The 140,620-nt window shown below is 37.1% G+C and overlaps 19 protein-coding genes and 2 long non-coding RNA genes across 36 annotated transcripts in view; 13 read left to right on the top strand and 8 right to left on the bottom strand.

The window, feature by feature from the left end:
- The window catches only part of LOC122315610 (protein KAKU4), a 14,784-nt gene extending 3,795 nt beyond the window's left edge, over positions 1–10,989 (top strand). Inside the window, exons 4-13 of the mRNA XM_043131624.1 lie at positions 3,115–3,200; positions 3,299–3,429; positions 4,361–4,543; positions 5,056–5,323; positions 5,495–5,571; positions 5,693–5,729; positions 7,567–7,648; positions 8,748–8,836; positions 10,111–10,207; positions 10,289–10,989. Coding sequence (XP_042987558.1) covers positions 3,115–3,200; positions 3,299–3,429; positions 4,361–4,543; positions 5,056–5,323; positions 5,495–5,571; positions 5,693–5,729; positions 7,567–7,648; positions 8,748–8,836; positions 10,111–10,207; positions 10,289–10,685 — 1,447 coding nt within the window. The 3' untranslated portion in view covers positions 10,686–10,989. The remainder of the gene's footprint in view (positions 1–3,114; positions 3,201–3,298; positions 3,430–4,360; positions 4,544–5,055; positions 5,324–5,494; positions 5,572–5,692; positions 5,730–7,566; positions 7,649–8,747; positions 8,837–10,110; positions 10,208–10,288) is intronic.
- A 1,715-nt stretch (positions 10,990–12,704) lies between these two features.
- Positions 12,705–16,069, top strand: LOC122317049 (COP9 signalosome complex subunit 5a-like). The gene is made up of 6 exons (XM_043133947.1): positions 12,705–13,199; positions 13,939–14,220; positions 14,313–14,460; positions 14,570–14,652; positions 15,610–15,687; positions 15,788–16,069. Exons 1-6 carry the CDS (start codon positions 12,771–12,773, stop codon positions 15,875–15,877), a joined length of 1,110 nt encoding a protein of 369 aa, XP_042989881.1. The 5' UTR covers positions 12,705–12,770; the 3' UTR covers positions 15,878–16,069.
- A 10,079-nt stretch (positions 16,070–26,148) lies between these two features.
- On the top strand, positions 26,149–34,812 carry LOC122315886 (plasma membrane ATPase). 2 transcript variants are annotated; one of them, XM_043132175.1, is made up of 16 exons: positions 26,149–26,413; positions 28,937–29,056; positions 29,169–29,405; positions 29,519–30,280; positions 30,372–30,494; positions 30,582–30,686; positions 30,777–30,921; positions 31,002–31,166; positions 31,248–31,486; positions 31,576–31,608; positions 31,739–31,820; positions 31,926–32,086; positions 32,677–32,850; positions 33,479–33,661; positions 33,784–33,965; positions 34,532–34,812. In XM_043132175.1, the coding sequence occupies exons 1-16, from the start codon at positions 26,357–26,359 to the stop codon at positions 34,626–34,628; spliced, it is 2,865 nt and encodes a 954-aa protein (XP_042988109.1). In that variant the 5' UTR covers positions 26,149–26,356; the 3' UTR covers positions 34,629–34,812. The 2 variants fall into 2 exon arrangements, with proteins under 2 accessions (XP_042988109.1, XP_042988107.1); XM_043132173.1 differs by having other exon boundaries at positions 31,002–31,486.
- A 289-nt stretch (positions 34,813–35,101) lies between these two features.
- LOC122315888 (peroxidase 16-like) lies at positions 35,102–37,610 on the bottom strand. The gene is made up of 4 exons (XM_043132177.1): positions 36,820–37,610; positions 36,451–36,648; positions 36,103–36,268; positions 35,102–35,609 (listed from the first exon to the last, which is right to left on the bottom strand). The coding sequence occupies exons 1-4, from the start codon at positions 37,030–37,032 to the stop codon at positions 35,203–35,205; spliced, it is 984 nt and encodes a 327-aa protein (XP_042988111.1). The 5' UTR covers positions 37,033–37,610; the 3' UTR covers positions 35,102–35,202.
- A 4,794-nt stretch (positions 37,611–42,404) lies between these two features.
- LOC122315887 lies at positions 42,405–54,066 on the bottom strand. The gene is made up of 12 exons (XM_043132176.1): positions 53,892–54,066; positions 53,277–53,325; positions 53,130–53,178; positions 52,871–52,941; positions 52,411–52,469; positions 52,142–52,240; positions 46,015–46,072; positions 44,701–44,837; positions 44,552–44,608; positions 43,855–43,952; positions 43,245–43,447; positions 42,405–42,942 (listed from the first exon to the last, which is right to left on the bottom strand). Exons 1-12 carry the CDS (start codon positions 53,967–53,969, stop codon positions 42,875–42,877), a joined length of 1,026 nt encoding a protein of 341 aa, XP_042988110.1. The 5' UTR covers positions 53,970–54,066; the 3' UTR covers positions 42,405–42,874.
- A 1,151-nt stretch (positions 54,067–55,217) lies between these two features.
- On the top strand, positions 55,218–59,016 carry LOC122317390. The gene is made up of 2 exons (XM_043134464.1): positions 55,218–57,854; positions 58,573–59,016. The coding sequence occupies exon 1, from the start codon at positions 56,174–56,176 to the stop codon at positions 57,431–57,433; it is 1,260 nt and encodes a 419-aa protein (XP_042990398.1). The 5' UTR covers positions 55,218–56,173; the 3' UTR covers positions 57,434–57,854; positions 58,573–59,016.
- Positions 58,329–65,237, bottom strand: LOC122317388 (E3 ubiquitin-protein ligase MBR2). Of its 10 annotated transcripts, none has more exons than XR_006244456.1 (7): positions 62,144–65,234; positions 61,996–62,046; positions 61,826–61,924; positions 61,530–61,694; positions 60,857–61,057; positions 60,508–60,556; positions 58,329–60,326 (listed from the first exon to the last, which is right to left on the bottom strand). XR_006244456.1 is itself a non-coding variant. In XM_043134455.1 (6 exons), exons 1-5 carry the CDS (start codon positions 63,323–63,325, stop codon positions 60,905–60,907), a joined length of 1,650 nt encoding a protein of 549 aa, XP_042990389.1. In that variant the 5' UTR covers positions 63,326–65,234; the 3' UTR covers positions 58,329–60,556; positions 60,857–60,904. The 10 variants fall into 10 exon arrangements, 8 of the variants coding, with proteins under 8 accessions (XP_042990389.1, XP_042990390.1, XP_042990393.1 ...); XR_006244455.1 differs by having other exon boundaries at positions 58,329–59,215; XM_043134455.1 differs by having other exon boundaries at positions 58,329–60,556.
- Positions 65,238–69,838: 4,601 nt separating this feature from the next.
- LOC122316849 (suppressor protein SRP40-like) lies at positions 69,839–72,396 on the top strand. The gene is made up of 2 exons (XM_043133668.1): positions 69,839–69,941; positions 70,473–72,396. Exon 2 carries the CDS (start codon positions 70,520–70,522, stop codon positions 71,873–71,875), a length of 1,356 nt encoding a protein of 451 aa, XP_042989602.1. The 5' UTR covers positions 69,839–69,941; positions 70,473–70,519; the 3' UTR covers positions 71,876–72,396.
- Positions 72,397–79,826: 7,430 nt separating this feature from the next.
- On the top strand, positions 79,827–81,487 carry LOC122316850 (F-box protein AFR-like). Its single transcript, XM_043133669.1, has one exon. It carries the CDS (start codon positions 80,227–80,229, stop codon positions 81,358–81,360), a length of 1,134 nt encoding a protein of 377 aa, XP_042989603.1. The 5' UTR covers positions 79,827–80,226; the 3' UTR covers positions 81,361–81,487.
- A 309-nt stretch (positions 81,488–81,796) lies between these two features.
- On the top strand, positions 81,797–82,446 carry LOC122316851. The gene has a single exon (XM_043133670.1). The coding sequence runs from the start codon at positions 82,086–82,088 to the stop codon at positions 82,284–82,286; it is 201 nt and encodes a 66-aa protein (XP_042989604.1). The 5' UTR covers positions 81,797–82,085; the 3' UTR covers positions 82,287–82,446.
- Positions 82,447–86,216: 3,770 nt separating this feature from the next.
- LOC122316422 (F-box protein AFR-like) lies at positions 86,217–87,570 on the top strand. Its single transcript, XM_043132940.1, has one exon. It carries the CDS (start codon positions 86,437–86,439, stop codon positions 87,568–87,570), a length of 1,134 nt encoding a protein of 377 aa, XP_042988874.1. The 5' UTR covers positions 86,217–86,436.
- A 410-nt stretch (positions 87,571–87,980) lies between these two features.
- On the top strand, positions 87,981–88,654 carry LOC122315806. The gene has a single exon (XM_043131975.1). The coding sequence runs from the start codon at positions 88,293–88,295 to the stop codon at positions 88,491–88,493; it is 201 nt and encodes a 66-aa protein (XP_042987909.1). The 5' UTR covers positions 87,981–88,292; the 3' UTR covers positions 88,494–88,654.
- A 204-nt stretch (positions 88,655–88,858) lies between these two features.
- On the bottom strand, positions 88,859–91,929 carry LOC122315805 (putative peptidyl-tRNA hydrolase PTRHD1). Its single transcript, XM_043131973.1, has 2 exons — positions 90,747–91,929; positions 88,859–89,173 (listed from the first exon to the last, which is right to left on the bottom strand). The coding sequence occupies exons 1-2, from the start codon at positions 91,116–91,118 to the stop codon at positions 88,991–88,993; spliced, it is 555 nt and encodes a 184-aa protein (XP_042987907.1). The 5' UTR covers positions 91,119–91,929; the 3' UTR covers positions 88,859–88,990.
- Positions 91,930–92,081: 152 nt separating this feature from the next.
- LOC122315804 (probable serine/threonine-protein kinase DDB_G0268642) lies at positions 92,082–93,785 on the bottom strand. The gene is made up of 2 exons (XM_043131972.1): positions 93,125–93,785; positions 92,082–92,675 (listed from the first exon to the last, which is right to left on the bottom strand). The coding sequence occupies exons 1-2, from the start codon at positions 93,460–93,462 to the stop codon at positions 92,258–92,260; spliced, it is 756 nt and encodes a 251-aa protein (XP_042987906.1). The 5' UTR covers positions 93,463–93,785; the 3' UTR covers positions 92,082–92,257.
- Positions 93,786–99,692: 5,907 nt separating this feature from the next.
- LOC122317260 lies at positions 99,693–101,451 on the top strand. The gene is made up of 2 exons (XR_006244407.1): positions 99,693–100,765; positions 100,977–101,451. It is a non-coding gene; the product is annotated as an uncharacterized LOC122317260 (long non-coding RNA).
- A 3,012-nt stretch (positions 101,452–104,463) lies between these two features.
- Positions 104,464–107,817, bottom strand: LOC122315979 (exocyst complex component EXO70A1-like). The gene has a single exon (XM_043132368.1). It carries the CDS (start codon positions 107,170–107,172, stop codon positions 105,133–105,135), a length of 2,040 nt encoding a protein of 679 aa, XP_042988302.1. The 5' UTR covers positions 107,173–107,817; the 3' UTR covers positions 104,464–105,132.
- Positions 107,818–109,548: 1,731 nt separating this feature from the next.
- On the top strand, positions 109,549–111,144 carry LOC122316421 (protein ROH1-like). The gene is made up of 2 exons (XM_043132939.1): positions 109,549–109,554; positions 110,047–111,144. The coding sequence occupies exons 1-2, from the start codon at positions 109,549–109,551 to the stop codon at positions 111,142–111,144; spliced, it is 1,104 nt and encodes a 367-aa protein (XP_042988873.1).
- A 4,805-nt stretch (positions 111,145–115,949) lies between these two features.
- LOC122317302 (probable WRKY transcription factor 11) lies at positions 115,950–117,813 on the bottom strand. The gene is made up of 3 exons (XM_043134303.1): positions 116,934–117,813; positions 116,407–116,532; positions 115,950–116,318 (listed from the first exon to the last, which is right to left on the bottom strand). Exons 1-3 carry the CDS (start codon positions 117,662–117,664, stop codon positions 116,141–116,143), a joined length of 1,035 nt encoding a protein of 344 aa, XP_042990237.1. The 5' UTR covers positions 117,665–117,813; the 3' UTR covers positions 115,950–116,140.
- A 59-nt stretch (positions 117,814–117,872) lies between these two features.
- On the top strand, positions 117,873–119,894 carry LOC122317303. The gene is made up of 2 exons (XR_006244415.1): positions 117,873–119,516; positions 119,608–119,894. It is a non-coding gene; the product is annotated as an uncharacterized LOC122317303 (long non-coding RNA).
- Positions 119,895–120,214: 320 nt separating this feature from the next.
- LOC122316420 (protein FAR1-RELATED SEQUENCE 4-like) lies at positions 120,215–123,794 on the bottom strand. The gene is made up of 6 exons (XM_043132938.1): positions 123,689–123,794; positions 121,497–123,607; positions 121,246–121,395; positions 120,868–121,111; positions 120,700–120,756; positions 120,215–120,520 (listed from the first exon to the last, which is right to left on the bottom strand). Exons 1-4 carry the CDS (start codon positions 123,792–123,794, stop codon positions 121,094–121,096), a joined length of 2,385 nt encoding a protein of 794 aa, XP_042988872.1. The 3' UTR covers positions 120,215–120,520; positions 120,700–120,756; positions 120,868–121,093.
- A 7,982-nt stretch (positions 123,795–131,776) lies between these two features.
- LOC122315897 (GRIP and coiled-coil domain-containing protein 2) overlaps positions 131,777–140,620 on the top strand; it is a 12,549-nt gene continuing 3,705 nt past the window's right edge. The window contains exons 1-4 of one of the 6 annotated variants that reach the window (XM_043132191.1): positions 131,777–131,908; positions 132,310–132,447; positions 132,864–133,131; positions 133,264–139,469. In XM_043132191.1, coding sequence (XP_042988125.1) covers positions 132,397–132,447; positions 132,864–133,131; positions 133,264–139,469 — 6,525 coding nt within the window. In that variant the 5' untranslated portion in view covers positions 131,777–131,908; positions 132,310–132,396. Of the gene's footprint in view, positions 131,909–131,963; positions 132,116–132,309; positions 132,448–132,863; positions 133,132–133,263; positions 139,470–140,620 lie in introns of those variants that run through there. The other 5 variants (XM_043132192.1, XM_043132193.1, XM_043132189.1 and 2 more) reach the window with 5 other exon arrangements.

The raw sequence follows: 140,620 nt of genomic DNA, 5'->3' as shown, positions 1-140,620 counted from the left end.
AATTTGTATAGATGGACTTAACTGTTTATCCTTGTTTTGGGAGCAATGAGAGTATTGAGGACAAAAGTAGAGAAAAGTGATGGGAAAAAATCTCCTCGTGCACAATGGAGTGGTGTCCTTGAAGCATTGAAGATTGAGAAGGTGGGAGGAAGAGAGAGAAAACCCTAAGGCTAACTCTGGCGTCACCCTTCACCTAAGACACCCCAACACCGCCACAAACAAGGCCGACGGACTTCGGCGTCTCTACTGAGGGCACTTTCGGTGTTGGTCCTCCCTCTGGCGACCTAGAGTTTCTCAAATTTCTCGGAGACGTTGAGGAGATTTCGCAGAGGCGTCCTTGACCATCATACCTATGCCTCCCTGACATAGACAAGATCGACGGGCTCCGGTGACTCCTCTGAGGGCACTCCGACGTCGGTCTTCCCTTTAGTGACAAGATTCAAAATCAAGGAGATCTCTTGAATCGTCCTCCATCGGATCAGTGCCTCCACCATCACAGACAATATTGTCGGGCTTAGATGACTCCTTTGAGGGGTCTCCGGCGTCGGTCCTCCCTCCGACGATCGAATTTTCTTAGGAAACCACTCCTTTGATTTCGCCGGCGCAAACCTACATTAGATTTGCATGCTTAGGGAGATGATGCTTGAGATGACAAAGCGAGAGGAAGCTTGGTGTTTTTGGAGATGATGCTGTGATTTGGGATCGGAGGGTGATGACGCGCGACGCTGATTCGTTTAAGATGGAAGGTGAGAGCTGGAAGGTGGGATAAAAACCTTATGTTTTTATGAAAGAGGGAAGAAATTGCTTTCACATCTTTGAATGTAGCAAAAGGATAGTTAAGTTCATGTACCTATGTGGGACAGTAGCTTCATGGTTTGGTAAGGGGATAGAGTATTGTATAGAACTCACCTGTCATGATGGATTCTTCAAGGATTTAAGGATGGGTAATGGAGTTCTCATTATTCAACATCATATTAACGCAAGGGGCAATTTTCTGCAACTTTCAGAATTCTGGAATGGGAAGAGGAAATGTTTGTTGGTGATCCCTGAAGGTGCAAATGGCATTGGATGGAAATGTTTTCTAAATTCCATTCAAAGTGTCACTGGGTACAAAGCCGCTGTTTCGAAGCATGCAAACAGAGGGGAGTTTGTTGATGGAAAGACAGTGGATGACCTTCCTTGGTCAAAGGTGCCTCGTATGCCTCGATGTTGAGGTCATTGGTGGGTAGTCCGGTCTAGAATAGCTCCGCGGAGGAAGGAAATGGTAAGACACTTGTAGGAGACAAAGGCTGTCGGGTGAAATTGGGAGAAGTGGCGGGTAAGCACCATGTGGTGCAGGGTGGAATGGGTGCTTCGATTGAGTGTTTGAGTGTGGGAGAAGTGGATGGGGTCTTGTGGGCTGTTAAAGCTCAATTGGCGGAAGTTATGGAGTATGTGAGAGATCTTACGATTAATGTGGATAAGGGGTTGGACCTCATCATGGGTTTGGGGTGGTGGGTTGAAAACTGGGGGGTGGGGTGTGGATCCTATGGGTTTGAAGGCCTCAAGTGCATCGGCAAAGGGCACTCGATGCCGTCATAGATAGGGTTGTCGAACGCTGGCATCATTGTTCACGCCAGTTTGCTGTTTGACTCCCTCGGTCACCAGTTGCAATTGGGTGGGTACATTTTTCCAGGGTTACTTTCAGTTGAAGATGGGGGTACTTTCAGGGTTTTGAGTATTTTGGAAGAAGCAGACAAGCTTCTTTCAAAAGATGAAAATAGGATAACAGAAGGTAGTGCTCTCCCTACCTGTTCTATGCCTCCTCAGGGAGTAGTAGGTCAAGGGGTGGAGTACCTACAAGCAATGTTCTCATTGATGGAACAACGACACCTATGCTGGAGGTGAAGGAACCTCTAATGGTGACAACAACAATATAGATATTGAAGAGCTTTAGGATTTGAATGCAGGATACTACGGGGAGGAAATTACAGGTTTATCAATGGTGCCTTGTGAGGAAGAATGTCTAGGGTTGGGAGAGCAGTTGGGAACTGTGTCTGGGGATAATGTTGTTCCCTTGGTTTCTCTTCTTTTGACAAACAACATAGCGGGTTCACCATTAGATTGGGTTTTGCATAAGGTTAACATGATTCAGCATATTGTGGGGCTTTCATATGGAGGATGTGAAGTTTAAAGCACTACTCACTGCAATAGAGGCGGGCCACTCGCTTGAAACCAAATCAAGTTTTAAGAAAAAACAGGGAGTTAAAGCTTCTTTCTTGGGCAATCAACTAGGACGCTAAGAAAGGTAACTCAAGTCGAGGGAAGACGAAAGGGAGGACATCTTGGAGTTTCTGGTGGAGTATTAGTCTTACCGCTGGGGGGCCCAGTGGGGGGGTTTGGGAGGTGTGTTCCATTCCAATTCGGGCTTGATAGATTTCTAATTTTCATGGGCTTTTTGGGTCATTTGGGGCTAGCTAGTATGAGTTAGGTGTTTTCTTATATACGTCCAATGTACTTGATTACTCCTAGTGATATATATATATATATATATAATATTTTTAATTATAAAAAAACAGTAGATCTTCTGACCGCTTCAAATAGATATGACACTCCCCTACCATTGTAAACTGTCCATTCACTTGAACTTCAGTGCGCTAACCTAACTCCTAAGATTACGGGTGGGAACTCTTATAAACGGGGGATTTTAAAAAGATATCCCCATCAATAAGTAATTGAGATGCTAGAAAAATAGCAAGATCCACACATTTTTTTAAGTTATCCTGTTTATTATGAACGCTGTAATTTTTTTGTTGATGAGTGAGAAATCTTGATTGATAAGTGCAAAGGCGCAACCCAAGTACATGGAGTTTACAAGAGAAATACCTATCTGGAAGGAGAAAAAGATGCTAAAAATTCAATACATACAGTGTAATTAAAAGCATTATATATTGACGGAACACTAGTTGTTGAAAAGCACACACATCCATTATCCTGAGCCATGGGTAAGTGTCTGAAATGGTAGGACTAATTATTCGCAGTGGGTATTGAAATGTAACATTTCTGCAGATTATTCATTTTTATAATCTTTCCTACTTATTTGACTTTGAGCTTGGGCTTCTTACCTCTGACCAGGGAAGAGTGTGATCGCTTAACTATGATCATTAAATCAAGAGTTGGGGATTGTCTCACTTCCACAGATGCAGAGGATGGGAGACCAAGTATGATGCTCCACAAAACAATTGACAGTGTTGCTTAAAACCATAAAATAATGTGATGAAATACCCATGTGTGGCTTATGGTGTTAATTATATTACAGATATAGACATGCCTGATCTCTGCAGCACAGCTGTTATGGAGGCAAAGAAATGGTTGGAGGAGAAGAAGTTGACAGATTCAAAAGATTTGGATCATGCAGCCGGCACTTTGAATTCTGTTTCGTTGCCACCAGTTAGTTATTCTTTCATACATTTTTTTAGTTATTGGGTGGGGGGGTTGCTTGTTATGTGCAAAAGTGCATGTGTTTTTGGGTGCTACATGCATGCATACAAATATTGCTGCTCTATTGTGTTGAATCTTGATGCCTTGATTAGGAATATGCAATTGTAATTCCAGTTTCTGTGCACACCTTTTTGCAAGTTTTGAAGGGACTAGCTGCCATCTTGCGAATTTCTATTGTCACTTTTTAGTATTGCAGATTCAAGAGTTGCTCCTTTCTATTAATCTATATTTTATATATACCTTATGCATTTATAAAAAAAAATATTTTATATATACCTTATGTGAATTGTACTTGTGGTTTACACCAACTCTTCACCATTTACTTCCTTGGTGCTTTCCGGTAAAAAAGTCAATTAAACCATAAATTATCTTCACCGGCTTGTGAATGTTAGTTCATTTTAAGTTGTTGAATAATCCTTTATCTAAGTAACTTCTGTCCTTGTAGTTATAGCATCCAAACTCTTGCTTCTAACTCTTTCCATTTGGTGCCGGTGGCTTGTTGCTTATCACTCTTTCCATCTACCTGTCCAATTGAATATGCATGTGCCTATTTATCATTAAGTCTTGTTATTCTTTTTCTTGTAAAGTAAGCTCTCATTAATGTAAGTATAGTATAACCGATGAAGATAAATGTCTATTTCTGTGCTTACTGTTTAAATAAAAATGTATCGAGTATAATTGCTGTTGTGTCCAGAAGTCTACATACAAAATCATTGGATATGTAAATTTTTCATGATATTTAACATATTCAGGATAAATATATATTTTTCTTTTTCTATGGGGAAGACACTGGAGTACAATTATTGCAATAATAAAGGGTTATTTTTGGAAGTGTAATGCCCTATTGTTTGCATCACAAAACTGATTTTGAATGATCCAGGTTACCGAAGTTGAAGGCGGTTCACCAGTGGATATGGCCAGATCGTACATGCGGGGACTTCCTCCATGGGCCTCTCCTTCTGCAAACCATATTGAATTTAAATCCCTATCGCCGGTAGGTATACGGCCTTACAAGGAAGAAACACCATATTCATTTGGTGGGAATTCTGCATCATCATCCAAGGTGCCATTTCCCTTCATACTCCCTGTATTTTAGTGACTTCGGTGACTTGCATCTATTTGCATTGGAAGGCCTTTGAGAGAATGGACCTGTTGGTTTTTTTCATATGGTTGTGTGTTACCAAATGGTCTACTTGTAAAATCTTCTTCTTCGAGATTGTCTAGGATTCATTCCTTTTAAGTTCGTATGTCCTTTAATTCTTCAACTTGTAAAGCATCTACAGTCAGAAGGGAAGCACATTATTTCTTTCTTTGTCTGGTAATCGTCCTTGCAATTTAGAATCAGGACTAAAAGAAATTTCTTCAACTATATTTACAAAACTATGTCAGTAAATTTTGATGGTGAGGAATATTTTTTTCTATTATTCCACAAACACTTCCACTTATTGTGTTTTGTGGAATTAAAAAGCTGAAAAAGAAAAAGGACGAAAGGAACAAAGATATTCAGATGTATTTTCTTCCCTGCATTCTGCTTACTCAATTTATTATGGTTAATGTGCTGAAAATTGAATGCAGCTGAAAAGGGAATCTCCTGGCACTGGCTCATGGAATATTCAGGAGGAAATACGAAGAGTGCGATCGAAGGCAACAGAGGAGATGCTAAGGACTCTGCCATCCTCTAAAATTGACTGGTCTCAATTTGCTTTAGAACGTAAAAGTAGCCTGAATTCTCTAGCGACTGAAAAACTAGAAGATGGTGATGGAGATAGAAGGCACAAATCTACACAACCAATAGATACTTCTTTGAACTTGGCCATAGGAGAAGCATCTAATGGCTTCTCAGGTATGGTTTTTAATTACTGGGTGGAGGAAAATTTGTTGAGTTATTTCAGTAATCTATTCTCATTAGTAACAAAACAGATTACCTAATTGTCAAAACTATCTAAATTTCAGAATATAGAGAAATTAAAATGTACATATTTATGATATAGAACTTTATTTTATGCTGCTTCAGTTTCAGTGACACAAGATGTGCTGCAAAAGGAAGTTTTGTCACATAATCCAGATATTATCGCTTCCAAAAAAAATCAGGTACTTTGAGTAGTGGTATAGGAGTTCATATTTATGTATTAGCTGATACTGAATGCCATAATCATTTTTCTATGGTTCTAGTCGTAGAGCTTCTGACACAGTTTACCATTTTGTTGTGAAGGATTTGGAAGCCACTCAAATCTTTTCGGAAAAAGGAGGTGGTCTTCATAACCATCATTCACTTTCAATTATGTTTTACCTCATAGCGACCTAATGATGCATTGCTAGTACTTCTGTTAATTATCTGTTTCTCTGCTGTTTAACAGTGGTGTACTTTGTGTTTCCTTTGATATTTTTGTTAATTTATAGACTTCAGGTAAAAATTACATTTCATTAGAAATTGAAATAGATTTTACACAGCATCCTGTAGTTTGTTAATAGCATTGCGAGTCCATCCGGAAGTAAGGGTATCGAGAATCAGGTGAACCAATGTAGGCTACAGGGTTTTCATATTGTTTTTTTATATCATTTTTGTTTAATTATTGAATGATAACCCCAAGGGTTTGGCCAAAGTGGTGAAGGCCTTGTTCTTGGGGTATCACTCCTTTCAAGGTCCATGGTTCAACACTTCGTGGGTGCAAACAATCCTTTGGGGCCACACCTCTTGATAAAACGCTAGTGATTTAATCAGTTCCGTGCAGGGAAACTTCTGAGGGTGCAGTGCATGGGACCGGGATTTACTTTGCAGGGGTGGGTCCAAAGGGCAAGGTGTTCCCCGACATCAAAAAATAAATAAAATTATTGAATGATTCTATAGGCAAAAACTACCTTTTGATATCCGGGGAAATTGAAAATGGCTATCTACTGGCTTTTGAAATCCTGTTAATATAAGCGGCCATAAGATGGTATGGTGGAGGGAGCGGACTAAAGGAAAATTCTAATTTAGTGAGTGGATTAGTAACAATGTGCTTGTCATATTGTGATGTACTGAATAAGCTCTCTCTATAGACACATATGGCTGATAACTATTATAGATCTCAACGGAAATCAGAAAGCTGATTCTTTGAATGATGATGGAATGGTCTGGAGAAGTTGGAGATGGATTCTTCTCCCTTTTCAAAAACTTGGAGAGAAACAATCGGAAATGTTGTCAAGAATGTGGATTTCAGTTGTATTTGGAGGACATGGTTTTTCGGTCTTTTCCCTTGAGTGGGCTTTGCAGTTCTTGTGGAGAAATGAATTAGAACTACTTGATTTCTTATTCCAAATAGATATATCCTTGTGGGAGATTGACATGGTTGTGAACCTTAGAACAGCCATCTATAGGGGCTGTCTTTGACTAAGTCTTTTCAGTGATCCTGCTATTTAAGCTGTCTAGGGGACATCCAGCAATAAAAATTTCTGGATATGATATAGAGGATGGCACAAAGGATCTTTCCATGGAGTTATCAAGTCTGCATGACTCCATCTTGGTGGGTGGCTGCTGTCATAAGAGAAATAAGTGTTTTGTAGTGTATATAAGGATGCACAAATGTCATTGCAAGTTATGACCATTTGCTATGTATTATGAAAAACATTTATTTTGTTAAAGCTTTCAACCCAAAAGCTTGGGTTGTCACCAAATCCCTTCTCACGCACCGACCCGCCAATAACACTAAACTGCATGCAGACCTTTCTTGTGCTGAGCAGAAACAAACACTGACGTGACAACTGAGATCTACTAAATGGGGGCGGGTCAGATTTGGACCAAAGACCTCATAGAACAACCTGGCATCAACACATTAAAACTTTTGACCCAAAAGCTTGTCATAGTCAGAAGTGTGCCAACTATGTAAATCAACTATACAAACACACAAACTCTTTTCTTCAGTTACAGATAATTTTACAAGCTTTATATGCCCTTTTTGTATTTGTTACCTTGATGCAATCCATCAGATAGTACATATATTTATCTATATACTGTTTTACTTACCAAAAATCCATTGTGTTTTACTTCTCTTTCCTCTTTCTATCCAGAAAGGATTTTTTCTGACTGTTAAAAATCATTTGCTATAGGCTCACAGGATGGCATGGAAGGGATATTAAGTGATGGAAAAAGAGTTCAATCTTCAGCAGATATGGAGACTCAAACACCCTGGTTAGTTGGTGTTTTTATTGGTGATTATTATTCTCATGCAGCTTCATAATTTTTTGTGAACATTATTAGTTTCATGTGTAAGCTTTTGTGTTGTATATAATTTTGGTTTAGGGTACTTCATGCCACACACAGAGAGAGAGAGAAGGGGGGGGGGGGGGGGGGGGGGGAACGCCAACGTGCTGTAATCATAAATTTTGCTTATTAGCACGTGTGGCATGAAGTGGATTTAATAATACGAATTAACATGTCTGAAGAGTCAAAATTGTTCAATCTCCTGCTATACTCTTGCAACATGATCTGTCCTGAGGAAACTCTGTCCTCTTTTAGAAAGTTTTCTACTTCATTTTTCATGGTTACAACTTTTATGTGTATGTTTGACCATTGACAAGGGCAACACAATAAATATTAAACTTGTTGAATCCATTATGTACCTGGCCTACAAGTGCCCCAATACTTCGTCATTCTATCTGTCTCCAGATAAATATGGCCGCCTTATGAAGGATGTCACTAAATCAAATAGAATGATGTTGTATTAATTAAGGGTTTTCTGTTTTGCACGATAGATGCGGGAGAAAGAGAGAGGGGGGGGGGGGGGCGCCAATGTGCTGTGATCATAAATTTTGCTTATTAGCACGTGTAGTTACCCCTTGGGTAAAATCTATGTTACATCAAAGTGGATTTAATACTACGAATGAACATGTCTGAAGAGTCAAAATTGTTCAATCTCCTGCTATACTCTTGCAACATGATCTGTCTTAGAGGAAACTCTGTCCTCTTTTAGAAAGTTCTCTACTTCATTTTTCATGGTTACAACTTTTATGTGTATGTTTGACTATTGACAAGGGCAACACAATAAATATTAAACTTGTTGAATCCATTATGTAACTGGCCTAGAAGTGCCCCAATACTTCGTCATTCTATCTGGCTCCAGATAAATATGGCCGCCTTATGAAGGATGTCACTAAATCAAATAGAATGATGTTGTATTAGTTAAGGAGGGGGGAGGGGGGGGGGGGGGGGGGGGGGGCGCCGCCAAAACTCCCCCTAAGCTAATTTTCATTTGTGATGTTGTAACTTTGGGTTGCTACATGTACCATAGTGATGCTGGTCCTGGAAATGTTGATGGTCCAAAGGATGATATTATGACAAACGAGCAGCATAACTCCACAGTGGGAGGAACCGCACAAGGTGAAAGTTCTAGACCCATCAGTTGCCTTGTAGAATAAAAATTGTCCATATGTTACTTATTGAATATTTTACTTATCAAAAAAGAAAAAATGTTACTACTGAATATTGAAAATTTGACAATATGTTGACGGTTTCTCAGGAAGGTAGTATGAAAAACAGAATAGAAATTGTCTTTACTTTGTATGTTGACATTCTAAGGGAAAGGCAGAATAAAAATAAATTAGTTGTCTTTATATTATATGTTGACATTCTGCCGTGCTTTTGCTTAATATTGTGCTATTTAATATTGACTCTATAGCTGTCCTTTTTTTCTAGTGTGGTTTTTCTTTTTTGGTGAATTTTCTGAAATGAATAGTATTAGTGTGATGTTTTTTAATTTGGTTATACAAGTATCTTTTTTTGTTTGTTAGTCTCTTAATTTGTTTAATATTAGTTTCACCATTTTAATTGTTTAGCTTACAAATCTTACCATATTTGGCTACTTGGTGAATTTTCCTTTACCAAAAATTGCTTGATAGGAATTAGATTTATTATATTTGCTAAGTTTCTGGAAATTTCCCCTGAAATGTTATTAAAAGGCTTACTTTTCTGTAACTTGGGGTTTACCTGATTTTTTCACCCAATTTGAGTCTCTTTGCCTCATACTGTGCAGTCCAACCTTTGGGTTGCATGGTCTATAAGCTGATCTAGTTTGTATATATTCTGTTCAAATTTGTAGGATGGAAGGTTTGAATCTAATATGCCTCTTCTCTGACTAATTAATTGGTGCTACGTGTTTGCTTAACTAGTCAGTTAACTAGTATTTTCATTGTGTAATGCACACCGAACTGAGGCTATGCCATTTGATATATTTAGCATTTATAAATGTTAAACTCCTATTGTTTAATCTGACTGTAAAATATATTTTGGGTGTTACTTATAAAAAATATATATATATTTTGGGTGTTACTTATAAAAAATATATATATATTTTGGGTTTTTGTTTTAGCTGCTGCCTTACTTTTCACATTTCGAAGGGGGTGGGAAAGTTCAATTTGATACTGTTTGCTTAGTTGTTGTTTCTCCTTTCTGGAGGGCTTCGTTATATCTCAAATGTTTTTTTTTTTTAATTATTATTTAAAAGTAAAAACATGTAGATATGGATTTCCTGTTGTATTCAGTTTCTCTCACCTGAGTTACGGTCATTCTCCTTGTGTAAAAGTAGGCAAATTTATGCTCTCTACCGTTAATTCTGAATCTTTTCGTGCTCATCCTACTTCTGAATGCAATTCCAGATTCAACAGTACCCGACAGAAAATGCTTTGCATCAAAAGAGATGGCTGGAACAGGAAGTGGATTAGCTGCTAATGGTTTCCCTTCTTCAGGATCTAGGTAGGAAGGTCGGCTGCCCGTTCTTTTCAATGCGACATTATTTAGAATTATTTTTATTGGGATGGGTCTCTTCTCTTTCAGCTTATCTGCAGGACGAGATGCAGAACAAAATCCTGTGCCCCATGACAGGGAAAACAATCACATCAGTACCAGTCATGGTAAGATAGCCGCAAGTGCCCCTATGGAAGAAACCTGTGAGCTTTTGAGCGAGGCTTTCATTGAGGTACCGAACGTAAATGACAATGATGGCATAGCCCCTTGTGATGTTCCAAATGTAAACGAGAACGATAGCGTAGCAGATGACTCCCTAGACAGTTCTAGTATGCAGAATGAAGAGTTGTCTGAGGACCTTTCTCAGCCAAATTCAAAAGACACTGTGGCAGGCAAGGCTATCAACATTGTTGAGAAACAACGGGGAAAGCAAACCAACAGATACAATAGGAAGGGCAAGGGTAGGGGAAGGGGCAGGAGCAAATGATGCCAGATTCTTCTTTTGGGCTATAGCTGTATAACTCACTGTAAACTAGTCTAGGAAATTAAGGATAAATGCCACGGTAGGGCATTTGTAAGTTATTAAATTGATAATGAGTTCATGTCAACTAGGCAGGGTCTTCTCTTTGTATTTTTCTTTTCTTTTTTCTATTTTTTGTGTTTCTCCTTAATTATGGGATTTTTTTTTTCTCATGTAGCCACGCTTCCAAAATTTGGAAATAATTGGGGTGTATGAAACATTAGATGGTAATGTTTGCTTCAAATGCGATTATTCTCTTGTTGGTGGATGATATAATGCATGCATTCTGCAGCCCACTTCTCTAAATTTGTGTCTGAATGACTCGAAAATGATAATTATACCCTATTGTGATGTACTTGCAAAATGCATCGAAGGCGGCCTTTGTTCAAACAATTTTTATGTACTGAAAATGTCACTCCGATTTTATTATTGCTTTAATTGCTTAGGTTATCAGCCCGACCGTGAATTTCTCCTCTTTCCTGTCGTCGGATTAACCTTGTGTAACATATAATCAGCCTTACAACATGACCACCGACCCTAATATTTGAATATTTGTATTAATAGAACTCTAAAATATTATTATGAGATCAGTAGGACAAACATATTCCTTTGAGATAATTTCATTATTAAAGGATACAGATCATTTTCAGAATTTAAGATTATAATTACTTGAAGAAAAAAATCTGGAAGGATACTTTTCTTGAAAGATACTTTTCTTGAAATACACTCAAAAACATTTTGATTGTGTTCTTTACTCCCAGCAACAAACAGGATTCTTTGTAATCTTTGAAAGGTTGGTCTGAAAAATTTTCTTGTGAGGACTTTGTTTTGAAATTTTGATGGAACATTTTTGGGAATAAAAGGCGTGACATTTCAGTCGAATGTAGTTTTGTCGCTCTTTTTAGCTATTTCAATTTGTCAAATACCTGATGTTTATGTTTTTACAGGGACAAGCTTCATCACAACAAGAGAGTTCTGCATCTTCTTGTTCTGTCATTTCTGACATCTTCAATTCTATCTCAAATATATTATCTATTTCGAATACAAATTCGTAAGAGGATATGTCAGAATTTGTGTATTTTGTAATTTCCAAACCCCTGTAAGACGAAGCACATATTTGATGATATGTTGTTTTATGTTCCAGTCTGATTTTTCATGTCAAACATCTATATATGTTATAGCAAATTGGAGTTCCCTTTTTTTCATGGCTTCGCCTGTTGCTTTGTTATGTAGAAAGCGTTACGATGGCTGATTGTCATTATGGTCATTATACCATATCCTATATTGAAGTTAAATCTCATTGTCTTTTGGAAGGAGGGAGCTTATCTTCCGCACTGTAGTACCTGGAAATTTTATATTTTTTTTTTACAAAAAAAAAAGGGGAAAAGTTTATCTCCTGGTTGATGAAGATTGAAGATGAAGAGCCTCCTTGGATTTTAGTGTTTAGGTTTGAGTTCGAAAGTTTAAAAAATAAAAAATGACATGTTTAATAAATTTATAAAAAAAAAATGCTTAGTCTTTTTTTTTTTTTTTAAATTAAAGCTTTTGAAAAGCTGCCGTTAAAAAAAAAAAAAAAAAAAAATCCTTAACGAACTTTAAATATTAGTATGGAAAATGCTGATGTGTCTTTGAATTTGCTCTCATTTTGACTGTTTATATATTTAAATTTTTAAAATTACTTTTTTATATTTAATGATTAAGAAAATAACTTTTAGTATATTGATGTATTTTTTTATTTTTAAAAAATATTTAAATATGTTAAAAAAAATTGTACTAAGAATACGCTTAATGATCAAAACTAGACGACATCAAGTAGATTGGTTTCATTCGGGCCCGGGGTTGGAGATTAAAGTTTTGAGAATGGCCCATAAATAAGAATACATGGGTCTAGAATAGGCTTGATAACAATCCTGTTATGGCCCATGTCTGCCTTTGAAAAAGAGCTGAGCCCACTTTTGTAAGCCCATATAAAATGCTGTGATTTTCGTGTTTCACGCAACAAACACTACCACGCACGCTCAGATTCGTAGTAGAGAGCACAGCAAAATCTCCATGGAACCCTTCCCTTCCTCCTCTTCTGCTTCTTCTTCCCTAATAGGAATGGCGCAAAAGACCTGGGAGCTCGAGAACAACATTATACCGATGGACACTCCAACGACCAACCCGGACCCGGCCTCCGACGCCATTTTCTGCTACGACGATGTCGCCCAGGTCAAGTTCCAGCAGGAGAAGCCGTGGGCGAACGACCCCCACTACTTCAAGCGCGTGAAGATCTCTGCCCTGGCGCTGCTGAAGATGGTGGTCCACGCTCGCTCCGGTGGGACCATCGAGGTCATGGGTCTCATGCAGGGCAAGACCGACGGCGACGCCATTATTGTTATGGACGCCTTTGCCTTGCCCGTAGAAGGCACCGAGACTAGGGTTAATGCGCAGGCAGATGCCTACGAGTATATGGTCGATTATTCCCAGACAAACAAGCAGGTATTTTTTTTCTCTTTCTTTCTTTTCTTCTATCGTTTTTTTTCGATGAATCAGAAACCCTAGCTGCTCTGCTCTGACAATAATTCTAGGGATCTTTTTCTTGAATTAATAATGCTGCATTTTCAATAATTAGGCTGATTAATGAAAAACCTTAGCATCCTCTGTAAATTTTTAATTGTTACGTTGTTTTTAAAATTTTAATTAGGCCTTTTGTTGGGTTGATGAGTAGCTATAGGAGAAGCAGTTTTGCCATGCGGCATGCGTGTACAGTTATGTGCCATAAAAAGATTTGAAACACTTGATCGAGTGACGACTACTTTGCACATGGAAACTTAATTTTTTTGCTGACTTCCAAGTCAATGACTGTTTCTCTACATTATAGCTGTTGAGATTTTGATGCGTTCTGATTTACCACCATTTGGCCAGCAGCTGGGGCTCAACAGATTTGGCCAGTAAAATTGATCAAAGCTAAAAATACTGTAGCTTTGTCGAGTCCACTACAGCCCCTTTTTATGCAATCTAGTTAAACTTTGGCCAAAATATAACTTTGTTGAGTCCACTACTAGTGTTCTTACATGGTTTATACTTGTATTGAATGAATGTTTTATCTCTAGCTTGTCCACCCTCGAAACGTTAATCTTAGCACAATGTATCTCTGAAAAAGTCTTTATGACGACCCATGTCGTATTTGTACTATTTCATGGATTTAGTTCACTTACAGTATATGTTGATGCTGCAGGCAGGGCGATTGGAGAATGTGGTTGGGTGGTACCATTCTCATCCTGGCTATGGATGCTGGCTTTCAGGAATTGATGTTACAACACAAATGCTAAACCAGCAATTTCAGGAACCTTTTCTGGCAGTTGTTATAGATCCAACAAGGACTGTTTCTGCTGGAAAAGTTGAGATTGGAGCATTCAGGACATACCCAGAAGGATATAAGCCTCCAGATGAGCCTGTCTCTGAGTATCAGACCATCCCACTGAATAAGATTGAAGACTTTGGTGTACATTGTAAACAGGTTAACGTCTCATTGTCTTTTGATCTTTCCAGAAATTGCAGAAACATGCTCTCCACCAATTTTATTAACTCCATTTGCATGTGTTTTTGCAGTATTATGCTTTGGATATCACTTACTTTAAGTCTTCTCTTGATTGCCACCTCTTGGATCTGCTATGGAACAAGTATTGGGTGAATACTCTTTCATCTTCACCTTTATTGGGCAATGGAGACTACGTTGCAGGACAAATCTCTGATCTGGGTAATTTCTTACGTCTTATGCCATACATGTCGCTTCTTTTTTATTTTAAATTACTTGTCATGGAATTGTGAAGATTAAAAATTTAAATTGAGTTGTCTGCACCGTGCAGCTGAAAAGCTAGAGCAGGCAGAGAACCAACTATCTCACTCCCGCTTTGGACCACTAATAGCACCCCCTCCGAGGAAGAAAGAGGTCAATTTACTTATTTTGCCATGAATTTTTTATGTGTTTTTGTTTACTAAAAAATGTGCATCCATTCTGTTTCCATAGTCATGAGACGCTGAATGGCATTCAAATACGTGCTTAGCCTAGAATAATGGAGCATTTTAGGATACTTTTTAAGTAACCACAAGAAAAATTTTGAAATAGGGCATGCATCTTTTTTTCAATGGTGGAGGTGTTCTATTTCAATTTCAGTGATGTATGTGACTGATATATTTGAAGTTGGCCCTATATGCATCATGTGGTGTTTATGGCGAGAGCGCAATGACAGAACGTTCGAGGACAAAGAGAGATCGATGGAGGAATTGAAAGCTTTTTTCTTTAGAACTCTTTGTAATTGGACCATAGCGGTTGATTTCAATGGTTTAGAGTTACATGATTTCCTTATATCCATTGATCATACCTAGCTATGGCAACTAAACATTGTATCAGGCTTTTTGCCTATTCTTCGATAATTTAATTTATTTACTTATCAAAAAATATATATATATATATATTTGAAGTTAGTTGGGTGCAAGATGAGTCTACAGTGAGCTGTGTTGTTTGTTTTTGGTGGAGGGGGGACTGTTTCTTTCGTTGCCTTTTGGTGTTAAAAATTAAATAGGGTATTTTTTTCCATTGAGATATGAGACAAACAAGAACCAAGTATGTAAAGTTTAAAGAAACAGACCTGAAGTTATTTCAAGATAGGTATGCTTCGTCCTTGATGCAGACCTATATTTTCCTCTTAAGAGTGTTATTGTGTTAGAGCTTCAGATATTACTTGGCATTACAGATCTTTATCAGCCTTGTAAGCTGGCGATCATTATTCACTTCAGTGTTACCCTCCTCTGCGACGCCTCTCTCTTTCTCTACCTTGGTGTTGCTCTATCTCTCTCTCTCTCTCTCTGCATGTAACATTGATTTTAATTCCTGTATTAATTGCAGGAAGAATCTCAACTTGCTAAGATTACTCGGGATAGTGCAAAGATAACTGTGGAACAAGTTCATGGTCTAATGTCACAGGTGACTGTTCTTCTGCGGACAAAGTTAAAACAGTTGGCAGTTGTTTGATGCACAGTTTATCATGTGTTCTTAACAAATTGCATTTTTATCCTCAACTCAGGTTATCAAAGATATCCTTTTCAACTCCGTGAGGCAATCCAACAGATCTCGAACAGAGCCATCTGGCCCTGAGCCAATGATTGAAACCTGATCTAGGATACTGCTAGTGAGGCAAAAGATGAATGCGTTACCTTCCTGATGCTTGATTTTCCTGGAGACCAGCTTAAGTTTTAAAAAGACATGAAGTTCTGAAAGTTGTATTACTTTTTGTGTTGATGTAATGTAAATTATTTGCACCTCATGATTTTTTATTTTTTAATATTTATACAACATTTTGGTACTCCTTGACAACGTAAAGCATAGAGACGAAGTAGTGGGTTACCTTTGTACGTGGCCCGTGTCCAATGTAGTTTCATGTTGGCGAATCATTTTTTAAAATTATTTTTGGGACAAGCTGCATATGGTTCATCATTGTCGGGATCTCTAAATTGGGCTGGGCGGGGCTGGCCTGGGCAGGGATTGGTTGTTGGCCCTGTCCTTCTAGTTGTATTAGGATTGTGACTGTTATCATCAACCAAATCGAAGAAATTCCGTAAGGATGGACGCGAGTATTGTGGAACCTGAATTAAAATTAAGAAAAAGAAGGTCATTTCAAAGTTGGACTGTCCCTTGGGTTGGAGTTCATCTAACTAATAGTGTTCTTCAATGCACGTTGTTTAACCTGTGGAAGCCGTGACCCAAGAAAGTCTATGCAATCATTATTTGCCATTGAAAAGAGAGAACAAAAGTGGACAGATTCGAAATCGATGGATTCTTGGAAAACTAGATTCCTAGAAAAAATTTGATAAGGGAAAATGGATGGTCCGGTAAAATTCTATTTGGAGTCCTTAGTGAATGAAAGATTGGTAGTTTTATTGATAAACGAGGGTAAAAGTAGAAAAAAAATTATTGTAAAAAAGATATTATTGTAATTTTAAAATTTTTATTATATAGAAAATTTCGCGAACCGCCAATAAGATTGGAAAGAAATAAATGGACGAAGTAAAGAGGGGAAAGGACGGCATTTGGGGGTTGTTGCTATCCACGTGCGAAGAAAGCAAAAAGGAATGAGTTTTGATCCATTGGCTTTGAGACGAAAATCACTTTGAGATGCCACGGAACAGAGTACTGCAGTGATCAATTAGGAAACAACTACATTTTATATGTCAGGAGCTGATGGAGAATAAAATATGCCAAAGATTTGACGGTCATCCATCCCACTTGGAGGACGACTCATCTCCCGGCCTTCACCATCATTATTAATATTCCACAGCCTAGAAAAAAGGGCCAAGAGGAAAAGTCCTAATTTAAATCTTCTTACATTTTTTTTTTTTCCCCATCTCTTTAGTGGGTATTTCGGAGTGGACTTTTCTCAGTAATGATGCCCTCCACGACTCTACCCAGCCAACATCTCTCGTGAGATAACAAGGAAAAGAGATCCAGGGTGTTCAAAAGATTAATGGTCATGCTGGCTCGCTCCTTGTCATGCGTTTGGGCTATTTTCTACGTCACTTTCTTATAAGTAACTGAGACGATTTCACATGGAATAAGTAATAACCCTTCACCAGTACTACTCTGATCTCTCTCTCTCGTTGATCATTCTGTGGTTGAGGCATAATACTCGATCGTTAGAATACGCTACTCCAATAGCCATTTGTAGAGCCTGTGCTCTGACTTTTAGGGACAAAGATCAGACTCGTAGAATCATCCCATGCACTTGGCTTGCTATGACCGCTACTTTGCATTCTTGACTACAATTAAATTATTAATGCATGACCCTTCGTATTAATACTAGTCTCCTTTTTATCCAAAAGTATCTTTGATCCTTAGCAATGCCCAAAGCTTTCCGGTGACTGCATACATATCTCTGAAGAATTCTAGCTTTGTTTTCTCTAGCTAATTCACACGCAAAGTGCAAAATCGATTTTGCTTGCATAAAGAATTGAGAGTTTTTGAATCCGAGCTTTGCTACCCATCAATCACTAGGTTCCAAGTCACCTTGAACTTCAGAGTTTATTTTTAGGAATGCTATTCATCATCTCATACCATACACTTTATATATTTTAAAATTATTTTTTATTATTTTTTAATTTATTTTATCCTTGTTAAACTAATTGAGTTGTTCTATTTATTATTCATATACTACATACTTGCTATAGAAAAAATAAAAAAATAAAATAAAATAAGTGTGGTGCATGGGAATGATAAGTATAATTATGCTATATCTATGTACATTTTAATATAGTCACTATCCTATAAATTGAAGACTTCAAATAAAAGACTCAAGTTGCACACCATTTAATTCATTGATGCCAGCCAACCCTATTATAAGGTCAAGATCCAACATGTAAATGTGGTCCGTATTTGGATATGCACTCTTTCATTTTCATACTCTAATTTAAGGTCACTGGCTTTCTTCATAGAAAATCACTATTAAAAAAAAAGAATATTTATGACGAGTTATTTACAACGAAAATAACTATATGTAACGAAAATAGACTTATTTTAATAAAAAATAATAAATTTATCAAGAAATAACTGTATACAAATAAAATTTCTTATAGTGAATGGATTTAAAAGCTCCTCATGCACTAAGTACAACTTAGATGATAAAAACTTTAAATTAACACTTGTTTTGGGCTTTCTATTTTTGTCTTGATATATATATATATATATTTGGAAACAGGGGTTAGGGCAGGAGGGTTGCTGGGAGTGGAGGATCAAGTGATAGGAGTAATCATACAGATCAGTAATATGCTGTACCCACTCACAAAGTGGACTGTCTAATCCACGTCAACTCAAAGATTATAAGCATGCAAGTGAGTGCTTTTCGCTGTTTACATACAGAAGTTCCTGGCTATGTATTATGGCATTGTCGTTGAAACGTATGCAATTTTTATAGAATGGCCGAGGACTACTCTTAAATACTCTTTCTATATAAAATAATCACCTCTTGCTTAATTCTCTGTTGTCTCTTTAAATTGTCGTCAGCCTGAAGACAACCCAAGCCTACTACTACTACTGCTACTACTGCTACTACTGCTAGGAATCGAATCTTCTTCTTCTTGATCGTGAGACGACAACTAAAAGCAGCGGTGCCCGTGAAAATGGAGGCCATACGCATTCGTTTTTTAGCAGCCTAACTATTATTCCCTGCATCTTTTCTCTCTACCTTTCTTTTTTATTTTAAAGTAACTCGATCGATCTGCTTGGTCAAGTGGATCGACGTGTCATTTGGAGTAGGCTGGCTGGGGACAGCACTCGGGGAACCAAAATAATTAATTCCCAGTCATGATATTAAACTTCATGATAGGTATATATGGTATGGAGGGCCCGTACTGATCATCGATTAGTGGGGAATTTTTAATATTTGTTACAATAATAAGCTCTTTTGTTTCCCTCGAAACCATATAATATGGTCTGTATGTAAATCAATGATAGTTTCATTCAATGATAGTAGGCTAGCTTTTGCCGGCCTACTCATGTCTGTTTAGAATTTAGATGCAGCTGCTGCTGCATGCATTAATCTTCTGAAGATGATGTGTATGTGCAAGTCTTTTCACGTCTTCATCTTGAGGACCGCAATATAACATCAGACCGTCACGACCGTCACCCCACTACCATTAATTACAAAGTATAGTTCAAGTTCCAAAGCCATGCAAATACAAAAGTATCATAACCCCATTCACATAATTATTATGAAAAATGATAAAGATTACTATTTTTTTTTTTGGTATTTGATTACTTTTTAATTTTTAATTTTATTTAGTAGTTAAAAAAGTGATTATTAATAAAATTATATGTTTTTTTAATTTTTTCTTAATAATTAAAGATGTTAAAAAAATACTTAAAAAATAATAAAAAAATAAAAAATTCCTAATACTTTATAAATAGTAAATTGATAATAATAGGATAGTAACCAATTATTATTATGTGTATCCATTCGGTATTCCTCAATTATACATGTCTTTTTTAAGACATTAGAATTATTTTTTTAATATATTTGAAATGATTTTATAAATTATATATGTGGTTAAGGATTTAGAGGATGTTTGGATAGTGATATGAGATTAGATGATTTTAGATTAAAGTTAAAAATTGAATAAAATATTGTTAGAATATTATTTTTTAATATTATTATTGTTGTAGAATTTGAAATTTTTGAATTATTTATTATATTTTAAGTAAAATTTTGAGAAAGTTATAAGATGAGATGAGATAAGATAAAATGGGTTGAGAGTATTTCTCAATCCAAACAGCCTTTTATATAAAAGGTAAAGATAAAAATAAGAAATTGAAAAAAGAAAAACAAAACAAACTCATGTTAAAAAGGAAAATTTTCCAAAACAAAACGAAAATATTTTCAAATTGGTAAATAGATGAAGGTGATATATTCACATCAATGACAAAAAAAAAAAAAAAAAATCAATCTTATAATCCTTAATGAAGTTAAAGCTTGTGCTGTACAACTCTGACTAACCTTTTCATGTTCGGAAGTATCCATACTGTCGTGATGAAATGTGTTACTACCTACTATCCCCAAACCGTAATGAATGCGTATTGATTCCCTTCTGATCTCTTGTGGTAAGCCTTATCTTTTAGGCCTCAACTGGTCTCGGATTATTTAAAAGTACGTATTCCAACCAGATTTGGACGCAGCTACTTTCTGATCAGTTTCAGGAAGCAAATCCAACGGCCTATATTAGATTACTCATTTTCAATACGATAATGATCATGACCTTTCTTTCGGCCCCATTTTAAAGATGGGAAGGATTGACTTTTATATTTCATATGGGACCCTCCAATTCCATACTTAGGGTCAAAAAATTAGTCTTTTATTATTATTATTATTATTATCGATCTTCTTTCTTTCTGTTTTCCAATTTTAAATATAAATAATTTCTTTTTGTGCCCTTGAAAATCGGACACCATGCACAAACGACAGGAAAACGCTCAGCATCAGTTGAAAATCTACATTCTAATTTTCTATACCTGCCTCGTGAAATTAAAGGAAAATGTTAGGAAGCCGTTTGAGATTATTCTTTTATTTTGACTATTTGTATATTTAAATTTTTTTTAAATTTTTTATTTAATAATTAAAAAATGATATATTTTTTTTATTATTTTTAAAAAATATTTAGATATATTAAAAAAATATAAAATAAATTATAAAATAAAAATACAAATTTGTGCTAAGTCTCATACCCAGCAATCAATGTTGGGCTGCAACCTAGCATCACTCGAAATTGAAAGGGTAGGCTGATTAGTTTCTATTTTCTAATAAAATATTAAGATTTTTTTATTTGATAATTTTACACCACGTGATATTTGTTAAGAGAGAAAAAATTAAAATAAGACTGTTGAATATAATTTTTTAAATAATAGACCATTTTCATTTATTTTTCATAACACCTCAAAAAAAGAATATATAGTCTTACAAATCACATAAAATTAAATCAGATTTAATTTTGTCTAATTATTTTGTGTCTGCATCACTTCTGTTAACCTATTAAGAATTCCTCTTTCATTTGTTCTTGTGATTATATATATATATATATCAAATTCAACTATTCAAGAGCTTTTATTCAACTCTAGTTGTAACTTAGACATCGATCATATATATTTCTTTATGATCTAGGTCTCAAATGGCTGCCTAACTAGCTAGCTAATTGAGTTAACAATCTCCTAAATTGGCACCGCCAACAGAACTACAGGTACTGTAATTATTTATATATATATATATATATATATATGCCTCGTGTTACATGCACGTACCTGACCATAAGTGCCATCACCCATTTTCCAACAAAATGGCTTTGAATGGAGGTATGAACTGAAAGCCATTATTCAAGTCAAAAAGATCAGAAGCTGTAAATGGCATTGGATATATGCAATATTGATTTTTCACTTAAATTATATCTATATATTAATAGAGTGAGGTTTAAACATTAAGGAGCTATATATACAATATTTATTCTTCTCGAATTTTTTCATATCTAATTACATGATGATCAACCCATGTGATTTTCTCAAATGTTTTCATTAATCAGTTATTCAAATAAAAAAAAAAATCTATTTACAAGTTTCATTTTTTACACAACCAACACATTGTTGATATGAAAGCCTTTTCTACCTCAGCTATGTTAAAAAATGATTGATGTTTTAGCTCTTTTAAAATTATAATGAATTTTACGATAAGTGATATATTAATGCACCGATTTATACCTAACAAACCTCATAAAACTAAGTTAATTTTTAAATTTAGTTATTAATTAATTTGAAAGAGATTGTTGCAACTTGTTCTTGATTGCCAACTTGAAGCATTAATTACTCGACAGCTTGTTTTTAGATACGAAAAAATCTGATTGTAAGCGATTTTGGATACCAATACTTGCATATATCCAATATAATTTGTTAGAAAGTTAAATTTTAATAAAAATAGTGTCAATTTAAATTTTGAATATGAAGACAACATCTTTGATATGTAGATCGGTATACGAATTTGTTTGTATGTAGTAAAACTCAATCTTTCATATTCCTAGCTATCAAACCTGGATTATTTACATCCTGATCAACATCTTATCATTAAGACTGACTAAAAACAAAGAACACGATCGACATCATGTGAAGATTTGCAAATCATGATATTGCTATTAAATCGAATGATAACATAATGACAGGAACAAAAGATCTTATTGTTAAATTATATATATATATATATATATATTTAAATGGGTAGATCCCAATTTCAGTACGTATGCTTCACACTTTACCGATCAACTAAAATGTTTTTCATAAATGATAAGACAAAATAATTTATATAGCCATATGATGTGTAAGTCTCAAATATTACTTTTTTTAAAAAGTAGACAAATATAAAATATAGATTAACAAAATATATATTATTTTTTAATATTAAATTATATTCGTTTCCAAAGGAATGCAGGATATATGCGCCCTAAAATTCAATTACCTTAATTCTTAGTCACGAAACACGTCTAATAAGTTAGAATTTTTGAATAAGCTTAATTACTACTCGTGATTAGGAACAGAGGAAGAAAAGGACGCCCTCCACTTGGGACCGCTAGGGAACGAAAATTTACGACAACCAATTAAACGTGGACAAGTCTTTTTTGAAGTTATATATAAAAACAATGATACATGTATTTACAATTTTATTTATATATTTATTTATATGATTCATTTTATTAGTATAAAATTTAAATTTTAAATATAAAATCTCCTTTACTTTTTACTTGTTTTTTTATTTATTATTATTATTATTATTTAATATTTTTTATTTTTTTAATACTATTTACCGAATATCTCAAATCACTTGGATATTTAAACGCAAACTTCACATTTTTCTAAGGTAAAGAGCGTGTGATTTCAGGTCACTGTGTCACCAACCCTGCGTTCACGTAACCGCGCGTGAGAAACACGCTTCCACGCAATCTCGTGGGTCTTTCACTTTCAGTCAACTTACACCGTACGGTACCATGTGAGATAACAGAACGTACTTTGTAATTTCTCCTGCAATTGAAAATTTTTAAGCAGCCGTACAATTTTCAATTTTTACAAGTCCTTCGTCACCCACCGCGGAGCTCCGCTGGGCTTAATTATTATTATTATTATTGATTTTTTCACATTATTTTTAAATATTAAAAAAAAAAAGATTCCTAACTCTATTCTTTTTCCAAAGGCAGGCAGACGGTAGAACATGTACTTTGTTTATTTTACGTTGATACCCTTTTTTTCTGGGTTTTCCGTACAGTAATTATGACGGGAAAAGATTTGTAAAAACATATAAGCCTAATGTATTCTTTTTTAAAAAATATTGAATAAATTTAAAATTTATATTAAAAAAATTATTTTGCATCTTGTACACTCTAAAATTATATATATTTAAATTATTCTATCAATCGTCCATTCGTCATACATCTGCTAAAGAAAAAAATTAAAATAAATATGTAGTGTAAAAATATTAAATAATATCATTTTTCTATATATTTAGCATTACTCAATCATCCATGTTCATTATTATATATTATACTATAATATTATGTTCTATGTCAATACACCTGTCATAATTAAAGGATAATAAAAAACCGACATAAAATAACCTAAATGGAATGACAGTTAATGAATCTAATTAGAGAGATTTATCAATTACGTATACAAGATTTAAAAGTGTGAACCACTTTGAAATAGAAATGAGGGTATGCCAACCTAGAAACCAACCAAATTAAAACATATTCCAAATCGAAAAAGTTTTTTTTTTTTTTTTAATAAATTGTGAATTTATTTGGTTAATTAAAATCAAAGGGTAGAATATTAAGAACATGCGCTTGATTATTAAATGGAAGGAAAGCTAATATGAAGAATACATGATAAAATGGAGGGAAAGAAATCCTTGCCCATTATTCTTATATATTTAGATGGAATATTACAACTGTAGCTAGCTTTTAATTTCATGATCACAAGCGTCATATTACTAATTAATTTTCTCTAAAAGTTGAGTACTAGAAGAAGGAAAGCACAATGTTAGAGTTGGCTTGGTTGCTCAGAGTTTAAATGGAGGAATCTACGTGGATATCTACCTACTATGGCTGGTTTTAACATGCTATAGATATTTGCAGCTTCAATTTAATTTTCTTTATAGGTAGATTCAATCATAAAGTCTTTTTGATAAATTAAGGGCCTTTTGAGTGACAAATTCAATCATAAATATGAATATAAAAATAAAAGAGTAATGTTAGATATAAATCTTAAATAGACAAACTCTATACGAGCCTTTTGTTAAAAAAAGAGTCACTAATAAAAAAATAATTTCTTTTACACTTTTTTTAGGTAGGGTTCGTTTTTTTTTTTTTTTTACAGAAATTGTATAACTCATTTCTCGCCCATATTTTAAGTGGTTGAATTTAAATTGTTCAATATGTTCTAAAATATTATAGTAAAATGACTAAACTTATGAAGAAATCAGCCAAAAGTCAATTGTGAGAATGACATTGATATATTTCTGCGAATTAATTATCTTAACCAACCTTGGAATTAAATACAGCCTAATTTGAGCTTGGAAAGCTCATAAGAATCAGGCATGCTAGCATATTTAAATTGCTTCTAAATTTGATTTAATATCAATTATATAATATTAAGTAACACCATTTTCTGTTAAGAATATATATATATATATATATAAAGAGAAAAATACACAAATTTCTTTAAAACTACAGCTCAATTTGTAATCATCTCCAGACTATTCTATTTTAGGTAATAGAGAGAGAGAGAGACAGAGAGCGCTTTTTTTTTTCCCTAAAAAAACAATGGAAACAAAAGATAAAAAGAGAGGGATTAAAAAAATATATAGAAAAGCCAAGGGTAGGGGTGTACAGAAAATCGAGTGACCGACCTAAACCGATCTCAAGACACCGGAACCGGCGAAGAACCGGTTGGTGGTTGAGAGAAAATAGTATGAACCGACGTCGGTCGATTCGGCATACGGTTTGGCTCTGCAGAAACCGAAAAACCGGTCGACCGATACTTAACATTTTTTTTCCTTTTTATATAAATAAAACGACGCCGTTTCACTTAAATGACTGAAACGGCGTCGTGATTTTATCTATTTGAGTCAAAGAAATGAAGTAAACGACGTTGTTTGGCCTAAAGCCAAACGGTGCCGTTTTGTATTAGGGCAAAAGTGCCCATTTGCCCTCCCGACTCTCACTCTTCCAGCACCCCAACATTTTAGTCTAGACTTCACTCCACGCCGTCTGACCTCTCCCTCTCTCCCGATTCTTGATCCGAAGGCTCTCGGTTCTCCAGCAGTCCACCACGCCGTCTTTCCCACTCGGTAGTCCACCGCGCCGTCTTCTCCTCTCGGCTCTCTCCCACGCCGTCTCCTCTCGGCTCTCGGTTCTCGAAGCCTCCAACCCTCTATCCGGGTACCCACTACCCATCGTCCCTTCCTCAGCTCGATGCCGGCGCCCAAAGCAAGGCCCAAATTGGTGAATCGACCAGAATCGGTTCCGGCCGGTTCCATCCCCTTAAACGGTCGGTGGTTGGTCAGTAAATGTAAAAAATTAGGATGGTCAATCGGCGGTCGATTCGGTGCAGAACCGAACTGCAGAGGTCGATTTTCAAGCCTAGCCGAGGGGCTAAAAAACCCGAACCTGACGGAGTAGGTCACGAGTGAGAGTGTGAAAGTGAAACAAGCAGGAGCGTGAGATATGAACGAGCGTGTGGGAAGTCAAACGTCTTGACCCGAGCATAAAGTGCGGATTGGTGGGTAATTTGGGCCCCACCGTAGAGAATCGTCCCCGTAAGTCTTCTTCGGCAACACAACGTCTTCTGGCTGTGTATAAAATGTGTCTCATTGCGTCCTTCCTGATCAAACCACAGCGTCGGCATCTCCTCTCTCTCTCCCATTGAATTTTCCTTTTTTTTTTTTTAATTTTTTGACGCAGTGGTTGCAGTTCTTCCACCATGTATTTTCTACTATAAATTTGATCTGCCTCTCTTGCTTAGGGGGTCGTTTCTCTTCAGATTTCGTTTCTTGTTGCCTCGGCTATAGTCTCGCCTGCTTTCCAACATGAGTGGGGACAAGGGCATCAATCTCGAGGAGATTAAAAATGAGTCCGTTGATCTGGTACTCTCTATCCCCCCCCTCTCTTTCTCTTTTTCTCTCTGTGTATGAATCTGTTTGGTTCCCGAGAAAGCTTCTTTCAATGGATCCAAAAAATTTTACCTTAATTTGTTTTCGTTCTGATATGTTAAAGAACTAAAATCAACTCGAGCAATCCATGCATGCGGATTATTATTCGTTTCACTCTATATTTTATATCTTTTTGGAACCCAAGATATATATATCTTTTTTCATTTTTTTTGTTCGATGTGTTTTGCTTATTATTTTGGATGGCGTAGATCTGAAGAACATGTCCGTACTTTTTTCCCACCTTTTCTCTTCTACCAAAAGATGATTTTTACCATTTTTTTAATCATTCCATGAAAGCAAACGACCTCTTTGTGTGTGTGTGTGTGTTGAGCTTAATTTCGAGTTCATCGAAGATAATCCTTTCTGTTAATGTTTCGGTGGCATAAGTATTGGAGATTTCACTTTCGGGTTGCCTGTGGGTTTGTGACCTGGAATCGGCGACGGTCTCGTAGACGGGACGCATGAAAGACGGCGACTTTTTAAGCCACAAAGTACAGTACTCACCGCATCAGGGTCGTTCAGGACACGTGGGACCACATTCTCGTCGGTCCAGAGAGGGGGATACTGTTCCTACTCGGAAAATAATTTTCAAGCCCCAATAATTAATTTAGGAGTTCATTCTGCATCACACGAAGAAGGAAAAAATGAAAGGATAAGGAAAAAACGGAGAAAATATATTATCCGTTCGCCCAATCACATGGAATCTGCGGCTTGACAACGCAAGCGTCGTCACATAACGTGACTGACCAGGGAATCAACCTTAAAAGGTTGTTTTCACTTTTGTCATCACCGCCATCTTAATCGCGTGTGATCACCGGAGATCTTTTTCTTTTTCCCCTCTAAAAATTACATATTCTATATATATAAATATTATTTTTCCATGGCAATCAGAGTATTTTAGTAATAATTTGATTCTGTTTGCATTAAAGAACCTTATACCACAGCTAGGATCCTGTCATTGCTGTTTTTCTGTCTTGTTATATCGATCGTACTGGTCCGGCACTCTGTCTCTCGTTCCCCTATGTTCTAGTTTCTGGGTGTAGTACTTCCGTGGTACTTTTGACCCTTTATCTATATAAATATATTTTAAATATTTATTGTTATTTTTTAAGTCAAGAATTAAATTCTTTTCTGAGCTTTTATTTCGCTGCTTTTGGGTAGGTAAGATGGGACCAGTGTCATTTTTCCCAACTAACCTTTTTTTCTTTAGAAAAAAAATCAATTATTTCTTCTTTTAGATTTTTTAATTTTTACCTACTGACTGATTAAAGAAATGATTATTAATATATTAATATTTTTTTATTCTTTAAAAATATTAAAAACTATTAAAAAAATTTGCATAAAAAATAGAAATAAATTAAAAATGTGAGTTTTGCCCAATAGCAGCCTAGCAGCACTCAAATAAAAAACCCAATCAAACTAATTGAATATGCAAGTTGATAATCTGTAGTTCAAGATTTAAAGCAGTTGACGTCAAGGAAAGTGACGATATTTGTTCCATGGAGGAATTCAGATGCGTGCCGTGCTTAAGCAGATTGCATGCCATATTAATAACGCAATAAACCAAGGAAAAATATAGTTACAAGTATAATTGTGCACTAATCTGTGCACTAATATGATGTGATCGGTCAAAAAATAAATTTTATTAAAAATAGTATTAATTTAAATTTTAAGTATGAATAAATTAATATTAGTACACAGATTAATACGCGACTGTGCTTGTATGTAGCAAAACTCATAAACCAATAGAAGTTGTTGGCATTGTGTTGAACTTATAATTCGTAGCAGACATTCCTATAGGAACAAGTTTATAGATTTCTAAATCGAGCTCTTTTTATGAGATTATTGTGCCAATATTAGCAAACGGTACTGCAGGAGTTGATTTCACAATTAAACCTGTGTGGAATGGTAACCCTATTGTCCCCCTCACGCATGCTCCGACGGTTGTGAACAGTAAGGGGAAAGCGCAGAGCTTCTCCAAACAAAGAGAGAACAATTTACATGGTGGCATCAAAAGAATTTTTGAAAACCAAATGGGTATTGCTGTAAATGAATTGATTTCCAACAAAAGAACGTGTCAATCTTCATAAAGGAGACGCGCAACCCCATGATCCTGACAGAGTATGGGATGATCCAGAATTGCATGATTTTCTGAATGTTGTAACTTGAGAGGCGTGACTAAAGTTTGAATTTCATAATAAGCACTAATTTTTGTGTGATCGTTGCCTAGAATCAGATGAAATTTGTTGGCTATCCTTTCGATGAATTCCATTTCTCAATTTCTCTGTAAACAATCATGCTTTGCAACATGAAGAGTTGCACTAGATTGATTCCATATTAGTTACGACATTAATACTATCTGGTTACTAGTTTATAGATCATGCATGAAGAATATTGAAGATTTTTTATTTTTTATTTTTTTATTTTTTTTTTATTTTTTATTTTTTCTGTTAATAGGAAAGAATTCCAATTGAGGAAGTGTTCGAGCAGTTGAAATGTACAAGGGAAGGTCTAACGTCAGAGGAAGGAGCCAACAGGCTTCAAGTTTTTGGACCAAACAAACTAGAAGAGAAAAAGGTCCTGTCCATGTATAACCATTGATTGATGACACTTGTTTCCTCTTCATTGTGCTATATTATTGTCTTCTTTTTTGTTGACATGCAATGATCATTTCATGTTTCTCTAACAGGAAAGCAAAGTTCTCAAGTTTCTGGGTTTTATGTGGAATCCATTATCGTGGGTCATGGAAGCTGCTGCAATCATGGCTATAGCCTTGGCAAATGGCGGTGGAAGACCTCCAGATTGGCAGGACTTTGTTGGTATTGTTGTCCTATTGCTGATTAACTCGACAATCAGTTTCATCGAAGAAAACAATGCTGGCAATGCTGCTGCAGCCCTTATGGCTGGTCTTGCCCCCAAGACTAAGGTGCAAAACACATTTACAAACTTCCTGTCCTTAACTTGGTGCTGCCATTCTCTCTCTCTCTCTCTCTCTCGCCCACTTTTAGTATAACAGTTTCTTGTGGCGATATAATGCAGGTTCTGAGAGATGGTCGGTGGAGTGAACAGGATGCTTCCATGTTGGTTCCAGGAGACATTATTAGCATCAAATTGGGAGATATTGTTCCTGCTGATGCCCGTCTTCTAGAGGGTGATCCTTTAAAAATTGACCAATCTGCTCTAACTGGAGAATCCCTTCCTGTTACGAAGAACCCTTCAGATGAAGTATTTTCTGGCTCAACTTGTAAACAGGGTGAAATAGAGGCAGTCGTGATCGCTACTGGCGTCCACACCTTTTTCGGTAAAGCTGCTCATTTAGTTGATAGCACCAATCAAGTTGGGCACTTCCAGAAAGTTCTCACTGCAATTGGAAATTTCTGCATTTGTTCAATCGCTGTTGGAATAGCCGTTGAGCTTGTTGTCATGTACCCAATACAACATCGCGAGTATAGGGATGGAATTGACAATCTGCTGGTTCTCTTGATTGGGGGAATTCCGATTGCCATGCCTACTGTTTTGTCTGTCACCATGGCTATTGGCTCCCACAGGCTCTCTCAGCAGGGTGCTATTACAAAGAGAATGACTGCCATTGAGGAAATGGCTGGCATGGATGTCCTCTGCAGTGACAAAACTGGGACTCTAACCCTGAATAAGTTGACCGTTGACAGAAATTTGATTGAAGTGTTTGCTAAGGGCGTGGAGAAAGAGCATGTTATGCTTCTTGCAGCAAGGGCTTCTAGGACTGAAAATCAAGATGCCATTGATGCTGCTATTGTAGGGATGCTTGCTGATCCGAAGGAGGTATGATTTGGAGCCCCCTGGTTTTGATTTGATCAACACAGTAATTTCTAAAGAATCGTGCTGCATGATTATATCATTGTTGATTCTGCAGGCGCGAGCTGGTGTCAAAGAGATTCATTTCTTTCCATTCAACCCGGTCGATAAGAGGACTGCTCTTACCTACATCGATGAAAGTGGAAATTGGCATCGTGCCAGTAAAGGTGCTCCTGAGCAGGTAACCTGGTTTTTCCCATGTTGTCAAGTTATAAGAAATTGTTTGTAAAATAATCGTTCATGTGTTTGTATTCTCCCAAAAACACAGATACTAAACCTTTGCAACTGCAAGGACGATGTTAGGAAAAGGGCTCATGCAGTGATTGATAAATTTGCTGAACGTGGTCTTCGATCTTTAGCTGTTGCAAGACAGGTTTGATGAAATGTAGCATTTAGAAACATCCAACGCTGACATTAATTGAATACAGAGTCTCATTATTCCCTTTATGAATTTTGTCTGCAGGAAATACCTGAGAAAACAAAAGATAGTCCAGGAGCACCTTGGCAGTTCGTTGGTTTGTTGCCTCTTTTTGATCCTCCTAGGCATGACAGTGCAGAAACCATCAGAAGAGCTCTTAACCTTGGAGTGAATGTCAAGATGATTACAGGTAGATCTCATTCAAACACTTGTCCCCTTTATGCTTGTTTTCATTTTCTACTGTTTTTTCATTGCTTAAGATATTTCCAGGGGATCAGCTTGCCATTGGCAAGGAAACAGGTCGGAGGCTTGGAATGGGAACAAATATGTACCCCTCTTCTTCATTACTTGGTCAAAACAAGGACGCTTCAATTGCAGCCCTCCCCGTAGACGAGTTGATCGAGAAGGCTGATGGGTTTGCAGGAGTTTTTCCAGGTGTGGATTTATTTTTCTCATTTGTAAGTTTAAAGGTTATGGCCATGTTTTCTTGTTCTAACTCTCCTTTGAAATTTGCAGAACACAAATATGAAATTGTGAGGAAGCTGCAAGAGAGGAAACACATCTGTGGAATGACAGGAGATGGTGTCAATGATGCCCCTGCCTTAAAGAAGGCAGATATTGGAATTGCTGTTGCTGATGCTACTGATGCTGCTAGAAGTGCTTCGGACATTGTACTCACTGAACCTGGTTTGAGTGTCATAATTAGTGCTGTGCTGACCAGTAGGGCCATTTTCCAGAGGATGAAGAATTACACAGTCAGTTACCTTTCATCATCATTCTTAAGTTTCGGTTATGTTTAAACGGTCTCTATGCTCACCTGTTCCGTGTACTCTCTCGTCTGCAGATATATGCAGTTTCAATCACAATTCGTATAGTGGTAAGTGTACGAATAATTACAGATTCTATATACATGTAACTCTGATAATTCAAGCTAAACAAGTTATGCTGTTATTTAGGGAGTCCTTTATAGATTCTAATACATTTTGTCAATTATTCTGATCTGGCAGTTTGGATTCATGTTTATTGCTTTGATATGGAAGTTCGATTTCTCACCATTCATGGTTCTAATCATTGCCATATTAAACGACGGTAAGACATATTTTTAAGTCACTGTGAATATGTCTCTCCATACAATATACCATGACTGACTTTACACGATTACGAGTCTGATTTTGTGCATTACCATCTCTCTAGGTACAATCATGACAATATCAAAGGATCGGGTGAAGCCATCTCCAATGCCAGACAGCTGGAAACTGAAAGAAATTTTTGCTACTGGCATTGTACTCGGAGGTTACTTGGCACTAATGACAGTGATATTCTTTTGGGCTATGAAAGATACTGACTTTTTCTCGGTAATTAAAAATGCTTTTTCGCTCTTATTATTAAACCAACTTTACCTATCTGGTGATTTTATTCCCTTTTGTTGGTAAATGATGAAGAATTGGGCATTTTATCATCTCGACAATACCCTCAATTCAACAAAGCCAAAGTGTCCCTAGCATTCTATTCGTGTCCCTTCTTCCCTTTTTCAAAAGATATATTCTTTTTAGGCTGGCAACTCCACTTCCTCTTGCATTGTTTAGGGCCCTTTCAGTTTCAACAGACAAAAAGTAAACAATGGAGAAGACAGTTAAACTAAGAAGCTTAAAAAAAGAAAAGAGTAAGAACACTGTTTTTGTCTTTTAAGGATTCGTGATACTTTTTAGGAAGTTTGTATGCATATGGTATTGCTATCTTGAGGTCACTTTTCTAATTCATCAACTTTCAATTATGGTTTATGTTATTTTTTGCATTTAGAACTTTCTTTAACTGTATTTGAAACAAATTAACCCATTTGTTAAGTGTTTAATAGTATGCTTTAAAATCCTGGCTGCGCAAGTGATTGTGCACTACTTTTGTTATTTAGATATCATTTTATTTATCATCTTATTTTGTTATTCAGGACAAATTTGGCGTGAGATCATTGAGAAATAGAAAAAATGAAATGATGGCAGCATTGTACCTGCAAGTTAGTATTATAAGCCAGGCCCTTATTTTCGTCACCAGGTCTCGCAGCTGGTCCTTCATTGAACGACCTGGACTTCTCTTGCTCACTGCTTTTGTACTTGCTCAGCTGGTAAGTATTTCATCTAAGAGCAGGCATCTCTTCCGCCTTGTCAAACGCTATAATTCTAAAACGAGAATGTAGTTATAGCGTAAAAGAGGAGCACAGGGAGAATGTTAAAACATATGAAATATGAATGGGTGTGTTGCTGTGGGCTTTGCGGTGAGGAATAGTTAGATCACTTCTTTTTTTTAAGACCATTTAGGCCGGATAGTGAAATTGTTTGAGTTAAAATATAGAATATAAAATTTTTTAATATTAATTTTTTTTTTTGAAATTTAAAAAAGTTAAACTGTTTTTATTGTTTTGTTTAAAAGTTCGTAAAAATTGTAATGATTAAGAAATGAAAAGATTAAGAATTTTTAAACTAAAAAAATGTTTGTGTATGTGAGATTTGAATATTAAGACAAGATAAAATAAAATAAAATAAGATGATGTATCTAAAGCAGGCCTTAGTTGTGTGAATAGTTAAAGGATGTAAATTTTGTAAAATGTCTTTCTTTTTAAGAAATGAGACTTCCTAGGTTTGCTATACTTTGCGTTTCTGCGCGTTAGACATTGAAGACTTGATATATGGATTTGTTGGTGAAATGGTTAAATCTCTGTTCAACAAAATAACTATACATCCTGTAATTTGCAGGTAGCTACTTTCATAGCCGTCTATGCAAATTGGGGTTTTGCACGTATTAAAGGAGCTGGGTGGGGTTGGGCCGGTGTAATCTGGCTTTATAGTCTTGTAACGTATTTCCCGCTTGATTTCCTCAAATTTGCAATTCGATACATTCTAAGTGGGAAAGCCTGGGATAACCTTTTGGAGAACAAGGTATTGTTTATTGGGTGCCATTTATGTTTTTCTAATGATGGGTCTTTTTCTTTTAGAATAATCTATCAATCATTCCTTTTGCTTTTCATTTGATTGATTTTTCTGCTTCCTTTCCCCAACAGACTGCTTTCACTACAAAGAAAGACTATGGCAAAGAAGAGAGAGAAGCACAGTGGGCAACTGCGCAGAGGACCCTACATGGTCTTCAACCACCTGAAACCACCAACCTCTTCCCTGATAGGAGTAGCTACAGGGAGCTTTCAGAGATTGCAGAGCAAGCCAAGCGACGAGCTGAGGTTGCAAGGTAAGCTTAGTAAAACATTTATACGACCATTTCCAGAAGTTTTAAGTCGTTTTCTGGGGTCACCAAGCAGGTTTTGTAGTTTTCCATTTTTCAAGTTGGCTCTCCATCTAAATTTTAGAGTTGGAGGATCATATATATATTAAAAAAAATTACATAATCAATATTTTAATAGAATAATAATAGATTTAAAAAATTTATAATTTGATATTGTTTAAAAATTAATTAATTAAATTTGTAAAAATAAATTTCTTAATCGAATAAATTTTAATTAGGCAACTGCTAATACTTTTAAGAGATAAAGTCGCACACCACACCCGAGGACAAACCGATGATGTCGATATCAAATATTTTATCGATATATGCTTTTAAGAAAGTGGGCTGGACTTCTTGACATAAAGACAACACGTATTTAATGGCTTCTTACAATTATAGAGTAAATTTCTTCCCCATGTGAATTTTAGGGAGACTTTTTGCCATTATTATTCTTTCCTGCTACACAGTGATGATATTTGCGGAGGGTTTGGATTGATTTCTTTTCTTACAAAAGTTGGTTTTAAATTTTGCAGGCTAAGGGAGCTAAATACCCTGAAGGGACATGTTGAGTCAGTGGTGAAGCTGAAAGGACTAGACATCGACACAATCCAGCAACATTATACAGTTTAAAGAGTAGTCTTTCTTAGAGAGAGATCTCTAGTTTCATGTTTTCCCAGATAAAGCCATTCATGATGATAGAGGGCCTAAAACTTTATTTCTAGTTCAGTGATAATCCTGTTATTAAAATTCCAGTAGTTACTAGCCTCTTATCTAATTACAAGTGCAGAAAGCACTGTTCTCTTTTGAAGCCAAATGATACCATTCACTCTCTCTCTCTCTCTCTCTCTCTCTCTCTCTCTCTCTCTCTCATGCATGAAATGACGAAACAAAACAGGCAGAATAACATTTTATCGTTCTAATACTGTTTTATACATTAAGCCAAAAAAGAAGAAATGGAGTGTATTTGATTTCCCATTTTAGTCATCGATTCTGAGGCTTTCCAACAGACATACTGATACTAAGAAGATAAAGAAGTGAATTGAAAAATGCACTTACACAATTGTGGAAGCTCTTTTAATGGACCCATGACTGACACCCACTGATGCTTTCAATATTAATATCATTGCAAAATGATCAGATAAAATCTACAAATTAGGTGTAGAATGTTTTCGGGCGTACAAATCTTACACACAAAAGATATCATCTAGTTCACCATAGCACAATTGTGCCTAATCTCACCTTGGTTTCCAGTCCGGACCCCCACCCGCCCAAGCTTAGTAATGGCGGCAACAAAAGCTTGTTCAAAGGCTTCGTTGTTGGAAGCAAATAGGTTCACAATTTTTCTCGATCTCTTGTCAGTAAACAAAGATTGATCGGAGGTGAATAAACCCATCCCTTGCTGAAGGTTCTTGTAGTACATGTTATCAAATTTTCGAGGTGTGTTTGGGTCCATGTCAATGACAATTCTGCGGTCTATATTTTTGGGGCAAACTTCTCGGAGATACTTTCCATATGCCGGATCAAGTGTTGGATCCATTCTGTTGCTGCTTTCGAAATTGTGGATCCGATTGAAGAACAGGCTGCAGTGTGCAAACCCGATAGTATGTGCTCCTACAGTAAGTCATTTGTTTAGGTAGTAAGATTGAATAAGTTTGGCAACTCTAAGGACTTGATAAAGTAAACAATTTTCTAATGTTAGTGTTTTCCAGTACACAAGAGTAGCTTCAGACTCGTGCAAGTGGTTGCTGAATTTGGAAAAATCTGGTAAAACAGAAGGCGAATCCCCTTACCATTATAACTTCAATTATTCTATATTTTTTATAGCGCATTTACTTAAAGTTTGCGTTTTTGTTTTTGTATGTTTCGATAGACCTGATTTTTAAGTCCAACTATGAGGACTATGAAGGAATGGAACTCTATAGAAGAGAGGAGAGTTCAAAAGCCCTGACTTCTTTGCATTTTTACTTGACAATGCTGTCTGTAGAGAACGACAAAAACGCAGTATCAAAGTTTCTTATAATTATGCCTGATTTATTCTCGTTACCTCAGCCATAGTATGAATCTTTCAAGTTCTCATTGCCCCAACAGTAAGGAAACATGGTACCTGATAGTGCGATTAGATCTGTTTTGGAGAGACCATGTGACTTAAACAAAGAATGGAGTTTGTCCAATTTAAAGTCAGGATGAGGGAGGTGGTGCCGGACGCTAGCTCTGGTAGATATCCTGCCATCAAGTCTTCCCAATTCTACAGCATATGTCGGTCCCCCTGTCTGCACCAAATTCATTTACAAGCTTCAATGAAAAAGAAATACCCCCCCAGTTGAAAGAGAAAAAGCAATTATTCTCAATAATTTCATGTAGCACTCCATAATAATTAGCAGTTATAATCATTTGAATCTTGAATAAAAGTGAAATATTAATTTTTTCTGTAAGAGGGATGGTTATTAATTACCAGAGCAACAACATCCCTAGTGGCTATGGCCAATATATCAGCACATGAAACCTTATTCCTGCACTGGGGCACACTATCAACTGCAGCTTTGGCTTGCATCACTGTGTCAAACCCATCCCCAGCTAGTGAAAGATCATCTGCATTATCCTTCTCTGATGTGTGATTTCTTGTAGCCAAAATTACCGAAGCATCACAACCCTGTTGAAAAAGATATCTTTTTTGTCTTGAGTTTGCTAACTTCATTGCAGAAACCCAACGCAAAACAAGGAAGGGGGGAAGGGAGGGAGGCCAATCATTGCACAATTGCAGAAAGAAAAAGAAAGATGAACATTAATCTGCATAATCGAGTTTAGGAGAAGGAACAAAAACCCGGACAAAGCAGTCGTGGAAGAAGAGCCGAAGAGTGGCAGGAGCTGTCACAAATGTCTCCTGGAATTTTTGTTTAACTGCAGAGCGGACGATTGCTTCAACATTCGGGCATGAGTGTCGGTAATGGTCGACCCGAAGTTTAGCATAAGCTACAGTAAGGAGAAGAAGAAAGAAAAGACAGTGAAGACTTCTTTTGGGCATTTTTGGGTTCATGTTGCTAAAGTGTGGTTTGGCTTAGTAATTGGCGTTGCTATATAAGCAACGACGGAGTCAATGATGGGATGAGGCACGTCGCATTCATCTTTCAAGAAACAGTTGTTCCTGACTCCTAACGATTTGAACAGATAAAGCCAAACGAAAAAGCACGCATTCCTTGGTGAAAAAAAGGGCATAAAACATAACCTACAACAACTGTTGTTTTGCTCTCTAACATCACGTCTGACGTAAATTACATGTGCATATGCGAACCAATAAGAGGTGATGGGCTCAGGAAAACACGGTTTGGCAAGTACAGTCTGGCATGTCATTAGTTTTTAGGTTCCAGTGACAAAGGTTTCCAATTACCGACTGCTTTTACCCATAAACTACTATAAGACGAAATGGGGAATCCTTATCTCAGAAAAAGAAGATGCCAAGAACTCTTTTGCAATACGAGGACAAGAGGAAAGTAGTAGTTATCTGCAAGCTTTACAACTGCAACATTAGGTGCTAAGACGGGCACAACGTTTCTTTTATCTGTAATGGCTGACTTGATCAATGGGGTGCCATATGCTGCCACATGGTATCCACATTCTGCATTTTCTACCCTCCACAACCGTCCACCGGAACGTTTCCTGAACAGCATAAACTCACGGAATAAAAAGGGCCATCTGCTATTTGTCGTTTGCTCGCTCTCTCTCTCTCTCTCTCTGTCAGGGCAGTCTTGGGTTTGTTGATTTGCATATCTATATACCAGAAAATAAACTTCTAAACAGGAATGCTACTGTGAATGAGTTTGACATAAATCTTTTTTTTTTTTCTTTCATATTATCTTATCTTAAAGTTAATAATAAATTTCAACATTCTTTATTCTTTTATACATCCGTGTTTACAACTTTTGTTCTTTTATTTTTTATTTTTTATTTTTTTAATTGTGTATTATTTTAATGCAAGTTTTATTCATCCCACAAACCTAATACAAAGGGTAGTAGCAAATTAATTATACAACATTAGGGAATCTTTTCCACTTGAAAAGTATAGAAGACATTGCAGAATCTGGTTAAGAGGTATGCTTCTGTACAAATTGTGAGAAGCTGCCTATTGTGCCAAACCTTGAGTGCACTGATTTTGTGACTGATAAATTCTTTTTTGCAGTCCACTGATCAAAATCTTGAAGCTTGTAATGAATATCTCTAATGGTTGTATGCATTTCTCAATCTGTTGCTGCATTTGGGTTGTTGATGATTGAAATTGCTTATGTTGAATCTCATTCTATAACTATTCTCTTGAGTCATCTATTTGCCACCTTAGTAACTACCATTAATGTTACTTATGCTTCTCTTACGTTAGGATTTGTATTGTGGATGAAATCTACTTGTGCAAATACTGGAGTGCCCGAGGACCAAGATCTTTCATATAAAACTGCTTGCCAAGATGTTGCTTCATTTGATGAATAGTAGCAGAATCATTGCCATTGAAGTTTGAATATATATATACTTGTGCAAATATATATATATGATGCTTCTATTTTTTTCTGACAGCAACATCAAATGAGAGAGAAAACTTCGTTTGGTGGGGGTTGCCAAAGGGGTTCCTGTTGGGATCCTTTTATGCTCCAGGCTGCTAGATGTTCCTTGAATTTTTTTGTGATTACAGTGACAAACTCAGAAATAGAGGGACATTGGATACCATGAGTGATTTGGTTTCTAATTAATCATATGTTATCCATAACTAGAATCGAATAGGTTTGAAAAGGGTGTGAATATTCTTGGGATATTCCTATGGGATCTATAATGATTGAAATCTAATGTTGGATGGAATAATGTGTAAAGGTTTCAATATTAATAAGCCATCTTGATTGTCTTTAAAAAATTTGAGAGAAAGAGCAGTAAAAAAATAAGTAAGTTAAATTTTCTTATTTTATTTTGCACAAGGGGTAAAATTCTTGGAAAAAGTATTGGCATCAGTCCCTGTTTGGGATCCGCCCCTGCACACCTTAGGTGTCATAGAGTAAAATGATCAAAAACACCCCCACAACAAAACCTCTCCCTCTCTCTACCCCGTGTGTCGCCCAAGCTCCTCCTGCCCCTACCCCTCCTCTACCCCCACCCCCACCCGGCGTCCATCCTAGGCCAAATGAGAGATGCGATGGAGAGACCCATTTTCGGGTTGTGAGATGCGATGGAGAGGGAGGAGAGGGTTGCCGTGACTTGGGTTCAATGGTGGAGGTTGCTGGGAGGTCGTGGGGCTCGGTGGTGATGGCTGGACTGGCGTATGACGGCGATGGCATTGTGGCTAAGTTCATGTAAGACCCATTTCGAGAGAGGAGAGGGGGCTGCGCGTGGGGGTTGCCGTGGACGCTCGAAGGTGACTAGAGGGTTGCCGATGTGAGGGAGAGCCGGTGAGGTGGTCGGTGGCGCTGCTGGGTGGCCGACGGTGGCGGACAGAGGCTAAACGCGATGCGGATTGCTTGGCTGGGCTCGATGGTGGTGGTTGGGAGGGAGGAGTATCAGGTTGAGGGCTACCGTGGAGGCTTGATGTTGGCCGACATGAGGGGGAGCTGATGGTGGTGGCCGGTGACTGCAGGTGGCATACGGTGGAGCTGGATGAGTTGAGAGAGGGAATCGAGTAGGGGGAGGGGATGCACATCGGTCTTGTTTTTAATAATGATAATAATAATTAAAATAAATAAATAAATTTACATGTAAGGTGTGCTACGAATCAGCTGTGAACAGTGATTAATCCGTAGCAAACCTCAAATTCTTGATTGGCTGCCATTAAGATGAAATCTTTTAAGTATAAATTTGATAGAAAGAATTTGATGCTTTACTTTCAAGAAAATGTTACCGGTGTGTACGACTTAAATGCAATTCTAAGGGCTTTAATATTTCGATGGATATCTCGTCCTTTTTCCTTTTTTGAAGATGTCGGCAATTGGCTTAAGGAACATCAGTACCTTACTACCTTGCCTTGTATAGTAAGATAGACCCTATAGAATAGAGTCCCCGACTTTAATAGACCGAACATCTCTTGTGAAATTTTTAAGTTACCTTTCGGTGGAAAAGCATCTCTTCAATGACACATGCACCACGGTTCACGACGAGACACCATGTGCAAAAAATAATAAAATTCTTTTTATAATCTTCACATTTCTTATATTATATTATTTAATTTTTTTTATAATAAATATATAATATATAGATAATAAATAGAATAATTTAATTAATTTAATAAGAATAAAATGAAATAAAAAAATAAAAAATAATATTTTAATATATAAAATGTATAATATAAAATAATGTATAGCATTTCTCGCAAAAAAAATCATTCAAAGTCTCTCTTCCTCTTTACTAAGAAAAACGAACGACTCTAAGATGCGGTTTAACCGGAGTTAATCTATATATTATTTTTATAGTTTTGCTTAGTCACTAAGAATTTTTAGATGAAAATTTTAAATTTTAAGATTAAATATTAAAATATTATATTTTAATATTATTATTATTTTAAAATTTTAAAAAGTAAAAAAAAAAGTTAAATTATTTATTATATTTCATATAAAAATTTGAAAAAGTTGTAATGATAATATAAAAATTTAATATTTGAAATAAAAATTTTATATTACCAAACAATATCTTATAGACTTTTATGTAAACCTACATATAAGTATGTTTTAAAATAATTTAAAATTATAATAATATTTTTCTATAAAATAATATTTTTTTCTTTTTACCATCCTTCATCAGTAGAATTATATACATAATTTTCTACTCAAAATTACAAATAAAATCTCTCTAAAATAAATGCATTTCAACTCTACACCATGCACGGAAGGTTTTTCCACCGACATTCATCATCCTTCACGTGCCAACAGTGAGGATTAAATAAGTAAATAAAATAGTTTCACCGACAACTGCGAACCCAATAATTTATAGGAATCGTTGTAGGGTAGTTGTACGGAAACCGATAGAACTAATAATTATCTTTAAATTTTTTTCTTAAATATTAAAAAAAAATTTGTCTAACAGTTATGAAAAAATAAAAAAATCATTTAATACATATCTTAACAGTTAAGAAAACAAGAAAAAAAAAAAAAAAAAAACACCCATAACCTTCCTCATTCATCTCTCATTCCTCTTCTTTATAATTTTCTTCTTTTATTTTCTTTTTTGATTGTTTTTTTAGAACTAAATATGGTGAAAGGTCGATCTGCTACTCTTCGACATCTGGAGACCACCACGCTCCTTGCAACAAGTTTTCCAATACGCTAATCTTTTATATGGGTGAAGAATTTCGCCAAATAGTACTACGTTTAAGCCACGCACGTTGTCCAAAATAAGCGCATGAAATCCACATGCCACAGCTCAGGGTACTCTTCTGTCGCTACGCACGATTTTTCTGGGTCTAGGGCCACCAGTCACTTTAGACTTAACTGACCGCCATACTCCCAGGGTAGCATATGACTCTCATGCGACATCACAGTCACTTTGTTCATAATTTTTTTTTTCCGAAGTTGAAAATGTAGATCTATATCTTTCTAAGATGTAATTCATTTTTTCTTATATATCTTTAATTTCTATTATCTTTTTGTTTTAAAATTTAAAAAAAAAAAAGTCACTTAGATTTTTTTCCATTGTCCACTATTTCGTTTTAGACAGAGTATGAAATTTGTTAATTCTATCGTGGATAAAATTGTGATGTCTCGTAGAAAATAGTCTGTAGAAATTTGCAACATGGACTAGACCATATCAATTACACTTGCATAATGAGAGTTATTAATCTTGTAGTTAGCTTGTAGTATATTTCAAGTGAAAATTATAATGTCTGTTATTAATTAATGCAGTATATTTTATTAAAAATAATAATAATAATTTATAGGAACCGTCCAAATCTGCCCTAAATATATAGAAATGAATATAAACTGCAATTAAAAGCCATTGAGTCACCTAGAAACTATGTATGCGTATTGGATGTAAGCCCAATCCTACTCTTTTTATTTTAAGTAAATAAAAATAAGCTGTTTTAATTTAGCACGAATGTAGAAAGGCCGAAAGCAATACTCCTGCACCACTCAAGTTAGCCTTGCGAATGTGTCTGTCTTGGGAAAGAGCTTAATTTTCTGCTTAGTGGGTCTAAGATTTATGGTATCCTAGGTTTGGAGGATCAGAAACTTTGGACTTCAATGAGATTAGTACGAAAATAGATCAATTCTTGTCCAATTATGAGAATATCACATGAGAGAGAGATAAATGAAGTAAATTTTTCAATACTTATTACTACTAATATATATATACCTTTCGGGCAACATTAAAATCCTCCATATATGATATAGGACCCTCATATATGTGCATGTGTGTGTGTGACCAAACATCATTCAGATCCCACTAGAATATTCGAGACGAGGAAAATTTATACATTAAAAAAATAATAAAGAGAATTAAGAGTGAGGAAAAGGGCCATCTACTTGTAGCTGTATACAATATACCGTATCGCCAAGAACGTGGGGGCCATCTCAGGGACACACTAAAACAAAATGAATGCACTGATCCATTGAGATCAATTCCATCCGGGTCTTCAAACGAAACTAATCTGCACTACACAGTGACCCCCCCAAAAAAAAAAACAAAAACAAAAATTATACTAAGAGAGAATCTAGAGATGAGAGTAAAGTGATAATTATCTACAAATTTACGAATTCAATCCAGCCTAATATTGGCTTGGCGATGAGATTTTTCAGATTTGGAGCTGAGAAATGAAGATAACCGTACTCTCTCGATTTTGCTAAAGCAAAGGTTAGAGCTACCCCCAGCCAATGTCTTCTGCTATAGCTTTGTACAAATCTGAATACACTAGGCAAGAATCATTTGCTAGTCTGCTGTGACATTTGCTGAAGTGCTTGGGGCAGATTTAACACAATCTCCGCAAATGCTGGGATGGGAAAGTGGAAAACAAAACCATGAAAAAGAAAAAACCATAAGCATTCATAGGATATACATGAGAGCAGTTAAGCGTACATTAGAGAATAGCAAGAAGCCCACGACAAAAGTGCCTTGGAAATGTTTAAATAAGGGGAAAAATCATAATCAGCTCCTTAATAACTTTTTGTGAAACTCTGCTACAGGTCAAATATAGTTTATCCGGGACAGTGGGATGAGGGAGACCTCATGTCTATCGGCAGACATAAACCGATACAGGTACAAAAAATTGTTTAAAATTTGGAAAGTTGATACCTTCAGGTAAGCTCATTTTTCGCACAGCATCCTCTGCATATGATAAGCGAACAGGAATTTGGTGACTTCCCAACACTCCATTTTCCTTCCTGTTCATAGTCATTGCATCTATACTACTTTTCTTGGATGGCCAAGCAAGCACTCTGATTCTGGTAGGAAGTACAGAGACAAGATCTGCATATCTAAGACTTACTGTTACCTTGCTGCAACAAGAAAACCACAAATTCAACAAATCAAAAAATAAACAAAACAAAACAATATTCTAAAGATGCACTTCCTTATAGTATAGTCACAAGTTGTTAGCAGGTTTCCTTTAAGTTATTTATTTATTTGGACGTATCAAAGAATTATATCAGATATGTGAGGAGGCATCTGATGTAATAAAAAGCCCATCTGTTCTCAGAAGTTCAGAACCGTAGTAATGATATCATTGAATCATAATGCCATAAAGACCCAAGAAATTAGTTAAATCATGTTAGTTGTACAAATGGAATATCAGCTGGGTACAATAAAATAAATAAATCAAAAATCAAAAGCGATAAGGAAAAGGAAAAGATACACCGTAGAACATATTAAGTGAGAAATAGATACAAGAACAAAATGTACCAACCAATCAGAATCATCCAGTACAAATTCAACCATGTGGTATGGAAGGCTATGATACAATTCTCTAATTTGATTTCCATACAACTCCTTGATAAGCCGAACCTGCATCAGCATCAGATTTTGAAAGTAAGCATGAGAAATAAAACTTGTTACTTTTTTTTTTTTTTTTGATGTCGGGGAACCTCTCCAAGGCAGGGCCCTTTGGACCCACCCCTGCAGAATAAACCCCGGTCCCGTGCACTGCACCCTCAGAAGTTTCCCTATACGGAACTGGTTAAATTGCTGACTTTTCACCAGGGGGTGTGGCCCCAAAGGATTGTTTGCACCCATGAGGTGTTGAACCTTAGACCTTGAAGGGAATAAGACCCCAAGACCAAGGCCTTCACCACTTGGGCCAACCCCTTGTTACTGGCAGAAAAATGTATATAAAGGAAAAATGTGGAGTATTGATGTGATGCGATTGTTTCAAAGTAAGCACCACTAAAACAAATTAATTATATCAAGAAACAAAATTTCAATCATACAATTTTGTGAGCAACAGCATAGCATGTCGTGCTCAATATTTTAATCTTAACTGAAAACTTATTTTCAGCTTTAAGTTACGTACATGTACGTGGATAATAGGGTCTCTGGCCCAACACAAGATATGAATACCATAAAATAATTTTTATGATGTGTTTTTACATGTACCAAGAGTATACCTGTTCGCGCCTATCCACATAAGCCTGCAAAAGTTCTCCAACGTAATCTATAAATTTCTGAAAACAAAAAATTGAAAACAGTAATTACAACAAATTACAGTATTGCTGAGTATCAAGTCAGCAAAGTAAATGCGGGCAACCAACCCTACCATGGCGTTGGAAGAGAGAAGATCATTTTCTGCTTCTCGTATCGGTAGAAAAAAGGGAATTGTGTGTTCAAGGACAGTCATCTTTTCAAGAAATGATTTACTCTCAAGCACACAGTGGTATAGCTCACAAGGTTCATCTGCAAAATTATGGAAATAAAGGAGTTGATTTTCCAAGAACTTAAGCTGATGGTTAGCCCAAAATGAATAAACCATAGCATTTGTAACATGTAACATATATTCTATGTTCTCAATCTATTCGATGCACGTGTTTTTCTTATAAGTTTTTTTTTTTTTTATAGGTACAAGTTGCTCATGTTTTTCTTTCTTACTTATAATGACACATGTTTCTCTTCCCAATGAACAAAGGAGGTGCAAACAACTTCCACCAACCCAATATTGTAGAAAAAGAGCTTCCACAAATAAATTCTTATTCGCAACCACAGATCATACAGCTACTTGCCTGCTTCTTTTTTTCCTTTTGTTACTAATTTTTGTGTCTTATTGTGCAATTGCTGCATTCAAACAGACAGACCCCTATGATGAAACAAGCACAAGAAAGGGATCAAATAAGCTCTTGATAAACGGTTTACTCTACATTCAACGTAGGGGTGGCAATATGTTACACGACCCGTTAACCCAACACGAATACGACACGATAATAGCGGGTTAGGGTTTAGTCTTAATGGGTTAACCCATTAAGACACAATTGCTAAACGGGTTGATAACGGGTCAAACCGTTATGACACGTTAAGACAGTTAAAGTTACAATTATATCCTTATACTTACAAGTAAAATTGTTAGAATTTTAATATCGATATTTTTATTATTTGGATTGTAATTTTGGACTTGTATTTAGCTTTATAATTTTTATAAATAGTGATTTTTAAATTTATATAAAATTATGCTAAATTTAATTTGATAAAACTAGTTAATTTCGGACCCTTTTAACCTATTTAAATAAATAGTTTGAAATGGGTCGTATTATGTCGTGCTAACTTATTTCGTAATATTCACTAATGGGTCAAAACGGGTTGACACGACACAACCCATTATGTTAACAGGTCATATTAGGGTTTGAGATTTTGACACGATAAGTTTAACAGGTCGGGTTAGGGTTGAGCTATATAGTATAATATACATGCTTTGACATGACACAAACACGACCAGTTAACACGATTTGACACCCCTAATTCAACTCATGTTGATAGCAGGCTCATTCGTGCATTTAAATTATTAATTGTTGCGAGTCATGTTATAATGGTGAAACCATTTATATTGGTAAAAATATTATATAACTAAATCACTACAGAGTACCTGCAAAAGACGTCTCATATTGAATGCCGATTCTTGCCCCTTCCAAACAACAAATCACCTGTTCATATGACAATACAACTTGATATTTAATAAATGACTCAATTACACAACAATAGTTCATAACATTGTAAATCCAAACTTAATAAATGAATAAACTGGCATCGAGAGCAATAATTAATAACTCCATTTGTAGCCTGTATCAGTCTCACCTGTATACTTTTTTTTTATAGGTAATAAGTAAGCTTTATTAAAATAAAGATGGGCATAACCCAGGTACACTAGAGGTATACATGAGCATACACCTATTTAAGAACTAGAAACAGAAACAAGAAAATCATGGAATCTTAGGCCATTAAAGTCTAATGCAATGGCCCACAGAAACAAAGTCTTCCAGAAGAAACTCTGAAACTCTTCCGAGGAACGTTCATGATCCTCGAAAAGTCTCTCGTTTCTCTCACTCTAGATACACCAAAAAATACAAATTAGAGCCATCTTCCACAAAGCTGCAATTTGCGAAGTCTCAGTGATTCTTCTCCAGCTTGCTAGAAGCTCCACCACCCGGCCTGGCATTACCCATGCTATTCCCATTCTGTTGAAAAAGTAATTCCATATCTCTCTTGCGAACTCACAATGTAGGAGTATGTGGTCCACCGTCTCACCATTGTTTCTACACAGACAGCACAAGTCCATAACTATGAGGCCACGTCTTCTAAGATTGTCAATGGTCAAAATCTTCCCTAGTGCTGCTGTCCATACAAGGAATGCAGCCTTGTTGGGTGCTTTACTTCTCCAAATATTCTTCCACGGAAACTTGGGCCTTTGTTGCATGGTATTGACTTCTTAAAAGGAACGTACCAAGAATTTCCCCTTTCTATTAGGACTCCATACCATCACATCTTCAGTTATGGCAACAATAGGCACACTATACAATATATTCATAAATTCCATCAAGTCATTCACTTCCCAATCGTTTGCATCCCTGATAAGGCTAATATTCCACTCCTGTGTGTCTTGATTGGTCACCCTCAAATTAGCCACCGTAGCTACTTTTTCCCGTGCAATGGCGAAGATTGTGGGATAAGCATATTTTAGAACTATATCTCCCATCCACCTATCCATCCAAAAACTGACCCTACTACCATCCCCCAAACACAGCCGGGTATTACGATAGAAGGAACACCACCCCTTCCTTATAAACTTCCATAGCCCCACTCTATAACTCCCCCTACCCTCTTTTGAACACCAACCCCCACATTCGCTATCATACTTTATGTCGATCACTCCTTTCCATAATGTTTCCCTCTCAAAATTATATTGCCACAACCATTTACCCAATAGTGTCGTATTAAAAGCCCTCATATCCCGAACCCCCAACCCACCATCCCTCACTGGAGTACATATCTTATCCCATCCCACCAAATGAAACTTAAACTTGTCTCCTATCCACCCCAGAGGAAATCGCGCTGAAGTTTCTCCAACCTCTGTGCTATGCTAACGGGGAGTGGAAATAAAGATAGGTAGTATTTAGGAAGGTTGGATAGAGTACTTTTGATCAAAGTAATCAACCCCCCTTTTGATAAGTACACATTTTTCCACCCAGTCAGCCTACGTTCGAATTTTTCCAGCACCCCTTCCCAAACAGACTTTGCTTTGAAAGAAGCCCCCAGCGGAAGGCCTAAATATTTCAAAGGCAAGGGAGAAACCACACAACCCAAGATGCTAGCTAACCCACTTATGTTATTTACTCCCCCCACCGCAACCGTCTTCGTTTTAGCAAGATTGATCTTCAGCCCGGACACAACTTCAAACCAAAGCAAAATAGCCTACAAAGATTCGATATGACCTGCATCTGCCTCGCAAAATAGTAAAGTGTCATCTGCAAACAAAAGGTAAGAGATAATGATAGAACCATGATTGCCCCCCCACGGCAAAATACCTGGGATTCCCGACCTGATTCTGCTATCCAGACATTCATTTGCTATAAGAACCAAGTCTAGAATTTGCCTACCCTTCACAAAGGTGTTTTGAGATTTAGAAATGATCTTTACCATGACCGTACTCATCCTATAGGCAAGAACCTTTGAGAGCATCTTATACACACTGCCCACAAGACTAATTGGTCTGAAATCAGGGATGTCCATTGCCCCAGCAATAAAAGTTGCGTTTCAACTTTTTTCAAATTTGCCATGCATAAAAAAATTCATGGAAAACCAGCATTACTTCTTCTCTCACCACCTCCCAACAAGATTGAAAAAAAAAAGCCATACTGAAGCCATCCGGACCGGGAGTTTTATCTTTGTTCATTTTCTTAATTACTTGGTGTACCTTTTCCTCTTCAAACTGTCTCTCCAACCAAGCCCTACTAGTTTGATCTATGGCCTCAAAAGCTAAGCCATCTAAAGTCGGCCTCCATTCATGCGGTTCTGATAGCAAATGTTGAAAATGGCCAACCACATGTTCCTTTATCACCTCCTGGTCTGAAATATATTCCCCATTAATGTTCATGGACTCAATAGCATTGAATCTCCTATGTGCATTAGCCACTCGGTGGAAAAATTGTGTACACTTATCCCCCTCCCTTAGCCACAAAGCCCTTGACTTTTGCCTCCACGATATTTCTTCTATTAAAATCAATCTTTCTAATTCAGCAGTTACTTGAACTTTACGGTTATTCCCCTCCCCTACACCCTCCAAAGTTTGTAACTCTTGAAACAAATTCTTTTTCTGTAAGGTTACATCACCAAATACCTGTTCATTCCATATCTTCAAATCATTCTTCAAGACTTTTAGCTTTTCCGCCAATTTCTTGCTCGGATTGCTGTCGAAGGAATATGAACTCCACCATTGCCTAATCAAATCCACAAACCCCTCTACTTTTAGCCACATATTCTCCAACTTAAATGGCCTTCTACACCCTTGTATGCCACCACCGTCTAGCATTATGGAAAAATGATCCGAACATATCCTTGGGAATCTTTTCTGACTTAAGTCGGGGTATTGTAATTCCCATGAAGGGGAAAGTATAAATTCTTCCAACCTTGACCACGCATTGTTGTTGGACCAAGTAAATTCCCCTCCCATTAACGGAATATCCATAAGGCCCACCTCGGAAATGAAATATGAGAAATCCACCATGGCTTGATTTTGTCGACCCCTCACCCCCCCCCCCCAGGGAAATCTCTCACTAGAGAATCTTGTAACATTAAAATCCCCTCCTATACACCATGGAGCTTCCCACCATGAGTATAACCCAGCTAGCTCCTCCCAAAGCAACCGCCTTTCGCTATCTACATTAGGACCATATACCCCAGCAAAGGCCCACAGGAAACCGTCATCTATATTTTTGAAGAGACACCCCACCGAGTGTTCTCCCACAAACTCTTCTGTGATCTCCACCACCCTCTTATCCAACATAACCAAGATCCCTCCGGAAGCCCCATTCGAAGGTAAGAAGCTCCAACCTACATAAAGGCAACTCCAAATGCTTCTAATAATTCTTCTATCAATCTGCTTCAACTTTGTTTCCTGTAGGCAAATTATGTCTCCCTTCCATTGTCTTAACAAAGCTCTTACACGGAGACAATTATTAATCTCGTTAAGTCCCCTAACATTCCAGCTTATAATTTTGGGCTTCATTTATCAACTGATCCGACCCTCCCTTTGTTTCTTCCACGGCTTGCACTCCCCTCCTTGCCATCATAGTTAATGGACCAGGTCAATCTCTTCAGCTCCCTCTCTTTTAGACCCAATACCATGCTGACCTGCCTCTATGGCTATAATCAATGCTTTTAACTGTTCTTCATAACCCACACATGAAATTCCCAAACAACTCTAAAGGTCCTCAATCTTTTCCAAAAGCCATTCAGATGATATACTGGGAGAGACCATACTGATAGGGGTTGGATTTGCATCGACATCTTCCTCCCCCTCTGTTGCACTTTCACTCGGTTCAAACAACACCAAATTTCCCTCCCCCTCTAGCTTCTCCGGTTTTGTCGAGCCCTCATTAGCCACCATAGCTAAGGAATTCGCATCGGCTTCCTCAGGTGCCTCTCCAAGCGTACACGCTTCCCTCCACAATCTTAGATTAGCCTGCACTAAGTTAGACGGTAGTGAAATATATACCCCCGTAGTCTCCGAGATGTTCTGTGTCATCCCACCAGAGAGTTCCCCTTGCAACACACTTTCCTCCCCTTGTGGTTCAATTATGCTCATTGTCAATTCTTCCCCCTCTATGATTTCCCCTGTCTCCATACTCAGACTTGCCCCTGATACATCGCAAGCCACCATCGGCCCTTTTTGTGTCTGGCCTGACTCAAGACTCGGTCCCTTTTGTAACCCAGGACTCTCCGAGGATTTACCGAAAACTTGCTCCCTCACCGTCTCCTCCGCCATAGGCAGCACCACCCTCGGACCACCACCTGACGCCTCGCCTCCCCCCATCGTCCCTTTCTGTCCAGGACCCAGTCCAAGACTCTGGCCCATAGTGTGCTTATCGGGCCCTTTCAAGTTCTTCGAAATCGAGTCATGGATTCGGCCTCTTGTTGCCAACCAAGTCTTACGTGGGCTTCTAGACGGGTCCAACCCATTGGGGACAAACTTCCCCTTTCCTTTCTGAAGCCCATTAGTCAATTCCCCATCCCCCATTTTCTCCAGGCCTTTTCCTTTATCCATAAACCCATCCTGCATGGGCCTTCCCTCTACCTGGCCCAGACCCAACTTCCCCCCTCCTCAACGCTGCGTTTCAATAACGCCATAGTCTCCTACAAATATCCCACTTGCTTCTCCATTTCAGCCAAAGCGTGAACCAAAGTTTCGATATTCAACCCCGACACCCCCCTGCCATCCCCTACACAACATTGACTCTTCACTAGAGAAGAAATCTCAACTACTCCCTCTACAATTTTTGGCGCTCAAGACATGGCTTCACTGTAGGAAAGGGGATGGTGCCCCTGCGAAGATGGAGGAAGCTGCAATGGGTGACTGCCCCTGTTTTGCCCTCCCAAACCAGAGGATGTTTCTGATAGCTCCTACAGCATCTCCTCAAGGTTTCTCCATCCCACCCCCTTCTTTACTTCCGGTATCACTAACATACCACGACATTTCCCTTGACCAAACTCCGATAAGGAGAAAAATCTCCCATAAGAGTTACGCTATCTTTGCATCACCAGCACTTGAGACCCACTTCTGCGTGACTTGATAAACTCTGAGAGCCCCCCGTATGCTACACCTTGCTTTACCATGGCAGCCAGCCACCGCAGGGATCCTTGGTTGAAGGATATATGGTTTACAACACGACAATTGCTCTCTGTACATAACTCAAAGCATTTCTGGTCAATAATAACGTTCCTAATCAACCCCATCACAGCGCAACTACTCCTAGATTAAACAAACAACTGGACTAAGCACCTCTGATACAACCACCATTGAAATGGATCATTCTATTTTCTCAGGTGTACGGAGAGAAAAGAGAAGAGAGAGATTATCTATCTCTCACCTATATACATAATCCGGATTCAGGCATTTTCTATTAACAAACAAAAAAAAAAAATTTGAGCAAGCTGCAACTAGCAACTACTAAGCCCAAACAGATCATTTTCCAAATATTTAATACTAGACTAAATAAACCCCCTTTTTGGTGCTCCCAACTTTTGAAGCCATCATACATTTTCTTCCAAAATCCAACAAATTTGCATTTCTTTTTCTTTGATATTTTCCCAACATTGGAGGCAAAGTGGCAAAATAATTGAACATTATGAACTCCTGGGCCAACGTTTAGCCCCTGGGTTGTTTCCAACTCTCCAGCATAATCAGAACAATATTCCACCCCACCTACAAACACACATGCCCCAAGTTTAAACCTACTCACAATCTGCTACAAGACAATTACATTTTCATGTCATCTTCAATGTTGTTCCAAAACTTGATTGGTGACATTTTCAAACATAAGCTTTTTCAAGATAAACAACTCAACCACTTTGTGGGAAAGCAACCAGAATGGGTAACACAGGGCATCACCCATATGATGCTAGAAGTGATAAAAGAGTCTTCTCATTTTGGAAGCCAGCCTAGCAGACTACATACAGCCATACAGGGAATAACATATGCTAGTAACAAGGAATACTACCTTGCTACCAACTTTATATGTAATTTTTTCCTGAAAATGTGGACCTGGCACCATGTTTATGTCCCCTGGCATTGCCTTTCTGTCTGCTTCCATGTGAACCTAATAAAACCAGATCAGTCGTATCAAGAATTTTATCAGGCCCAGCAGAAACATGAAACCGCATAACATAGAAGATTAGATATCAATTAATTGCTTAAGATATTCAAAACATTAAATCAATAACAGAGAATAATATAAAAAAACTAAAGATATACAGAACGTAGCCATACCCGCTCCCTTATTGTTGCCAATAGCCCGTCATTCCATTCTTCACCTTTTAAGCAAATCTCTAATCAAAATGGAAAAAACGAATTCTTAGTTAAAGCAGAGAACATTCATGGGAAAAAATAGGAATAAAGAACAATTTAAATTTTAAAGTTATAGCACTAAAGCCAATACATAAATGTGCACAATTGCCAAGTTCCCTGTTGGTTCTTTGTCCAGTGTTGTAAGACCCATAGAAAACATAAGAATTAAAAAGTCTAAAAAGGTGGACCATCAAACCAGTAACCAACACAAATCTACATATCAGGTAGCACCAAATAGAAAACATCAAGGTGTGATTAGATGTAATAAAAGGAAAAAAATGCCACAAAAAATAGAGAAAAGCTAGCTACTACATATATCGTTCAACCAAAGCAACTTTGCCAAAAGCATTAAAGACATGTGAAGCATTAAATACAAAGCTACCTTCAGTTTGAGAAGCACGAGCAGCTTCAAATTCCTTTTGTAGACGCTCGAATATCATCTTGTCAGAATCCCTATTAAAAATCAGTAATATCACCAAAACTTTTGAAATATAAGCTCCTAAATCATACTGTGTTATGAGGAACATATAGGCTTCGGCAGCCATAGCCTCACATAATTCCATCACAATCAATTAGCAACTTAAAACTCCGGCTAGAATGCATGTGCTGGTATAAGGTGAAGATTCCTGCGCAAACCTTACCTAGAAAGACGCTCTGTTAATTCTCCATGCCTCTTGAGAACATTTGAAACTGTCACGTGTGAATAAAGGTCAATTTCTTCTTGATACCATAAGCATCAGACATATAGATTAACTTGGAAGCTAATCAGAAAAAGTGAGATTGTGTACATCTAGCTCGTGTTGTCTCCAATCGAATATCTTCGTCTTGCATAAGATTCTGTTACAAGATAAGGTATAATTATAATTTCCAGAGAAGATTTTCTCACTTAGAGAAGGAAAATTTTTTTTTTGGGGGAGAGAGAGAGAGAGAGAGAGAGAGAGCGCCCGGCGTACCATAAGAAAAGTCAGAAACTCACTACAACAGGATAATAGATGAAAGATACCAACATTCATCACCAATGAATAGTACTAACAACAGGAAATGCACAATGCCAACCACGAGCAGAAAGAGAAAAAATTTAACAGTCGAAGACAACATTCCCAGAAGGATGATAGATGACAAGCAATCATAAACAACATATTCTGTAAAATTTGACATTCTTCCAGGAGATATTGTTACATCAATTGCAATATATTAGAGGATCAATATGCGATCTTCTAAGGGCCAAAAAATATTTTTCTTCGAACAAAGACGTTAGGTTTTGTGGAGCTCGGAGAAACACCAATTGTCTAGTTCATAGACAACCAAAGTTGACACTAGTAATTGGTGTTTGAAGCCCCTATAAATATAGGCGGCACAATTATGGATGCAAATGATGCGTAATAATAGGGAAAAGAACCGACCTTGCGAGAAGAAGAATCCCCAGAAAATGGATTCTTTCTCTGCCTCTTCCTAGGCGACTCTTCAGTGTCGCTATCCATTCCTCTTCTGCGTTGCACAGAGAGACCGGAGACGCCGCAATCTGGGGATCTGCCCCAAGTATAAAATTAGGGCTGGCTTGCAAATCTTGCCATGATGATATTTGGGGCTGGCAAAGTCAGGCCATTTAAAACTTTATATAATGGGCCTTCAGTTCACAGACGAGGCTCTGGCCCAAATATATATATGAGCTCGGTTTACTCATTTAAAACTTTGAAATGGACCTTCTTTTCACAAAGGAAACCCTGGCCCATTATATAAGCTCGGTTTGCTGAAAAATATATCACATTAATACGGTATTAATGTGATATTATTTTTTTAATTATTAGGTTAATTTTTATTTCTTTAAATAATTAATTTAAACATTGATGAATAATATTATATTATAGATCAATTAAATGGAATCTAAGAAGAATAAAAGTATAATATCCGGTATTTACTCGGTACTTTTTTTTTTATTTACAATATAATAACATTTAATTCTTCAACGGCCTAACCTAACTTTGATTAAATGAATACTTTGGTAATAAAAATGTATACATAGGATTTTTTATAATATTTCATTTTGGGTGGGAGAAATTATATGAATTATGACCATATTCATGCTCCTAGGCATATCACAATTGCCAATGACCTTGGTGTTTGATTAAAATCATAATAATAAAAAACAAAAATTATTCATGAGGAAAAAGAGTGGAATAAATTATGAAAGTCCAAACAACTACATAGAACTCTTGACAGTGAGAAATGAGAGGTTTCTTTAAATAATCAGATGAAGTGATGGTTTTAAATAAAAGTTAAATAAAATATTATTAAAATTTTATTTTAAAATTTTATATATACACCAAAAAGTGAAAATTATAAATCATCTACGAGATTTTAAAATTTTGAATAGAGTATATATGAAACATCATTTTGACTAATAAAATTAAGTGGTGTATGAGATTATATATTATTTAAAAAAGATAAGTTATTATTATTTAAAATAATTCTAATAGAACTATCATTTTAAAGTATAAATTTAGACAGAGATTTTTTAGTAGATTACAACTTACCATATAAATATATATTTATATAATTATGATTCTAATTATTTTAAATTTGTAACAACAGAATGCAGTACCACGGTCTACCTTTGCTGCTTCAGTGTAAAAATGATCAGATTATTATTATGAGGTTCATTAATATTAATGTTTTATTATTATTATTATTATTGAAAATCAATTAACACGTTGGCAAGCGGAGGGGAGGGGGGAAAAAGAAAAGAAAGGAAAAGGAAAAAGGCACGAGGCGAGGCGAGGCGAGGCGAGGCCTTGAGAGAGCTACCGAGAAAGAAGAGAGCGGTGACAGAGAGAAAGAGAGAGATAGAGAGCAGCAGCGATCGAACTGCTTCAAAGAGCAAAAGCTCAAAGAAAAAACCAGTGAGAATGTACCAAAGTGGAAAAAATTAAAATTGGAGGAGGAAATATATCAAGACAGCGAGAGCCGAAGCGTCGACGATTCGAAGCCCAGTCACTCAGGTTCGATTTCTCTGCAATTCCTCGACTTCCTTGAAAGGTCAGAGCTCAATCAATCTCTAACCCTCTTTCCCATACTCTCGGCTCTAGTTTTCCCTCTTCATTGTGCTTCATTCTTCTTCAATTCGATTTCCCTGCTATGTTTCCCAAACTCCATTCGGCCAACTCCCCGATCTCTTTTATTCGACTTAGAATTTGGGACTCTGAAGTTTGAAAGATTTTGAATTTCGTGAAAGGAACGAGGGGTTTTGATTGGTGCAGTAGTGCAATTTGTGGTTCATACAGTGCGTGAGGAGGCGCGGTCCTGTGGGCCCAAGTTTGGTGATTCAAGCTTAGGGTTTTATTTAGGCATTGTTTCCGAAAAATTGAGCTTGATTCTGGGGGGGATTTAGTGAGTTCCGTAGTGGGTTTGATCTCTAGGGTTTTGGTTCCGATAAGGCATTATATGGTTTGTGGGTTAGTGAATTCGGGGTTTTCTGGCAATAAGGATTCTGGAAATTGGTTAGGATTGGGGGTTTTCGGGGGTTTTAGTGATTCTTCGGATTCCAAGTGTGTATTTGCATCGAATGATATGTGGGAGGGAAATTTTTGGATCGTTAGGAAACGGAAAAAAGTGTAAGTTGGGATAAACTGGGGTTACTGGGGGCTTCGTGATTCTGCGGTCGGTGTATGAATCTGTGGCTCGAGACATGCAACCTCAGCAGAGCTCCAGAATCGATTTGGTTGGCTTGAAAGCTCAGATAGTGAAGAAGCTTGGGGTGAATAAGTCAAAACTGTACTTTTATCACTTGAATAGATTTTTGAGTGACAAATTCGGCAAGAGTCAGTTTGAAAGCTTTTGCATTCGGGCTTTTGGGAGGGAGAATCTTCCACTGCACAATCAACTCCTTATTTCAATCCTTAAGAATGCATGCCAAGCCAAGACCCCGCCACCTGTTCATTTAGCGGGTCCCCACAAATTGGGGATACAAGCCGCAAACAGTTCTCCTGGTGGGGAAGATGGGCATGAACAAAGTGGGGCCATTTTCTCCAATCAGAATCAAAATGCGCCTGTTTGGTCAAATGGGGTTCTTCCAATGTCCCCACGAAAGGGTAGGTCCGGGATACGTGATCGGAAGCTCAGGGATAGACCAAGCCCTCTTGGACTGAATGGGAAGGTCGAGTGTATCTCACATCAATCCATGGGACCAGAAGATAGCAATAGTAAGTTTAATGTGGAAAATGGGGATTTGATGCCGTGCGATTATCAGAGACCAGGGCAGCATCTTCAGACTGTTGCTGAGGCACATGAGAATGAAAGGGATGGTGCGGTTCAGCGACCTGCAGAGAAGCCAAGGATACACAGTAAAGATCAGACTGCGGGAGCTGTTATTGACGATGGAGAAGAGGTGCAGTCAACACGGTCGAATTTCTTTAGAAATCCTCTGCTTGCCCCCCTAGGGATTCCATTTTGCCCAGCTAGTGTCGGTGGGGCCCGCAAAGTTATTCCATCGGCTAGCAGTGGTGATTTTGTTAGCAATTACGACAGTGGTGGATTGACTGATACGGAGACACTCAGAAAACGTATGGAGCAGATTGCAGCAGCACAGGGCCTTGGAGGCGTTTCTATGGAATGTGCTAATATGTTAAATAATATGCTGGATGTGTACTTGAAGCAGTTAATCAGGTCTTGTGCTGCTTTGGTGGGAGCAAGGTGCACACATGAGCCAAGAAAGCACCTTGCTCACAAGCAGCAGATTCAAGGCAAAATTATCAATGGCATGTGGCCAATTAATCACTTACACATGCAGAGCACCGGTGGGCCCATGGATGCGATGCAGGAGCAAGGACACCAGTGCTCGATATCTTTGCTTGATTTCAAAGTTGCTATGGAGCTGAATCCTCAGCAACTTGGGGAGGATTGGCCATTGCTGCTGGAGAAAATTTGTATGCAAGCATTTGAGGAATGAAACCTCCATATGAAGGCCTGCTTATTCCAAGCCATGGTTGGTTTGGCGTGTTCTGGTGCAAAGGTGTGGACAAACATTGTTGGAGATGATTGACGAACTCAGTTCTGTTCTTACTGCCAGGATAAACAGATTTCTCCCAGTTGGTTCTCTGGCCTTTGCAAAAGAATTGTGGGCATGCGCATTGGAATGCTGTATTAGCCTGCTACAGAGCATGGCTAGTCGGGAAATTATTTAAATGCAACCAAACAAGGGGTGCCTTCAAATAGAGTGCCCATGATTGGTTGCTCTGTTGTATCTTTAGCATTGATCTTGGCTGTATCTACCATCTCTACAGATCTCAAGTATTTCCTGTAATTCTCAGCCAATGTGGAGGAAAACTAAAAGAGTTTTGAAGGGATGCTGTTGTGTATTGTGGTGAAAGGTAACAAAGCTCCTTGTGTAAGAGCTGCAGTAAGCTCTGTATGTACTTTAGACTCTGAGAATTAATTGGATTTAAATATCAATAACACATTGACATCCACTGTTATTACCTCGATGGTTTGATATCATTGTTTATAACTGACTCCTGTATAACATGATGCTAATGTATCGTCCCTTCCCCTGGTGTTCTTAAGATCAGTGATTTTAAATGTTGCTGTTTTATCTTGCAAGTAGCAGTGGTGGCAGATCGTTTTCGTATTTGCTGAAACTACTGGATGTAGTGAAACCGCTCTATTACGAGTCTTTTTTAGTATTTTTACCATTCAAATGGGGAGAGATATTTCTCTCCATATTTTGGAGCCTAAAACTCGTTGCGATGCCTCTGTTTGATTTTTGCATAGCCAGCACAAAGTGACAGAGTTCACAGCTGCAGTTTGGAGAATGTAATTATTTCAATAAACATATTTGCAACTCATTAAACAACGAAGAATAATATATGATTGTGCAAAATTTAAACCCCATCAATCATTTACGAGTATTAATACATAACATGGTGTTGGCCTGCAGATCAGTACGACTATCACTCAATGCTTTGATTCTTCATTATAAAACTGCTTGGAATATTGAGGATATATCCAATCTTCAAATTCAATTTTTCCCAGCACATATTGTACTAGTTATTAATTTTGGTAACAGAAGAAAGAATTTGTATGATGCAGACATCCTGAGAGAATTCATGGTAGATAGAAGCAGTGCTGGGCCATCAAGAGGTTGCCGTGGACCACGCTGGAATGTTTATTTCATGTTGAATGTTGGCTGTAAGTTGTAATTCGTAGGAGCTAGGCCTGCGCATGCGCATGAGTTGAATGTTTACCTAATTTTACCTGATTACATGTTTATGCCGGGGGAACAACTGAAGCAACTTGGAAAAGATTGGTTATTTTGGCTTGAGAAAATTTCTACCCATGCATTTTGCGAGGGACGGCAGTGACTTGGATAAAGCCCCGTCAATTGACACATGCAGCCGGTTGTTTCCTCCTGGTTTGAAGGGCTTACATCTGTCTGTTTTCAGACACTGCTGAAGTATTCGTTTTTCTGTAGCGATGAGAAATCAGAATGGCTCCAGGTCGAGCTTAATCTTTAAGATGAATGAGGTCTGTGCATGGATTGGTTTCTTTGTCCTTGTAAAAAGCTCAATCTGTGTGTCCCACTGATGCAGTAGAACTTACTAACAGAATTTCCATGTCTGCTTGCCTTGTGGCGGATGCAGTTCGTCTGGGCCTGGATTTTCTCATCACCAGATACACAGATCTTGAGTTTTGTGTACAATATACAGCCAATAGTGGGAAACCTGGGGAAATTCTGGAAGGTAAAATAAATTGTCATGAGAATAGTATGCTCTGTTGCTCGGAAATCTGCGAGTTGATAACTGAACACACAAAACATTAACATCCACTGAATATTCCGTGATAATTTGTATTTAACTTCCCTACTAAACAATAATTTAGAAATCGTGCTAAAGTTTACATTTTAATTTGCAACTACAATACCAAATTTACCTATCAGAGCTCAAAGCTTACAATTTTGTTGGAACGACTCAACTAATCAGTAATTGACAGTAGAATAAGTGGGGGAACATGGGGGAGGGGGAGAAGTAGTGTAGGACTAAACTACTGTCATTAGCCACCAAAAGTTCTTCCCACAGCCATTTCAACTTTGCGCAAAAAGATTGGGATGTCCACTAAAGATGTGGATTCCATATTGTCAGGAAACACATCAAAGGGACTAGGCCGTTGGGTTGTTTTAGCGGGGTGGTGCTGTTGCAGGATAATAGCACTAGGGGAAATTTCGAAGATCAGAAGAAGCCAAGAAGAGAGGAAAATGAGAGGTGCAAGAAGCCAAGATGAGAGAAAAGTAAGACAGAAGAAGGAAGAAGAAGATAAAAAGAAAAGACAGAACAAGCTGGGGAAAAGACAGAAGAAACACGAAGAAGAGAGAGAGAGCCCTCTCAAAAGAATTATTCCATTCAAATCAGAATCTATTGGGAATGCGAAGGAGGCTTAAATAGACCGTGACAGGTCTCCGAAATAAACGAAAAGTAAGTTGACTCATCCATTCATCCAGCAATTTTTCTGATTATTTGCGGTGCAAGAGAGATGCGTATTTGGATAATGTACTTGATGATGTGGAGCTTTCCAAAATCATCCTTTCTTTGATTGAATCATCGACCTCCCCATTTAGAGGGGGAGAGTGCATATGGACGCCCCTGATTCTAATACCATGTTGGTTTGTTCTTTTCTTTTGGACCCAGGTTGCTTTGTTCTTCTGACCGTTTTCAATTGGACAAAGGTCAAATAATCCATTAGTTTTAGATTCTACGATTCCTCGAGTTTTGTTGAACTGGGAATAAATCTTTGCTCTGTCCTTTTTCCCGTACATGGCATGCTTTTCATATTTATACACAATCCCTTACCTGCTATCAATATCTTCTTAGTAACAAGGAAAGAAATAGAGATCTAAGAGAACGCCATGACTGAAATAATACCCATTAAGCCACTTCTTTAGACAGACTCCTTTTTGCTATTTTCAGCTGATAAATATTTCTCTTTTTCATAACAGGTTTTAGCAAATATACGATAAGCCTAAGAGGGTACCGTTGGCCAAAGTGTTACAGTCCTCATTTTCCCTCTCATTTTCTTGCTCCTGAAAGAGAGCAAATCAGTATTTCACAATTTCAATTTGTGAGGTGTGTTACACAGAGATCACTTAAAATCATGAAAATCGTAGATTATATTCCTTAAAACAGAGAGAGAGAGAGAGAGAGAGAGAGAGAGAGAGAGAGAGAGAGAGAGAGAGATTTGATTCACAATTTCAACGTGAAGAACCTATCAAGCCAATAGCCTGTGTTTATTAGTTGATTCAGATGAAAGAAATTTGATATGTACATGTACATTAAAGAAGAAGAAAAATGAATGAAAAAGAAGAAACAAACTTAATCTGTACCCGAAGGAAAAAGCAGGTCTCCTCCAACCTGATCTTTCATAAATTGAACTAAGAGGAAGACAAAAGCGATGGTGAGGGTGCCACCGATGCTTTGCATATAGGGCACCAATTCTTCAACCGAAGCCACTGTTGTATGCAGCCCAAATGATAAATGTGCTGGCATTGCAGTCTACCCATTTCATCTCCAACCACATACTCCTCCTGTTGTTGAGGGCGAAAAAAAGAATAAAAAATTTTTATGAGAAAGAAAGAGGGCTTGAAAATGACGAAAGGAAGTTAATACTCAAAACCAAGGCAGTATAGGTCGGTGAAATCGAAAATCTGACTAGATTATTTTTCATTTGTAACTACGTGCAAATGCAGTTAAATACATACTGAAGAACCTGACAACCTGCGTTAAGATAATGGCTTGTTCTCAGCTGACCACGGGAACTATCTAGAGATTGCAATTGTTTGCAAGCAATGCACTTTAAAACTTTGGATGAATCCAATATATAACTTCCCCTTAACACTCGTTCTAAGTGATTGAAACCTAATCCAATCCCAGCTTAAACCAAATTCCTCAAAGAATTTGAGTTAGCTTTATAATTTCTATTTCAAGATTTTCATGGGAGCTTTATAATTCAGCTCCCATGAAAATCTGTAATGTAGTAGCAAGTAAGGGGGAAAAAACCTGACAGACACTGCATTTGACATCATCTTTATCCCCACTGCAGTCCATATCTTCATTCTTTGGAACTATAGACTCATAAATGCTTTTTTTAAGGCATTCGGACATTGCTTCTTCTGGTAGTGCAGTGCTCACAGTTCCCATCCTCTCTTCTAGAGCTAATAATTCCTGTCATATAGAAGTAAAACGGTTTACAGAACAGCTTACAAAATGGTTCCCAAACTTCTGAACACAACTATTCCACAAAGATAGAACAGAAGAGAAGTGAAGTTTAGCAACATTGTAAGATAACAACAAACCTCATATGACATGTTGTCAATATCCAGTCTCATGTCCCTATGCTGATCGTGGACATATATGCCATTAAGAAGCAAGTTAGTCTCCAGAACAAGTATTTGCTGCAAAGACAAGAAAAAATAGTCAGTAATGAACAGTGAATCGTGTTAAGTGAAAATCCATAGAAAATTACCTCGTATGTTAGCTCTTCATCTTGTTCAATCCTCTCAAGTGCCATTAAAACCTGCACAAATATTATAAAGAAAAGCTCCACATAACGAGGCTTCTTTCAAGACCATAGTAAGCTGATTTATTTAAAAGAAACTACATATTCCTAGTACCTCTGCAATACCATCTATATTGTGGCGCCTGATACTATTCTGATTCATCAAAGAGCGGCCAATACCAACTTCTGTAGGACTTGCTGACAAAACACCATGTAAGCTTTCGCTGCTACTGCCTGGTCGGCTGAAAGAAATTGCACGACTCGAGGGAGTTTCTGCAGAGAGCTGATGTGACGAACTAGGATCATTCAATTCTATAGGTATGTCAGATTGAAGCATTTGTGGGATGGTAACAGAGGAATGATTTGGTGACAAACTGTTTCCATTTCCTTGATTGGATAGCCTTGTCCTGGTGTGACCATCAACTGATCCCCTTGTCCTAACTGATGCAACACAACTATCCCTGTTAGGAGGCATATTTCTGGCTCGTCCTGAATCAGAAATGGAGATGCCATGGCTAGAACTGGAGTTCCGTCCTTCCAATGATGACCCACTCTTCTTCTTCCCTCCAACACTGGAGCTACTTTCTCCTTCAGAGTTTCTCCTTTTCACAATATCTTTCCTCTTACTGAGGCTTGAATCCAAAGCTGAGCAACCAGATGGGAGGGCATCAGGTATTGAATTGCTTTTGAGATTTCTTATACCACGCCTGCTTGCACCAGTACCTGTTGCCTGGCCAGAGCTCTTAGATCCCATAGATATAGAGGAAGAGACTAGAGTGTCCCGGTTGCGAAATCCAGATCCTTGATGAGGATTCTTCCGTGGTCTTATACCTGATGCTACACTAGAACTTCCCACTTCCATTGATGTGTCACTCTCAGAATCCGCATTTTCAGCCTGTCTGTGAATCTTTACAGGTGACGGAGTGGGTTCTGCTACTTCTGGCTCATCCTGGACGCTACTAGTTTCAGATGAATCAGTATCTAACTGAGAAGATATCTTTCTTCGAGGCTCCGTGGTAGATTTTCTCCCATTACCGATCATCAAGCAAGTCCTAGAGGAACTTCCAATTATTTCCTTGCCACTTGAAGAAGAGCGTAAAGAAGGCCTTGAAGATTTGGCCTTTTCTGAACAGCCATTTTGAGAACCTCTTGAGTTCAGTCTGCCATTGCAACCAAGTCTATTGCAAAATTGTGCATTAGGGTCTCTGTTGTTGGCATTATCTCTCAGCACAAGACCAGATCCCTTTCTAGAGACCACAATCCCATTGACAGCTCTTTTACCAGAATATTCATCCATCTATAAGATCTGCACCCTTCAAATCTGCTATGTAACATAAATGAAAGGTTTTCAATCACTGAAACCCCCACCAGGTTGGGTATTAGTGTGAATAACAGAATTACTTCTGATGTTCTTTAAACTGGCACAAAAAGGTTTGCATCAGATGAAAAGAGGTGCCATGGTAGTTTGTCATTAATGGAATGATGCCTAAAAAAAAATACTAATTTCATACATGATGAGGTTTAACCCGACCCTTCCAAGTTTCCAACAAGAACCCAACTTGAAATTATTGATTCAACCAATCAGCATGAAGTGAAACAAGGGATTTATTTTCTGCAACTTTTGCAAACATATCCCTATCTCTGTGCCTATAAGACTTATTTCCCACACCAACCTAGAGCTGAAGATCCACGGACACTTGGCCATCCTAATATAAATTTCTTTGCAGAAGTTTGGCTTCAAGAATCTCTAAGGTAGACATATTATTCTGACAATTTATCAAACAAAATATTGACCATCGAGATTGTAAATAAAGTTGTTTCTCCACTGGAAATCAAGGCGAGCAGTATATGTTAATTATAATTTAATTAAATTAATTGAAACTGCCAAGCAAAACCAACAGGCCAACAAGCACAAAAATCGGATGCATAAATAAAAGTGTAACGGGAATATTCTACACTAGTACAAATAAATAAGCATAATATGTTCAACCTGCATTATCCTCACTCTTCTGCTGATTCAGTCAGACCAAAAAAGATCAAGAACCTCTTTTTTGGCTGTAAATTTAAAAAAAAATAAAAAATAAAAAACAACGAATCCCGAAAAAAGAAAGTTGGATGTTAATTGCGAGACAAAGGCCTCACAAACATCATCAAACAAATCAAGTAGACGGTAACAGAAGAAACCCACTTCCTAACAAGTTAAACGCGATCATTATTACACTTGCAAAAATGAAAATACAAATTTACAACAAAAAGAGACCGAGAAGGAAACAAAGGAGTAGCATATAAGAAGACCTTCTGACATCGAGTGATCAAGAGAGAACCAAACATATCGACAACTCTCTGAACATTAAAAGGTTCAGATAAATGAGGAAAGATCGGACCCAGATGGCCACATGCCCATATTATCAACCCCAAAAAAAAGAGGCTCTCTTTCAACCTTTTTTTAACGACATAAACTTTGCTTGAACTCTTCTCCACACAATCCTCGCGTTTTCTATTTTTATAAACGACTCTTTCTCCGTGATTTCAGGGCTCCTAAAGCTGAATAAGCCCACAAAAATAAATTCCAATAGAAATTGAAGAGGAAAATAATTATGGTTTTAGCTCCCCAAATAACTATTTTCCAATAACCATGGCGAAGTTATTTGCCACAAGACGAATATGGAAAAAAAATCCCGTTTAAAAAACCACGCAAAAGTTGCTGATTAAAATCATAATAGAGTCCAATTAACGGGAAAGATAAAGGAAGGAAGAAAGACAACTCTTTCAATATTTCCCAAGAAACCAAAACCAATAAAAACCAATACCATACGCGCACGGGAACAAAACCAATAAAATCCACTCTCCCAAAAAGAAATAATCTTATTTTTAACTAAAGTAAGAGAAAATAAAGAGCCCATGTCAAAGAAAAAAACATAAGTACCTTGATTACAGTTCATTGGAAAAGAGCCCAAAGAAAAATTGACAAAAACACAGAGGAAACCAAAATAATTGGAAGATTATTGATAGGATTCAAAGGTCGTAGAAAGGGTTGAATTCTCGTGTCACCTTTTCTTATTCTTATTCTCCTGCTTCTCCTTCTGCTTTGAATACCAGAAAGAAGGAAAGAGAGAGAGGGAGAGGGAGAGGGAGGAGGAGTCACAGCTTTTTTTAGAGCGAGAAGGGAAAAGGAGGCAAAAACGTGTGTGAAAGGTCCGAGGCTAAGCAAAGTTTAATGTTATTAAGGAGTGCTTTCAGGTAGGCCCCCATTAGAACCCTGTAACCAATTGAAACTAATACAAAAACAAGGAGTAGTGGACTGGTTGTGCCGTCCAATGTGTTCGGTGAGATATCAGCCGTCCGATTGTAGGGAGGTTCGGGAAGGGTCAAACATCCACGGCCGCTTGCCTTTATGACGTCATATTCAACCTCTTAACACTTTCTGTGGACGGAATGTATCACTTCTATCCTGCCCCACATCTGGAACTCAACGTCAGCCTAAAGCCGCCTGAAGATCCAGTTGCCTTAAAATTATTTGTTCCTCAGATTAAAATGTGGGTTTTTTGGTTTTCCCCAAGTCAAATAATTAGGTGGGGATTTGCTCATTTTTTATTTTAGGGCATCAAAATTTTTTTTTTTTTTGACAAAACAAGACCTCTTATTATATATAATTATAAAATGCATAAGTGTTGTATAATTATTTTTAAAATAAATAAAATTTATTATTAAAAAAATAATTTATTTTCATATAAATTACAGATTTATTTTATTTTTTTAAAATAATTATATAATACTTACGCACTCAAAATTATAATTATCATTTCTCAAACTTAATATACATGTTAATAAAAAAATTGAGATACAAATAAAAATACAGAAAGAAAGATTAGCATTCTTTGGATTTTTCAATTAATATTAAATTCTTTACTATTGGAAATTATATATATTATATTAAAAATTCAAAATAGTTATTATAATAATTAACATATAGTGATTGCTTCCACACAATAACTATAAATATCATTTTATATATATATAATAATAATAATTGTTATATATTAAAAAAATGAATATTTTTATATTTAAAATCTAAAATTTCTCAGTGAGGTCACCAAAGGCATCATAAAATTAAGATAACAACCAACCAACCAATCAGTGTCATTTCTGATTTTGATTGGGACGTTTCCTTGCAATATTGCCTCTCAATCTCATGGTCTCCTTTAGCTATCTTCTCATGGTTTTAACTTTAATTATTATGATCAGCCGCACTTCTGACAATTTTGGTGTTCAATCTTCAACTTTTAATTAGATTTATTACCCTTATTCATTGTTAGTTTTAATGTTGCAACGAGCAATCCAGGTGGGTGGCTCCTCGATCCGCAGGTCTAATTAATGATCTTAAATACAATCTGTCCAGAACAGTACTACTAATTGATAGAATTTTCAGACGAAAAAACAAAAAACAAAACCCAGATCATAGAATGCTCAATCATGTATTGTTGACCTCAGAGATATATGATCAGTTTTCAATGAACAATTCATGAAGACACCAAAACTATCACATAATTATTAAGATATAGAAAACAGCTCCTGATCTGAATCATTTCTGATGTTGATTACAAATACATTTTCCTTGCATGCCTCCCTGCATCTCTTTCATCTTATATTTTTCTATTGTTTTAGTAAGCTACTAGACAGCTTTATGGCATGGCATGATATCATATTGCTTCATTTCCCATTATTGTATTTTGCAGAAAGTGTATTCTAAATAAATAAGTTAAATACAATAAATCATTGATATTAATTGATACTGATTGATTAATTTATATAATAAACTAAATATAGACTAAATATTATTATAGTAATACTACTCATTATCCCATAATGTGATATTAGATAATTGAAAACTATTTATTTATTATATTTCACTTATGAACTTATCATATAATACCACATCATGGAATGACGAAAGGATGATAAGAAAATGAATAAATCTACACAGCAGCCTCACACTTTTTCACACCATGGAAAAAAAATAAATTTACTATTTTATCCTCTATTATTTTACACTGATGTGTTGGGTGTGAGACTGCTGTGTAGCAATGCTCTAAGAAAATTGTTGATGAATAAAATTTTTCATATTATTATTCATACGAGAATATTATGAATATATTCTATAACATATACCTTTTATTTCATTTATTCATTTAGCACTTCAAACAATATGGCTGCCAACGTAATAATAATAATAATAATAATAATAATAATAATAATAATAATAATAATAATAATAATAATAATATATTAACCAAAAAATCAAAGATCGATGAATCATATTTTAGAAACCAGACATAAATTCTCGATCGATCAGTGAAGAAAAACCTAGATATACCATCCAACGTGGAGGGTGGGGGAATCTTCATCCTCCCTCCTCTTGAGTCTTGTGATGGGATACGTAAGTACGTGGACATCAAGTTTGCTAAAATAAGTAATATGACGTACGAAGTAACTAAGTGGGAAGAAAAAAGAGTAGTTCGAAGGAGGCATGAGTATCTTTGATGGGAAGTTAAGGTTTTTTATGAATGATTTGGTTCTCTAATACGAATTAGAGTAGTTGGCAATTAGCGAAGCATGCGGAATTCTAAAAGGGTTCTAAATTCTAAACCTTGTTGAAGCACAAGCTATTGCTTCCATTTAAGGCATTGAGATTTTTTGAAAAGGAAACACAATCGTACGTGCAAGATATTGAGGGGATTCCTTTTTTTTGGAAAGAGGGTAAAGATCAGGATCAACTTGCTTGCTCCCATGGCAAACAAAGGGCTTCGTTATCTATCTTCCCAAGGAAAGCTCGAAAACAATTCTTTTCCCTACCAACTTGCATGGTCCACGTCTGTTCTGCAGTCTGTGATCAATGATACATGATTTGATGAGTTTTACGATATCTTCTTAATTAAGAGCAAGGCAAACTGGCAAGCTAAAATCAAAAGAAAATGCACTGTATTGGCTCAAAAAAAGAAAAACAATAAATTGTTATAAATTTTTAAAAAAATTCTATATAAAAAAAAAAAAAAAAAATCATATGAGATGTGGTACCGCCCAAAAAAAAAAAAAACTTATAAAAAAAATCTACAAACTTATATAATTTTATATAATATATCAGATTTACTTAATTTATAATAAAAATAATTTTATAATTTATGAGTTAATTCTTTTATGATTAAAATATTTCTAATAGCACGAACATGTTTCAAAGGGAAAGGTAGTTGGTTTGTACGGTTACTTGAGACTAAAGTGATTTTTTGTTGATAATAAGAAGCGATCTACTAGAAAATTTATTTTAAAAAAAGAAAAGAAAAGGATGTTATAATGATCATAGTATAAAGTTAATGACTAAAATAATTGAAACCCTAACTATATATATTAATAATAATTTAATTTAATCCATGTATTTGTCTACGTGGGTCCCTTATATCCTTTCTAATAATAATAATAATAATAAATATATACCGAAAGCCCGTAGAATATGGACATTGTAACCCACGAAACCGAAGCTGGAATATGTTACATCCTTAGAATTTGACCCGTTTAAAAATAAAACCTAAGGGGAAAAATATTTTCACAGAGGAAATTAAGCAACCAAAATCAAAGAACTTTTAATTAATTAATTTGACAAAGGGCATGATGTAATTAATTGGAAGGTGTGAAATGGAGAGAGGGTACTGAAGCTCCGGCCGGCCGGCCACCACTCGAAGCATGCAGTTCATGTGGTTGGAAATTGGAATACAGTTTGTCGTTTGCAAGCCAAAAACAGATAAGCTTGAAACTATTTTTATTATATGTTATGAAGAAACGAAGGACCAGCAAAGAAAGGCAACAAAGCATTAACCATATATATATATATATATATATAATGGTATGACGTAAACTACTCGACATTATTCGCAAGTTAATTATAGAAGTAAAGAATGTATGTACAGGTCATATTTCAAGATCATGACGTGTCGTTTAGGCCACAAGTACTCGATCTTTAATAAAGGCAGCTAGCTAACTTAATTGTTTCTAAAAATGACGTGTCGTTTATGCAAAGCCTACACACACCAGCCAGCAACATGTTGTCCAGTACTATTCCAATTAAATTATTAACATTGGGAGACAGCATCCTTTCATTCTAATTATTAAAGCCATGCTAAGATCAATTGTACTCATAATTTGATAAAGTTAGCCTTTTATTTTACTCAATTATAATAAATAAATTGTTGTCATGATCATAAAATCAGATGAATTTGATGATCATCAATTGATGCAAATTAAGCCGTATAACTCTTTTATATATATATATTAATTGGACAGCTCTACTTTATGATGATGATCATCTATTAATGCCAGATCGACAACATTCCCACCCGAAAATTCCAATGCTCCATGCAATTTCTTTCAGTCTACAAAGATATATAAGCTAGCGCTTCATAAGGGCCGGTATATATCCATGCATGCATACGTGCGTGGTTGACGCAACTGGCCGGCAAAGATGATCAGAGTTTGAAGCAAAGATAGCCTATAGCTGTTAGGTTGGTCCCATGCAAAGAAATTAAAATAAATATATTAATTTTTTTTTTTTTTTTAATTTTCCTTTAGAAAAAGTCAATTATAGATGATCACCACTGGTTTTGCGAACAGAATTTGGTTTTGATTTGGTGGCCTCAGACACCTAATTCGCCAGTATTACCGTAGCACCACTCCTTGTGTTATAACGCAATTCGCGCTTCTTAATTTATCAATCCGAACACCTAATTCGTTTCTCTCTCATCGTCCTTTCGTTTCTTTTCCTTCATAAATCCGTCTTTCAAAGCATTTTCTATCTTTTAGTTTGTTCCCATATTTAATAATCATTTACTCTTTCTTCCATGCATGAATCTTCTAATTTCATAAAGGTACGCTACCGCGTCTTTTAAGCAGTACCCTCTCTTTCTCTCTTTTTGTTCCCGTAAATTTACACTTCCATGACTTTGCTTTTAATGCCACAAATTATATATATATATAGTATCTGATGATCGATCTCTAGCTATTGGTATTTCTTTTAGCATTTAAATCATGAATATTTTGATAATTTTTTCCAGTCAAATTCGTATCTTTCGGCTAGTAAAGTTTGCTATAGAAAAAGTACGTAACCTAAACTTTAATTTTCAAAATGTTGCCAAATCGATTTATATTAGCTGGGGAGGGGAAGCAGCTATATGTACGTACACGATTTGTAGGGGGCGGTGTCGAGATAAAAAATGCAAAAGTTGAATTAATGTTAGCAATAATCCATGCATTGCTTGATGATCAACATGTTCAAATGATTTTTTTTTCCTCATAAGCTCGAACTCTTGGGATGATTTAATTACGTGATAACAAAACAAGATCGTGATGTACGTAGAATCAATTGCGCTTACCCATTGCTCTTTAATTTGAAAATGCAGCATTTTTTCTACATTTTTATTTGGTGAATATATACAACCTAAAATATATGGCAACTACGAGAGGAAAACTTGGTAGCAGTACTCTTGGGAAGGAGAAGAGGACTGCAGTCTCTTCAAATTCTCGAACCGCCTCTGCTGCTGCTGCCGCCGCCGCCACCACCACCACCAAAAGTCGTGCCAATACAGCCACTACTACAAGTTCTACACATCATAAAGCTGCTTCTTCGTCTACAACTGATAAAAAACAAGTCCCAAGCTACCTCAAGCCTACAACGAGCACACGCAGCGAGTCTTTCAAGTACGTGATCAAGAAATCTGGCCCTGAAGACACCCAACAGAAGGCCACTCCCACTTACATCAGAAGAAGATCCTTTGACAAGCCACAATCGGATTCCAGACTGCGTAGTGCACTTGTCTCCCCGGGCCCTCGAGTCAGAAATCTAACCGTTCGTTCTACTTCTTTTTCACCTAGAAGCACTGCCACTTCTCTGGAACCCCCCGGGGAGAGGACTCCAAAAACGACATTCAGGGCTGGAAGACCACAGGCTTCCCATGCAAAGACCACGAAGAAGAGCACGAACCCTGTCGCTAAGAAGGAAATTCATGCTTCCGTTTCAACAGAAGCTCCCAAGAATGTCGATACAACGTCGGACTCGTTAAGTCATCAAAGTGTGGAAGACGATATTGGAGATTTTTTGGTTCGCGAGGTTGAGGAAGTTGTAAATGTGGAAGGTGAGGGTGCAGGTGAGGGTGCTTCTGAAGTACCAAAATGCGAAAATGATCAGCAAACTGATGTTGCAGACACTGAGGTCAATAATGGAGAAGATGATGAGAAACTCGAGTCTTGTAACATCCCAGAAGTTTCGGAAGAAATGAGTACAGATTTGGATGCTCAGATTGAAGAAGCTGGAGATAAAATACCAGAAGAAAAGGCTGAGAATCCACCCGAAGGAGAAGTGGATAATGGAAGCAAAGATGAAAGCAATGAGAGTCTCCAAGAAGAGAGTACTGTGGCAAGTGAGACAAGAATTCATGAGGTCAAAGAAGATATTAAAGGAGAAGATGAGGATACCGAAGACAAAGATTCTGGCGTTGAAAACAAGAATATTGAGGACAACTCGGTGGACGAGAAGGAAGGGAAGGATGGAGGAAGCGAAGGGCTTAATTCCAAGGAAGGAGAAGATGTACTTGGGGGTGGAGTAGAAGAAACAAAGCCAGTGGTAGCAGCGAGTACGGCATCGTCGAATCGCCAAGTCGGACAGGGTAAGAAAGAACCTCAGGCATATAATGACGTGATTGAGGAGACGGCGAGCAAGCTTTTGGAGAAGAGGAAGAACAAAGTGAGAGCACTGGTTGGGGCATTTGAGACAGTCATAGATAAAGAAGCTGCCTCATCCAAATGAAACCGACATTATATATATGTGAATTCTCCTTCATCAATCGGTTTGACATAATTAAACTGCAATACCTACGTACTATGAGATTTGACTAACACAAACACATATGCAATGCTTGCGATCGCAGAGTGTGACAGAAAAATTAAGGGAAAAAAAAATTGGAGTGAAGATCAGAAGAAGTTGTTCTTAGATATGGACATGAATCTATCTAATAAATTAACCACATGGTATGGACCGGACGGGGATCAAGGTTGCTGGCCTATGCGTATTCCTTTCCCCATGCAGTACTGGTAAATTGTTGTATTATACTGCATGCATTTTAATTAGAGTACGAATCATGTGCTTTTATTTTGTTTTTACCTTATTACTCATGTTTTCCATTTTGATATGAATCATGTCATGATCGATCAGCAGTTGCAAATTAAGCATATATATTGATCAATGGCATTGACTTACCATGTAATAATTTGTTAAATTGAAATGATCATGATCATGCCTTTAAGAAGGTCATGTATTCTTTTTGGGTACTGCACTCCATGTCTATATATATGTATGTCTTGCCTTACAGCTAATAAGCTAATTATCACTTCATGCTGCTTCTTGGTGTTTAATTTTTCTTCCTGGGCTCCTAACAGCTAGTACTATTCTTTGTCTAATTATCTGACTAATTACTCCCAATATTAAGGACTAACATGATGGGCTATAGGGATTTTCGATTTTAGAAATTAAAAAAAAAAATCAATCTTTATTTTTAAAATAATAAGATTAATTTTACATCGTCGTACAGTATTAATAAAAGTGCAACGAGAATGTAATAAATAATATTTTCAATATTCGTCCAGCTCGCAGCTTAATTATATAATATATATATATATATATTCACACTGCAAAAGAAAAAAACATGCAGTTCAAACTATATACGGTATAATACAATCCAGGTTTTGCTCCATCACCGGAAACATTCGACAGTAATTAAATATTTCCAACTTCTTCAGATCATCCGAATATATATCAACGACGACGTCGTACAATATCCCAAAATCCTATATATCCACAACCTTATTTAATTAATTTAAACCAAAATTGACAGACAAAACTTCAAAACGACCAATTGATTTCATGAGGACGTAACACGTTTACTCCAAAGAAACCTGTCTTTCTAAACGAAGGTGGCGACGAAAATTTGCAATAAAAATCTCCGCTCTGCCATCGATATCATCATCGGAAGCAAAACATGGTGTAGCTCGTTGAACCCCTATCACCGAACAATTTCCATCGGACTTTTCGTCTTCGTCGATCACTTCGATGCAACAACGTCCATGCAGCAAGCCCCATCGATCATTAAAACTCAACCTTCGTACTCTATTAGAAGTACAACCCAAAATGGAATCTAAACGCAGTCGCCTCAGGTTTAACCTAATAAAAAATTTTAATTTTCTCACTGCCTTCTTCAGGCGGCCGCACGCCGGCAGTACTAGCCAGCTCTGATCTCTACCCATTTTTGTTTTCTTTCTTTTTTTTTTTGGCTGAAATGAAACTTTGATGCAACTATATGTGGATATTAAGGTTTTTTATAGGCAAAGTGATCGTGGATTCTTGGACAAGATACTATATATATGTATGTTTCGTTAGAAGTAAAAGACTAGCTAGAAAGCGTGTTTGGAATTGGATCAGCGAGTGAAGCTTAATTAATAAGCCTATATATTTTTACGTTGGAGTTTCATGGAAGAACATGGTAGGGAACTGGCGGATGACTTGGGAGGCATGGCATCAACATCTTGACTGTCATTTATTAATTCCCAAACTGTACGTAAAGTAAAGTCACAATTACTTGATCTTGATCTCGCCCACACCTTCATCTTCGGGTGCTTCGTTCACTAGGATTGCGTCACCGGGCTTTTCCAATATTATTTCCTCTCTCGAGAAAAAGTAAACTCGTAGTTAAGTTCATTGTGTGAACGTAATAAATACCATAGCACGTACGCGCGTCGACGTTGCCCAACCTGGAAAGAAAGCAACTCTCCTCCTAAAATATATGGTTGTAGGGTTATGGCAATACAAAAGTCAAGACAGATGCTTGAAAAAGTTTGAATCTTCACCGTTTGTTGGAAGAAAATACTCGTGTCAATGCTTAGTTATTAGAACAGAAGATGTCATGTTAATGCCCCGCACTGGAGGTAAGCCAAACCCTTGTATGTTAATGAGAAATTACTCTGGTAATAACAAAATCCTTGCGACTTTTTTATTCTGTTCATTCATGAACTATTGGGATTGAATGGAAAACCTATTCACCATCACGTCGTTTCAGGTGTACAGGGAGAAAGCAGTATTCAAGATTTCCGAAAATTCAAACCCATCCTTGCTTGCTAGTTGCCATACCAAAACGGTTTTGGTCCCTCAGCCCTTATAATGCAAGCAGTACTACTTCCAAAAACAAACTTAAAAGAGAATCAAACTTTCGAGAAGACGTTGGCCAGCAAAATTTTGAAGCTGATCGAGAACAGGCCGAACTTAGGAGTTTGCAACCAACAGCTCAGGAAAATCACCATGTGAGCTTCCATCCACTATTCTTTCAGCTTCCCTATCAATCACTTCGCGGCCTTCTATTAATTTGTCCTTCCTCAATCTGCCTCCGTTTGTCTGACCCAACTGTACATCCGTCTCCACGCTTCCCTACAAGCTGCCCTGTCAGCTAGTTCCAGATCTTTAAAACCCCGTTCGAACTTGGCTTCATCCTCTGGTGAAAACAAAACAACTTCCATCTTCCCAAGCTCTTCGTACAGCTTCTCAATATTAGCTTTTCAGAATAGGCCCATTTCTGTGTCCATCTTTTGGCAAGGAGTTTTCAGCAGGTATTCATTAGCGGCGCAGGGCATGAGTGGCGACTTAACTCAGATATGGCGGTCTAAAATCTAAAATGTAACTGAAGAGCCGCTTCTCCTGGATATTTGGCTTCCAAGTTCTCCTAGACCTATCACCACAGTTGCAGAGAAAGTTGTCAATAATATAGTTCTTCAAGTTGATAAAAGGCAACAGAACATCATGATGCTAAGAGTAGCGAACACGAGACTCGGTCAATAATACAGCTTCATCCTATGAGCTGTAATGGCACCAACACAACAATATATACCATATAGCATGAATGTCCAGACTTAGTGATCACCACATGCCACTTTGTAAAATCCCAATCCAAACCTAGACAAAACAAACAAATATACCATATCAATAAGCACTTCTAATACTTGAATAGAAGTTGTCCACATCATATGCCTTCATCAGAAATAATCGAAGTGGATGTATTCATTCAGAAAAAATACAAGTGGGTGTATTCACGTTTTATCCAAGCACGATATAGCCTTTTCCATTATCAAGTCAAGTCAAGTCCAGTGAGGATCCAATGGTGTGGCTAGAAGAAATATATATGCACCAATGAGCAACGATGGTTATATAATCCCCTTGAATCACTTAAATCATAAAGGAGACTCCAAGGAATCAGCAGCTCATGCAAATGCTTCAATACTTCATTTAATCAAGTAGAATTAAAGACGTCCTTCACAATGCATTATTCCTAGTTCAATGGGCATAAGATATAACCATTTTTACGCTTCATCTCTTTTAAAAATTAAAAGAATATATACATATAGAGAGAGAGAGAGAGAGAGAGAGAACCATATACAACAGCTCGAATTTTTCTAGGACAAAGGACCCTGGGCTCAGTTTCAAACTTTCAATCAGAACGATGTCACTAGCGTGAAGCAAAAAATACAAATTCTTGAAAGGAAACACAACATTCAACATGTGTCTAATATTATTAAAGAAAAGTCAGATTCATTAGGGCCTTTGGTCTTTAATTTCAAGTAAAACCTCCTTCAGTTCACTTGCTACTACCACTGGTATTACATGCATTTTACAGCACGTAATTAGAGCATGCTAGGAATTCTAGCTATAGATCAGGAATCATTCGAGGCAAAACTGGTTAGAGAAATGATAGTTGAAAGTAAAACTGGTTAGAGAAATGATGGTTGAAAGTTACGAGTGTACAACCTTCTAATTATTTTAAAAAAATAAATAAATATAAGTCTCACGTAAAAAATAATTAATTTTTTAATAATATCCTATCCACGACTATCGTAATATTACTTAACTAGTTATATAAACAAAAACACTAATAGAATACAGATCAGTCCTCGGTGAAAAACCAACTATAAAAGAAAAACCAATTAGCACACCACCCAATCCCCAGTATAAACAAAACCCTCATAGACGCATCTTTCTTTACAGCTCTTCCTAACCGAGCAGTGCTCGGTTCCGAGAAGAACAAAAGTTTTCTTTTGATTTTTTTAATATTATTAAATATTTACTAAGAAAAAAAATTCACAACATCACTAAAAAAAAAAAAAATGCTTCCTTAATTGCTAAGTAAGAAAGGAAAAAAAAAAAGTCGAGACCCAATCGGGAGCCATGTCTCAGTAAGCATAGCATTTTTGTTCCCAAAAACAAACCATTAAAATCAAATCAACAACTATCAGAGCATCACGTTATCAAAACAATCACAGTCAAATTTCTTATTTATGAAAAACAAAACAATCACAGATAAATTGATACCGTAAACTACCCTGCCGGGAGCATGGCAGCGTATTGTATTGAAAATATTATTGCAGAAGCAAACAAAGAGAAAGCTCAATTATTGCAAGCCTTTTCGCCTTTATAAAACCTCGCATCTCAATCCTATTGCTATTATCACTAGTTTCATAACCAGCATAGAGCTATATAATGGTACGCAAAACTTCCAAATGACGATACCGCAAAGCAGAACGAAATCCCAGTACTATATAACGGTACCGCAAAGCAGTTATAAATATAAAGACCCACTAGCAAAAACAGAACGCATACCCAATATGGCAATATTTCTGACTCTTTCATTGAAAAATACCGTTAATAAAATTGAAAACAGAAAAAAGGGCAAATTGAGCAAATAAGAGAGACCGGGACGGTGGGGAGGAGAAGTAAGAGTACATGCTTATTACCGCCGCCTTCGCGACGCGATTGAAGAACTGGATGTGGCGGCCGGTATAGAGGCCGCGCTTGGCCCTGCCCATCACCACCTTGCTGTCCGGTATGCACTTCTTCAAAGAGTTCCGGTGCCAAGTTATTCTCCCCACCCGTTCTTAAGCACTTTCTTCATCATCTCATCTCCTTCCCTGTAAACGCCATATCTCGTTCTGTGTGTGTCGTCTTGGCTGAGGTTCGTTTGGTTGGGAGAGAAAAGTTAATAGAGAAAAGTTGAGAAAAAGGACTCACTCACGTAGAGGCTACCCGCTACTGAATTAGTACGACAAGGGGCTCGACTTTCTGGACTCCGAAACTGGTCTAAGAGAATCCCATCAGTTTTTACATCATCGTTCCTATAATTTAATTTAAATATTTATTTTTTTAAATTTATTTATCTTTTAAAAACTTCCTGCATCTCATTTCTCATTTCTATTTCTATTCTTTTAAATAATATTTCTCTATTCTTTTTTATTACTTTTTTCTCTCTCTTCCATTTACAAACTTAATTATTAACTTTTTTATCTTATTATCTTTTTTTTCAAATATCACTTTCTACTAAATATTTATTGAAAATTTTAACTATCCAATACAGTATTTTTTTTTAAATTGAAATTCATATTATAAAAATAAATTTTTTTATTAATTAATACATTTTCTAACGTGATAACAAATTTAATTAAAAGAATACTCAATAGCTAGGATTTTCAGATCATACATATAAAAATCTAAAGGTTTAAGTAATAATAAATCATGGTAAATCACTATAACCATGATGAAACCGAGATGAGAGATTTTGTTTTTGAGATAGACAAGCTCGGTGGCCAACCATGGAGGATCCCGATTCTCACAAAGTCCAGCCATGGAAGGTGCCGAAACATAGAAAGAGAGAGAATATGAGAATCCAGCCATGGAGGAAACCGAAAGTGTAGAAATTACCCACATTCGGTGCAAGATTCGTCTGATTGCGAGGGAGGAGTCAAGGAGGTGATTTCGTACGGCCACCCAACTGTCCATAGAAGAGAAACGCGAGACCAAAAAAGAGAAAAATAATTTGGAGACAAATAGTCAATACACAAATATGGAATATTACTATACAAACCGAAACCCAAATCGTATTTTAGAAATTGGGATAGAGAGCCATTTTTATCAAAACTCTAAAATTTATCCTCAAATTATAGAAACAATCTCGGTATGCAGATGCTGGGATGCTCTAAAGGTATTTAAGTTTCGGAGGAGGAGAAAAGGTTTGGGCTCGCCTCTGCCGTCGCCACCTATACGGTTAGTTCGTTTATCTGCCTTCGTTTTTGCCATAACAGAGGCTTGCTCGTCCCCGATGCCGGAAATATCTTATAACTGTGCTGTTAAAGGCTTAAAATTGGCGTTTTCGAGATTTCTCATAATAAAATAAAATAATGTTGGTGGTGACCATTGTGATGGGCTCTAGCGGGCTTAAGTCGTGGAATATGACAGACTATAAGATAAGATGATGGGTTAAACCCAATCCCTCAACCCTCTTGTTCGATTTTTGCATTGATATCCATAATTTAGGCCTAAACACCCAGCAAAAGCTCAAGTATTTTTGGGGGCAACTGAAGCCCAATAATGAACCCAAACAATTAACGAAAGAAAAATCATTGACAAACTTGTGAGTCTTGATCAGCATTGCCAATAGGTGCAAGCATACCTACCACTCAACTTAGGGTTAGTTTTGGTCAGATTATTTTATTATTAATTTTCACATATTTTTTATTATTTTATACTATTATTTAATACTTTTTTATTACTGATTTACTATTATTTATAAAATATCTAAAATCACCTCACTATCTAACCTTAATCATCAAAGTCCCAAAACTTCAAATGCACCTCACTGTCTTGGACTACCCAATCATGCGCTCTCATCCCTCTCTCTCTCTCCAAAAAATAATATGTTTTCCATAAAGAATAGACTTAAACCCTTGTAATGTTTATTTAGGATAATGTATTATTCTAGCGACTTAATATGACCAAAATACAATACTATAAAATTTGGCAATCCACATGAAAATGATATATACTGTCCCAAGTTTTTGTTGTTTTTCACAATTTTGGCTCAAGCTTTAAAATAAAATTACAGTCAAAGTAATTTAATTCAACTCTTTTGATTTTTTTTATTATTATTTATATAAGGAGTGAGGTTTCGGATTCAAATTTTTTATTTAGAAAACCAGATTATATGCTATCAGACTGTCATATGGTATCAAGCTCTGGCCATTCAACTCCTCTTAAATAATTCATAAGCTTTTTTAACATGTCCTTTTATATATTGTGGTTATTTCAGGAATTTAGAAAGGGGAAAATTAATACCCCATAAAGTAGATTCAATAATTCGTATAGAAAAGCTGTAAAAAGCCTAATCGCATCATGGCCACCACTTCCGAAGATAAGTAAAACTAATTAGAAAAGGGAAAGACTCGAAACATAACATTGATTCACAATCAAGCTTTTATTGATTAGTAATGATGGTCCAAAGTAGTAGGGACGGCTTAAACTAAGGTCACCGCCGGTGTGACGTGTCGAAGATAGAGGAACGTCACCCCTCCCGATTCTCTGTAAAATTTGATTCGTTTTCTTACCGGCTCCTTTTATCAGACACAGTCAAGTCTTTGTTCTTCGGATTTGCCGGAGTTTGGTTCCGTCATCCCTTTCAATTATAGTAAGGCCATTTTTTAATGTTATATGCGTGTGTACACGTCCTCATATTCTGGTGTACACGTCCTTATATTCTGGTTTCTAGAAAGGAGCCACAGAGTATGACCCAACCCAATACATATTTAAGAATAAAACTAGGGATTTGGAGCTCCTGCTCCCATTTTTTTTTTAATAATATTTAAAAGTATTAAAAAATAATATTTGAAAAATAAAAAAATAAATAAAATAAGCCGCTAGCGGGAGGAGCCCCCAGCGGTGGCTCCAGAAGCCCCCTAAAAGAATAACTCACAAAATGCTTTTCACAATTGACAGCCCAATGTAACCTCTCCCTAACTATATCTGTAAAGTAGATCTTCCATCGTCATCAGGCGTCTCTCTCTCTCTCTCTCGCTGCGGGCCTTTATTTTCCTATATATTTCCGGAGAAAAAGCTCTGCAAACTGCAAATAACCATTCCATGTTGTCGATCCACTTTTAACAGTTTTCCCCCACTTCACAATAGTCTACATAATCATCGAAAGTTCCTCAATTTCTCGAATTCTAAAGGTATCAGCAATCTTACATCAACAAATCTTCTTCTTAGGTTTTTTTTGGTACCAGTCTTAGATTTCAAGAATGCCGATTCCGGGATCTTCATCCACGACGCTGGAAACTGAAGGTCCTGAAGAGAGTCACAAGAATTCCGAGCCCTTGATTCCAGGGTTACCGGACGAGATTGCCGAACTGTGCCTTTTTTTCCTTCCATACCCGTACCAAGCTTTGGCACGATCGGTTTCATCTTCGTGGAAACGAGCCATTACAGACGCTAGCTTTCTGATCCACAAGACAGCCCTATCACTTTCTCTGCCTTATATTTTCGTACTGGCGTTTCAAGAATCGACGGCCAGTATTCAATGGCAGTCTCTGGACCCGCGATCCAGACGTTGGTTTGCCTTACCTCCCATGCCATGTCCCATCGCCGCGTGTCAATCTGGGATTGCGTGTGCTTCACTGCCACGTCAGGGGAAACTCTTCGTTTTGGGTGGTAATGGTGTGCGGTCAGGCGCAGAAACTACCACGCATACCACGTTTGTCTACTCTACATCAACGAATCAATGGTCAGTAGCGTCGCCTTTGCCATTCAAGGGATCATTTTTCGCGGCTGGGAGTATTAAAGGAAAGATCATTGCCGTTGGAGACAGTGGGTCCAGCACCACAGATCAAATCACAGCCGCAGAGCGCTATGATCCAGAAAGCGACACGTGGACTGAGGCGGCCACGTTAGGCATGGGATTAGTGAGGCACGACTCCGCTGTGGTGGAGAACAGGTTGTACGTGACAGAAGGGTGGACGTGGCCATTCAGATACTCGCCCAGAGGTGGAGTTTACGATCCAGATGAGAATAGGTGGTGGATGATGAGCAAAGGGATGAGGGAAGGGTGGTCAGGGCTGAGTGTAGTACTGGGTGGGAGGCTGTTTGTGATATCAGAGTACGGAGATTGTCCGATGAAGGTGTACGTTCCGGATGATGACACGTGGAGGTATGTGGGTGGCGAGAAGCTACCGCGAGAGGCAATGAGGAGACCGTTCGCAGTGAATGGGGTGGAGGGGAGTGTATACGTGGTGTCGCGTGGATTACACGTGGTGGTGGGGAAGGTGTTTGAAGGAAATAATAAGAAGTGGGAATTCAGGGTGGAGTGGGAGGTATTGGCGGCTCCAGAAACGTTTAACGGCTTTTCTCCTCTTAATTGTCAGGTACTCTATGGATGATAAACATCATCGGATTCATCATAATCACCATTGATGCTGTATATAAACATGATACAGTTCTACCTTTTTCTTTTTTTTCTTTTCCTTTTGTCTATATTGGGCACTTTATCTTTCTACGTTTTCCAAATTTAAGGCTTCTTTTGGATTTTGGTAAGCGGTCAAGCCCGTCGTTAACTCATTCAACTTTAACTGCAAGACAACCAAAAACTAAACAAAAAACAACTCATTCAAGCTTTACAACCAACGTACGTACGAAGCTCCAGCCAAAAAGTAAGGTAAATATTGCCGACTGGACGAGAAAAAATCAGCTATGAATATAGACTCACGCATTAGTCTTCTGAAAAAAATAAAAAAAGTAATGTGAACACGCGTCCATTGTCCACCTCATCTACAGAAACAGGAGGACACATTATTAGGAGAAATTTGCATCTGAACGCGATTATGACATAAGATTCTTTAGAGATAAGAATGTTGAAAAATATAGGTCGGTCGAATCTTCTAGACACGCGCTTCTTACAGAGGGAAGTCCACCTTCCACGAATCCAGACCTAGCTCAATCCATCCAGAACTCGAGACCCTTCTTTAAAAAGCAAACCACCCCACTCGCATCCTCCGTCCGCACAACATCGTCAAAGTCGAACCAGCAATCAACTATACTTTCAGGTTTGTCAATTCTCAACGTAATACAGACCTGATAACTTAAAGAAAGAAGAAGAAGAAGAAGGATGTGTCTGGTGTTTGTTTGCGACGAGGATGAGAGGGTAACGTCTAGGCAGCCAGCACCGGGGGCGTGTCCGTACTGTGGAGGGATGATACAAGCTATGGACGTCAAGAGCCAGTGGAGGTTCTGCTTTGTGCCTCTCTACTTCAAAACCAAGCGCAAATTCTACTGCACCATCTGTGCCAGACGTTTGGTTATTCAGTAACATATACAATTTGACAGCTCTCTGATCTCTATATTTTGTTCCCCTTTCTTTACCATGTACTGATATCTGCAAGTCCATAAAAGCTTCTGTATCGTACTATTTCTGAACTTTTTTTATAAGTAGTTGAGAAGTAAAAGGAGGTTTTTTTGTTTTTTTGTTAGTCTAAGGTTCATTTGATCGAGACCCAATCGGAAGCCATGTCTCAGTAAGCATAGCATTTTTGTTCCCAAAAACAAACCATTAAAATCAAATCAACAACTATCAGATCATCACGTTATCAAAACAATCACAGTCAAATTTCTTATTTATGAAAAACAAAACAATCACAGATAAATATGATACTGTAAACTACCCTGCCGGGAGCATGGCAGCGTATTGTATTGAAAATATTATTGCAGAAGCAAACAAAGAGAAAGCTCAATTATTGCAAGCCTTTTCGCCTTTATAAAACTTCGCATCTCAATCCTATTGCTATTATCACTAGTTTCATAACCAGCATAGAGCTATATAACGGTACGCAAAACTTCCAAATGACGATACCGCAAAGCAGAACGAAATCCCAGTACTATATAACGGTACCGCAAAGCAGTTATAAATATAAAGACCCACTAGCAAAAACAGAACGCATACCCAATATGGCAATATTTCTGACTCTTTCATTGAAAAATACCGTTAATAAAATTGAAAACAGAAAAAAGGGCAAATTGAGCAAATAAGAGAGACCGGGTCGACGGTGGGGAGGAGAAGTAAGAGTACATGCTATTACCGCCGTCTTCGCGACGCGATTGAAGAACTGGATGTGGCGGCCGGTATAGAGGCCGCGCTTGGCCCTGCCCATCACCACCTTGCTGTCCGGTATGCACTTCTTCAAAGAGTCCCGGTGCCAAGTTATTCTCCCCACCCTTCTTAAGCACTTTCTTCATCATCTCATCTCCTTCCCTGTAAAAGCCATATCTCGTTCTGTGTGTGTCGTCTTGGCTGAGGTTCGTTTGGTTGGGAGAGAAAAGTTAATAGAGAAAAGTTGAGAAAAAGGACTCACTCACGTAGAGGCTACCCGCTACTGAATTAGTACGAGAAGGGGCTCGACTTTCTGGACTCCGAAACTGCTCTAAGAGTATCTCGTCCGGTTTTACATCATAGCCTCTATAATTTAACTCAAATATTTATTTCTTTAAATTTATATTTAAAATTTATTTATTTTCAAAAAACCTCCTACATCTCATTTTTCATCCCTATTTCTATTCTTTTAAATAATATTTCTCTATTCTTTTTTATTATTTTTTTCTCTCTCTTCCATTTACAATCTTAATTACTAACTCTTTTATCTTATTATCTTTTTTTTCAAATATCACTTTTTACTAAATATTTATTGAAGATTTTGACAATCTAATACAGTATTTTTTTTTTAAATTGAAATTCGTATTATGAAAATAATTTTTTTATTAATTAGTGCATTTTCTAACGTGATAACAAATTTAATTAGAAGAGTACTCAATAGCTAGGATTTTCTGATCATACATATAAAAATCTAGAGATTTAAGTAATAATAGATCACAGTAAATCACTACAACCACGATAAAACCGAGATGAGAGATTTTGTTTTTGAGATAGACAAGCTCAGTGGCCAACCATGGAGGATCCCGATTCTCACAAAGTCCAGCCATGGAAGGTGCTGAAACATAGAAAGAGAGAGAGAATATGAGAATCCAGCCATGGAGGAAACCGAAAGTTTAGAAATTACCCACATTCGGTGCAAGATTCGTCTGATTGCGAGGGAGGAGTCGAGGAGGTGATTTCGCACGGCCACCCAACTGTCCAGAGAAGAGAAACGCGGGACTGAAAAAGAGAAAAATAATTTGGGGACAAGCAGTCGATGCACAAATATAAAATATTACTGTACAAACTGGAAACCCAAATCGCATTTTAGAAATTGAGATAGAGAGCCATTTTTATCAAAACTCTAAAATTTATCCTTAAATTATAGAAAGAATATCGGTATGCAGATGCTGATGGGATGCTCTAAAGGTATTTAAGTTTCGGAGGAGGAGAAAAGGTTTGGGCTCGCCTCTGCCGTCGCCACCTATACGGTTAGTTCGTTTATCTGCCTTCGTTTTTGCCATAACAGAGGCTTGCTCGTCCCCGATGCCGGCAATATCTTATAACTGTGCTGTTAAAGGCTTAAAATTGGCGTTTTCGAGATTTCTCATAATAAAATAAAATAATGTTGGTGGTGACCATTGTGATGGGCTCTAACGGGCTTAAGTCGTGGAATACGACAGACTATAAGAAGATAAGATGATGGGTTAAACCAAATCCCTCAACCCTCTTGTTCGATTTTTGCATTGATATCCATAATTTAGGCCTAAACTCCCACCAAAAGCCCAAGTATTTTTGGGGGCAACTGAAGCCCAATAATGAACCCAAACAATTAACTAAAGAAAAATCATTGACAAACTTGTGAGTCTTGATTAGCATTGCCAATAGGTGCAAGCATACCTACCACTACCAGACCTCAACTTTAGGGTTAGTTTGGGTCAGATTATTTTATTACTATTCATTATTTTATCATAAATTTTCACATATTTTTTATTATTTTATACTATTATTTAATACTTTTTATTACTTTTTTACTACTATTCATAGAATATCTAAAATCACATCACTATCTAAACATAACCTTAATCATCAAACTCCCAAAACTTCAAATGCACCTCACTGTCTTGGACTACCCAATCATGCGCTCTCATCCCTCTCTCTCTCTCTCCAAAAAATAATATGTTTTCCATAAAGAATAGACTTAAATGTTTATTTAGGATAATGTATTATTCTAGCGACTTAATATGACCAAAATACAATACTATAAGATTTGGCAATCCACATGAAAATGATATATACTGTCCCAAGTTTTTGTTGTTTTTCACAATTTTGGCTCAAGCTTTAGACTAAAATTACAGTCAAAGTAATTTCATTCAACTCTTCTCATTTTTTTATTATTTTTTATATAAAGAGTGAGGTTTCGGATTCAAATTTTTTATTTAGAAAACCAAATCATATGCTATCATGCCGTCATATGCTATCAAGCTCTGGCCATTCAACTCCTCTTAAATAATTCATAAGCTTTTTTAACATGTCCTTTTATATATTGTGGTTATTTCAGGAATTTAGAAATGGGAAAATTAATACCCCATAAAGTAGATTCAATAATTCGTATAGAAAAGCTATAAAAAGCCTAATCGCATCATGGCCACCACTTCCGAAGATAAGTAAAACTAATTGAAAAAGGGAACGACTCGAAACATAACATTGATTCACAATCGAGCTTTTATTGATTAGTAATGATGGTCCAAACTCCAAAGTAGTAGGGACGGCTTAAACTAAGGTCACCGCCGGTGTGACGTGTCGAAGATAGAGGAACGTCACCCCTCCCGATTCTCTGTAAAATTTGATTCGTTTTCTTACCGGCTCCTTTTATCAGACACAGTCAAGTCTTTGTTCTTCGGATTTGCCGGAGTTTGGTTCCGTCATCCCTTTCAATTATAGTAAGGCCATTTTTTAATGTTATATGTGTGTGTACATGTCCTTATATTCTGGTGTACATGTCCTTATATTCTGGTTTCTAGAAAGGAGCCACATAGTACGACCCAATCCAATACATATTTAAGAATAAAGCTAGGGATTTGGAGCTCCTGCTCCCCTTTTTTTTTTTTAATAATATTTAAAAGTATTAAAAAATGACGTTTAAAAAATAAATAAATAAATAAAATAAGCCGCCTAGCGGAGGAGCCCCCAGCGGTGGCTCCAGAAGCCCCCTAAAAGAATAACTCACAAAATGCTTTTCACAATTGACAGCCCAATGTAACCTCTCCCTAACTATATCTGTAAAGTAGATCTTCCATTGTCATCAGGCGTCTCTCTCTCTCTCTCGCTGCGGGCCTTTATTTTCCTATATATTTCCGGAGAAAAAGCTCTGCAAACTGCAAATAACCATTCCATGTTGTCGATCCACTTTTAACAGTTTTCCCCCACTTCACAATGGTCTACATGATCATCGAAAGTTCCTCAATTTCTCGAATTCTAAAGGTATCAGCAATCGTACATCAACAAATCTTCTTCTTAGGTCTTTTTTTGGTACCAGTCTTAGATTTCAAGAATGCCGATTCCGGGATCTTCATCCACGACGCTGGAAACTGAAGGTCCTGAAGAAGGTCACAAGAATTCCGAGCCCTTGATTCCAGGGTTACCGGACGAGATCGCCGAACTGTGCCTTTTTTTCCTTCCTTACCCGTACCAAGCCTTGGCACGATCGGTTTCATCTTCGTGGAAACGAGCCATTACAGACGCTAGCTTTCTGATCCACAAGACAGCCCTATCACTTTCTCTGCCTTACATTTTCGTACTGGCGTTTCAAGAATCGACGGCCAGTTTTCAATGGCAGTCTCTGGACCCGCGATCCAGACGTTGGTTTGCCTTACCTCCCATGCCATGTCCCATCGCCGCGTGTCAATCTGGGATTGCATGTGCTTCACTGCCACGTCAGGGGAAACTCTTCGTTTTGGGTGGTAATGGTGTGCGGTCAGGCGCCGAAACTACCACGCATACCACGTTTGTCTACTCTACATCAACGAATCAATGGTCGGTAGCGTCGCCTTTGCCATTCAAGGGATCATTTTTCGCGGCTGGGAGTATTAAAGGAAAGATCATTGCCGTTGGAGACAGTGGGTCCAGCACCACAGATCAAATCACAGCCGCAGAGCGCTATGATCCAGAAAGCGACACGTGGACTGAGGCGGCCACGTTAGGCATGGTGTTAGTGAGGCACGACTCCGCTGTGGTGGAGAACAGGTTGTACGTGACAGAAGGGTGGACGTGGCCATTCAGATACTCGCCCAGAGGTGGAGTTTACGATCCAGATGAGAATAGGTGGCGGATGATGAGCAAAGGGATGAGGGAGGGGTGGTCAGGGCTAAGTGTAGTACTGGATGGGAGGCTGTTTGTGATATCAGAGTACGGAGATTGTCCGATGAAGGTGTACGTTCCGGATGATGACACGTGGAGGTATGTGGGTGGCAAGAAGCTACCGCGAGAGGCAATGAGGAGACCGTTCGCAGTGAATGGGGTGGAGGGGAGTGTATACGTGGTGTCGCGTGGATTACACGCGGTGGTGGGGAAGGTGTTTGAAGGAAATAATAAGAAGTGGGAATTCAGGGTGGAGTGGGAGGTATTGGCGGCTCCAGAAACGTTTAACGGCTTTTCTCCTTTTAATTGTCAGGTACTCTATGGATGATAAACATCATCGGATTCATCACAATCACCATTGATGCTGTATATAAACATGATACAGTTCTACCTTTTTCTTTTTTTCTTTTCCTTTTGCCTATGTTAGGCACTTTTATCTTTCTACGTTTTACAAATTTAAGGCTTCTTTTGGATTTTGGTAAGCGGTCAAGCCCGTCATTAATTCATTCAACTTTAACTGCAAGACAACCAAAAATTCAAGCTTTACAACCAACGTACCGTACGAAGCTCCAGCTAAAAAGTAAGGTAAATATTGCCGACTGGATGAGAAAAAATAAGCTATGAATCATTGAATATAGACTCACGCATTAGTCTTCTGAAAAAAAAAAAAAAAAAGGCCCTGTGAACACGCGCCCATTATCCACCTCATCTACAGAAACAGGACACATTAGTAGGAGAAATTTGCATCTGAACGCGATTATGACATAAGATTCTTAAGAGATAAGAATGTTGAAAAAATATAGGTCGGTCGAATCTTCTAGACACGCGCTTCTTACAGAGGGAATTCCACCTTCCACGAATCCAGACCTAGCTCAATCCATCCAGAACTCGAGACCCTTCTTTAAAAAGCAAACCACCCCACTTGCATCCTCCGTCCGCACAACATCGTCAAAGTCGAACCAGCAACCAACTATACTTTCAGGTTTGTCAATTCTCAACGTAATACAGACCTGATAATTTAAAGAAAGAAGAAGAAGAAGAAGAAGAAGGATGTGTCTGGTGTTTGTTTGCGACGAGGATGAGAGGGTTACGTCTAAGCAGCCAGCACCGGGGGCGTGTCCGTACTGTGGAGGGATCATACAAGCTATGGACGTCGAGAGCCAGTGGAGGTTCTGCTTTGTGCCTCTGTACTTCAAAACCAAGCGCAAATTCTACTGCACCATCTGTGCCAGACGTTTGGTTATTCAGTAACATATACAAATCGACAGCTCTCTGATCTCTATATTTTGTTCCCCTTTCTTTACCATGTACTGATATCTGTAAGTCCATAAAAGCTTCTGTATCATACTATTTTTGAACTTTTTTGTAAGTAGTTGAGAAGTAGAAAGAGGTTTTCTTTTTTTTTTTTGTTAGTCTAAGGTTCATTTGATCCAGGCCAGTCTATGATCCCGTTTTGAGGACAGGACATTAGTCAACCGTGGCCGACTTGTTCTGCTAGAATTTGAGTTTTCAAGGAGATCATTACCCCTCGATGATCATGCCTTGTACTATCATTTTATCTTCTCTACAGTCCCAATCATTCAGAGACGCATGAACAACATATAATACTCTGCGTGTGGGCTGCTAATCAGATTTCAAGCTTTACTTCAGTTGTTGAGATAAAATTGAATTCAAATGGATAGTTCAAGTCATTTCCTAACAACGCCCACATCAAACATAATTGGGATGGTCAAAATTTTAAGGTTACATCACTTACAGAGTTTCAACTTCTTAAAAAATGATGAAACTACGGATTTGAGGTAGGGCTTCGTAGCGAGGCATGTTGGAATGTTCTCAGGTTGTTCTATCCACAGCTTGTGAGTTATGCCAGCAGTTGTTAGCTTATCTGACAAGTTCAATATCTGAGGTTCACCCTTCACCTCGAGAGTAACCTGCATAATCCAACAAGAAAAACGGACTCAACACCTTCATTTCCCACGAGTTTCAGAATTTTAACAGATTGTCCGACCAAGCCGGTACAGCAGGAAAAAATATTGCCAAAACGAATTACAATTTACAAGCAGGTTTATTCCGAGGTGGATGATGGCAGTGCCCATGCTCCTCGACGTTCCAAATACAGATTGGAGCAACTACTGATATGAGAGCATTGAACTTTGATAAGGAAGACGGAGAGACCAAATCTCAGGGTAACATTTAGATAAGTATCATTTCTAGCCTCGTGCCATCAACATCTAGGTTATATGTCTACAGATTTTGAAGGAAACGAGAAATCCATTGAAAATGGGTAATCCCAAGCGTGATATCCTTGGGGATAGGGTAGGCTAGGCCCAAAGGGCTCGGACCGTGGAGCCCAGGAAGACCCAGTGCCTGAGGGAAAGGAACAGGCCAAGCCTGACTAGGCCCATAAAGCACAGCAACGGAGGCAGTTGGATAGCATGCACGAACCGGGGATCACCAAACACCTCTATTGGCTGACAGGTCTTTGCAAGTAAAGACGAGCAGCCTCTGCCCCAAAGACCTGGCGGTTGAGCACATCTAAGAGTGGGTGCACCTGATCGAAGACACATCGCATATAATGAGACGTGAAGATGAACACGCCACAATAAAGGGATCACGCCGCATTCAATGCTCTATGGGGCAGGCATGCCATGACGTGTCTCCTAGGGCGGTAGTGGTTGCCTAACAGAGGAACTGACGGCAGGACCTAACTCAAGTACGGACTGACACTCACGATCTCCCTCGTGCAAGAGCCTGGACCAAGTATAAATATCCCCTCCCTCACCAAAAGGAACTTCTTCTTCTACACACTTACACTTTATTCTCTACAACCCACACAAAAAACCCTATCCTGACTTTAGCATAGGTGGTATCCCTCATCACCGGGTCGGCCCCGTTTGGAAAGCAAATCCTTCTCAACTCATTTCATCTCATCATTACATATTTTTTAAATTCCTATACACTTTTTTAAATTTCTATATAAAATATAATAAAAAATTTAACTTTTTCAAATCTCAAACACACTCATAATATTTAAAACTAATATTTTAACAATATTTTATTCAACTCAACTCAACCCAACGTCCAAACCCAACCAGATGCAGGTCATCAGGTTGGGCCTATGTGGAGTTGTTCGGATTATGAAACACGACATCAACGAGAGCACTTAAGATCTATAGCCCAAGACACATTGGTCAAATTGATGCTAATTGTACGCTAAACATTTCTTCAAGCATTACCAAGGATCATACATCAAAACTTTCAAGGTTCCCGGCATAGAGCAAGTGAAAATCGGAAATCATGTTTATATATGCATACATGCGCTATCAAGTAAACTTCGTTAGTATCCGGGGCCATTCCTAATCTCTATTATTCAAAGGCAATTCTATTTTGGCTAAATTATTGAAACTTCTGTGCCGAATTTTGAGTAAATAATTGATTACAAGGAAAGCTAGAAACAAAAAGGGGAAACCGTATTGGAAGTTAAGAAAGAAGAAGGCTTTTCACCTTATGCATAGAATCAATATTCTGGGCACTACAATAGTCGACGGTGTGAGGATCGTCTTTGTGGGACCAAATGGCACAAACGGAGGCATGGCAGCCCTGTGTCACGACGCTTCCGAGCGGCCACGTGTCGATTAGGTCTCGCCGGAGCACCACGTACTGAACGAGGACGTCGGAGTTCTCTGTCTTGACGCCGTCTTGGTCCTGAGATGGCAGTGATTCCTGTCCAGCGGATTTACTCATTGATTTCGAAGACCTAGTCCAGACACGGCGGGAAGGTGAGATGCAGACTCGGATTCTAGGGCCTGAGAAAGGGAAGCGAAAATTGGAAGAAGTGCAAGTGAAGCGCAATGGCGAGAAGATAAGAGATGCCATGATCAATCTGCTCAGCTATTGGGCTTTATTTATTGGGTGCTAGATTAAAGTGATAAGAGCGAGCGTATTGGGTCTGGCTTTCCTCAGCCATCTTGTTGGGCCTCCAAAAAAAGTAATTGGGGCCCCTTTTTGGTCTATTATGCTTATGGGACAGTTCTCATCTGAAAAATGTTAAAAGAAAAAACATGAACCACTGCAAAGTATCGTCTCTTCTAATAGATGTCTGAGACGAATAAGGATGTTAAAATGATGACATTTACATCTAGATTGTGTTTGGAAAGAAGAATTTGGATTTAAATTCGAGTTGGAGTTCACGAATATGGGTTTTAGTATCATGAATTTCGAATAAATAAGGACAAAGTTAAGTTTTTTGGATTCCTAGTCTTCTTCTCGTTGTCCTTTATTCCCACAATGTATTAACGAAATGCTAATATGACGTTATAGATGATGAGAGCCACCATGAACAGCAGTGAAACCTCCATTTTTTCCATCGCTGATCATTGACTCTACTCTCTCTCTCTCTCAAAAAGAGAGAATATTTTGGATAATAGGAGCTTGCTAATGCACCCTTACGTAGAAGCTTTTAACGTTGCGAGGCATATACGGCTGTAAGATAATAAAGCAGCATGATCCGCTTCTGATCTGTGCGCTCTAAAAACGTGCGAATTCCTGTTGATGTCTGTGTCGTGTGCAAAGGTTGTAGCTTCGAAGCCATTGAATCATATCAATGATAGGGCATATCACGTGGTGGAACTGCTGTTTCTGTCAATGACTGCTGTATCAAAGGGCCACTTGGAATTGCACCAAAACCAAAAGGCCAGAACGTCTTATCCCTAAGCAACGGGCAACTCAAAACTCCATTGTCCTCCTTACCTATTCATTGAGGCGCCCAAATTTATTAATTAGAACCAAAATCTAATCTCCTCGGAATAGGTTGAGAAGAAAATCCTTGCAATCAATCAATGGGGAAGGAAAAAATCTCATGCATCAGCCGATTTTTTTTTTTTTAAGGATAATATATTTTACTACGGATTTTTATCCCTTTTTAATGGTTTTTGAGTGGGCAACCATACAAACCAACTAAAGATAAAGAAGAAATAAAAAGATAAACCCACAAAAAATAAAATTAAAAACTAAAGCTAATCCTCATCATGTTCATCATGTTCTTGCAGATCTGAGAGAGAGAAACAACTCCTTGACTTGAAACTCAAGAGTCTCTTATCAATATATTTTCTGGGTACTCTCTCTTGTTCTTCTTGTTCCTTGTTCTCTGTTGATGACGATGATAGTGATGAAGATGATGTGTATTCTAGCTGTTGCTGATGATGTCCGTCTTCGTCTTCGTCTTCCTCTTCATTCAGAGCCAACAGAGGCATGGATTTAGGGTTTGAGGAGCTGTAGAATGAAGATCTCCTCGACGACCACTTGGCCGACACCAAAACTCTCCTCCTCTTGTTGAACGGATTCTCTGTCTTCACCAGATCCTTCACTGCGCTCACTTCTGATAGATTCGCAAACGACTTTGATTTCCCCGTAAAATGATTCGACAATCCCCTCCTGCACATATCGATGCCATAAATCATTCAGAACCTCCAAGAAAAATTTCAAGAGTCGTTTTTTTCATCATAAAACTGTTGGGTAAAGATTCTCTCTTTTTTTTTCTTCCTCTACGTATTGGATTAAAACCCAAAGAAGATAGATATTTGAGATTCTCTTCCATCGAATATCTCAAAGAATCAAACAGAGATTCCACGTCGAATGCAACCAACCAAAAAACACATTTTGCCAACAGGAAATATGGCAAAGCATCAAGAGAAACGAACTCCGTAAAGTATTGGATCAAGTCCGTATCGGACGTAAAATCTATGAAAACGAAGAAAAACAATTCATAGTTTCAAATCCGTACTTGACGGATGCGGATGAGTTCTTAATAAAGACCAAGATATAGCCACAAATTTAATAACTTCGATGAATAAGCTTCTGCCGGCAAGGGAAAGAGAAATTACTTGATGGGAAGAGAATCTTCCATTGAACCCAAAGAGACCAACCCCGCACCGTTGAAATTGCTTTGAACCTCCTTCGACGAAACCTCGTCGTTATCTTCGTCGTCGCTATCATCCGGTGCTCCGATCGATGAAGAACTGTCGGAAGATTCCTCGTTTTGCTCCGGAGCCTTTCCCCTAGAACCGATCCCGAACACCGACGCGGGGCCATTTCGGGTTCGGGCAATATCGTCCTCCAAGAATATGCAAGAAGCCACGGCGTGCTGATCGGCTGCAACCGGAACAACGCCGCTCCGGTCTCTTACGTCGATGCCGAAATTGGGACCTAGGAGAACCTCCATTTCCAACACACACACGATCCAGAACTATCGTAATTACACCGTTCACCCTTACCCCTTTCGCCTTCTCCTCCTCCTTTTGGGCTTCCAGATGATCGGGCTGCTGATCATCAATCGTCGGCCGCTGTGGTTGATACAGACAGAGAGATACAGAGTAGCCAAGAAGGGGGCCGTAGGATAAGAGCGGTGAGTCGGCACAGGTTAGGGGTTTGTCAAAGACGAACAAAGATAAGGGATCAGGTCGGTCTCTCAATGTCCGAGAGAGAGAGAGAGAGAGAGAGAGAGAGAGAGAGAGAGAGAACAAAACATGGGTAAGATGAAAAAGAGGAATTTGGCTTATATAATCCCACCAAGATTTCTTATGGGTTATTGACCGAATTTTCTGGTCTATAGTTGCAGTCCGGATAGACATATAATCTTCTTCATTTTATTTATATTTACAGAAACATATCAAATAATATTATATATTATAATTATTTTCATTTTATTTATATATTATTAGAAATGTATTATATATATAGTTTTTTAAATATGATATGTGTTTTAGAATTAGAATAAAGCTCTTGAAAAGGGGAGAATTTTCAAAATTCTTATCCAGAGAGAGAGAGAGAGAGAAGGAGAGAGAAAAATGTGGCGGTCGTGTTTGTTTGCAGAGGAAGAGATGGGGGGGGGGGGGGGGGGGGGGGGCGGGGGGGCGTGGGGTGGGTGAGGGGGAGGGAAAGGTGACGTCCAACAGTGTCGTAAATAGGAACCAGAGGGGTTTGACACGTTCGTGATGACGTGGCAATGATAAGGACCAGATACACACACCAAACTTATCCTGTTTCCTTGTTATAGATCAGATCAAGAAGGGTCTTTGGCTTGGGCGGAAGTGCAGAGGGACTCGAAAATCAAAGCTCGAACTGGTGGCCCCCCGTTTAGAAAGTTGTAACCCTATTAATCATTTCAATTCTTTAATTTTTGGATAAAATCTAATATTAATTAATTAAAAACTATTTATTATATTTTAATTATAAAATTATTATCTAATATTATTATATAATAATAAAAAAATAGATAATAAGTAAGTTTTTTATTTAAAAAATATATGTTCCAGGCATATCCTTTGGAGTCGTATAATCTCAAAAATGTCCGGTGCAAGATGATTCACGTTGGTTGTCTATAAATCTTCTTAAAATTTAGTTGAAAACCACACTTTTTAAAATTTATTGATATTTTAAAATCTCTTACATTTTATTTTTTATCATTTTTTATTTTAATAAATAATTTTTTTATTCTTTATTTATTACTTTTTTTCCTTCCTTCTATTTACTAATGTAACTATTTGTTATTTTATAACTTTTTTATGTTTTAAACTATTACTTCGAATATTTTAAATAAAAATTTAAATTATTTTTTATAAGTACGATAATATGTTTTTTTACATTTTATTGATTATTTAAATTATTTTTAAAATTATTACTTAAAACTATAATAAATATAAATATAAGAAAAAGTATAGATGATTAAAATAAAATTTTGTTTTCTTTGTTAAAATAAAATATTTATACAAAATTATTTATAGACAAACAGTAACTCTTAATATTTAAGGAGCTATTATTTATATTCTAAATTTTTTTTTTAAAATAAAAAATAGATGGAGATGGATTTTTTAATAAAAATATCAAAATTTTTTTGTTAAAATTTAGAGAATTAGGGGCTTTAAAGATTTGGATGCTATGTTCTAGCTGCTTACAAATTACGTGATATCATTATATATATTAGCTGTAGTAGATAAAAATAATTTTAGAATAACTTATCAATATCAAGTTATATTAATTAATAAATTTATTTTTATATAAATAACTAAAATACTTCTACGTTGGAAATATATCATGGCATAAACGGCACGTCGGTGTACATATTTTGAAAGGGATAAAAAATTTAAAAAAATCAATGTATTTATGGTCCATATTTATTCAAAGAAAAAGTATTCGCATCAGCTCCTGTTTAGAATCAGTCCCTGCACACCTTAGATGTCATAAGGTAAAATGACCAAAAACACCCTACAACAAAACCTCTCCCTCTCTCTACCCCGTGTGTCGCCCAAGCCCCCCCGCCCCCGCCCCGCCCTTCCTCTACCCCCACCCCTACCACCCGACGTCGGCATCCTCTCCCCCACCCCCACCCGGCGTCCATCTAAGCCAAATGAGAGATGCGATGGAGAGACCCACTTCGAATTGTGAGATGCGATGAAGAGGGAGGAGAGGGTTGCCGTGACTTGGGTTCGACGGTGGGGGTTGCTGGGAGGTCATGGGGCTCGGTGGTAGTAGCTAGGCTGGCGTACGACGGCGGCGGCATTGTGGCTAAGTTCATGTAAGATCCATTTTGGAAGATGAGAGGGAGCTACGCGTGGGGGCTGCAGTGGACGCTCGAAGGTGACTAGAGGGTCGCCGGTGTGAGGGAGAGCCGGTGAGGTGGTCAGTGGAGCTGCTGGGTGGCCGACAGTGGCAGATAGAGGCTGAACACGATGTCGATTGCTTGGCTGGGCTCGATGGTGGTGGTTGGGAGGGAGGAGTATCTAGTTGGGGGCTACCGTGGAGGCTTGATGTTGGTCGGCGTGAGGGTGAGCTAATGGTGGTGGCCGGTAACTGCAGGTGGCGCACGGCAGAGCTGGATGAGTTGACAGAGGGAATCGGGTAGGGGGGAGGGGATGCAAGTCGGTCTTTTTTTTTTTTAAATAAAAATAAAAATAAATTTATATGTAAAGTGTGCTACGGATCAACCATAAATAATAGCTTATCCGTAACAAACCTCTTGTTCAAACATCAATGTACGCCCATCTCTCTACCCGCGTGATAAACATCACTGACTATTCATTGTACCAACACGCCTCTCTGAATTTCGAAAAAAAAAAAGAAAAAACACGTCTCTCCTAAACATACTTTAAATGTATATATTTGAAATTAAAAATATTGTATTTAATTCTTAATTTGATCATCATTAACAGTATCATAATTTTAGTAATTTTTTTTATAATATATGGGATTATATATACACAATAACATATGTCATTTATAATTTATAATTAGAGTACTCTTATCTCTACAAATAAATTATAGAAAATAATTTTATGAGCTTTATTTGATCTATTAAATTTATTTTATAATGTGATAAATCACATCAATTTATAAAATTATTTTTATATAATTTATTTATAACTATAATATTTCCTTTATAGTTATTTAATTTTTCAAAATTTCCTATAATTTTATAGTTTTGTGTGGATGCGGAATTAAATACAAGACAACGTGGTATATAATTAATGCATTACAGGACCTTATCGATTCATTAAACAGTAGCATTTAAGAGACGTGGCAGAGTGGTATGAAAGCTGTTGTAATAAATTAGATTTATATGTATTCACTCATATTAGTTATCAAATATTAATTTGTTCTTAGATAAGATGGTTGTAAATGCGAATGATATTACATCTTTGCTTTATATATATATTAATTATTTTAATCGGAATTAAATGAGAGTTTATCCGATAAGCACATGCTGGCATGACTGCCATAAAATGATATAGACTACAGAGCCTACGACTTTCCATATTAATTGATCGTTTAAATCTATGCAACAGATAACCATTAAGCACATATGTCAAAAGTCATTTTTCCTTGCTTATCGCTCTCTTTCTTTCTTTTTTTATAATATTAATAGTATTATATATTATTTTATAGACAATACTATTACTCCATTTTGCCCCCAGTGCAATTTATTTTTTTATTTTTTTAATCTACTAAAAAACAAAAAAACGCATGACTTTCAAGGTGGGGGACATTTGTCACATGTCAGAGGGGAAACTAGTATTTAAAAAAAAAAAAAAAGACACTTTCACATTAGGAACAAAGTGGAGGCACAGATTAGCATTTTTCTTATTTAATTTTGGTGCATATATATATGTTGGGTTATCCAAAAAAGAAAATTTTGTTATTGGCAATAAATAATTGGATAGATCCTAAACATAGCGACGCAATAGTTGGTGGTGACTCATGAGAAAAAATAACTTAAATGTTATATGGGTTCGAGAACATTCTCTTTCTACTTTTATCAAACGTTATTAACATGATATTATCCGTATTAATTCTTATGTGATAAAAATTTAGACATATATATATAAATGATAGTTGTAGACTTAAGATTTATAGTCGTTGAATGAGTAATTACTGCATAATTTTTTTGAAAAAATAAATAAATACATGATTTATATGAAAAAAATTAATTTTTTTAATAATCAATTTTACTCTTTTTAAAATCATTATCTAGCGTTTGTACATTATATAATTATACATAATATATATTACTAATATAGAGAGGGTTTTTTTTTTTCAAAGTTGGTTGCTGGATTGATGAAGAAAATATCTAATTGCACTGTTTATCTTCTGAAAAACGTCTCTTATAATTAATTAAGTTCTAGAGACACGCAAAAATAAAGTTCTAGTAGAATATATATATATATATATATATAAGGGGATGATATTTAAATGGTCCACAGGCAAGAAAATGTGATCTAATTTTCTATAAATGAAACGGTCATAAATGAATCATGCCTAGTGTTGTCGGTATCAATAATGCATGCGTATTAAAAGAATTTAAACATGCCTAATTTTGTCGCAAGAGTTGACGTGATCAACATCATCAATATTGATAAATACAAGGGCAGACTGATAATCGTCATGCTCAACGCAACAACAAATGTTCAAAGGATTGGACATGTTTCTTGCAAGACACCCAGAATGATCATCATCATTATATGCTAGCTAGCTATAGTTACTATACAGGATAATTTCTATCGCATGTTGTTCCTTAAATTCCAACGATATATGATGTTCAAATCAAATTGTTAAAGATTTTACAACGTCAACCTTAATCACTTTTAAATATGAGAATTAATTATAAAATTATTTTTTGTAGATTACACTAATTATTATAACTTTATCAAATCTCCACTTAAAATAAAACAAACAATTCAACTTTTTAAACCTTAAAATAAAAATAATATTAAAAATATATATATTCTAATAATTTTTTATTTAATTTTTAGTTTCACCTCATCTCAATTCATTATTTATTATATTTTATATAGAAATTTAGTGGAGAGTTGGAAGTAAGATAAGAATTTTGACTTTGAGATAAAAGTTTAAAATATTATTTTTTAATATTATTATTATTTTAGAATTTGAAAAAATTGAATTAAGATTTGAAAATATTATATTGTTTATTATATTTTATATGAAAATTTGAAAAAATTATAATGATAAGATAAAATGAGATGAGATGAAATTTTTATATCTCATCTTACTTCCAAATCAATTTTTAAAAAAATTATAATAATAAGATGAATTAAAATAAAATACTTATTATATTTCATTAAAATAGCGAGTTTCATCTAATTTATCATGAAATGAAGCTAACATAATTTCATTTTATCTTTTTATTTATAAGTTGAAAAAGATATTTACATACCGCGAGGACACATCTTTCGCATAATTTTATTTTAGTATAACAATATAATTGAACTCAACCCCAATAATGCAGTCGATAAAGAATCCAAGTGGTTGATATATAAGTGGTTATAAATTGATGATGAACAAGTCGAATCGCCGAATAATGTCGGGTTGTTGAGGGCACAGATAAGGATTCGCTCAATTAGGGATAATATCGAGTATTCTTGGGTGGAAATCTAAAGGCAAAGCAAGCAACAATAACTCAAAAGGACAACCAAGTTGTCCACAGCTCAAATTACATGCACCGTACTGAGTTTTTGTTTGTTGCGCGCGGGACAAGACGAGATCGAACAACTTTCTTTTTCTTTTCTTTGTTTGTTTTTGTTGGGTTTAGTATTTCGATAAACACTGTGGAATATGGAGGATAAGTTGTCAACCAGAAATCTGAGTCAAAAGAGATGTATAGAATTAATATAAAATCTTATCGAATCTTGAATAGATCGAGCCCGCCCTACGAGTCGACCTATCTTTTTCCATTACCAAATTTCTTGTTGATACAGCACCACAATTAAAAAAATTCAGATTTTTTTTTTTTTTTTGGGTCCATCATGAGAAAGTAATACACGGAAGATAAGTAGGCCATGTACCCATGAAACCGTACGACAAGAATATTTTAGCTATTATTATGTATGATCATCCAGCACCAGCTGGTTATAAATTATTCATTACATTGAGATGATGGGTTTGGTTAAAGTTAAAGGTAAGCAAACATATTTTTTTAAGGGAAGAACAGCACTTAGACAATAAATGCCACTTATCATGCTGCATGCACAGCTCGCTCGATTCATGTGGTGGACTTTGGCTTATTGGCAGACAGATAGTCCAACGTCCCTAATTAACATATATTAATAGAAGGTAATTAAGAAAGAATAAGGAAAAAAATAAAAAAAATAATGGCTGATTGGTACGAACGATGTCAACGGAAGCGCGCTGCTGTGACCAATGGCTGTTCTCCAAGCTTTAGCCAATGTTGCAAAGCTGTCTTATCTCTTTAGATTGGATAAGCTATTAATCTACCGTTCATAGATATATTAATGCAGCCGTTTGGTGCAAGTGGCTACGCACAATGCTTTGCAGCCAAAAAGGTTTCTGGGATTACTGCATACAGATCATAAAAATTTGCTGATAAGGGAAACGCGTGATCCTGATCAGTTCACATCATCATCTTTGCTTAATTTTTTATATATCTTTTATTTGGCCAGTTTTGGTTACGGTACTGTTCAATGTTTTCTGAAATTAAGTTGTATTTTTAGGATTAATTATTATCGCTGTGAATGGGTTGACAGTACTAGACACAAGTTCTAAATCCAACGTCCACGGTCAAATTAACTTGTTTGAACAGACTCAGTCCCCCACCATATAGCATTAATTCAGCCTTAGCCCGGTTTACCCGAAATCTACTCTAGTCTGTTTTCTCAAAGCCACGACATAAACAACCGGTACTTAAGACATTTAAGAATATATATATACACTCTCTTCTTTCAACGACTACGTACGTACGTGACACTATTAGCTAGCTAGCTATATATAGATCTCTTTTATTATTTAAAATCTGTATATTAATAGAGAAGGACGTAGCATGACCGGCTATACATATAAAATTTACTTACCTAAAAAAAGAAGAACATTATATATATATATATATATATAAATAATTAGATCTTCATATATAATTTGGCAGCCATATATAAAATATGTATGAAGAAACTAGTACATGATGAATATCTAGGGGCGCTTTGGCTCTTGCTGTCAACGAGGTAAGTTCCATCCCTATAGCTTATTGCTATTGTAGACGTGGTTGTCTTGATCATCACATATAGCTTTCTATTATTATTATCTCCTGCCTTAATAATTTGTAAAAAAAAAAAAAAAACAAAACTAGCAATGATGGCGGACAACATATTTGATCGAGACAAAGTGAGATGGGAATCGGTTGGGTACGTAGCTCTGATCATGTCGTTGTTGCAGCTAGCTAGGTTGTTGACCACTTAGATGGCCGGGTACAATGATGGAATTCTGAACAGGTGTCAAGAAACTTCATTTCTTGGAAGGAGGAAATTAAGGTAGTACGTACGAGACACAAACTTCATGGCAAGGTCGGCGATTCTTCCTCAGATCAATCAATGCATCATGCTTGGTAAACCCTATCAGGAGAAGATCAAGATCACGCGTCAATATATTATATTATATAGTTGAGTCTTGTAAAGTTCTAAATGTTGAAGAGTTGTTCGATCTGATCTATATACATTGACACTAGTATATTTATTTATTAATAATTAATCACTAGAGCTGGGGATTAATGTTGAACCGCTCATTTTCCGTTGAATTGGTCGTTGTGAATCTCGCACTTACTTTTTTGTCAGGCTAGCTGCCCGGAAAGATAAACAGATGATCTCTGCCCTGATCAACATTTTCTAAAGGTTACAATCGTTCCTCCTCGTTATGTTATGTAATGAATGTTACAATCTCTGCCCTCCTTTATGTCGTCACGTATTGATCTCTTTTCATCCTAGTATCCTTTCTTTTCTCTAGTCTTTTGCCTCTTTTTTTACTCCTCTCTCACTTCTCTCTTGATGAGAAGCCTACCCTTAAAGTTAGATTCGAAAGGTCATATTGGACCTGGAATATTTTATTCCCTTATGATCAACCGCAAGATTTTCGTGGAATCATGCATGAGAAGTCAAGCTAGCTAGCTAGCAACTTTCGTTCCTTTCCAGTAATTAATTATTAAATATAGTTATTAGAAATAGTACTGATAATATTTGTGCTAGAAAGTTCAACGAAATGATATTTGTAATTGAACGAAAATACGACGTGACTTGCTAGGTCATGATCTAAATTTAAGAATGTCAAATTGCTTTTTGTTTATTCCTTGCATTCCAAACTATATATTATGACCCGCCAACGGTTGAAACTTGATGGCTAGAATATATATAAAAAGTTATTCTACATAATAGTTATTGTAACAGTATACACATTACACACTACGTATAGATGCGGGTGCACATACACACGATCGATACGTAGAGTATAATCTTTGGCATGTTGGAAAAGTGTATGATGCGCGCAAAGGAATCTAGATATATATTTGAGAATCTAATATTAGTGCATGGTTCGGTTTGATTCATTACCTTAATGACTTTTAGCATATTTTTAAGAATCTTTTAAGGAATATTTATTCAACGGGGCAGATTTAAAATATCTCACATGCACATGAGTTCAATTTTGTTAGAAAATACTCATGATTTTATCTTTAAAAAATTTAAATTTATTATATATACTCTACACACTGATCATTTGATAATATAATTTTTTATTAAAAATAATTCTTCCTTACTCCCTGTACATTAATTTCCTTTTTATTCTAAATTAACGTTCTTTATTTCAAACCATTATTCAATTAATTTTTCAGGGATCCTTAATTACTAGGAACTAGATTACCTTAACATTATCGAGATTTATTAAACATTAATGCATCGCACTCAAATATTCAAAGGCGTGATCATGGGCTACACTACTGTGAGGGCCCTTATCTTGCTGAAGAAAGTCAAAGGGTGTTGGCGAAAGCGAAAAATTAAAGCCACATTCATCCTCCGACACCTTCATCTACAATTTAGCGTTCCTTCCCAGCCCGATCGGTTGGAAGAGTCAGACACCCACACGCAATCAGTGCATCTTTTTTCTAATCCCTCATTTGGATTTTTGGTGTATGAAAACGATTGGGTTGCGGCTCCATCTCCATCCTCTCAATTTAAGTTTCATCATTTCTTTCTTCTTCCTCGTCTTTGCATTTTGTTTTTATATATGATTCGTCTCTAGAATCATTGAATTCTCTCCCGAGACTCTTTTAATATTTGTTAAATATTCGCACATTTTTATATATAATATTATAGACTGATCATTTTATTTTAATTTTAAATTTTGATCATTTTACTTCAAGGAAGATGAGGAAATGCTTCCGTACAAGACATTGTAATCTGTGATCATGGCAAAGTAATAAACTATCGCAACACGAGAACACTTCTATAACGTTCCAAGTCAAGTAAACTCGCAATCAAATCTTTCAATTCATACATCGGTGTCCTTCGAAAATTATATAAAGCAGTTTTAAGGAATTCGATCGGATTCGTGGAAGGGGGCAATGAAATTCACCTCTCTCACGTCATGGTTCATGTCACGCACGGATGACTGTCCATTGGATGGATTCACTTCCCATTTTCCCATTGAAAGTTATCTTTTTCCCAGTCGTTTTAAGTTTCCCCCAAAGTGGCATGGGGCATGCAGTAGTTCAAATTAGCAGTCTTGGATGTATTTGAATTTGAGTTTTGCTTCTCAACTCTGTTACATCATAGCCGCCCAAACGTGAAAAACCAACTGTATACATTTGAATTGTGTTTAGATATGAGATGAGTTAAATTGAATTATAATTAATAATATTTTGTAAATCTCATTCATATAAGTTAAACTTTTTTATAAATTGAGATACGTTCATTTTTTAGGTTGAAATATATGAAGTAGATTGAAATGATCTTTTTTTCTTTTCTTTTTTTTTAATTAAAAGTATCTAGTCTCATTAATAATTAGTTTAATAATTAGTTTGAAATGAGTTGTTTAACAAAACCTTCTATCCACTTGCACGGGACCATCATATGGGCAATTGCAAAAGAAGAGTCAACTTGCGCAAATTGTAGCACGACCATATCCAAAGAACACTCAGATAACGCACCCCAAGATGGCTGAAAGTTTTATCCATTCGACCATCAATATCTATAAGTTTAAGTTACTTCCTCAGAGCCACAGCATCAAAGAACCATCTACTATCCAGATCCAACCTCTTCGCAACATCATCATCAACGCCACAAAGAACCCATCAAGTCCACCGATGGCACAACTACCACCAAATGGACAGACGATAATAAAGATAGCTATCGATACATGGTTTTTTTTTTTTTTCAACTTCAGACGGTTTTGCTGCTTGACATGGGTATTGACATTGGGTAATAGCAACAAAACTTGTTTTCAACTTCTGTGATGGGATTTTCCCACTCACCAATGGGGGAATGTGGATCCCACCTTTTGAGTGAGAGGTGCATACGTTACCACTCGGCTTACTCACCGGGCTGTGAGATTGAGAAAATATCAGAAAAGAAGAAAAAAAGTTGGAGCCGGAAGGGAGGAATTAGTAATTATCAGTAGAGGCGTCCACAAGGACAATCAAGAGTCAACCCAACTCCGCACCTAAGCCCAACACCTTGAAAGCAACAAGTTCGAGGGAGGGAGAAGCTAAGCGAGCTAAGCTAAAAAGTAATTACAATTTTACAAGTAGAAATGGTGGAATCATCAATGCATGCATCAAGAGTTGAGAGTGGAAACCTCAACAACCTAGCATATTGAAGCAAAGCTGTGTCTCTCATATCACTTGACACTTATCCAACAAAGAAGAAGAAAAATAGTGTAGGGATGTAAGACATTGCCATTTTATTGTCAATGATGTTTCACTAAAATCATACACAAGTTCCAGACAACAGTAGGCATCCGGTAGCATAAGCGACAAGCATTTCCGCAACGTCCCAACATGTACAACCTTTTCAAAAAAACTGATAATTAAAGAATTCCAATCACAGCTAGACCTCTAGATGAACTTTTTATCAAGAAATTGTATAAGAATTCTAGAGATTACAATATTTGTTTTTTTCCTGCTGCCTTTACCTGGAAACTAAACCAACAGTGAAGATGGGAAAAATTGGAGGGGGATATTATGGCTGGGAGTATTACCTACTAACCTTATCAATACGGCCGTATAACCTTTTATCGGCATGTCTGGCACTCATATGGCTTTTCAGAACCCTTCAGGCATGGAAGTAAATTCAAAATTCTTCATCACGGTCAGACAAGCTACAAAAATTCCTTCTAATGGAGACAATCCAAGCAATGCGATGGTAATGTTCAGAGGAACTTCCTTCTATAAATCCAATAAATGGAAATATTTGTGCAGAAGTTCCATGGCTCTTGGTAATACAATATATACACAGGTAATTGGCTAGCCATCTAACAATGGGAGGAGAATATAGAAGCACGGTAAGCCTTGGGGGTTAACCAGGGCAAGCCAAATCAGGCTAGACAATCACACAACTGCAGAGGCAGTGCGACGAAGATCTGCTAAGCCATTGTTGAATTTCCCACTTGGCTGCCTGCCTTTGAAACTGCCATATCTCACCGGCTTTGGCAGAAAAAGAGACATTAACATTTTCTCCAAAGTTTGCACTGTGTACTTTGCATACTTAGCGGAACTTGGATCTTGCTCCACCAAGGGCCCGTAATTCTGCATGTAGCTTCGGTAAACAGGCACAACTGCCTGCACTATAACTTGGCACGTCTTCTCTCTCAGATCCTTGTCCAATATAATCCAGTTTGACTGCTTGGTGTACATGTCATCAAAAGCTTCATTGAACGCTTTCAATCTTTTCTTGACAAGGTCACGGGCAGTGGCACGTCCACCTGAGAACATAAGCAGACCTTCCCTGCTCAAGTGACTGGGAAGCTTTCCCCAGCTCTCTCTCAAGAAGACTGTTGCATGATAATCCTTGGACTGTTCATGTTCTTTTAACCAAGAGTCTCCTAAGAGATCCCCGACCCTTGTTCCCTTCAGGTGCTTGTACAAATGCCAGTTGGTATTCATTGCAAAAAAATTGGATATGATGAGGTCCTTCCCATAAGCCTTCTCCCATGCCACCAAATTCAGCTCAATGGCCTTGATTATGTTTAAAACCTCACTAATAAGGATCCTCTCCCGAAATTTCTCATGCTTCCAACTCCGATCAATGACCAGAACCTGGGTTAAGATTGACTTGTAGTCATCCCCAAGTAGTTTATTACAGTAATCAATAATGACGATCACCAATCTTGGTACACTCCCATCTGAAGGAGGCGAGGTCTGTCGCTGCAACTCAACCTGACCCAGAAGCTCCGAGAACACCTCTGCTGCCCCATTAATCACCCTCCTGATGAGATCCCTTGTCAAGTTTTGGATTTCAACACATGCTGCTCCACCAAACAACCGGTTAAAATCCAATCTCAATTTGTTCAATGATGCAAATATATCCAACAGCTTTAGCAGCTTATTAGGGTCTTTCCTGCTCTCTGTAACTGTCTTCCCAAATTGAAGAAATGCGAGAATACCAGCCTGAGCAGCTATCCTTGCAAAGCAACCCATCCACACATCTAATCCCATCCTCTCAAAAACATCAATACAAAGCTTATACTCCGCCTCAAATAAATGCTTCACTGCAAACTCCAAATGCTTACCCCACTGCGCAATATAGCCCTCTATGCTTTGGACATCATTAAATTCAGATACTGAGATCTCGAGGTAATCCAAATTAAGAGCCTGTAAACTTGCTCTAACATTTGAACTACGAACTTCAACGTAGATCACTATGCACTTCTCGAGTCTGTTATTAGCAATTAATCTCCCAAGAATTGCTTGCAACTTCTGGATAATAGAGACCGGTAAAGGTGATGGTGCAATGCATGCTTGCTCAACAACGGCGGATGATGATGACATCGGAAGTGGCACGCTATGTTCAGTCAAGAGCTGCCGGAAATCATTTTCCAACTTATCCAATGCGGCATCTAAAAGTCCACCATCAAGGTGTGCCCTCTCCCCATCATTCTGCAATTCTCTAAGATTTTTCAAGGAACTCTTTAAATTGGAAAGGTACCGATCATCGGCCACCATATTATCCTCCAGATACTCTACTATATCCTCCAGCCACTGAATTGCCAGTCCACAATTGTCCCCCAGAAACTTCAACGCCTCCTGCAGGCGTTTCAACACTGACAAGTAGCCCGGGAGATCGTTCCGGGGATCAGATAACAATGACTTTTCAAGGCCATGAACAGCATCAAAAACCTTAAGCACCGCTGCGGCAGGGCTTACCGCACGGTTAATGTGGCCCCCGACGGCAACAAGGGCTTCCTTTTCTGCTCGAATGGGCCGCACGGCAGCTCCCAGGGAAGGTAATCTCAGGCTAATCTCTTCTAATCTAGGCCCAGATCTCTCTAAAGCTAACCCCAGGGCCTTTGATTTATCTAAGCTTAGTCTCAATGATTTGGAAGCAGATATTAAGTTACCGATCTTATGGTCATTCACCGACGCCGCCATCGGAATACAAAAACCCCAAAACCCTAAGAAAACAGAAGCTTGAACGTCTAAATCTTACGGAATCGATAAAAGCAAGTAGCTTCGGAAGACAGCTAGTACAATCAGCAGCTGGTTTTCCTAAAAGGTAATCTCGTCAATCTTTGGGAATCATCGAAAACGGTATTCCAGATCAACAGATTTGCAGGTGTTGCACCAAAATCTCGCCAAATCATAACCGAAGCGAACGCATAGAAATGGTTGCGGAAAAATGTTACCGAATCGGCAACTACCAAGCATACGAGATGATTCTTCTTTTCAGGTGGAAAGGGCAAGAAAAAATGTGTGCGCGCAGGCGCGTGCGTGTGTGTGTGTGTGAGAGAGAGAGAGAGAGAGAGAGACTCACTTGGAAATGGAGAGAACGTGAGGTGAGGTTAGGTGAGGAATTGGTAGAGCGAGTCGACCTGGCTAGTTGAATCGGAGGAAGTTAAACTGGAAAGAAACGAGAGAGAGAGAGAGAGAGAGAGATTGGATTCTGAATCGGAATTATCGAATCTCCAGAGAGGATTAATGAGAGAAGAGAAAACCCCAACAAAACGCGGATGCGATGAGATGCTCTTTACAAGTACTCCCCCCTCTCCGCTTTTCCTTTTTTTTGCAATTTTCATTGCTTTTTAATTTTTATGGGACAAGCCCAGACCATTCCAGTCCAGGGCAAACTGAATGACAGTAAGGTTCAATTTAGACATTGAGATTTTTTATTTTAAATATAAAATTTTTATTTCATTATTATAATTTTTATAAATTTTTATATAAAATATAATAAATAATTTAATTTTTTAAATTTTAAAATAATAAAAATATTAAAATATAATATTTTAATATTTAATCTTAAAATTTAAAATTCTTATTTGAAAAATCTCAATTACCAAGCAGAACCCACACCTACCTACACATGCGCACACCTCCCTCCCTCCCCTCCCTTCTCTCTCGAAATTTATTATATATTTTCTTGCTACAAATTTTTCTCTGCATTGAGCGACAGACAGGCAGGAAAGCTCGCTCGCTTGCTCTCTTCCACCTCAAAACACTTCTGAAAAATGTTGCTATCTATTTACGATTTATTTTGTATTTAATTTTTTAAAATTTTTATTTTACTTAATGATTCAGTAAATAATTATTAATAAAAGTATATATTTTTAAAAAATTTTCTTAGCTAAGGATGTTAAAAGAATACTTAAAAAAATGATTAAAAAAATTAATACCTTATAAATAATAAATAAGTAGTGATAGGGTAGTAAGTCTATCACTATCCCTTCTCAATTCCCACACGAAACACAACAAGCTGGCTCTCTCCAATTCTATAAGGGATAATTAAAAGAGAAATGATAGATACACAACTTATTTCACAATAATTTACACAATACATATTCTAAAATAAGGATCTTTTTGTAAAGTAATGTTAATTTTATAAAGTAGTTTACAAAAATACACCTCATTTTAAACATTATTTTAAAAAATATAACGTGTATTTATTATTTTTCTAATTAAAATGGCTTGGAAATTTGAGACCGAACAAACAAAACAAAGATGCAGCCTCCTTTTTTATTCTTTTCCTAATCATTCTCTTTATTGTGGGTGGGTTGTTAGGAGCCTCCCATAAACAAAATCAGTGTTTTGACCTTTTTAGCGTTATGATTATGAGTATGATTGCTATTCTTTTTCCCTGGTGTCTCAATTAATCATATGACTGCAAATCATTGCGGTTCTGTAATTAGTTGTGCAACTCTCGTGTAGAATTACTGTTTTCTTTAATTCTTGGGAAATAATTTATGAAAATACAACCACATGATTCTCTGTTGTATTGATAATCAAAGACTATAGCCATCCAATATTCCTCGGCTTTGAGGGCTTAGAGTGTAAGGCCAATATGCAGGCCCACTGCGCCAAGAAAACCCAATATGGATACCATTCAATTCAAAGCTGATCGTATTTGTATTATGAGGCATTGGGCTAGTGTACTCTTCTATACCTGACCCAAGTTCTAAATCTAAGGCCCGTGTTTACTTTTAATAAAAGTAATTTTGATCATGGGTAATTTTAAAAATAATATCATTTTTTAAGCTTTCTATGAGTTCTTACACATCCTCTCAATAAATTTATTTGCTCCGCATGATTATCAAACAAAAAGCAATAGTAACGTTGAATACATTCATGAATTATATAAACATTACGTACTTTTTTTAAAAGAGAATAGAGTTTATTATTAAAAATTTTATATTTATTTATTTATTTTAAAAAAATATGTGATATTTATCTGCTACAAATATTATTTATCTATTATATTTCGGTGAAAATTGACAAGATCTACCACAATAAACATCTCCCGTCTTAAGGGTCATGATGGTAATGATGCTATTGCCCATGTCCAACCACAAAGTCATCTGATTGCTCGGCCCACCCCCCACGCCACTCGTTGACACATTCTCAGATATTTTCCACTCTCTTTTCAAATCAAAGAATCCGCTGCCCCAACACACAAATGTTTAGACTAAACAGTTAACATGAAGCAGCACCACATTAATTGATTTATAATTAACCAAAATTTGCGATTTTAAACGGATTGGTTAGATTCCAATTCCACCTGGTGCAGTTATTCAGTCTTTTAAACGGATTGTCCGTGCATGCATATGAACTCTAAAGCATATTACCATTCTCAAATCAAATTAACTTTTACGTAAGATCGATTTGATCAAAGTTAGACTTATAGTTAACTTGGGTTCCATTACAGGTAGGGGTGTGCATCCGGACCGGATTTTTTTTCCGGTCCGGTCCGGAAATCTGGATCCGGGTGAATCCGGGCGGTTTTATAAAATCCGGATCCGGTTACGGATCCAGTTTTATAATCCGGTAATCCGTAACCGGCTTTTATGTCCGCTTGTTTTATTATTTTCCAAAAACCAGGTGGTATCGATGGATGGAAACCACGAGCAGGAGCTCGAGGACCTCGAGCTTTTTCAAAAATACGTGGCCGATCGCTTCTCTGATCTTTTATCATCTAGCTCTGACGAGGCCGCTGATTCCCTGCTATCAGTCTCTTGGCTCCGCAAGCTCGTCGACGTGTTCCTTTGCTGCGAGGCCGAGTTCAAAGCCGTCCTTATAATGGGTCGAGATCCTTCACAGGTTTCCAAGCCCCCACTTGATCGTCTTGTCCCGGAGTTCCTCGACCGCGTGGTAAAGGCACTCGATGTTTGCAACGCGGTCTTGCACGGTGTCGAATCGGTCAGACACTACCAGAAGCTTGCGGAGATCGCTGTCTCGGCTTTCGAACAGAGACCGATCGGCGATGGACAGGTTCGCCGTGCCAAGAAGGCCCTGAATTCTCTGATGCTGACGCTCGAGGAAAAGGAGGGAAGCAACCACAAGTCAGCGGAGCGAGCTTGGTCATTCGGGCGCAAAGGTGCTACGAACAAGGACCGAGCCGCGCCCGGGCAATTCCGATCCTTGTCGTGGAACATGGCGATGGGCTGGTCCGCCGCGAAGCAAATCCAGGCCATGTCGGCCAACCTGGTGGCGCCGCGTGGCGCGGAATCATCCGGTCTGGCCTCCCCAGTTTACATAATGAGCACGGTCACGTTGTTTGTGATGTGGGCTCTGGTGGCGGCAACACCTTGCCAGGAGAGGAACGACTTGTCGACCCATTTCCCGGTGCCGCGGCAACTGGGATGGGCCCAGTCTATGGTCGCTCTACAAGAGAAGATTGCGGAGGAGTGGAAAAAGAAGAAGGAGAAAACCCGCTTGGCTGGGCTGCTGGAGGAGACGCAGAGGTTGGAGAGGTTGGGTCAGTCCCTGATCGAATTCGTCGACTCGTTTCATTTCCCTGTGGAGGGGGAGCGCTTGGAGGAGATGGCTTCACAAGTGGCTGAATTGGCCGATACTTGCAAGAAGATGGAGGAGGGTTTGGTGCCTTTGCAGCAACAAATCAGAGAGGTATAACCCGGATATCCGGGATTAAAGACCAAAAAAAAAAAAAAAATCCGGATATTCGGTTACAATCCGGATTGAATCCGGTTATCCGCCCGGATTAAGTTCAGGTTCAATCCGGGCGGATAACCGCCCTGATTTTAAAATCCGGATCCGGATCTGGTTATGGCCGGATACCCGGATCCGGATCCGGATGCACACCCCTAATTACAGGCTAGATCGATGTCGCCTGTTAGGATAAACAGAAATGCTATTTGCAATTCTATAGTATATCAGTTCTGTGCACACCATTTAATCATAACGAGACATTCATTCGAAACAGATATTCCCTTGTGGCTTTTCTCTACTCAATTTCAATTATGCAACTTCAGGTGCATTAATTGTAACGAACTTTTGGGAGGATATCAATCTTTTGATACACGTATCACTCTTTTAAACTATCTCACAATATCAATATATCTTTTATTATAAGATACTCAATAAAATTATTGATTTAGGGCAATCATTTAGGGATGCTCCATTTATATTCCAAGATTATTCTTATCATCAATAATTCATAACAAGTATAAAAAATAAATAAAACTTGTATATAAATTATGTGAATAAAAATTAACCACAGACCTAACTGAAATGTAAATTATGAAAATTTTAATTCATCATAGATAATATTCCTCACAGATATAACTGAAAAATAAATTATGGGAATATTAATTCACTATAGATATAACTGAAATGTAAACTATAGGAATAAACATATAATTTTATCAAGTAATAATAAGTAATTTAATATTTAATATTCACCTTGAGGACTGCAAATAATATATTGAAAAACTCACTTGAAGTAGAAGATCACTAACTTCAGAATCAATAGAGCCTCGGGCTGATAACGTGTTATGAAACTAAAAGATAAATAATATTGCACGTGTTATGAAACTGAAAGAGAAATGATATTGCAAAAGAAAGAATTATTATTCAATAAAAAACTTGAACTTATACAAGTGAATGATATTCGTATATATACGAGTACAATGACGATTTACATATAACTTAAATCATAATCGAGGGCTAAGAGAGATCATAATTAATGACTAAAAGTGATTATACAAATCTGTTTATAATAATTTTATATTTATTTAATTATTTAAAAAAATTACTAAAAATATCATATCTCTATTATATTTCGGTGAAGATTGACAGGATCGACCACAATAAACATCTCCAACCTTAGAGTCATGATGGTAATGATGCTATTGCCCATGTCCAACAACAAAGTAATCTGATTGCTCGGCCCACCCCCACGCCCCTCCTTGACACATTCTCAGATATTCTCCACTCTCTTTTCAAATCAAAGTATCCGCCGCCCCCAACACACAAATGTTTAGACTGAACAGTGATCATGAAGCATCACCACATTAATTGATTTATAATTAACCAAAATTTGCGATTTTAAACGGATTGATTAGATTCCAATTCTACCTGGTGCAGTTATTCAGTCTTTTAAACGGATTGTCCGTGCATGCATATGAACTCTAAAGCATGTTACCATTCTCAGATCAAATTAACTCTTACATAAGATGGATTTGGTCAAAGTTAGACTTATAGTTAACTTGGGTACCATTACAGGCTAAATCGATGTCACCTATTAAGATAAAGAGAAATAATATTTATAGTTTTATAGTATATCAGTTCTATGCACACTTGTTAAAAAAAATTTGATAAATCTAAAATTTACATAAAAAAATTATTGCTTTAACCATCGACTCGAAAAAAAATGTACAAAACTTAAATACCTAGATCAATACGCAGCGTTATGCTTAAGTTACATTTGGAAAGAACACGGCATGCCTCCTCCTAGTCTCCTAGACCAAATAACACTTGTCACCCAAGTCAGGTAACTCGTCAAAGTGTTGCTTGCACTTTATACATGAAGTCATGGAGGAAGACCCTACCTACTAGCTTCGTATTTGATGAAACGCTAATGTTATCCGTCATGATCTTGAGTTACCGACTTCATCGTCATCTATTAGCATCGACGTCGCCATCCGAATACAAAACCCCACAGTCGTAAGAAAGCATTGAGTTTGAATGTCTGTACCATACGCAAATCCAAAACGGCGATATGCTTTCATTGAATATTGATGCAGTCCTTTAATTTCTAATGGAATCGATACTTTTTCTTTTTTAAAGGAGGAAAAGAAGAAAAGTCTAATGTGAAAGCGATTATTAAGAATAAAAAAAATCTAGTTATAAGTATAATTGTATATTAATATGTATACTAATTTTTTGTTATTGATTAATTAATTTAAATTTTAAATATGAAAGAATCAATATTAATATAAAAATTAGTGCGTAATTTTACTTACAACAAAACTCTTAAAAATAAAATAAAGATTAACGAGAGTTGACAAATTCATCCAACTTGAACTTTACTCTCTTTCACGCTGCCCATGTGATCTTTTTCTCCTTGTTTGAACTTTGAACAGCTAAATAAGACAAGCATGAAGCATGCGTCGTTTAGAACAATTCTTAATGTTTTGGGAACAATTTTTTTATGTTATAATGTGGAAATACAGCCACACGTTTCTCTATCGCATCAACGGTCACCGGTCAAAGTTCCAGTACGGTTTGAGCCTCTAGGACCTGGAGTTCAAGGCCGCCCTCACTTTTTTTAGATGCAAGCATGCTGCAAACCATTGAGGGTCTTGTAGGTACCGGGTCAAGGCTAGGCTCAGAGACCAGCATTCAATGGGGAAAACAAAATTTAGCAGGCAAGAATTTTAGAAAAGATATTTATCACTGTAAATTATGTAATTATTACGTAATTATTTTAAAAAAATTAAATTATTTTGGAAAAATTAAAGAAAATATAAGATTTTCATACAAATTTAATTTTTTAATAATAAATATTATTATTTTTAAATAACTATATAATATTTACATATATAGTTATACGTATAATTACTCATCTTATGAAATTACCATCAAGTCAATGTATAAGCATATCCCGCGCGTTCAGAAACAACTCTCAACAAATATATAGGCACTAAACCCGTGTTTTGTTTTTTAAGAAATTGTTCTCGTCCTTGTATGAATTTTTTTTAATATATATATAGTTTTTACGTTCAACAATTTTCTATACTCCAGCCTTTTTTCCAAGGGTGGGGCTACTTGCCCTTTGCAAAAAAAAAAAAAAAAACTTTTTCTTTTTTATATTTTTTAATATTTTTTTTAAAAATACATTAATATATTTAAATTTATTTTTTTAATTATTAAATAAAGAAATTTAACAAGCAGTGTAGATTTAAGTGTTGAGAAAAGTTGAGAATAGTAATAAAAAATAAGTAAAAATAATAATAAAGTAATGAGTAATAATAAAAAGTAGTTAAAAAATAATGAATATTAATAAAAATAAATAAATAATAATAATAAAATAATAAATAATAATTAGAAATGTTAAGGAAAGTTAAAACACTCATGATATCCAAACACATGGACAGCATAGTAGCATTCTGCTTTTTCTAAACTTGTATGGTCCACAAGGACATCCACCAGAGAAATCAACTATGGGACATGTTTGGAGTTGAGATATTGACTTTCTCCTCAATAACGAAGACTCGGCAACAGATTAAGGGATTTTTTTTTTTTTTTAATCAATCTTGATCATATTTAGAAAACTGAATAAGAGTTTTACACAAATTAGAGACTTTAACGAGAAAACGTAAGTACAAAATAAATACAAGACATTACAAAATAGGTAGATCGTTTTCGTTTTAGGAATCTAAAAGATACTGGGTAGTTTTATAAAAGATATATTGTAAGGGCGATTTTAGATGCAATTTTTATATTATGTAACGGCTCATTATGTCATATTATGCACCCATTAATTTTGGTAACCTTAAATTTTAATAGGAGATTAATTCTAGAAGAACTATAACAAGTGACTTATATCATTAAGTACATTAAAAATGGACCAGTCTAGTGAAGAGGACAGAGTCAATAAGGGACATGTGATTATTTGACTATCTCTTTCAATAGTAATGCTGGAAATTTTCATGAGGGCAACTTATTCAATTGTAAGTTTTGCTGCTATAGCTTATCCAAGAATTGGGTTTGTTAAGGCAATATGTTTAGTAACTGCAAAGATGATATCTCCCTCACGAAATGTTTCTGACCGCTACAGTCAATAGATTAAGGGTTAGCTTTTATTAGAAGATATTTCATTATTATTTATTATTTTATTATTATATTTTACTTATTTTTAATGACTTTTTATTGCTATTCACTTTTATTTAATATTTTATTATTATTTTTTTTACCATTGAGATACCTCTGCCCAATCGCATCTAAAATCGCCCACCACTCATTTTTTAATATCAATTATCAAACCCATTCCACTCCCCTTCCCCAAATTTCAGTTCCTATTATTAATTAATTCTGGATTTTAGTCAAACTACGCCTTCCCCTAATCATAGCACGTTACATATCATGATTGGGACCCAAGTAAATTTTGCACATAATATTCTTGGGATGAAAATTGACTTGACCAATGAGCACTGTCCACCTCATCCATTCACCAATTTTTTAAAAATGGTGATGATGAGGATGACGACGCTGCCATGGCCCATCTCCAACTACAGAGCTATCTAATTGCTCGGCCCACTCTCCAACAACCCACCTCCTTTGCCATCACGCCTCTTTGACTCTTTCCTATTTGTGTTCCCCATCTTTTCTAATCCCATAGTGGCTCATTAAGAAGCACTACCAAATCAATTAATTAATTAATTAATAATTGACGATCTAAGTTCGTAATCAACTGATAAATAAATTAAACCGATTGATGAGATTCCATTTCGACATCCACTGAAGTTATCTTGTTTAAAAATACAGCAACGACAAAATTAAAAAGGAAAAAAAAAAAAAGGAATCAATTTACAATCCAGTCCTCCCACTACCTCGAAATTACGAAAGTCTACGTCGCTTTACTGACTGCCTTTATTTTCTTTTTTTTTCAGGTTGACTCAAAGACCATCCCTACACCGGCACCCACGTTCTCCTGCACCCCGGGTGTACCAGAGTGACGGTGCTCCCCCTCGTAGGTTACGATCAGCATCGTCGGATCGTCCGGAGCTCTCTCCACGTGTTTTCTCGCCGGGCAGCCCCTTAGCGTGCTACACTTGTAATATCCACTGAAACAAACAAATGGGAGAAAAAAGTGTTAAAAAGATTGGTTCGCAGAAGAATCAACGGTCAGGTACGAGAGTATACAGTAGTTACCGTGGGTAGGGCGATCCCTTGATCGGTTTCTGACCGTATTTCCTCCAAGAGTATTCATCTGGTGGAATATCGGCGATTTTTGAACTTATTGCTGGGACTCTGATTGTTTTCTTCACACGATTTTTCCTGAAAGTATTTAATCAAAAAAATTATATATAAAAACTAGAAGATAAAATCTGCCTAAAATAGTGAGCGTAATGCGCGCTGTGCAGAACGGAGGAACAGATTCACTGTTGACGAAATATCTCGTTGACGGTTGACCCTGATCTAGGACTTTCCAGTTCAACAAACAAACAACTCGAGCGATTCAACTCAGTCTAAACCGATTTGTTTTAACTTACTAATAAAAATAAAGAGAAAATGGAAATGCTGTTTCGCAATCCAAGGTTTTACTCAACGCCGTCCGGTAAGAGTTACAGAGTAAACTCGGTTCACTCGCCCAGCTAAACCAGCGTTATGTGTTTACTAAAAACGCTGAACCACTAAGGTTATGCTAAGATGCGCAGATGGTAAGGAGCACGGCGTACCTTCTCTTAGAGCAGTGGCACTTGCTACCGGAGCCGGATAATTTGCCGGAGAGATTGTCGGAGTGCTCGTGGCACCTCTTTTTGTACGGCGCCATCGAGAGCGGCGGCTTGCCCCCCGAACCTGCCGGCGCAGGAGCTGCTAAGATCGAGGACCCTAGCTTCCCGTTCGAGACGCTGCCGTCTCCGGTGATTGCCGAAGACATGAAAGATGAGCTCGACGAGACGCTGAAGGTCTCCTTCGTGAACTCGAGCTCGGTGGCCTTAGAGCTTGAGGAAAAACCATTAGGTTTTGTGAAGTCAAGTGTCACGGTCTGAGGCTGAGAGGGAAGGAAGTTCGGCTGAGAAAGGATCGGAGCCTGATGTAAGGCCACCGGAGTTACGATCGGCGCCGGAGGCAAGGTGGGCTTAGAAGTGATCGGAGTGGGAGCTAGGGTTAGGGTCTGTGAGTGAGGGACAAAGATAGAGGCGGACGAGGATGAGGACGAAGGAGAAGAAGAGGAGTGAACGGGTCCGCGTCTGAACCGGGCGTGGCCGGTCCGGTTCAGGAGACAAATGACTTTTTTGAACTTGGAAACGGTGCGGTCCGTGATATCCGTGCAGTCGGAGTGATTTGGCTGGTGAGACAAGAGGCGGATCAGGTGCTCCATGCTCTTGATGCCTTGAGACGCAGCTTCTTGAATAGCCGTCTGGTCGTCCATTGACTTGGGGAAGTGCAAGAGCTCCACGGCCATTTCTCAGGCTCTATATGTGGAGGAAGAGAAAGAGATCAAGAAGGAGAAGCTTTTCAGGGAGATAAAAATACGAAAAACTTAACAAGTCATTGAAGCCTGAAGGGGAAGAAAACGAACGAAAAGTTTGAGAGGAAGAGTGGTATAGAGACAGAGAGATGGTGGGGGATATAAGGGTGGGTTGGGGGAACGGGTGACCGGATGACCTGGCTAATAAGTGGGAGGTGGAAGTCAAAGTGGGTACGTGATCTGAGGGCCAAGATGGGTTTGAAGATTGAATAATTCTGAGCGTCAGCCACTATTTGGCTTCAGCCGGAGCACACCTTACGTGGTGTGTAGTAAAATGACATTTATGTCCCTGAAAAACAGAACGTCAGAGGATCATAATTCGAAGATTTCAAACTTCCCCCTCCTTCTCTCATCTCGTCTCCGAATCCTCCCCTCTCCGAATCCTCCCCTCCCCACCCACGACCCACCCCCCACCCATATCCCCTCGCTAGGGCAAACCCACCCCCATTCGAATCTGAAGAAACGTTGTAACTACTCCTCTCCGAATCATCCCCACCCCCCCACGAGCAAACCCTCTTCCCCCCCATCCCAATCCTCTCTCCCATCCCGACCCCTAACCCCCGCGTCGCCCAGAAAACCCACCCCCATTCGAATCTGTCCTGCAAAATACGAGCTGGTTCGTCGCGTCGCATCACCTGCCTCTGTCATATTTGTTTCACCGGCGCTTGCTCAGTCGCATAGGTAAATGTTGTACCTAGTTTTCCTTTCAAATGATTATCAAATAATTTACTGAGAAATTTGTTTTGTTGAGTATTGTGAGATGGGTTTCGAAAGAGATGGGTTTCGAAAGAGATGGGTTTCGATAGAGATGGGTTTCGGAAGAGATGGGTTTCGAAAGACCTAGGGCAAACACATTGCAAACCTTATTTTCTGCTTGACGAGCTCGGTTTCACAAACATTATCATTTACATTTTGAAGTCGAACAAAAGAGGGATAATTTTTCTGGTACTCTGCTTTTTCCTTAAGACTCTTTTTTATTAGATCATTGTATCTAGTTATGGTAGTGCTATATTATAATTTTTCGATGATTATTAGTTTGATCTGTGTAGTGGAAAAAAGTACCAAAATAAATTACAGAACTCAATAGTTTTGGTTGTGCATAAAACAAAATAAAACCGAGAATAATGTGATGAATCATGAAAAAACTTTGCTAATAATTGGAATGGCTCACACCTGCTGCATGTGATGAATCATGTAAATAATTTAAGCGTTTCATGAAATATTTATAATACATGAAAGTGATACTCATTAAATGTGCATAGCTTGTATCAAATATGGATTGCCCAAATGTGTATTGGGTGTTTGCTTTTAGTTAGTTTATCTGTTTTCAACCTGATGTTGTTGGTTAAGTTTAGTTGATAAGGAAAATATCTGACATATTTGATCCAAAGGCCTGTTTGTATTGGCATGCCAAGTGGTGCGTATTCTAATGGACATGCTTACTGTTTTGTTGTTCATGAAGAATGAACTGGATAGACTGTATTTGTGCAGGGGTTCAAGTCTGTTTATTTGGTTTTGCTAGTGATTTTCTGCATCTTTCTTCAGCAGTCATTCATTAGGCTCTATTACCGTGTACTGGATTATCACAATTAGATAGACTCTTGTGTTTGTACTTGTCATTCGATTTTTTGAAGGTGGCATGGCATCATCCCAATCATCATCTTCATTTGGTGATTTTGTGATGGAATCACCAACTTGTTGGTGTGGCTTGAAAACACAACTAAAGACATCCCGCACTAAGTCTAATCCGTTGAGAAAATTTTTTGCTTGCCCAAAATATGATACGGTAAAGCAGCTAATCCTTAGTCATAATATCTTAAAATATTCATGCTTCCAGCCTATTCGTGTTAATAATTGGGAGTTTGAACTGGTTGCAGGGCGATGCACGATGTGAATTCTTCGTGTGGACGGATATATATCTTTTGCTAGATCAAAACATTCGGAGTAGAGAGACTAAAGTTTGGACTATGTGGGATGAGGTCTTGCTGCGAGAGTGCCAAGTGCAGAAAAGGGAGGAGAAAGTAAACGAGAGAGAGAGAAGCCTGAAAAAATCTAATAGAACATTATTGTGTTTGTATTGGATTCTTACAGCTGTAATAATTATAGCTTGGTTTGGATAAATTGGAAGTTGACTGTCATGTATGGAAACTTTTCATTTTGTGCTTGTTCCCGACATGTAATTTGTGTATGTAATAGTTTTGGTTATGATGTACAAGCAAGGGAAATTTCCAGCCACCTTGTATAATTATTTAGCTCTTTAATTAATGAATATATGTTTCAACTTCGTATCCATTCAGATTCTGCTATTGAGTAGCATCCAGAAATTGGTTGAAACTGTTTGGCTAATCATGACACAGGTTTATATGCCTATGTAAGTTTCCAGCCACCTAACCACCATCCATGAAATATGGTCCCCTTGGTTTGAGTTAGTTAGGACAGTTGATGTATTTCTGGAATTTGAAGAAGAATAACTTCTCGGGAATATAGCACTACCGTGACTTGCATACATTAGAATCAAACTTAAATGTATTACATCCAAGTCATACGTATAAGCCAACAGAAAGTTAAATACATTCGGATCATTAAATTTGTTCTATAAAATTCATAATCACGTAGATGGGTGACTTTGTGTTTCCCAAAAATCAATTCAGTGCTACTCTTCTGCCCAAAAAACAAATGCATGGATCCAGAAAGTTGTCGCCTACATATGTTGCCGTGCATCTTAAAGCCGCCTAACCAAGACATATCTCCCTCCTGAGTTGAAGATCAACAAAATGATCCCAAGTAGTTCTGCTCATATACAAAGCAGATTGTTAATGAATAAATAGACAAAAATACAAAAATACAAAACTTTTTTTTGATAAGTAAAGGATGGAATAAACAAAAATACAAAACTTAAACAACTTATAAATTTGTTTCATGAAATCTTCAACGTCTACAAAAAAGGTTGAGGTTCAAGGATATCAAACCTTCAACTTTGTACCACCTATATTTTCCATAGCAACCTACTCTTCATACTGCCACCCCTGCAGCTCAACACCACTGCCTAGATTTAGAAGTAAGGCCCAAAAATGCAAAAAGAAAAAAAAAAATGTTGCAAATCTGTAAAACAAGCCCAAAGTATAGAGAACTCACACCTGTTACATATCTCCAAAAGCTTTGTTAACCATCGGCCCCTTTTCATACCCCACTGCACTATAAATTATTGTTCATCACAAGTGGTTAATAGAAATGTTCCAAAAACTCCGTCCATAATTACACAACATTTTCCACTTGGTCATGCATCTGAAAAATCAACACAACAGTCACCCATCCAAAATAGAGCACATATATTATCCATGATGACTCCAGCATTAGACCACATCAAAAATGGTCACCCATCTGGAAAAAAAAATTAATATACAGTATCAAGTTTACCTTTCAATAAATAAACAACCAACCAACTAGATTAACTCAGTCATCGACCAAAATGCATTTAACAGAAAGTGTGAGAGGTAGAACAATGTGTATAACACCTCATCATTCCCCAATGGCAGCCCTTGTGTGAGAACACTGTTTTGTGTTCCCATATCACCAACTCCCGCATCACGTTCAACTCCCTCATCTAGCTGAGATGCCGGGCTGTTCAAGAATGTTGTTTCATTCTCAAATATCAGCCTGCAAGTCTAACCATTCATAAAGGACAAAAATTAAACTGGAACGTTCATTACTTTCTTAAAGTTAATATAAACTTTAGCTGAAATGTTTAATATGTTAAAATAGATACCGTTTTCCGTTTTCTCTTTGTTGCCAACTTCTCCAATGGCGGAACCTTTCTCTTAATTGGGGGTCTCCCTTTCCCTCGGACCACATGGGGGCTTAATAGCTTCTTTCCCTTATCCGTTAAACTGCTGTGGCCGACCACGGTTGATTCAGAATTGTTGCATCGACGTACATCTTCATCATCACATTTCGAATCAAAGTCATCGACATACCGCAGGAAAGCATTCACACGCTCAGAACTTGGGGATATTTTTGTTGCTAGTTTCATGCATCGTTTAACCACCATCTCATACCTCCGTGCATCTCCACTAGCCCGACAGTCATCATAACTACTTGGGATCAATGTATATCTCCGTTTCTCGTCCTTTCTCCATCGATCCAAGACATATCTTTCTGGCAACACACTAATCCTCTTAAACTGACAAACTCTAAGTGCATGCCTACATAAAATTCCCCTCATCTCAAATAGAGCACATGTGCATTTCAATTCGCACTCCTCTTCATTATAATAAACTGTGTAGTGGACTATTTTTGTGCAGTCATCAAAAGCTATTTCATCCAAAATATCGAAGGTTGAAATGCACCCCTGCTGGGAGACCATTGTGCAATTACAACACATTAAGCCCATCAACTCTTTTTGGAACTCTTTAAACTTTGTTGCCGTGTATACTTTCTGAAACTGCTTCTCAAAGTTGAAAGGGGACACACAAGGGATCGTTTGGTTAATAGAGTTGAAATCAGCCGTGGTCTCCACCTCTACCTTTTTCCTGAGAGCATTATCGAATTGGTCGACAAATTCCTTCAACGTCGTTCCAGAATGGACATACCCGTCGAAAAAAGCATTCATGCTTTCTGAACGTTGGGTCGTACTCATACCAGCCCAAAATACGTCTTTCAAATAAACTGGAACCCAAAAGGTCCTTTCCTCGTATAAGGACTTGAGCCAATTATTCTCTCTTAAATCATACATATCAAGTAGTTGACCCCATCTCTCCTCAAATTCCGTGGAGGTATGTGAATCATACAAAGCAGCCTGAATGGAGGATTTCAACCCTGAGCTGAAATGGGAGTGAGAACCTAACTTCTCGGGAAGTTTGCGCATTATATGCCATAGACAATATCTATGGCGGGTTCCCGGAAATACAAGGGCAATTGCGTTCTTCATTGCCCGGTCTTGGTCCGTTATGATCGCCTTCGGCGCTCGACCGTTCATGCAGTCCAACCACATTCTAAACAACCAAATGAAGGTGTGTGTGTCCTCACTTGACAACAAACCTGCCCCTAGTAATATGGATTGGCCATGATGATTAACACCGATAAATGGAGCAAAAGGCATTCCGTATCGATTTGTTAGGTACGTTGTGTCGAATGTCACAACGTCCCCGAAACACTCATAAGATGCTCGACAACGTGCATCGGCCCAAAAAACATTTCTTAGCCGTCCCTCATCATCAACGTCGATGTCATAAACGAAACCATCATTCTTCTGTCTCATTCTTTGGAAATAAACCCTGAGTGCTTCACCACCTCCTTTTCCCAACCTTAAATGTCTAGACTTATCAATGAAATTCCGACAATCTTTCTCTTGAAATTCTAAGTTTTCAAACCCCCCCGCATCAACTACTAGAGAATAATAATTCTTATTCATTCGGATACCGGCTCTGTCATTTAACTCAAGAATTCTTTGACTATATTCATCTAGAACCTTGTGTGATCTTAAGAGTCTAGTCTTCTTGGGGCTCACAGTGATATGGTTGTGTGTATTCTCAACAGTGGTGACAAGCCATTTTTCATTTTGTTTCAAAGTGGCATTTACCTTCGCCTTGCAATCCGTCTTAGTTGTTGGCCGTGGCTTAGATATATCCTTGTGCTTCGGTTGGTATTTTCCTCCACGAGCACAACCAACTGTGACATACACAGGCCGACCATCATCATCTCTCTTCGTCCTCTGTGTCCTTACACCGAATCCCTCTTGCTTAGCATATTTCTTATAGTACCCCAAAAGCTCTTTTACACTCTCGAATTCCATCCCAGATCTTGGAGCATCAACCCGTACCTCATCATCCGGGACAACGGTGCTACCCTCCAAGTCTTCTTCTATGTCGAGATACATTTCTAAAGATGAAAACAGCGGGATGGATTAGACCTCATTCAATCAGAGCATCATTAAAGTGAAAGCATACAGAACTTAAATACCATCAGCAGCATCATCAAATGTACAACCAACATTTTCTGAGAACTCTGGGCATTCGGGAGATTCTTGCAAAGAAGCATATGGATTGCCCGACGAAGGGTACTGCATTGTACAACCAATGCAAAAAAAATTATAGGTGTTAGTTTGGAAACATGACTTCATCCAAATTTTTGCCAAAAAAATTTGGGAATTTAGGGTAACTAATACTTGGCATGGGTCTTCAACTCGATTAAAGTCATCCGGATTACTCGGTTGAGGGTAGGACATATTTACATCAACTTGATTCTGTAATTATGGAAATAGTTAGATTCATGAGCATCGAGTTCAAACACCCTTCGGATTTAAACTCGAAGTTTCCCAAAAATCAGCAAACTATAAAGACAACCATCAGCCCATGCTTTAATTAATAAATTAAATTAATCACTTCATGCTTAAACATGGACATAAACATACTAATGATGAAGAAACTTTCTGCAGAGTATCCTTTAGATCTTATACAAATAAACTGCATGAAACCAGGATAGTTTAATAAAAATATCCTAAGGCCATCAACACTGCATGGGAAATACAATTCAGCTATAACAAATGAAAAACATAACACATCGATATTTATATTCCAAATTCATTTTAAAATTCACTTCATATTAATAGGTATATGGGCAGCTCTTTTTCTTACATGCATAAAAACGTACACTGCTTATTTCTTATTTTCTTAAGCATCTTGGTTATCATAATGATCACCATTACTCTAACCATATATGCTTGTGTTCACTGCTCATAACATTCACTGTGAGAATCCTATTTAAAATCAAAAAGATTATGTGATGAATCTCTATCATATTCGCATATAAAAACATTACTTGGTTATCATACGATCAACCACTTCGTATTTTAAACAAAATGCACGACTCAACACTTCTACAAAGCATTTTGCAGATCCTCATGGCTCCATTCAGTTCCATATAATGGTTAATAATTTTCCCACAAACTATGCACATAATATAACATGGATAGTAAAATGCAGGAAATCATGTCACTTGTTCGGAAGATTTCTTTGAAAATCAATTAAGTTCAGTAAACTCACCTGGAACCACTGGCAAAAAAAAAATTCGTGATATTCTAAGGAGCACCTCTTGATAGACCAATAGACTATCAAAAAAGAAGTTATAGGTAGCCACACTGAGGCTGGGTGGAGCGTGTCCAAGCCCCCAGTGAGTCCACTCAGTCAGACCAACTTACAATCTCAGACTCGGTACCCCCACCCACATCCCTCTCAGTTTCTGCACACACTCACAAAGACACACCCCTCGCTTCTAGACAATTAGAAGTTCAACTAAATCACTCCAGTACAATAAAAACGATGCCTTTCAAAACTTTAATGAAAACAGAGGTCATTAACAGCAGAAAGTTTGGTTTTTTCTCCATGCCCTAACTCTTTCGAAACCCTTCTCACAATACCCTTTTACTGCACCTCTCTCAGTAAACATTAACAACTTAATCAAAGTCATCGAAAAACTGAACAACTTTTTACCGTTGACCAGGGACGGCGGCGAAACAGAGGAACGTCGGACGGCTTTGTTACTCGGGGTTAATGTGCGATTTGCTCTGTCAGAGGAGCACTCAGGGAGTGGTGGCGCTTTGCAGGAAGAGGAAGATCGCTGGGTGTCGCTGAACGGAGAGACGACGGCGTCGCAGGGCGGCGCTGGGCAGAGGAAGGTGATGCGACGCGGGCAGGCTAGGGAGGAGCTCTTTCGCGGGACAAATTCGAATGGGGAAGCAAATGACGAAAAGCCAATCCAACCGAATTACAAAACATACACAAAACGCACCGTTTCGTTAAAAAAAAATAAAAAAAAAAAGGCAGCCACGTAGGGTGTGCACTGTGTGCAGCGCTACAGTGGCTGCTCTATAGCATTACTCTTGAAGATTTCAATGGAAGGTTGGGGGAAAAAAAACAAAACAAAAAAAAAAAAGAAAAGAAAGAAGAAGTTGGACTGTAAAAGAGGTGTGCGGTGGGTCCCTAGGTTTGAAACTTTGAATAGATATTAAAAGAAGAAAGAAAGAGAGGAGGACTAGTTGGGTTTGGTCTAACAAGTTGATAAATTGCTCTTCCAACTTTTCGCGGAGAGAGAAAGTAAAGGTTGACGCGTCTAGAAGAAGTAAGGTATAAGCTTAGTAAACTTATTTCTTTAATTGAAAGTTTATGTACTTAGTTTTACCCTCTCTTTTAGTATTTTTATTTATTTTTTACCTTTTAAGTCAAACCATAATTATCTACTTACGACATTTTACACTCGATCAATGCAATAATGTCATTTTATTAATATTATATTTTTATAAAATATAAAATAATAATATAGTGTTTTGAACTAATTAGAATTAGATGTGTTATTATATACACCTAATACTCTGCCTCCGCTATAGCAAAATCATGGATCCAACTATTAATTAATAATTACCCTGTGAACTTAATTTATTGTTAATTTGTCGTTTATAGTAAAACGAGGTATGTTACCTGAACTATGAACAATAATATGTCTCGTTTGTATTTAAAAAATATTTAATTTTATCACATCTTATCATATAATTTTTTTAAAATTCTCATCTAAAATATAATAACTAATTGAATTTATTTAAATTTTAAAATAATATTATTATTAAAATATTATATTTTAATAAAAAAAATTTAACTTTTATCTTTTTTTTAAAAACATTTCATTCCATCCCTTAATCCAACCTGACTTGAGAGTTTTACAACTTGGCAGGTGGAATCGAGCGGGTTTTTAAAAAAAAAAAACAATTATAAATTAAAAACTGTATATGCCTAATTCATCACGGGGAACCGAAGCGATAATCCCACAAGAATTTGCCGATCAGAACGGCAACGAAAAACGGTGAGAGGACACTGTACTTAAGAGTGAGAAAGCTGACCAAAAGTGGGGATCACGTGGTGTTATTTTTTTTCTTTAATCAACAAACTGTTGACCAGTCTTTTTTTTCTTTGTTTTCTTTTTTTTTACATAAAAACTGAATTTTGCCGGTATCTCTGATTTTCAACCGTCCGATTACCCCCAAAGTAATCAACGGTCGAAATGGAAAGAGATAGTTGACCATGACAGTGTTAATTCTCGACAACCCAACGTGTTACAATTTGTTTCCGCCACGTGGCATGAAATCTTTGATCGGACTTAGCCAAACCATCTCAATTTATATATTTATTATATTTTTTAAAACTATCACATAAAATATAATAAATTTTTTAAATTTTAAAATAAAATTATATTAAAAAAATTATATTCTAACAATATTTTATTTTATTTTTAATATAATTAAATGTGACCATATTTTCAACCAATTGAAATATAATATGTGTTGATGATTTGACTTTAGATTTTTCTTGTTATAAGTTTATTATGGTAGTATCTAATTTAATATGACATCTATTATAATTACATAAATACTATATATATTAGATAAAAACATTATTTCCATTAAATCAGTTATATTGTATCTAATTGTGTTCACGTTGTATACATATTATCTTTAGGAAAATGATAGAGATCCCGCTCGGGGATCCCGTTCATTTGTCCCGCTTAAGCTCTTTTTTTTTTTTGAAATTTTTTTTACAGAAAAATTAAGAAAATGTTGTTTAATTATATTGTGAATTTTATTCATTTTTTCAAAATATTTAAAAGTGTTAAAAAAATGATTTGAGAAAAATATTTAAAAAGTGTTTTTATTTTTTATTTTTTTCATATCATTTTTTTAACACTTTTTAATATTTAAAAAAAATGAATAAAATTCACAATATAATTAAATATAATTTTCTTAATTTTTGTGTAAAAACAAAATTCAAAAAAAAAAAAAAAAAGCTTCAACGGGACAAGTTAACGGGATTCCTAGCATTGTTGTCCTTATCTTTATCATTTTTTTTCAATATTTGGCTATTTAAATCAATCGGATACTTGTGATTTTTTTTCTTCAAAGTCCGTTCATATCCATTCCAAAACATTAATATTGTTGAATTGGTGTCTTTTGGTAACTTGCTATGATGTTAAAGATATGAAAAGGGATTGTTGCTCTTCCATCTAGGTGTGTGTGTGTTCATTACTACCACATCTAACCCAATTGGATATCCTTAGATCAAGATGCTATCATTAGGGTCACACTCCACCAAAATAAACTATAATTGAGAGGGAATAAAGAATATCATAATAGGCATGTCAAAACACTAGTTTGGTTTTGTGGGATGTGAGTGCACATCAAAGACATACTCGTGATGTAAAAGAATTCCATAATCGGGAAAATAAATTATATTCAACTTCCTTTAATTAACGAGTTATGCTTTATACATTTATTTTTATATACTTATTACACGTTTTAATTTATCAAAACAATTATTTTACATAAAAAAAAAATGACGCAACCAATCTTATTAATAAATTGAATAAAGAGTATACAAAAAAGATTACACATAAAATTTTAATTAACTAAATAGTTATTCAGTTTGCACGTTAAATTACCAATTAAGTCAGTTTTAACGATCAATCATCATATTTTAGCAATTTATATTATCGTTTGAGATCAAATCAATGATTCTTAAAGGACGGTACAGATTATATTAGTAGTATATTGATAGACGCTTGGATTTGATTCCTTGCTTGGAATATTTTTCACAAGTATAATTGAAAGAGAAGGAAGTTTCAATAATTCTATGCTTTCTTTGTTCGATGAAGTCAACTGATGCTACAACATTTTTTTTTTAGGTTCCCTCGAGAACGAGACCACCACATTATTATAAAGCAAAATTGATTTTGACCTAACCCATACAAGGATTGTATAAAAGAGATCATCATCTAGAAATCTCCCAAATTACAACCCTCTCCTCCCATTTGCATCTAATTTATAATAAATATATTCTTCCTTTTAAAATTAAGTTCTAGAAAGAATTATAAAAAAATATTTTACATTTGTTATTACTCAATTTTTTTAAACACCGGTCAAACATATTTTTTTAAAATAAAAAACAGAGTTCATTCATACAATAAATTGAATTAAGATATTTTTATGGAGTTAACAAAAAAAAATATATTAAAAAAGATAAATTAAAATATTATTATTGTTATTTTATGAAAAGCAATTGTTCTTTACCAAAACCGAAAAATAAAATAAATAAATAACTTACACGAGCACGAAGCACAATGCCACAAAGTTTTTCAAGAGCACTTCATGCCTTTTTCTCATAATCAACCATGATTAACTTCTTAATAATGGAACCCATATCGGTTGACTTCACTCATAATAATGGAACATTTTAATGGAAAACAACATTATTGTAGACTCTGTGCAAATCTTTTTAAATACTGCTAAGCAACATTCCAGCCAATTTGATTCCTCGTTACAGATAATTTGTCCCATAAAACTATCATCCGAGTGTCTTGAACGGATCTTAATTTATCACAAGACATTATTAATATTACATTTTTCTGGTCGGAAAATTATTATACTTTATATCACGTAAAATTATCCACACGAATCCATACATTTTGATCACATAATCAAGTCGTGAATAACTTAAAAATGTAAATTTTATAACTAAAAAAGTTATAATATTTTCATGTAAATTTTAAATTTATCAAAATTTTTTATTTAAAAATTATGTAAGACTTACATATTTTATAACTATATAAAATTTATCTAATAAAAATCATTAAGTATGAACTTTGTAGGATTATTCTCGAAAACCCAAGCTATATTATTATTTTTTAAATAGAGCATGCGATTCACAGAGCAGAATCCCAAGTATATCTTATAATTAATGAATATAATATTATATGGTTATCTATTATTAAATATACAATATGGTAGACTTTGACCCATAGGATTCCCGATTGAGTGACATTCACGTGCTACGCAATAGGAATTTTGCTTTGGACTTTTCAGGCAAGTAGCCATTAAAAAGATGCCCCACATTTCTTTAATCGATTGAGCTACTGTTACGGCCGGGGAATACAGCTTTTCTCGGTGGTTAGAGGAATAAATAATAAGAATAAATAATATATATATTCGATATCGAAGTCAATATTTGTGGGCGTCCTATTTGATTGGAAATTAAGAAAATTAAGAAGAAAGAAGAGTCTCGACAACTGACTACTTGGACCGTTTAAACTTTGAATTAAAGAGAAAAGCCGTGCATACGGGTTGTGTGCATTTTCTTATGTTATATTATAAAGAGTAATGTTATATACAGTTATTTTTACGTATTTTTTGTGCACTCTACTGATATGATTGGCTGGATTAATTTTTTTTTAATACACAACCAATCATATCACTGGAGTGCACGAAAGAGTCTACAAAAATGACTGTACATAGAATTTTCCTATTATAAATTAAAGAATCAATCAATCAATCTGCCTAACTTACATGAAAATGTTTTTTTTTTTTTAAATCTATGTATTTTAGACAAAAATAATAAAAATTAATGTGTTGTATGGATAGTGAGTTAAAATGAAATAAAATTTGAATAATATATTATTAGAATATTATTATTATTTAAAAAATTTAAAATTTTGAATTATTTATTATATTTTATGTAATAATTTGTGAAAATTATAATAATAAAATGATATGATAAAAGATAAGATGAAATATTTATTGTATTCAAATAGAGCCTAAATAGTAGGTCATTGTTTTTTAGTCATAACGTAACAATCCAAGGAAGGTATAAGGTCGATAGGAGTTTATACTTTAAAATTGAGTTTTTGAAAGATATAACTGTTGAGGGGATTATTGTATGAAATTCATTTCTTACAATGTATTGATTGATTCACAAATGTAATTGATCATAGTATGTAATAAATACATTTATTATAAAAAATAATATATTTCTCTATATTAAAGTAATGCAACATCTCATTCACCAAGTTTTATATTCACAAAGATTCAATACAAAGTAATGATATACCTATAACTTATTTAGTGGTGAAAATTGATGGGATTGATGCCAAACCAATGCCGCACTGACATTCGAGAATGATGCTTAGAACTGGCTGAAACCGGTGGACTTGGATAGAGAAAATTGATAGTTTTCGATCTCGACGTACATCGATGTAGTATTCAATTTGCTGTCGGGCTCTCAATGATGGAGAAGTGCATCAATGGAGAATGATGCTCAGAATTGGCTGAAAACTGATGGACTTGGAGAGAGAAAACTAATAATTTTAGTCTCGATGTGCATCAATGTGGTATTCGATTTGCTGTCGGTGTCTCAATGATGGAGGAGTGTTGTCTACAACTCTATCATGAGTGTATGAAGAACACTTGTAGAGGAGACAGAAATCATAAACTGAGAAAGAAGAAGACGAGGAAGAAGAAAGGGGGGCAGGAGCTCATTTAATCCCATTTTGGAACTGTCGTTCCATTATTATTATTACTATTATTATTTCTTATTTTTAGGCTCTTAAACGATGTTGTTTCACTCATAATTTTTGTATATGTATGAAATTTAAAAAAGGTTATATATGACATCGGTTGGTTTAGTGATTTTTCATTGGGTCAAATCAGGACTAAACTAGTTGATATCGATTTTGCATAATTATTTTTGCCGGCCGACTTGTTCTCTACTAGTTCCGTGCTTCGGCGGCTAGTCTGATTTGGCCGATTCTCTCAATTAGTGTACAACCCTAAACTTTTTGATAACTCATTTTCAAAGAATCAATAAAATTATGTCACTCAATTAAAAATAAATTTTAATATTACAAAATTACTATTTTTCCTATAGAATTGTAAAAATATGTGATAATATGCTAGTTTATTAAGGGCCGGTAAAGTCGAAGACCCATTTTCTCTGAGCCGTGATTAGAGGCCCGTTAAATATAAGCACCGGGCCAAATAGGCCCAAACAGACTGTGAGGGCTGGAGCCCATATGGGTCTCCTCTGTCGCTTACTTGCTACGGAAGTATGGATAAGAATCATAAGATGCAACACTTACGGGATCGGACGGTGGCGTGAAACCGTTTGCTTTGGGCCTATTTCGACATTTTACCTAACGAGCCCACAGAGAAAACGAAGGTCGCGTAAGATCTAAAGAGAAATAAGCTTAAAAAGACTATCACACGTTCGGGCTTGTTTTATTTTTAAAACGGAAGCAATTGGCACCAAACGGGAACCCCACCCTAATCAAGACGACAACTTCGAATAGATCTAGCAGAAAGGAATCGAGGTGCGCTTTCATTTCGTTTAGTGAACCATACTGCTTTCGTATAATTTATTTTCCCTTTTCTTGGTTTTGTTTTGAATTTTCGTTAGGCGACGTCTGTGATCAGGGTCCGATAATTTGAGTTTTAGATGGTAGAAAGTTGGAATCAGGTCTTTCTATGTTCTGTTTGGTCGCTGAGAAAATGCAAGAAACTGGGATTTTGAATCTTAGGTATTTGTGAAGCTTCGGATTTACTTACTCTAGGCGAGTGTCTCATTTTCTGAAAAGGACAGGAAAGCTGGAATTTTATTGAATTTTCTTGTATTCTATGTGCGAACAAATTCTCAATTACGTAAATATTATCTATTCATTCAGTTTTGATTATTTATTTATTTATTTTAAATTTTTTTCTGGTCATGGTATAGAGGCAGTTTCTCTAATGGTGATTGAGCCTTGTCGGTGGGTGTGATTTGTGTGGAGTCTCAGCGGCAACCAAGAACAGAGCCGATCGGATGGACAAGAACAAGAGCCGTACTGATCTGCTCGCTGCCGGACGGAAAAAGGTCCTTATCTATCATTATCATAGTTTAGAATTTCCAGATTTGAAACTGCCGTTAATTGGTACTTCCCGTTTGGTTGCGGAGTAACTGTGGAACTTAAAAGAAATAGGTTCTAATCCGCATGTTTTGTGATGTTGATTACCTGTTGAAATAATACTTAAAACTTTGGGTTCAAATTCAATAACTGTGTGTGGACGACTGAGCTGGTTGCTTTTTTTGCGGGACTAGAGCAGAAGAAGATTGAGTTTTCACTTCCTGGTTTCTATCCTTTTCTTTTGGTATACCAGCAAGGGGATAGAGAAGGTTCTCTTGATTATATGATGTTTGGTGCTAGACATTGGTTCTTGAATCGTTGTTTGGCCGTTTATGCTCATTCCCTAGGAGTGCGAATTTATGTTTGTTTCCTTTTTTATCATCAGCTTCAACAATTTCGTCAGAAAAAGGAAGTTAAAAGCAGTGTTAGCCATGGAAAATCCTCAAAAAAGTATGGTAAAGCTGAGCAAGCTGATGCCGATGCATCTTCCACTAATCTTATTCCAACAGTGCCGCCTGAGGTTACCGAAAAGGAAACTCCTCGTGCCGATTCACATACGGAGATCTCTGATTCACCAGTATTGCACTCAATGGGGGCTGGCGAGCCTGATATGTCCTCAACTCAGCTGAGGGAAGATCAGGTAACAGATATAGGTTGTGCTCTCCTTCTCTTGATACTTCTTGTAGTGTAAATTTTGTCTCATCTGAGAAATACGTTTGGCTGGTTAGTAACAATGATGCATGAATTTGATGTATAATCATATTCACTCATTTGTTGCTGGGTAGGGGCAATGCAGGAAGCTGATGGTTTGGACTCAACGCAATCTGATCGAAGCAGAGAAATAGAGCTTGAAGGAGACCAGCAGCTTCCTTTCTCTGAACTTGGTGAAAGCGCAGAAGCTCTTTCAACGATAGTTTCACTAAAGACTAACATGGATGAGGTATCCCTTGAACCAGAGCAAACTGGTGAGTCAGGAGATGTATCTGCATATGATGGTGCTACCTTGTCGGATGGGTTTTCAGCTTCTGTTTTGAATTTATATGAGGTAGATGGGATCTCATCTGCCAATCTTGCCATGAAAAATCAGAAGAGTGAACAGATAGTGCCTGGATCATATTACGAAGAAAACTCGGTCATGCCTTTTCCGTCTGGGGATGATGGAAGAAGCAAAGAAGAAAAGAGTTGTGCCATTTTGGACAATAGAACAGCTGCAGAGGGGTACAATCAGCAATATATGTCTGATCAATCTTTTGTACCTGAAGGTAAAAGTGAAACAGAGCTTAAAGTAGACGAGCAGATTCCTCTTTCTGAGCCTGCTGTAAATGCTGAAGCTCTTCCAAGGATAGATTCAGTAAATAATATTGTGGAGGAGGCATCCCATCAACCAGAACAAACTAGTGAATCAGGAGAAGTGTCTGCATCTGATGTTGCGACCTTGTCAGATAGGTTTTCAGCTTCTGTTTTGGCTTTAAATATGGCAGATGGGATCTCAACTGGTAATCCTGCCATGCAAAATCAGCAAAGAGAACAAATATCGTCAGGTTCATCTTGTGAAGAAAACTTGGTCATGCTTTTCCAGTCTGATGGCCTTGGAAAAGGCAGGGAAGAAAATACTCATTATGTTTCAGAGAATAGGACAGGCACAGATGGTTACAATCGACAATATATGTCTGAAGAATCTTTTATAGCTGGGGCTAAAAGCCCTGAAAGACCTCTTGAAGCTAAATGTTCCGCTGAAGTACAGACTGTGTCTCCTGTTGCAGATGTGAGTTCAATCAGTCTCATGCAGCTCACGGAAGTGATAAGGGGGCTCAATGAAGAAGAGTTTAGGTTTTTGCTCGATTCAAGAGAATCAGTTTCTAATGCAGGGTTGGGGACTGGTGGTGGGGCTTTTGCAAAACATGGCTTTACAGAATTATTGCAGAGACTCAATGAAGAGTTAATTCTCACACATTTTACAAAAGATATCTTTCACTTGCAACTTGCTGAACACTCAGAGCTAGAGATGGAGTTAGAGCACCAGCACCATCAGCTGGTTGATGAAATATCTGTGCTTAATGATTCACTCAAGGAAGCTCATGAGAGGAATCAATTCCTTGCTGAAGAGCATGTTCAGTGCAGATCTGAACTCCAGACTGTTACTAGCAGGAGGGAGGAGCTCGAAGATCAATTTCATACAGCGAAGGCAGAAGTTGAGGAATTTTCTTCTAGAGCACGCGAGTTGCAGAGTAGATTGGAAAGGTCAGAAAGGGATTTGTTTAGCCTGTCAACAGAGTTGGATGGCTTCAAGATTTTGATAGCAGATTTACAGATGGAAAACAAGAAATTAGATGGGACCATTGCTTCTATGACTGAAGAGAGACAGAAACTTGTGGAGGAGAGGGTGCTTTTACTCGATGAGAATGAGAATCTGTCAAAAGAATTAGCTGATGGCAAGAGTTTGGTGGCAGCTTTACAGGTTGAAAATTCCAACTTGAGTGGGAGTCTGTCTTCAGTGACTGAGGAGAGAACGAAGCTTGAAGAGGAAAAGGGGCATCTTTTCCATGCTAATGAGAAACTCTCTCTAGAATTGGCTGACTGTAAAGGTTTGGTGGCAGCTTTGCAGGTAGAAAACACTAGCTTAAATGGGAGTCTTGCTTTGGTAACAGAGCAAAGAAGCAGGCTTGAAGAGGACCAGGAGCATCTTAATTTTGAGAGCGAGAGGCTTACTTCCAAACTTTTTGTTCTTCAAGACCAATTTTCTACTGAACACGCTGAGCGGATGAAGGTTGAAAGCAGCCTGAAGGAAATGACAATGCGCCTTGAACAACTCACTGAGGAAAACATTCTACTTCAGAACAGTCTGGAGGTATTCAAAGCTAAAGTAAGAGAGATAGATGGCCAGCAAAGCCCAATACTTTGCCAAGCTGGGAATGAAGTCAGTCAGGAAGTACGAAGTAGGGGCCATGAAAGTGTGACAGATTATGAAGATTCTCACCAGACTACAGGGAAGCAAGATGGTGAAGTCTATTCTCCTGTGTTGGAGAAGCCCTCATCTGATGGCCTTGCAGTAGAACCACCAATCCCGCTGCCTGAACAAGAAGTCTTTGACGACTCTTATGTGTTTGTTGCCTTGAAGGGACACTTGGAGGGGGCGGAGAAAATATTGCAAAAACTTGAAAAAGCAATAGAAGGGGCACATTTTCATTCCACTTCTTTTAGCCGGAAAGTTGCTGCACCAGGGATATCAAAACTGATTCAAGCCTTTGAGTCAAAGGTGCATGTTGATGAACAAGAGGAAGAGGAAAGGGATCCTACTGAAAATCAATCACCAGCAGATCCATTCATGGTAGCAAAAGAGCTAGCTGGAAATTTGAGAGCATTGATAAAGCAGCTGGAAATGGATGCTGAGAATGCCAGTGTACTCTTCACAGGGGAGCGAGATGGTAGGAAAATAGCTGATGCCACATTCATGGAACTCACAGCTGAACACGAAGCTCTGAAGGAACATAGTAACAATTTGGAAGCAGCCAACATTGAGCTTGAGGTTCTATTTGAAGCTTTAAAGCAACATGTTTGTGAGGTTGAAGTGAAGGATGGTGAACTTGAAGTTCTCTTTGAATCCTTAAAGTTGCAAGGCATCAATCTCAAAGCAGAAAACCGTGAGCTTGGTGAAAAGCTTTGTGGGTATCAATCAAGAATTAGTGACTTGCAGAGTTGTTTGGATGGTTTACAGCATGGTTCAAATGAGATGGCTTCTTCCATCAGCAATCAGTTGGAGAATATGCAGAAAGAAATGGCTGAGAGGGTGTTGTTACTTGAAGATTGGAATTCTACAGTGGCTGAAATCCTTGAAGTTGTTGGGAAGCTTGATGAATCAGTTGGGGAAGTTTTAACCTCGACCATCTCAATTGGCACTCAGGATGCTGTGAATGTCAGTAGCCGGGTTGCTGCTTCTGTTAGTTCTGCTACCAAAGCGATTGAGGCTCTGCAGGGGAAACTCCAAGCTGCTCAGACCGACCATGAGGAAATCTGTACCTTACACAAACATGTGAATGAGAAATTTGATGATTTGCATGGAAAGAATGAATTGGCTATTAGTATATTGCATAAGATGCATGGTAGACTGAGGCAACTTGTGATCAGTTCCTGTGGATCTGTGGATGAAAGTGAGAAAAACATACAAATTGAGAAACTGCTTGATCCTTTAGATTATAGTGAATATGAGATGCTGTTGGAACAACTGGATGATTTTTTAGAGGAGAAGCTGCAGCTCAGAACTGTTAACAATAAACTCACAGCAGAGTTAATCCGTAGAGAAAGAGAGTTTGAGGAAATGAGCAGAAGATGCCTTGATGCATATACTGTCCATAAGTTAGTAGATGATGTGGAGAGTGTGCTAAAACTGGGTGAAGATGAGATTAACTTGGATAAAACTCATGCTTCTCATTTGGAGTCAGTGGTGTCTCTTCTTGTTCAGAAATTTAAGGAGCTTGATGCGCAGGTTGGCTTGTCTAGAGAAGAGTTTGGGTCCAAGATGAATGAATTGACTGAATTGCAGGATAAGATACATCAGTTAGAATCCTTGTGCTTTGAGCACGAAAATGAGATCTTCATTCTTAAGGACAGTTTACACCTCGCGGAGGAAACCCTCATTGCTGCACACTCTGAATTACAGGAGAAAAGAAGTGAACTTGAACAGACAGAGCAGCGAGTATCTTCTGTTAGAGAGAAACTTGGCATCGCTGTTGCCAAGGGCAAAGGCTTGATTGTGCAACGTGATGGTCTCAAACAGTCCCTGGCTGATACTTCTAGTCAACTGGAGAGAAGCTTGCATGAGCTACAGTTGAAAGACTCTAGGATTCAAGAAGTTGAAACAAAACTTAAGACCTACTCAGAGGCTGGTGAGCGTGTGGAAGCTCTAGAATCTGAGCTGTCATACATTCGCAACTCAGCCACTGCATTACGAGAATCGTTCCTTCATAAAGATTCTGTCCTGCAGAGAATAGAAGAGATTTTAGAAGATTTAGATCTGTCAGAGCATTTTCATTCTAGAGATATAATTGAAAAGATTGATTGGTTGGCGAGGTCAACTACTGGAAACTCAGTGCCTCTAACTGATTGGGACCAGAAAAGTTCTGCTGGAGGAGGTTCATATTCTGATGCAGCTTTTGCTGCTTTGGATGCTTGGAAAGATGATGTGCAGCCAAGCTCAAATTCAGAGGATGATATGAGAAGAAAATTTGAGGAGCTTCAAAATAGGTTATATGGGTTGGCTGAACAAAATGAAATGCTTGAACAATCTTTAATGGAAAGGAACAATTTAGTGCAGAGATTGGAAGAACTTTTGGACAGGATTGATATGCCTTCGCAGTTCCGCTCTGTTGAACCAGAGGATAGGATTGAGTGGTTAGGAAAAGCACTATCTGAGGCTCAACATGATAGAAACTCTCTCATGCAGAAGATTGATAATTTTGAAAACTATTGTGGATCACTAAGTGCTGATTTGGAAGAGTCACAAAGGAGAGTGTCTGAACTCGAGGCAGACCTCCAAGCAGTTAGTCAAGAGAGAGAGGACCTCTCAGAAAGATTGGAGATTCTGACTCATGAACATGAAAAACTTTCAGCGAGGATGGTTGAATTCAAACTTGAGAAAGAAAAGCTGCAGAGTGAAGTTACTGGTTTGAGTGAGAAATTAGTTGAGAGGCTCGGGAATGAGGATAAGATTGTCATCATTGAAGGCAAAATCAAAAGATTGCAGGATTTGGCTAGCGATGCATTGCAAGAGTCTGGAACCATGGATCTGGTTTCTGGAAGTGATAGTATTCATTGCCTGGAAGAGTTGCTGAGGAAGCTTATAGAGAATTATGCAATTCTTTCTTCAAAGAATCCTGTGATTGGGGATGCGGCTGACAGACACGATGCTGAAAATGTTGATGCTATTGCTGAAGTGAGAAGTATAGATACACTTGATTCCAGGGAACAGGATATGGCTCTTCTGAAAACAGAACTAGAGGAGGCTATGCGTGAGTTGATGCAGGTGAGGGAGGAGAGAGATAGATATCTGGAGAAGCAGCAATCTTTGTATTGTGAAGTAGAAGCTCTCAGTATAAAAAGGGAGGAGTTGGAAAAGATACTCAGTCAGGAGGAGCAGAAGTCGGCTTCTGTGAGAGAGAAATTTAATGTTGCAGTTAGAAAAGGGAAGTCACTGTTGCAGCAGAGGGATGGTCTGAAGCAGATCGTTGATGAGAAGAATGCCGAGGTGGAAAATTTGAAATCGGAGATTACCTACAGGGAAAATGCTCTTGCAGAGTATGAGCAGAAGTTCAAAAAGTTGTCTGCTTACCCAGAAAGAGTAGAAGCCCTAGAATCTGAGTGTTTGTTGTTGAGAAATCGTCTCACAGAAACTGAACATTACTTGCAGGAGAAAGGACGCATATTGAGCATGGCTTTGAATGCTTTAAATAACATTGGTGTTGATGGTGAATTCAACAGTGGTGATCCAATTGAGAGGTTGGAACAACTTGGGAAACTATTCTACGATTTACGCACTGCTGTGGCTTCTTCAGAGCAGGAGATGAGGAAATCTAAAAAAGCAGCAGAGCTACTCCTTGCAGAGTTGAATGAGGTGCAAGAGAGAAATGATGTTCTCCAAGAGGAGCTGGCAACAGCTGCCAATGAAGTTGTTGAGCTTAGTAAGGAAAGGGATTTGGCAGAGGCTGCCAAACTTGAAGCTAATTCACGGCTTGAAAGTTTATCTACTGTTCGTTCTGAGGAAAGAAAGAACCAATTATCTGAATTTAAGGGAATAAAATCTGGTCTGAATCAACTCAGGAAGGGATTTTATGATGTTAATAACTTACTAGCTGATGTTTTCTCCAAGGACTTGGAATTTTTGCACAATCTGGAGGCTGGCATTGATTCATGTCTGAAAACAAAAAACGTTGAGCAAGTCATTGTGCCTTTTTTCTGTGGGTCTGATGGCTTTATAACTGGCGATTCAGAGAGCAAGGTATTGTTCATGCTTATCTATTTGTTTGTGTATTTTTGCACACATTTATCTATCAATGACCATGTTGCTTCAATATTAGGAATCTTATCTTTGTTTTATCTCCCACAGATTCTAATGTAAAACCTCTGTAAATGCATCCAAGAACCAATTTTGTTCGATATTGGTTCTTGAAAGTTCTTCCTCTTCTTTTTTTTTTTTTTTTTTTAAAAAAAAAATTCAATTTGTTGAGATTTTTGTCAACTTATTTACATTGGTGGCACAAGTGCTGTTAAGTCACCGGTAGACTTGTCCCCTCGTTGGCCATTTGCAAAAAAACACGTGTAATTGAGTTCTGAAGTAAGCTTCATGTTTTCATGCCCAAATATTTTGAAGGGGTGTCTAACAGTCGTTTGATATTGTGAGATAAAGCTTGGGGTAAAAAAGAAGTTATTTATTTTCCGCCATAAAATAGTTATTTACCAAGCCCTACAATTTTGTTGATTCATTTCTTGCAAAAGCTGGAACCTCCTTGTTTTTTATTGAGAGTAAGAACTCCTGAGCCACTTATATTTCAAAATTTGAGGCCTTGTATAGGCCGCTATGTAAAAGGGTTTTGAAACATACAGGTAAAAATGGTTGAAAATCGTACTGTATACAGTCTAATATTCTGTACAGAAAAAGAAACCACCCTTGTCTCAAAGACAGTACTTTACTGTTTCTTTTTTGTAAAAGACAATCAAAGTACTCCTAGCAAGTCTTGATATGTTTAGATTACTTATGTGCGATTGATTTCTTCATGCTCCCCTTAAATTAAGAAAGCAAACCTCTAGGGCTTGTCTTAATAGCAATACACATTTAACTTGCAGGCTCCGTACTAGGTCAATGTACACGGATCTACATTTTGTTTGTCTTTGCTTCAAGTCCTTTGTGATAATTTATATTGCCTTGCTGTTTTTCTGTAGATCTTTCTTTACAGCTGAATAAAATAGTTAACAGATCCAAAATGATTTGGGAATGTTTGGTTTAACAAAATTATTCAACTTTTCATTCAATCATTATTCAAAAATAAAAATTAATACGACTTTTACAAACTTCAAAACACAAAAGTACTATTAAAATATTATTCAAACAACTTTTCTTATTTAAAAAAATAAAAAAATGAAAAATTCTCT

Source organism: Carya illinoinensis, chromosome 7 (assembly GCF_018687715.1).
Source record: "Carya illinoinensis cultivar Pawnee chromosome 7, C.illinoinensisPawnee_v1, whole genome shotgun sequence".
Taxonomy (NCBI): Eukaryota; Viridiplantae; Streptophyta; class Magnoliopsida; order Fagales; family Juglandaceae; genus Carya; species Carya illinoinensis.
The sequence above is the reverse complement of the archived record's forward strand: the minus strand, read 5'-3'. Positions and strand labels throughout refer to the sequence as shown.

Excerpts from the sequence above, each read along its gene's own strand:
- LOC122317049 (XM_043133947.1), top strand. The coding sequence starts at position 12,771 with ATGGAACCCTTCCCTTCCTCCTCTTCTGCTTCTTCTTCCCTAATAGGA. Across the intron at positions 14,221-14,312 it reads TTGGTGTACATTGTAAACAG|TATTATGCTTTGGATATCAC; the intron begins GTTAACGTCTCA and ends GTGTTTTTGCAG. Across the intron at positions 15,688-15,787 it reads TTCATGGTCTAATGTCACAG|GTTATCAAAGATATCCTTTT; the intron begins GTGACTGTTCTT and ends TCCTCAACTCAG.
- LOC122315886 (XM_043132173.1), top strand. The coding sequence starts at position 26,357 with ATGAGTGGGGACAAGGGCATCAATCTCGAGGAGATTAAAAATGAGTCC. Across the intron at positions 26,414-28,936 it reads AAAATGAGTCCGTTGATCTG|GAAAGAATTCCAATTGAGGA; the intron begins GTACTCTCTATC and ends TTCTGTTAATAG. Across the intron at positions 30,495-30,581 it reads GTAAAGGTGCTCCTGAGCAG|ATACTAAACCTTTGCAACTG; the intron begins GTAACCTGGTTT and ends CCAAAAACACAG.
- LOC122315888 (XM_043132177.1), bottom strand. The coding sequence starts at position 37,032 with ATGAACCCAAAAATGCCCAAAAGAAGTCTTCACTGTCTTTTCTTTCTT. Across the intron at positions 36,649-36,819 it reads TCCACGACTGCTTTGTCCGG|GGTTGTGATGCTTCGGTAAT; the intron begins GTTTTTGTTCCT and ends CTTTTTCAACAG. Across the intron at positions 35,610-36,102 it reads AGATCTAATCGCACTATCAG|GAGCACATACTATCGGGTTT; the intron begins GTACCATGTTTC and ends GACTTACTGTAG.
- LOC122315887 (XM_043132176.1), bottom strand. The coding sequence starts at position 53,969 with ATGGATAGCGACACTGAAGAGTCGCCTAGGAAGAGGCAGAGAAAGAAT. Across the intron at positions 43,953-44,551 it reads ATGTGGATAGGCGCGAACAG|GTTCGGCTTATCAAGGAGTT; the intron begins GTATACTCTTGG and ends ATGCTGATGCAG. Across the intron at positions 43,448-43,854 it reads GTACTGGATGATTCTGATTG|CAAGGTAACAGTAAGTCTTA; the intron begins GTTGGTACATTT and ends TTCTTGTTGCAG.
- LOC122317390 (XM_043134464.1), top strand. The coding sequence starts at position 56,174 with ATGCAACCTCAGCAGAGCTCCAGAATCGATTTGGTTGGCTTGAAAGCT.
- LOC122317388 (XM_043134459.1), bottom strand. The coding sequence starts at position 63,325 with ATGGATGAATATTCTGGTAAAAGAGCTGTCAATGGGATTGTGGTCTCT. Across the intron at positions 62,047-62,143 it reads ATATAGATGGTATTGCAGAG|GTTTTAATGGCACTTGAGAG; the intron begins GTACTAGGAATA and ends ATATTTGTGCAG. Across the intron at positions 61,695-61,825 it reads TTGACAACATGTCATATGAG|GAATTATTAGCTCTAGAAGA; the intron begins GTTTGTTGTTAT and ends TCTATATGACAG.
- LOC122316849 (XM_043133668.1), top strand. The coding sequence starts at position 70,520 with ATGGCAACTACGAGAGGAAAACTTGGTAGCAGTACTCTTGGGAAGGAG.
- LOC122316850 (XM_043133669.1), top strand. The coding sequence starts at position 80,227 with ATGCCGATTCCGGGATCTTCATCCACGACGCTGGAAACTGAAGGTCCT.
- LOC122316851 (XM_043133670.1), top strand. The coding sequence starts at position 82,086 with ATGTGTCTGGTGTTTGTTTGCGACGAGGATGAGAGGGTAACGTCTAGG.
- LOC122316422 (XM_043132940.1), top strand. The coding sequence starts at position 86,437 with ATGCCGATTCCGGGATCTTCATCCACGACGCTGGAAACTGAAGGTCCT.
- LOC122315806 (XM_043131975.1), top strand. The coding sequence starts at position 88,293 with ATGTGTCTGGTGTTTGTTTGCGACGAGGATGAGAGGGTTACGTCTAAG.
- LOC122315805 (XM_043131973.1), bottom strand. The coding sequence starts at position 91,118 with ATGGCATCTCTTATCTTCTCGCCATTGCGCTTCACTTGCACTTCTTCC. Across the intron at positions 89,174-90,746 it reads ATATTGATTCTATGCATAAG|GTTACTCTCGAGGTGAAGGG; the intron begins GTGAAAAGCCTT and ends TGGATTATGCAG.
- LOC122315804 (XM_043131972.1), bottom strand. The coding sequence starts at position 93,462 with ATGGAGGTTCTCCTAGGTCCCAATTTCGGCATCGACGTAAGAGACCGG. Across the intron at positions 92,676-93,124 it reads GAAGATTCTCTTCCCATCAA|GAGGGGATTGTCGAATCATT; the intron begins GTAATTTCTCTT and ends CGATATGTGCAG.
- LOC122315979 (XM_043132368.1), bottom strand. The coding sequence starts at position 107,172 with ATGGCGGCGTCGGTGAATGACCATAAGATCGGTAACTTAATATCTGCT.
- LOC122317302 (XM_043134303.1), bottom strand. The coding sequence starts at position 117,664 with ATGGCCGTGGAGCTCTTGCACTTCCCCAAGTCAATGGACGACCAGACG. Across the intron at positions 116,533-116,933 it reads TGCCACTGCTCTAAGAGAAG|GAAAAATCGTGTGAAGAAAA; the intron begins GTACGCCGTGCT and ends AAATACTTTCAG. Across the intron at positions 116,319-116,406 it reads AAGGGATCGCCCTACCCACG|TGGATATTACAAGTGTAGCA; the intron begins GTAACTACTGTA and ends TGTTTGTTTCAG.
- LOC122316420 (XM_043132938.1), bottom strand. The coding sequence starts at position 123,794 with ATGCAGTACCCTTCGTCGGGCAATCCATATGCTTCTTTGCAAGAATCT. Across the intron at positions 123,608-123,688 it reads ATTTGATGATGCTGCTGATG|AAATGTATCTCGACATAGAA; the intron begins GTATTTAAGTTC and ends TTTCATCTTTAG. Across the intron at positions 121,396-121,496 it reads CAAAGAGAAAACGGAAAACG|ACTTGCAGGCTGATATTTGA; the intron begins GTATCTATTTTA and ends ATGAATGGTTAG.